Genomic DNA, 127734 nt, shown 5'->3' with positions numbered 1-127734 from the left:
AGAACAATGTGTCAATTCTGCATGGGGTAGTGGACAAGGAATGTGCACTTAATGAGAGTTACATTTTGCAGAAAAATAATTGAATTGGACCCATAGTGGAAGAGTAGCCAGCAAGCTATCATCTGATCAATTTGCGATGCAAGGTTCAGGAGTATGACACCAGACTGGTCCGTGATAGGGAGCTATGAACTAAAGTTAAGAAACTTAAGCAGTGTTTTACCAACGCTTCTGTCTGTGAGCATAAACATCTGTAATTGGGCTTTCCTTCATCTCTGCAATGTGAAGGTACGTGGAAGGGCGAGAGTACTGATGAGTCAAGAATCCTACCAGCTGCAAGAAGGAGAATTTTGGAAGTGACCAAAGAGGTGGTCTGGCCAAACCCTCATTTGATGAGGAAACTGAGGCACAGGGAGGCAATAGTCTTGCCTTCAGTTTCACAGCTGACTGATGGCATATCAGGAGCCAAGGTCTTTTGCACATGTCCCAACACACCTGGGATATCAGATATGCAGTGTGTGCGGTACTATTCGGCTGCATCCCTGGACCATGGCAGAGCTTTCTCCATCATCTATCAAACAGACTAATCAGTCGGATTTGGCCTATATGATGACATGGTTAGCCGTCTATACACAGCATCACGCTTACTGACTCCCACGGATTCTATATCCCCTCATAGTACATATTTGCAAACTGAAAGACCCAAAGAGGGCATCATGGCAGCTTGAGCCTTTTGGCACCATGCAAGGAGCAGAGTATCCAAACCTTCTTAAGAGCTATTTGGAAATATCTTGTTTCACTTCTAGTCGTTTAATGTCTTATTTATTCTTGTGTGGCCTTTTTTGAACTCTGGGAAAAGATAATAAAGCAAAAAATGTCCTTAAGGTCAGGTGACTGAGACCCGTCTCACTGGACCGCGAGTATTGGCTGTGCGTCTGGTTCACTGGCACTGGCTCCAGCAGGTGGCTGTACTACTAGTCTGCTCCCAGTGAGCTACTGTGGGCTTTGAGGTAGGAGTTTGGGCCGATGAACCCCTGTCTCTAGCTTGAAGATGTCTCTGTGGCTCTATTTTGTTCTCAGGCTCTTGGGGAGGTCAGCCAACTCTTCATTATTAGGGAGCTGACTTTCTAGTGTGTGGGTCAGCCACGCTTTTGGACGCTCCTCTTTTCCATTGTGCCTTTTGAATGTTGGCTTTTCACTCAGCATCAACACTTCCACCTACATGCAGACTAGGGAGTCGGGAGAAGGAGCTAGAGTGAAGCACTGGTCATCCGTTCAGTCATTCGTTGGTATCAAGTATGTAACTGAACATCAAGATTGCAGAGATCAGTACTACATGAGTGCCATCTTTGAGGAGTTCAGAAATCTAGTGGGTGACCACATGGTACAACTGATACATGTAACACATCGTGCTGCAACAAAGGTCCTAGCAGCATGCTCCCTGGAGCACAGGAGGAAAGACAACAGAACCATGGAAACTCAGGAAGCCTTTACGGAGGGTGTGACAAAAATCATTTCGACATTTTCAAGCTATGTACAATGCTGTCTGTGCACCTTGCAATGCTCAATAAAATAATTGCTGACAACTCATTGGCCATTTTGTAAAATATCTGAAGGGGGAGAATCCTAATCGTTGAAATGAGGTTGGGGGATTATCTATCACTTTTTTTTTTTTTTCATTTTCTTTTTGGTTCACATTTACTCAAGCAGTTTTTCACTTAATCTGGCTTTTGTTTAAACTTTTGAATCCTACATGGGGAAACATAGAGAAGGTAAGGTCAGTGAAACAGGTCTTAAAAGTACTTTTCAATTTTATTTCTCCGTAAAGCTATTTACAGCTAATATTTGTGAAATGTCCTTCAAAATTGAGCACCAAATGCTTATTTCTTCACTGATTCTGAATCACAAAAAGAAAAAAAAACACTCTTAATTATTTGTTTATTCATTAGGAAATTCCCATAGTATCAAAAATAACAAGCAGTCTCTGAAGGGAGACTATTGTCTCTATGGCCTTCAGCAGGGCACCCCCTCTGGATGACCAAGGCAGTAATTCTTGGCTGCCTTTCCAGGGTGGGCAGGGTCTTGTGTGATTCTGTGCCTTGTCCAGCATTTCTTCCAAGCTCACCACACAACACACATTTTTCAGTGTTAAACTATGAGCATTATATTGTGGATTCCTTGACTTACATAAATGGGTTCTCAGATTTCACATTGTCTCTCTGTAGGTATTTCTCCCCAAGTCATGGCTCAATTTCTAAAAATTACACTCCAAACCTATTACAATTGACCCTTAAACAACACAGGTTTGAACTGTGCAGGTCTACTTATAGATGAATTTTGTTTTCAATAAATACCTGTACTGTTTTTGATCCAACTGTGTGCATTTTTCTACACCATTTTATATAGGGGAGCAGAGCATCCACAGATTTTAGTATTCACAGGGGATTCTGGAGCCAATCCCACATGGATACTAAGAGACAACTTAAATTTTGGGGAAGTCAAAAGATATAGAAGAATTTTTGACTGCGGAGTGTCAGCATCACTAATCCCCACATTGTTCAAGGGTCAACTGTATTTTGAAGCTTAAATTTTAGTAAAGAAAGCACTCATGACTACATATCATTGTTTATTGTGTTGACTGTATAGGTGTCCACAGTGAGATATTCTCAGGAAGTGAATCAAGGTTTCTCCTGGAGGCAGTATTGCCCAATGGTTAAGAGCCTAGGCTCTGGAGTCGAAAGCACTTAGGCTGAAATCCTGGCTCTACCAGTCACCAACTGTGTAATGAAGTGGGAAACTTACTAACTTGGGCAAGTTACTTAGCACCCAAAGCTTCAACTTCCTTATCTATGAAATGGCGCTGGCTAATTATTAGTACCTACCTCAGAGGATTGTTATGAAAATTCAATGAATTAATGAAGATAAAACATTCATCACCATGCTTGTCACACAGTAAGGGCTCAGTAGATGTTAGTTGTTGCTGCTACAGCTATTGTTGGGAATATCCCACATCTTGGAATAAATTGGCTGGAAGTCGCCTTGGAGCTCAGGATGTTTCTAGATCAAAGCTGGGATGGCCAGGATTAAAATACAGTCTGAGAATTAAGATCATATATGAAAATGAAGGAATCCAGAACCTTATCAGTGGTGTCAACATATCTGAAGAACACGGGTGAGGATTGCGCCAAGAGTCTAGAAAAAGGATCCTCCAAGAACAGGAACTCTACCTATTTCCAGCACTATTCAGAACGGAGGCCTGAGCATTTCTGACCTCTGGAATAAAGAGGTGTTTTCCCTCCTCGGCCCTCCACTCCTCTAAGGCCCCTTCCTTGCCGAATCTACAGTCTTATAACAGATTCTGCTTCTCAAGAACCCTTGGATGAGAGTAAACTAGGCAGAGAGTTTGTACATTTTAGCTGCTGAAAAGAATTATGGCACTTATAGTCATTTTTCTTTACTTTTCAGCGTCTTATAAGTTAAGGCATTATGAATTGATAATGCCCAAAGATTAACTGACACTGAGATATTGACAAGGTAGAATTGCCGGACCCCCATCATCAATCCCTAAGTCTGGTGCTAAAATGATGACCCACCTACTCCCGCCAACTCCCATTCACCAGGTACAGTCTCCAAGCGGCCCTGCCTGTGATCTTTAGTGCCATCTTTGGGTGATCGCATCTGTAATACCTACATCCAAAGCAGATGCTTCATGTTTGGACTTTGCAGACTTGAGTATAATATAAAACTACATGCTATCTCTAAAGATTGCATATTTTTAAAATTATTTAAAAATTTTTAAGATTATTTTTATAGAGAAGAATCCATACTAATCAGATGAACCAAACAATAATTTGATAATTAAGAAATAATAAGAGGTCTACTTATTCTATGTGTCCTGACTTGGCCTACTTAATGGATCACTCTGGTTCAAAGATTAAAAAAGGGTCGTGCTGGCAGATGCTCAGCTCTTGTGGCCTTAGCTCCTGGGCCACCTTTTTATTGACAAGTTCCACTCTGTCCTCCTCGCCTTCTTGCTGGGCCTCTTGTCATCTCTCACTGCCTCCTACTCCAACTGGTGAACCTAAGAGGTTCCTCCTGGGTTTCTAAGGTTTGACCCTTCAGGACTGGCTTCTTTTTTCTTGAAATGGTTACACCCCAGAGATCACTTGTCCAATCCGGAACCCCTTTCCCTATGGACAGCTGCTCAGACAGCCCCAGCTTGGAGAGGTCCTGCCTCAGGGGCACCTTCAACATAACCAGAAGTCTCCTGGCCAATGAGGGAGAAGTTTACAAGGGTAACAAGGTGGCTTTGGCCAATGCAACCACCCAGAGTTAAAGTTACATGACTTAAAAAGTATAGAAAAATGTAATTCATGCTTAATGAAAAGGGCTTTGAGAATATTATTTGGTAGTAGTCAGGGGGTAGGCTCATGCCTAAACACTTTTTGAAACAGCTCTCATTAAAATTCTCACATATGTCTATAGGTCTTCCTAAATACAAGTATAATTTTGGATACTCCTTGGCCATCTGAAAAAGTTTACAGGCTTCCTGAAGATGGCAGACTCACCCATATAGAACCCTAGAGTTTCCAGAAGTATTTTCACCTACAGGGATTCATCTGCCCTTCCCAAATATTGCATAGACTAGTGTACTAGCAGGTTGGTTTATCCATAGTCATCGAACATTGACCTGAGCAGGAGTCTAGGGCTTCTGTCCTCTTGGAGAGTATTTGCTTCTCTTTTGGATAGGAAAAGGGCACACTCACTAAGATGAACCAACGTTTAATAAAAAATAGATTTTTTAAAACTTTATTGGTGCCATCCAGTGCTGTATACTGATCACTACTACTCTAATTTGGAACATCACTATCAAGAACCATCCCAAAGACTCAGTTATAGGAGAGACCATTTCCTAACAGGAGTCTCCAGAATTTCTGGCATCTTCAGAATTTCTGTAAATTCTGCACAGAAGCATTTCTATAAAGTGGTATAGGATTTGGGGAGGGTTTTTTTTTTCTGTTTATTTGTTTTTCAGCTTGCCCTCTGGATTCTGTAGACCTGCATTCAGGTCTTCATTCTCCTCCAACATTTTGGAGAACATCTCCAAACTTTATGAGCTTTACTTCCTTATCAATAGAATGTGGATAGTAAAAATATCCACTTCATGGATTTTTGTAAGGGTTAAATGAGATAATATGCTTTGTAAACTACAAAGTATCATAGAAATATGAAGATTTATTATTATAGGAAGCTCTAATGTTGGTTCTATTTTCTTAAAAATTGTTGCATTGTTTATTTTTAAAAAGGTGAGTAGATATAAGTGAAAGTTAAAGCAGTTATCTAGAAAATATAAACGACTTAGCCAAAAATTTGGTTTCATAGTAGATGTTGAACATTATCCCTGGGAGGGCTTTGAACTTAAGCTCCTCAGAATTCTGCCTCTTATTTATCCTTGTCTTAAAACCCAATAAATCCCATTTTCAGTAGACTGCTTTGCACACACCTTATGCCTATTCGCTTTCCTCCTGTGTGAGTCAGCTGAATCCCTAAAATATTAGGCATTGAAAAGAGACACCATATGAGTCATATGACAATAAGAGCTGAACAAGTGGCAGGTGCCAGAGAGTGAAGAGTCACAGGGGCACCTCTGAGAACTGGAGAAGCTGCCCAGACCTCTTGGCAGCTTGCAAACTGAAGGTCAGCCCAGACTTGCCATTGAATCATCTGTCCCCAAGAACACCAGCAGTTCCTGAGATTATGTTTCTGGAGGTTCTCTCAAGTGTGTGTTTCAAGATATCTGTTGATTAGACAAACCCAGCTGTATCCCATTTACTGCATTTAGAAGTAAACTTCCAGGAAAGTGGAGTTCCAGGGGTGAGGAATCAGTAGGCTGGGCAGAAGAGATGGTGCTCCTGGGACACAGAAGACCTGTTTACATCCTATAACTTCCTGCACCTTTTCTGAATGTCCTCACTGGTATATCTGCAAAATGAGAAAAAAGGGATGGACAGGACCACCTTTAGCGTGTTGCCATATTGCAGGCAATAAATCTTTGCTTTTCAACAAGACTTTCATACCATTGAGTCAGAGATTTTGCTCAAGTTTTATCAACCTATCTCTCCTATTTGAGGGTTACCAAAATCCCCTGGGATATTATAGGACAGGACAGTGAAAGATCATCAACATCATCATCATCATCGTCATTATTATTATTATTATTATTATTATCATCAGCATCTCTTTTTTCCAGACTTGCTAAATTAATTAGCGAGGTTACCCTTAGGTGGTTGCCAACCTGAGAGTATTTAGAAATGTCCTAATTCTCCTTGCTCCCCAAAAACTTCCCCAGCAGTCCGCAGTGTTGAAATTTCGCCTCGTTGGCCCTCTTCCCTTAGGCTGTCTCTGTTTCCTATGAAAATACAAATAGTTTGAGGCAAGTTAGCACATCTTGTCAATATTAACAACTCAGAAGAAATGACTTTATGAAATCCTTCCCAGGAGCTGAAACAACTCCTACATCTAGCAGTAGTTTTGACAGGTGAGAGGCATGTGGAAAGAACTGCGCTGAGTGTCAGGGGTGCCTGGCCTAGACCATCTTCCCACAAGCCTGGAGCCTCAGCCATGTGAGCCCTTTATTGTGAGGGCTGGGGACAAAGCAAGGTGCCCATTAAGAAACGAGGTCAACAAATTGCTCTCCATGAGTCAAATAGAAGATTAGCCCATAGGGGATCATAGTAAAAATATACACCTGAAAGAAGTGACAGGGCTGTCAGGCCTGTTGTACTCATGACCTGGTTAATGTTGTGTGCTAGTTAATGTTGGACAACCAGCTTATTGGGGGGTAAAAAATCCTGATTAGTAGTGCTTGCTAATTTCTCCAGCATAAATGCTCCCACCGTGGCTGATTTCAAGCTGCCATGTGGCATCGCTGAAAGCAGAGTTGGGAAGAGGTGAGCACTATCTGTGCCATGAGCTGGCCAAGCTGCTATCAACCGCTCCACCGCACCACAACCTCATAGTCCAATTAAGTGCATTATGATTTACATTAAAAAAAAAATGTTTCCCACAGGAAAAAAGTTGGTTAGCCAAAGTATCGCAGAGGAAGGAAAATCGCTAAGACAGACATTGGCCATGCCCATATGAATACTATCCAGAAGACAGATGAGCTTGGCAGCTCGAATTTTGAATATTTCCAAATCTAAAGGCTGCATCACCTGTCCTGTGAAATAATTGCATCGGGTTATTTTTAGCTCAACGCCATTAAACCTTAACTTACCTAACATCTCTTTTTTGATCCCCTTCTTCTATCATGACCTGGCTTCCTATGTTGGTTTGCCTCTATGGCGAGAGTACTCTGAGCACATAGATTTCAAACCCCCTTGACAATGCTTTAGCACAGCGAATTTTAACAAAGAGGCTTTTGATTATCTTCTGGTTTCCTGTGTTGCTTAAGAACATAGTGTGTTAAGAAACTAATAGAAGTGTTCCAGTCTAGATATTAGTTCTATTTTTCAGTGTAAATTAATTAAATACCACTGTGGTGTTGCCCTTAACCTCTCATGTGTCCTTGTGTGAATCCTTCTTTCTATGGCCCATCACTTCCCGAAGCTCCTCAGAGCCTACTTATGAGCTTTCATATCTGGGAAAATACCTCAGGTTGTGGTATCCAAATCAACACAGTGAATTCTGCACAGCCCTTACTGCCTTTGCTGGAAATATCACTGTTACATTTCCTTCATCTCTCTCAAGCTTGCTTCTGAGCTCTGTAACCTCTACTCATGAATCAAATATCATGAGGACATGTTGAAAATTAGTGAAAATTCATCTACTGTCATTGTACTTCAAGATGACAAAACCTATTTGTCAGGATCCTGTTGGTTGCAAGCAACAGAAAGTCCTTTCAAGCTATTCTACTCCCAAGTTTACTGGCTCACATAACAAAAGCTTGGAGACAGCCTATTGATGTCAGGGACTCACATGATGACAAGATTGTGTCACAGTCTCTATGTTGTCTTCATTGTTCCCTAGAGTAGGTGATCTTTCTCACACAGCATGGAGCATGGTCATATGGTCTCATATCCAGAGACAGACGGAAGTTCTTTGCTAGCTCTGGCTAGGAAAATCTCCAGGAAGTTTTTTCTTTCTTTTTTTCTATTTTCGCCCAGTTGGCTACATTCCATCTTGGGCCAATCACCATGGCCAGGAAGCTATGGTAAGCTGACTGGCCCGTATGTGTCAGGGACTCATGTGATGGTGGTTGTAGTTGTCATAAGAAAGACAGAGCAGGGAAGTAAGGTAGACATCCACACTAGTCCCTTATAGACTGACTCACAGCTTGACTTGACATATAATGATGACCTTTAAGTATATAAGGTGCTTATGATTTATAAAGCTCTTTCACATTAACCAGTGGACTACATCTGAATCATGGATATTTTGGTTTCTGTCTTCTCTTCAAAAACAGAAACTCTGGTAACTCTGGGCCAGCATTTTTACAGGCCCACGATCAGCAAGAGCTGAGTGGACAGTTTGTCATGGGCACCATCATTTCTCTATTATCTCTCTGACCAGACCCACTTTGCTCTTTTAAGTTACTTGCTTAGCTCCTGTAGCCATTTGTGTTTGCTAATCCCTAACATGATCTTGTTTCATTTATTTCTATCCTGTGAGCATGAATTATCCCAGGTTTATCGATTTTTAAACCAAGATTCAGAGATTCAACCGACTTTTCTAGGATCACATAGTCAGGAAGTGAGACCCAGAATCTAGACCTTTGAGGTTAAGGCTGTTCAGGGTCACTATATGAGGTCTAATAGGTTGTGTACTGCACAACTGTAGGAATGCCTTTTGCACCATAGTCTGTGTGAATTGGGGCCTCAGAGTTGTGTATTCAATACTATATGTGGAAGCCCTGAAACTTTTTTCCTTTCTGTTTCGCCATAGTTATAATACTGTCACAAACTCGGTTAAAATAAGTCAATTCTTCCCAATTTTTATTATAGAACAAATACCCATGTAACTAAGTGAAATGATGAATGACCAGGTTAGAATCAGATGAATACAGATGGATACATTGTCCAACTTATGGAAAGGTTATAGTTAGGTCTGCAATGAAGAACTTGCTCCCTAATAGCCACAGTCATTTTAAAGGGTGATTTTGTCATCTTGCGATTTTCCTTGCTCTACAAATAACCCAATCTTTCTTGCTCTCTTAACGTTAGCCACTCTCCAGAACTGTCAGTTAAGTCTTCTAGTGCATTCATCTGCAGAGATAAAATTGAGTCAGATAAAGAACCCATCCTCAAGGAATTCACAGTTAAGTTGACCCATTGATCAGTTCATCACGCATCCTTGCCTCTTCATTTACTTACACGGTCCCAGAACAATGTGATCATGGAGAATTATTCATTTATCAACAGTTAGTATTGTGTTGTGAAAGTGAGATGGAAAAGGGCTTAGCCCATTGCTGAGCACGTAGAAAGTGCTTCGTAAGTAACCTCTGTTATGCAGCAGAAGGTTCTGTGAGCCTTTATGCCCTGCTTCCCACCCCTCCTGGCAGCCTACAGAGTGGAGGGTATGAGTCCAGCTACAAATTTCTGATACTGTTGCAAGTGCTCACATGCCACACAACCACTTGAGCTGTGTTCTTCCCCAGGAAAGTGTTTGATGCTGCTGGATGCAGGGCTCCAACTCCAAACTGCTGGTTGGACAAAGAAGATAAGGAGGGTGATCTGATCGTCCATACACATATCTCTCCAATACATTTACATAAGGACTGAATCTCAGAATTATTCACTGTGATCGATTAGAAATTGTATAGACGTTTCTCCAAATGTTAACATTATGTAAGAACATGCCATTGCTTTATTTAAGATGAGTAAAAACAATTTTAAGGATTGACTTAGACTAAGACAGTGAAAGGAGCAAAGAAGAAATCAATTGTTCAATAATGGGGAACTATGTCTATCCACATTCAGGGAGTTTGTGTTTGGAACTTAATGAAAATGCAAAGGGTCAGTAAAGAAACTCTAGGACCTATTTCGATTTTTTTAATTACTGGAAAATGTAAGCAGATCTAATCCTTGAGAACTATTTCATTCCTACCCTTCATCACACAAATATTCTTTTCCTTAAGTGAGTAGCCTAATCAGAGTTCATGCCCTTGTCCCAAGGGTACACGGTGATCCCCAACTCCCTGAAGAAGAGGTTCCCATCGTCTCTGAAGTTCTGGGAAACATCTTTCCCCCTCAGCTAGTTGAAAAGCTCTGCCCTTTCCTGCCAACTTTCCCTTTTTCTTCTGATTTCCTGTATTTTTCTCCATAGGAAAGTTTTGGTGATTTTGTACCAGATCTAGAGATCTGTAATCAGATCTCTAGAACTGATTACACAGATTCTGTCCATCCCTCCATGATATAAATACATTGTAGCAACAAACGTGTAATAAATTACTAGATGAAAGAGCCCTGTACTGAATTTTATATAAACTACAATTGCAGTCATGCAGAAAACAGTACAAACAGATGAGTGATAACATTTTCAGGTAAGGAGGAAGAAAACAAGGAGGAGAGATCGGACTTACAATTAAAGGCAAACTGCAAGGCAATGAAGCAAACTTGGTCTCTTCATGCTAATTGCTCCTGCCTCCACTACCTATGAGGAATGGTCCTTGCCCCTGGCAGGTGAACGAGGCTGGGAATGAAGGGCCCAATTCAAGCGGCCGTGTGCACTGCTCTCTGGTGGGTCATATTCTCCTGGTTCTCAGTAGAAGACAAGCTTTCTCAGATGTGACACAACTTATATTTATCATTTAAGATAAAAATTTTAACCCCTAGACTTGTGTGAAGCTCATGGTGTATGAAACATTTTTAAAGATAATTTTCAGAAGCCATAAAACATGACTATGTGTGGGAAACAGTGGTGGCTCACAAATTGTAGTAGCTATGAGCTACTTGGCTATAATGAACTCAAAGTGAACTCTGTCCAGCGTTTTAAAAAACTGGTTTTACCCACCTATTAAAAACTCCAGCCTATTAAAGACATGGTGTTGCTTATGAAGCTTGAGAAAGCAGCTTATGTTGTTAATTTGCTCTGCTATTGTTGTTTTAAATGAACTTGAATTAAAGGAATCTTTGGCATTTTTTTCTGAACCCACACATAATGGGATGCATTTTTTGGTTGTTTTCTTTTCTTTCTCTCTTTTTCTTTTCCTTTTTCATCCTTCCCTTCCACCCTCCCTTCTTTATCCTATCCCTCTTTTTTTCTCTAGGTGTTTTTTTTTTTTTTTGGTTGCTCTAGCAACTGGGGCCCCAGTGATGAATAAGACCCATGCACTCACAGAACCCACACACTGGCATTCAGGTGCCAGGCAAAGCCCGCCTTCCTCTACAAGAGTCAGCTTGAGCAAAGATGGGTAAGTGGATGTGTAAATAGCCAACTTTAGGCTATGGAGCAAGAGGGCAAAGAGCCTGAGAACTGCCACTCAAAACGCAAGTTAGTAAACAGAAAACATATACCAGAGTTGGCTGGCAATGAAATGATTCATCTTATTTGATGCAGGGGAAATGTGTCCCTCTTCTCGGAATATATAATACCATTCAGAAATTGCCCATGTGTTTGCCCCTGGCACTGAACTATCTTAGTCAACTTTGTATCACTCTTCCCAGCATTACTATTTACCACACTTCCTGGCAAAAAGGGGGGTTAATGAACAATTGTTGGATTAAGCATTCAAGAAGGAATGTCCTCACTGGTGGGAGGTTGAACTAGAAGATTTCCAAGATTCCTTTCTACTTGGAGATTTTATCTTATAGACAATCTGGCATGTGACAGGGGCTCTCTCTATATGGAATCAGATGATGCCTGCTTAGTACTGAGGTTATTTGTACCCATGCTTTATCCCCTCATATAATTAGCTCACTCTTTTCTTTAAGTGCGGTAATATTTGCTGAGCGCTTGGTTAATCAATTTGTATGTATTATCTCATTTAATTTTCATAACAACCCTAGGAGTTAGTGTTTTGGTTTCTTTTGCTGCATAACAAGCCACCCCATAACATAATGATTTAAAACAACAGTTTATTATTATCTGTCATGGGTTATGGGTTGACTGGGCACAGTGGGGCCGTTCTTTCTGGAGTTTCACAGGGCTGCAGTCAGGTGTTGGCTGGAGCCGCAGGCATCTGTAGGCCTAATCAGTCTGGACATCCAAGATGGCAGTTTTAATGCTGGCTGTTAAGCAGATGCCTACACCATGACCTCTTCAAAGTTTGGGTTTCTTACAGCATGATGGCTGAGTGCCAACAGAAAACCTTACAAGAGACCCAGACAAAATGACTTAGCCTCAAAATACCTCATCTTGGAGGTCCCAGAACATTGCTTCTGCCATATTCCAATGGTCAAGCGAGTCACTGAGGCCAACCCAGATGCAAGGGGATGCAATTAGACTCCATCTACTGATGGAGGAATGGCAAGGCTGTTTCAGAAGAGCAACTAGGATGAGAAATATGATTGCAGTCATTTAAGAAAAATACCATCTGCCATAAGTATGAACTACTAGTATGCCATTCTACAGGTGAAAATATTTTGGAACAATTAGCTAGGTCATATGGTTAACTTACTTATTTAAGGTCAACTAAATGCCCTCTGACTTCTTAACCATGTGCTTCACTAAGACAAGTGTTCTAAAAGTTTAATGAGTCATCCTTAAAAAGATGTAACGTTATTTTCAAGAATATAAAAATATAAATTCTAGTAAAACTTATGAACTAGAAATAGAGCTCTAGTAGGATTTGAGATATCATGTTTGAGAAATATTATTGAAGAAAAAACTAACAGTTACTGAGCTGCTTCAGTGGTCCAGGTAAGTTATACACAATATATAAACTCATTTAATCTTTATAATAATCTTTTTCTTCAGATGAAAAATGAAATTGACAGGTTAAGTAACTTGCCCAGAGTCACTCAGCCACTAAATAATGGAGCCAGGATTTAAACACAGCTGTGTCTCGGTTCGCTTTCCATGTGGCTCCCTGCTGTAGGCTGGGTTCCTCAGGAAGCTGACTCTGAGATGAGATTAGCGTGAAAGGAGCCGAGGAGTGCTCAGGGGCAACACCTGTGTGGGAAGGGAAAGGCACATGCAGGATCAGGCAAAGGAGAAAGTGGGATGTGATGTGGTCATAACAAAGAACTCAGGCCTGATGAGACCTCTGAAACTGGGGTAACCCATCGGAGTTGTCCGGAATAGTCTGGACTTTTATTACCACCCCAAGCCTCCGCAGCAGACATCACAGTAAATAGATGCCAAATAAACAAGTAGATCAAACAATCAATCCAGCATCACAGGGGAGGGACTGCTGATGTGTAAGAACAACCAGCTCTGGCTCTAGACTGGGAGGGTCTTTCTTGCTGGAATTTAGAATATTCAGGGCCCTGACTCACAGACAATCCTCAGAAGGAGAAGATAGGTCTCTACATCAAAAAAAAAAAAAAAAAAAAAATCGCTAAGATGAACACTGCAAGTCCCTCTATGTAACCTGACGAGGATCCCACAGTGCAGGCTGGTACATTTTTCATGTTGTTGAGTTTAGGCATGGTCTCAAATGGAATCAACTTACAGTATTGAATTTATTTACTCTAGGATTCCAAATTGTGACCACACGCCCAGGAAGGAGTTCTTAAAAGTATATAATCGAGTAGATATTCATTCATAGAGGTGGATAGTGGGAGATCTTTAGCTGATAAGATATTAACAGCCAATCACAATGACAGTCATCTTCGAAGAGTAGCATCCCAAAGAGGGTGGAATGATATAAAGGAACCACACATTTCCTAGACCCATTCCACACGTCTATGCCTGATTAGCCTCAATTTCAGTCTCTGTGGAGAATAGGAAGGAGAAGCAGGAAGAATTAGAAGTCAGAAGGAATTGAAAGAAAAGATGGGACAACTTAAAGGAAACAGGACTGATTTATTGAATATATATTATCTCAATTCTTATTACAACCCTATGAACTTCTCTGATTACAGCTTTTCAGACGAGAAAACTGAAATTCAAAAAGACCATTCGAGATTCCATGGGTGTGAGAAGAAATAGGGGAGAGAAAGAAAAAGATGTGAAGCGAAGCAAAGGGAGGAGACCACACTTGGGGACAATTTTTAAGATGTTGCCAAAACACGTCCATGCTGTCAGAACACCATGCTGCCTCTCTCTGCACCAAGCTAAGAAACCAAGAGGAAACTAAATTCCTGAACCCTTAGTCCCCATTCTTCCCATGCAGTTCCCTTTTGTCTATCTAAATATCTTCAGATCCCGCTTGAGATGCCAAAAGACTTCTGATGGACTGTCTTTCCAGTTTTTGACAGGTGATCACAGAAATCACTCTTGGATTCATTTCTAATAGAATTTTACTGACTACTTCTTATACATTGGGAACTTTCAAATATATTTCATTTCCTGTTTACAACAGCTCTGACGAAATAAAGAATTGTTATTTCTATTTTTATGGAAGATAATCTAAAGCTCAGAGAGGTTGAGTAACTGGTTCAGTATGACACAGCTAGTGTAAAACCAGGATTATAATACCAGGTTGGCGTCTACACACTTCCCACTTGATCCTCCTGCATTAAGATTATTAGGGTTCATGAGCCCCACATCTCTTACCTTGGCCTTGCTTTGGGCTCATCCAAATATTCAGGGTCCATCAAGAATTGCAAATTTTACATGGATCAATTACCCAGTACTGGGCATTTTATTATTTAGTTATTTAATTCAATTTATTGTGTGACTCTTGATACCCATATAGTATAAATTAAACTTCACATTTGCACTGAGTCATTTGTCAAGAAGTGCACACAGAGGAGAAATGCGGGAAAAGGGAGGGGCGGAAGAATTTTGTAATGTATGGAGTAGTGAGTGTAAGCCCTTCATTTTTGCCTCCGGGTAGATAACCAATGCCCCCATGCTAATATTCACCCAAGGAGTCATTCAGCCTGTACTTTCGGTCTGTGGTCGCTAAGTGATCCCACAGCCAGCACCCACTGCCTGTGCCTTTGGCAGTCATCCTTGGTCTGAGGCTGGTTCTAACCTGTGTGGATGCCTGTGGATCCTGCCAATAGTTCCTCTAGGGTGGAACTAACCATCCGTGAGGCTCTGCCTTTCTGCAGAGCAGATGGGCGGGCCCAGGTCCTTCCAGGTCCTGGCAATATACTGAAAGACTGGTCAAACATTGAGGGAGGGCTGACGAGCCATAGCCCAGACTGGTGGAGGCAGGAGGGTGCATTCTGGAAGCAAACCCAGGTAGAATGCACTGACATCTCAGAACCAAATGATGAAGCAGGGGTCATAAGAGGCAGAGCCTCCAAAACACAAATACTGTGGCCCTAAGTGCTACCAAGCAACCAAGGAAGTAGGGCAGATAAAGAGGGAGGTAGGTAGAAGAGGGGATGGGAAGCTGCTGTTTTCCGGGGCATGCGGAAGAACTGGAGTCAAGCGAATGCCAGCCACAGTTTTGGATAGTCTAGATGGAAAGGGGACAGTGTCGAAATGTTATTAATCCTCAACCCTGGGTCGTGGAAAGAAAATATATATTCATATATCTACGTATGTATGTACACATGTATCTGTAATTTCTCTTAAACAGAGCTGAGTTTGAGACCCCGCCTCCCCCTTACCGTTGACCAATCATGGAATCTTGCACAAGGTACATAACCTAACTGCGGGTAGGAATTCCCCCAGACCAGGTCGTCAGGGAGGGTTCAAGTGCTGGCTCATACTCGGGGCACAAGAAAAGTTCCTTTCCTTTGGCTCTCTCGGAGTGATTAGGGAGGTTGCTTTGTTTTCTTCCCGGGCAGGGACCTCTAAGAAGAGTGAGGTTCGTGGCAGTCTTTGGAATCCTTTACAGAGAGGCAGCCCGGAGTGTGGAGGGGCAGCAACAGGCCCGGAAGGGCGGGGACAAGGGGTGTTGTTCCCAGGAGGGCTGGCTGGGGCCTGCGCTGACTGGGTTTCTGGCCGGCAGCCGGCAGCTTTGCTCCCCCAGAGGAGAACTTTTCCATCCCCGCCCACCACGGCCAACCTCCGACAACAGTGCTGTTAAAAATCAGGAATGCAAGAAAATGCCAACGACTGTTTGTTTCCCCCTGGGGCAGGTAGGGGAGAAAACAGCTCCTTTTCTTGGCTAGGTGGAGTCTGTCCTGTCTGTGGTGTGGCTGCACCGAATTCCTAGCTCCTCAGAAGGCGGCCAGGTGACAGCACTGGCCCTTCCTCTCCGTGACCTCTGCGCGGCTCTACCTGATTCCTCGGGCCCAGAAAGGAGATGATGCCGACGACGCACAGGCCTGAAACGGGGATAAAGTTGTCCCCACCCTTAAAGCTCTCCAGTCCCGGGAGATTGAGCGGCGGCTCAGTCCCGACAGCTGGTGATCTTGTAGTTGTGACTGCAGAAAAAAAAATTCTACATAACGTGCCCATCTCCAAGGAAACCTGGCGCCTTCTTTGAGGCTCCTAGTCCCACGAGGACGATTGTGGAGAGATTTCCCCGCTTAGAGAAGGGAGGCTGGGCGGCGGAGGTCTCTGTTTTCGGGTCGTCGGCTGTCTCTGGGATCCCGAGGCGCCTCGGCGCCCCTTCGCAGGGCTCCGGCTCGATGGAGGCGGGGATTCGGGTTTGAGAGAATCTTTCTTCCCTTTGATTGCAGGGGGCGCCGCGAGCCTCCAGGTGGCCCGCCCCGTGGGGACAGCGGCTGAAAGTCTGACCGCGGCAGCCCCATCGTGGGCCCTGCACGCGCCGGAGGCTGCGTGCCCCGCGGTCGCGGCCCCCACTACTCTCCCGACACCCAGCCGCGCCCTACATCTTTGGTGACACTTGCTGCTGGGGGTACGATAAGCCCAAGGTAGGCGCGGAGCCCCGGGACAGCCAGGGCCCCTTCCGCTGGCCAGACCTCGCGTCGGTCCTCGCTGCGCGAGGTCTTCTCCTTCCTCCCGCTGGGAGCCTTTGGGAGCAGAGGGGAAAACTCAGACCCCTCCCAGAAAAATGCACTCTCATCTACCCGATTGTGCATTACCCTCAGCGCCTCCGGGGACCCGCTGGAGACCTCGGTGGGGCCGGATCCCACCCCGAGAAGGGCCACTGCCCCTCATGAGGCCGTCTCCCCACTGCCGGTCCCCGCCCCGCTAGCCCTCTCGTGCAGCACCGTGGCCGGCGCCTGCGACCCCCGGCGGCCTCTCCCGGTAGCCCAACTGGGAAGGGCTGAGCGGTGATAACACTGCCGGGGGTCACTTATCACTTTACACCGGGGAAGAGCTGTCGGGGGTTCACACCTGTGAATCCTCCGGTGGAGAGCGTCTTTTCCCTGGGGCAAGAACCAGCGGAGGCCTGGGAAGGCGACGTTGCTGGAAGACGGTGAACTTAGAACAGGGGCGTTAGATGAATCAAAGGTACGGTGGTGGCAGGCTCAGCTGTTTGACCCATCTTATTGTGACGAGATACTTCCGTGAGCCCCAAAGGGCCTAACCTTACCTAGACATGTGTCCCCTCCCTCTTTTATTATGTGCCGCATCTGAGATGTGTTAATAAGTGCAGTCGGAGTACAATTCAATCCGGCTGTTCTTCGCTCCACTGTGAGCTGATTTCATAGGTTAACCGGCAGGGGGCAACCTTATTCCAAGTTCTCGAGCGCTCCTAGGCATTTCTCTACCTACCTAACTGGTGAGGTGTGACTGGTATCTTCCTTGTTTGCAGCCATTTCCTTTCCAGGCTGTTCTCTTTTCTCCTTCTCTCAGGCATCAGGCATCCTCCAGTAAATCCAGTAGATCTGGGCTCTCCCTCACCTGCCATAAGGCTTAAGGGAGAGGGTCCCTGCACCTCTTGTCTCTAACAGAACCAGTTTGAACTGGCTACCTCTGGCTGATTGTCTTTGTATTCTTCTTCCCGAGAACTGTTTACATTTTAAGGAGGCACAGAAGCTCCAACCTAAGGAAGGCAGGCTCGGGAAGGCAGGATGTGTGTGGATGTGTACATGAAAGCATATGTGGGGAGAAAGGGAGAGAGGGAGAGAGGTGGCTGGGCAGCCCCTGCAAGAGGGTAAGGGAAGGCTTTCACCATTTTCTGAAATCACCTCAATTTCCAGTTTTGTTTTGTTTTTTTTAATCAAATGAAAGCACCTAGTCTGTGCCAGGCACTCCATTGCATACTGTCTTAGTGCAACAATCTCTGGACTTAGAGCTGTTAGATCCAGCTGGAATTCTGGCTCTCTCCCTGTGAATTTCCTCTTACAGTAGTACATCTTGTTCATAGCACTTACCACTGTGCAACTAAACTCTTGAATAGTCATTTTACCCATTTAATACATTATTTACAGAGTGCCTACTATATGCCAATAAATGACTCCTTGCTGAGCTTGCAGTCAGACAGATATTTTTATGAACTTTGACCTTAATGTGAAAGAAACAGGGAACTATTCATGGGTTTTGAGCAGATGAACTTTTTCTGTTCACAAGAATCACACTGGCAGCTGTGTTGAGAATAGACCGAGGTGGTAGTTGAGCAAAATGGAGGCTACAGTAGTGATCAAGGTGAGAGAGGGTGCCCCGCCAGGCCAGGGGTAGTGCTGAAGGATGAGAGAAGTGGTCAGATTCAGGATATGTTTTTCAAAGGAGAGTTAAAATGATTCCTGTTCAATTGTGGGGTGTGAGAGAAGAGAAGACTCAAAGATGACTCTGAGCAGCCGGAAGGATAGAGTTGCTGCTGACTGGGACTGCGGAGAAGAGGCGAAAAGCTTAACTTTGGACATGAGGTATTTCTTAGAAAAACTAACAAAGAGGTAGAGGTAGACTACACTGAGGGCTGGGCTTGAGATAGACATGCGGAGTTGTCGGGATACACACAGGCGGTGCTGAAAGCACTGAGGCTTGAGAGATCACTGAGACAGTGAGTGGGACAGAGGAGTCTAAGCACTGAGCCCGAGGCCGCCAACAGGCACAGCACTTCTGTTCCCTCTGCTCCGCTACAAGTCCCGTGATCCTCTCTTGCTCACAGCTCCACTCACTGTACCTGCTCAGAAAACATCTAACCCCTCTGACTCTCCCTTCCATCACATGGAAAATGAACATAAACATGATACCTACCTTATGAGGTTGTTGTCAGGAAAATTAAGGACGATGAAAGTGAAAATGGCTGACAAATAATATGCATGCAGTTTATTTTAAAACTGCAGGTTTGAAGATTTCATTCTCTACTCTTATTGATAACTCAGATTTATAGCTTGTATTACTTGATGATATCTTCACAATTAACTCCTGATGCAAACACTGTTATGGTATTCTCATTTTATAGATGAGGAAAGTAGGCTTGGTGAGGTAAAATAACTTCCTGAAGGCACACATCTAAAAGTAATACCACTGGCTAACATCTGAGCATATCTGTGTCAGGCACTGTGCTGACAATTTTGCTTATATGTTGCAGCACTCCAAGGTGGGTATTATTATTCATGTTTGCAAATGAGGAACCTGAAGCATAGAGAGTATGGGTAACTTAGCCAAGGTCATGCGATGAGTGGGTGCAGAGCCTGGGTCATGAAGCAGACATCCTGAACCTGACTTGAATGTTCTTTTCCCAGCTTTGTAGCACCTCTTCCTCATTAATGTCCTAGACTTCTGCAAGGGCTGGGCCTCGCCATGGGCCAAGTGAGTGGCTGTCTCCTTGCTCTGGAGTTGGAAAAATTCTCCTTCTATTTCTCTCTTTCCTAGCCTGTTTTAGGATCTCAAAGTTAAGTCGCTCTTTGGGAACTCTCTGTAGCAAGCTACATCAAAGCATTTTGGTTCATTGCTGCCTCTCTCTGGAATGCTCTTTCTGCTTTTCTCTATGTAGTAAACAACTCCTCTGTGCTCTTCCAAATCCTGGGGAACTACAATGTGTTTTTCCAAATCCAGGTCATATGTCACTTCTGTGAAGCCTTCGCTACTTGCACCAGAGTTAGTCACTACTTAGTTCACATGATACCTTGTTCATACCTCTGTTGTAGCAAGTGTCACAATAAGCTGACAGTGTCCTATGGATTTGACTGATGATACTGTAAGATTGTGATTTACTCTAGGAAAGCTTCTTATTTTTCTCATGCCTTTGTATTCGACATAGTGTTTGCTTCATGAATACGTAAATGAATGAATGACCCATCAACAATCACTATGAAACCAATTTTATGGATCTCAAATACTATTTTAAAGATGAGGAAATAGGCTCAAAGAAGTGACTGGCCCAAAGTCACTATGCTAATTAAATATTGGCATCTGAGTTCAGAGGGGTGATGAGGTTGTGCCTCACGAAGTCTCTTGACAACTGGTGAAGCTGCTGTTGCCTTCTTTTCCTGCTGCCATCCGGGGTCGTTGAACTCTCAATTGATCCAGCAGGTGGCAACAGAGGCCAAGGAAACATGCAGCATCCTGGTGGGAGCCCCTGTCTGGGGGTGTGTCCGAGGAAGGTAGAGCTCCCTGATGGCAGTGACAAGGTGACTTGGAGAAATCCAGGCAAGGGAGAGCATCTTATACCTCCATAACTCAGAAATTGTTGACTCTTTTATTGTAAACACTAGTTATAAAATTGGAGTGAAGAATGGAAAAGCAAGTAAAATAAAAGGACATCAAATAACAAAATGAAACCTTGTATTTACATGAAAAAGCCATATGATCTGTCCCACGTCACCGAGTTAGAAAGTAGCAGAGGGGAGAGTCAAAGCCCATTGCCTCATGTCATCTGCAGAGCAGGTTTCTGCCTGATGGTTGAGCACAAAGAAACCAGGCGTAGGTGGGACCCAGAGGGTGTTTGGTCATGGACTGATGGTGACCTGTAGGGTCAGAGATTCTGGCTTGTGGGCCTCTGTTCCCAACTCTGCCCTAATAAACCAATGGCTCACTAAAAAAAGCGGAGTGAAGGTCATCAAGTTTGCCAAGGACAGGAAACTCTGAATACTTACAGTGGCCAAGGGGAAGAGTGGGGAATTGTACAAATCCAAACAGAATGGGAACAGCATGGAAGAGATGTGGCTTTAGCAGTAGTGTATGTGGAAAAGGATGGGGCTGTGGCCTTTACAATAACAACTCATGTTCGTATAGCACTTGTAAGGCATGTCCGTGATCTCTTTACTCCTTAAGACACACTATGAGGTGATAGTGGGGAAACTGAGGCTGGGAGTATCTTGTTTAATAAAGTGGTGGTGCTGTAGCATGAATTACATTTCTGGAACCCTCAGGTTACTTCTCTGCTTTCGCCCCACACCTCTAACCAGGCTACATGTTCTGCCTATTCTTTCTTCGGTCTCTCACCTCCAATCCATCCACTTGCCCTATTATAGGAGTGTGTTCTCCGGCCATCTCTTTCTGGGACTATTGCATGACCTCCACATTTGATCTCATCCTGTCTTTTCTCCAGTTAATGTGATATGTGCTGCATGATTAGGTTTGCCAGATTGAGGAAAAAACAAAAACAGAATGTTCAGTTAAATTTGAAATTTAGAAAAATAACAAACAATTTTTATTGTATGGGAATATTATATGAAAATTTTTTGTTTATCTGAAATTCAAATTTAACTGGGCATTTATATTTCATCTGGCAACCCTACATATGAGTGATAATTCTGAAACATCATTTCTATCATCCTGAAAATGTCCAATTTCCCTGTTACCTACAGGGCTGGGGCCGCAAACTCAAATCCCTCCAGGGCCTGGGCAGGTAACATAAATATATACGTTGGGTGATCAGTAGGAGGATTGGGCCTGGAGCTAAACTAAAACTTGAAGAGCAAATGCTCCTCCTCCCCAGACATTCAAATTCAGATTTTAAAATATATATGAGAAGTTCCTATTAAAACAGATTAAACACACATACATACCCATGGCTGTCAGAGTCGGCCTTCCTCTCTGCTACCTAGGCTAAGGCAAACCACTGGGCCAGGCCTCGGAGGCCCCAAATGAGCGTTCTGCCCTTCATTCCCACTATTCTCCGTTTCGGGCCCTTGCCCCTCCCGTCCCCTCTCTCACTCATTATGGCCCACCTACCTCACCCCAATCCATCTCACTTATTACTTCCACCATGCCAGTTCTACTGGCCACTCAGGTCCCTTTCCATGGTCAAAGCGCCTCTCTCTGCACAAGGACATCACTAATGGTCACATTATTTGCTCTCCAACAGTCCACAGGGAAGACAAAAAGTGACTTTGAGAGGCCTCTACCATGTACCAAGTCCTTCATGTGCAGATCTTTGTTTATCTTTGGTCTCCTCTCCTTCGTGATACGGTGAATCACTCAAGACTAGCAGCCCTGTGTCGTATACCATAATGAGTTTTGGTATAAAGACCTGTTCATTGTATAACTTATTAACAGGACCAAGAATGTACTAACTCCTGAACTCGATAACTGCAGACTGGAAGCAAAACCATACACAAGTACTTCCTCCACCCCCGCATTTCCTTACCTCACCCTGTTACCTCCCAATTCTAGTTTGAAGCATGTTTCAAATCTGAGGCCTTTAGCACAATTTAAACTTTGGCTTAAAAACCCATTTTTCACAGAGCTGATTAGGACCTGAATTTGGAAGATATTGGTTCTTTTTCGGCCTCAGCGCTAAAAGTTTTGTTTTATTGGAAAACTGGCTGTAGCACCTTCTAGGTCTCCTCTTGTACATGTTGAACTGAGCCAGATTTGGGGCTTTGAAAGGAATACCATTTAATGTTGGCAAAGCCCCGACTTTTGTTTCTAAGGGGGGAACTAAGCCCCGAGGAACATGGATGACTCCGGCCAAGGACCAGATGGCCAAAGATGTGATCCGCTTCTCCTAGGGGAAGGGCAAGAATCCTGGAAATACATGACTCAGACACCAAGTTTGGAAAAAGAAAGGGACAAGTGCTGGCTAGGCAACCTTTCAGTGTTCCTAACTCCAAAGATTTTTCAAATATTCTCCCCTTCACAATTCCTAGCCTTCCCAGCTACTTCTGGCTGCTAGGTGCTGAGTGTAGGGCTCAGCTGAGCCAGCCTAGACTGCTGCCCGGGACTGCTTCGTGCCAGCTGTGCCCCCATGGAGCTCCGTCTTCAAGACTTTCTCCTGCTCCACGGCTGCCTTCAGGAGCTGCCTGGCCTGGGAGAAAACCTTCTGGAAGCCTTGCCTTTTGAATTTTTCTTCTTCTTCTTTTTTAATGGAGTCCCTTCCTTTCAATGGGAAAAGTTGTCGTGACAAATAATACATCTTTTTTTTTTTTTTTTTTTTAAATCATTAGGCTCCAAACTTCTCTCTGGGGGAAAATGGCTTTTAAAAAGATTTGAAAAAAATTTTTAAATGGCTTAAAATCGTTTTTTTAATTGAATAAACTCGAAGAAGCTCTCTATTATTCATCAACTTCAAAGAGACTATATTGGGCTCCTTGGACAGGACTCAAAGCAGAGTTTCTTAACTGGAAATCAGGAACAGAAAGAAAAGGAGACCAGGACACATGGGTGAATTTTACCGGATTTGCGGATTTTCCTTAAATAGCCTAGATCAGTGTTTGGGGTAGTGGGAGGGAGTTTGCATATGTTGCAGGTACTGCTTTGAGAGTTGGGGATGCTGAAACAAATGAGACCGAAACACTGGCTTTCTCTGCCTGATGGAAGAGGTGGATATAGGCACCCTAAGTCCTGCGCAGTAGAAGCAGTATACTGCAGTGGTTAGGAGCGCTGGCTCTGGAGTAGAAGGCCTGGTTTGTGCACTGGCTCTGCCACTTGCTTATGGGCTGTGCGGCATTGTGCATGTTACTTAGCTTCTCTGTGCCTTACGTTCTGCAACCTGAAACAGGGTTAATTATAAAACCTACATTATAGGGCTCCTGTGAGGATTTAGTGAGTTCAGATAGTTAAAAATACTTAAGCTCAGTGCTTGGCACTTGTGTTTCTTACTCTCATTCAGAACGTGTGGAGGAAATGTGTGGGAGCACGGAAGAGCTGCAGTTGACTGCCTGGACGTGGCAGGGGACGTGGCGAAGAGCAGGTGGCATCTGAATCGCACCCCGAAAGATGAGTAGGAGTTCGGTAGACGAAGGCGGTGCCAGAGAACCCGGGCAAGGAGGAGTGTGGTCAGAGGCAGGCGAGAGGTGTTGCTGTGAGGAGCGGAGGCCAGTGTAGCTGCAGCCAAGGACTTGTATCTGGATGGGGAGGAAGTAAAAGCACGAAAGGAGTCTGGAAAAGTGGGGTCCGGCTAGATTGGGAAAGGCCTTGAATTCCATGTCATAGGTCATTCATTCACTCATGTAAATCACCTCAATTCTATGTGATGTACCGTAAGTGCTCAATAAATATTAGCATTTTATTATTAGCATGATTATCAAGTCTTTACAAGCATCATCTTATTGAATACTTGCAACATCCCTGGGAAGTAGGATCTATTGTCCCCATTCTAAAAAACGAAGAAAGAAGGCATAAGGAAGATGTGGAATTTGCCCAATGTCGCTGAACTAGTGGGGGGCGGAGCCAGAAGGTAGCTGAGCTGGAGTTCGAACCAGTCTGACTCCGGAGACTAAGCTCTTAATGGTAACTTTGTGCTTTTTCACAATGTTTAGGGCTGTTGAAGGCAGCTGCCTTAAAACAGTGCTTTCCATTTGCCTAGTTAAATGGAATTGTGTGTAAATACAATTCTGTTTGCTTTGAAAGAAATAAACTAAAGGAATCCAATAAAGCAGTCTGACAGGGACCTTCAGTGAATAAATGTACCCTCAGCCTGTGGTTTTAGGTAGACTGGGAGGGGAACTCTTAGACTGCACCCCCAAGGTTCAGGCCCCAGAGGCACTGGCCGTCTGACCCACTGGTGCCCTTAGCACAAAGATCACCATGACAACTCCAGTTAGCATTTCTTTGCAGATGGCTTGGCAGGGCTGAGGTGTGCCTGACACCCTCTGTGTCACTTTGCTTTGAGAAAGGGTTTGGCTCCCTTAGGGGGTAGGGGCAGACCAGGCTGCCTTGGGAAAGAGTCCAAACGTCTTCCTATTGGACCAGGGCTTGTAATAACTTCTCTTCCCCAGTGGCCATTTGTTAGTTTTACAGGTCCTGTCCCTTCTTTTGGGAGACACTTACTGGTGGAAGGCGCTGAGTCAGTGGGTCCCTAGCACCTGCTAGGAAGTAGCTGGGGAAGGAAGAACATTCTCCAGTGGGGAAGCAGACAGCAGGAGCCAGGGAGTTCCCCTTCTTCAAACACTTCTCTGTTCGCTGTGCTCTGGTGTCTTCAGTGATAGAAGTTTAAGAAATCACCCTTCCCCTCGGCATTTCCCCTGGGTGGGGGGGCTCCTCATTAGCATCCCAATGCGGATGAGCTGCTCTGCAGAAATGCCACTCCCCAGAGAACCCTGCGCTGCCCCACAATTCACCCTTACTCTTTCCCTTTACAACATTTATTCCAGTTTGTACTTCTATAATGACACGGCTTTCTCTCTTAATGCCCTTCCTCTCCCGCCTGACTGTAAACTCCACGCAGGCAGGGAACACGTCTGTTTTATTCCCTGTCGTGTGGCCAGCACTGAGAATAGGTGGGGTATGTGGCTTTTTTTTTGCCTGGGCCTGGCCCTTCCTTCTCTCCCTCCTTCCCAGGCACTGGTGACTTCTCCTCTTTCTGGCCTTAATGTTGAGTCCCTCAGGGCTGGCTCCAAGGTTACCTTTATCCCTCACTCCTTTTCCTAAGCCATCTCACCCATGTACAAAGCTTCAATTCTCCTACTTGACATCTTCGTCTGTATGATATAAAGATACCCCAAATTCTCAGTGACCAAGGCAAATGCGTGGACTCTTTCCCAGGACTTGGTCCCTTTCCAGTGTTCTCTGAGTAAATGGCTCCATTGGGTAGCCATATCGGCAAGCCAGGAGCCTAGGAGTCATCCTGACGCCTCCTTATTATTCGCCCTCCTCTCAATCCAATCACTTTCACTCTAGCGTATCTCCCAAATCCATCTACTTCTCACCATCTCTGCAGTCCCCATCCTAGACTGTGCTACCTCCTCCTTTCACCTAACTAGCTTATTAATAAGCCTTCTTGATTGTATTCTGGTCCCCTCCATTCTTCATGCACCAGCCAGAATGTTCTTGAAATGCATGTATGATCATGTCACTATCATTCCTCCCCTCTCTGCACACACAATTGAAAACTCTGCTGTAGCTTCTGTTGCTCTTACATTAGGAGCCACAGCCCAGACCACACAGTAGACTGATAAGGAAGATGAACTCTCTGGGCGACGTCCTGTGTGACCTCTGGGTGACCCCAGCGTCTCATCTGTGTGCGGGGGCATCTTACGCTGGAAGGGCCCTCTCTTAGAGAGTGTCTCTTCAAGATACCTTCCAAGTCTTCTCTTGGCCCACAGAGAGCTTGCCCGTCTTCGCCATGCCAGATGCTGGGAGAGCAGCTCAAGCTGCAGTTTAGCCTGTGTGCCTTCTTTTAGATCGGAGGTAAACACCACCAGTCTATGGGGCTCTCTAATCTCCTCAAGGTATGTATAAATTTCTCAGAATGGTTTCTGTGATCCGAATGAGACTCAGAGCACAGTTCTTTCTAAATAAATCCTCTCTTCTTGCCTTTTCAAGCTCGCCTCTTTTATTGCCAGGATTGGAGTTGAGGTAAGGCTCTCAAGCAGGTTTGGGATGACCTCTTTTGCTTGTCCAGAATACATGGGCTATCATTTCACTTTGAGATAGGAGAGCACTTTGCCATTTCTGGAATTCTTTTGGGGCCACAGGCAGAACTTAGTAGAAAGGGTTCCACTTATGGAAGGTACTCCACGGAAAGAGCTGGGCAGAATCTACCATTATGAGATGAGAAAGGGTGTCGTATTCCTTTTGGAAAAGTTGGGCATAGTCCTGAGCAGCTAGAAGCCCCATAACAACACCAGGAAGTTGAAAGAAAAGCCATACAGGCTAACTTGGCTCTGTCACCACCAGGCCTGCTGCTTGACTTTGGAGTGCAGGGTCTTCTGAAGTCCTCGACTTTGCCCACCCCTGTAGAGTAGGAGGTCATCCTACTCTCTCAGTTAGTCCTTGTACCCCATCTGGGTATAAGCTCGTTCCATGGACATCAGCTCTGGCCCCAGCCCAGAGGGCTTGCTTCTGCAGGGGACGGCTCTGGAAGAAGCATCCCTGGCCCTGTGCCAAGCAGCCGGAGGCCTCAGTGCCTCCACAGCCACTCCAGGTTGGGAAACTACATTTCTTTTGAAAACAATACAGAATATTTTTTCTTCAGCCAGGTAGTAAGAGTCCTTCTCTCTTGCTTAGATAGTCCCATGGCTGTTGGCCTTGTCCCTCACCGAGTCCTCATTCCAGGCACAGAGTATTTCTCTCTCATCTCACCAAGGCCAGCACTGGGTAAAATCATGAAGGAGATGCAGGTTGCCTGAAGTGCTCGTGACCATGGGGAAGGGTACCTCGTGCATGTTGGCAAGGTGCAAACCACACAACTTTTCTGGAAAGCAATTCAGAAATGTTCATCGAGAGCATTTTTGCCTTTTGATTGAGAGGTTCCATTTTAGTAGTTCTCAATTCAGGAACTACAGGGGTTTGTAAAGCGGAGTTCATTTTCCCCATGGGGAATTTATCTGTGATGTACCTTCTTCTGGATTCCATTTGATTTGCTGCTTTAGTAACATGGGAACCTTCTTCGGTTTCCATGTCATATACTGAACAAAGAGAGAGAAGGTAGGCAGTCAAGGTGGATTTAAGGCCATGAGGATAGTGCTGTCTAAGTGAATCTGCTTCTGAAAGATACATGGTTCTCAAAAGGAGACGGCGTGGTGCTGAGTGAGTACATAAAAATCTGTGTGGGGAACATATAAAAAGGGAAATTGTATGAGCTACTTAGCTTCCATTTTGATTCAGTAAGTTTGGGTGGTTTCCAGGAATGTCTATTTTCAAGAAGCTTCCCTATAGATTTTGATGTACAGAGAGGTTTTGAGAAACATGGCTTAGACTATAATCTACCATTTGGTTTTCTAAGAATTCCCCTAGGTCTTATTTTCATGAGAATATTGTATGTCACACAGGATCCATGCATTCAGGAAATAGCTGAAATACCGGACAAGCATTCTTACCACAGAGCTATAGGAAGAAGAGTAATTACAAAACATACTACATAATCTATATACCACTTTCAAGTGCACACTGCATGTAGAGACAGAAAAATCAAGAATGACTTTCCGCATGAAAAAGTGTTTTGCTCACAAGCAAGCATGGGCACTTGACTTCTTTTCCTCACTGAGGGGTCATGTGAAGTGGGTGCATGTTTCCACGTTCACCTTCACAGCACTTCTAAGACTCTGCCATATGGTGCGCTTTTAGAAGCAGCTGGGAATTCCTTTTTCACATCTGCCTAATAAACTGTCTTCTCTCCATTCTGCCTGGAGGTCAGTTTGGTAAATCAGGGCTGCAATTATTTCCACTGTCAGGAAGGTATCTATTTGGTGGGAGGGGTTATTAATTTTGCCCACTAGTTCTCAAAATGTGCTGGACATTGGATTCACCAAGAGAGCTTCTCCAAATCAAACGTCTTGTATGCACCTCAGACTGATTCCATCAGAATCTCAGGGTGGGGGTTGGTTCTCAGATATCCATATTTTTTAAAGACCTCAGGGGATTCTAGCTACAGTGTGGTTGAGAACAATTCATTTGGCCTAAATGCCTCTTGAGGTGGGACTAGGAGTATAAGAGGAATCTTTACAGAAAAGCCAGGAAGAAAAGATTTCTTTTCCTTGTACCCTACCCCTATTCATGATTCCCTAATGACTTTCTGTGTCCACTTGTCTTTCTATGTTTTTTTTTTTTTTCGTTTTTTAAAAAATCTTTTCATAGCCTTCAGGTGTCAGCCTGTGGTATGGCCCTGTAGTTTTATTACATTCAGAACTGGAAAGCTCTTCTTATAACCCAAATAGTTTTCCTCAGAGTCTGATCATATGGCCCCCAGGTACCTGGGATGTTTTTTAAAACTGGAGGCTCCTGATCTCTACCCCATGCTCACTAAATCAGAATCTCTGGGGGTGGTTCGGTAATTCTGAATTTTATTTTAAGTTTTTTAAAAAATTAATTTCATTGGGGTAACATTGGTTATTACAATTATATAATTGTCAGGTATACATTATAATTTAGCATCTATACATTCTATTGTGTGATTCCCACCCAAAGTCCACTGTCCTTTGCTACCATATATTTGACCCCCTTTTCCTGTCTACCTCTCCCCTTCTCCTCCACCCCCTATCCTCTGGTAACCATTAGTCTATTGTCCATGTCCCTGAGTCTCTGTTTGTTTGTCCTGTTCATTTGGTGCTTTTAGGTTTATATCCCATATATAAGTGATATCATGTGATTCTCAACTTTTTCAGTCTGGTTTACTTTGCTTAGCATGATTATCTCGAGGTCCATCCATGTCGTCACAAATGGCAGTCTTCTTATGGCTGAGTAATATTCCATTGTATATATGTACCACAGCTTCTTTAGCCAATCATCTATCGTGGACACTTTGGTTGCTTCCATGTCCTGGCTACTGTGAATAATGCTACTATGAACATCGGTGTGCAAATATCTTTTTGAATATGGGTTTTCAAGTCTTTGGGGTAAATACCCAGTAGAGGGATTGCTGGATCATATGGTAGATCAATTCTTAGTTTTTTGAGGAAGCGCCATACTGTTTTCTATAGTGGCTGTGCCAATTTGCAGTCCCACCAGCAGTGTATGAGGGTTCCTTTTTCTCCGCATCCTCTCCAACATTTGTTATTGTCCTGTTGATTATAGCTATTCTAACAGGTACAAGATGGTATCTCATTGTGGTTTTGATTTGCATTTCCCTAATAGCTAGTGATGTCGAGCATCTTTTCATATATTTGTTGGCCATTTGTATGTCCTCTAGGGAGAAGTGGCTGTTCAGGTCCTCTGCCCATTTTTTGATTGGATCGTTTGTTTTTTGTTGTTGTTATCGAGTCATATGACTTATTTGTATATTTTGGATATTAGGCCCTTGCAAATATATTTTCCCATTTGGATGGTTGTCTCTTTACCTTGTTGCTGATTTCTTTTGCTGAGCAGAAGCTTAATGTAGTTTGATGTAGTCCCGTTCATTTGTAAAACTGGATTTTTAACAAGGTCCTCAGTGATTCTTATGTACTCTAAAGTTTGGATATGTTGGCCCTTAACTCACCAGTCCAATTATGGGTACAGTCATGCTTAGGGTCCAAAATATTGATAATGAACACCTAAGAACAAGCTTCACAGGAATATGATATATTTCACCCCCATTAAGAGCAGTATTCTGAGGACAGGGAGGAAAAAGGGCTGATTACTGTTACCAATTACATTGACTCTAGTTTATAGTGAAAATCTCTGAGACTATTCCCTACACCCCTTAATAGACTGTGATATAAGGAAGGAATTTCCCAATCCGGATTCTCTAAGGCCACCTGCAGCATTTACATTACGTCAGTTACCTATTGCCACAGCCATACTGTGTAACATACAACCATAAAACCTCACTGGTGCACAGTGAATAAGGAGTTTTATTCATGAGTCTGTGGGTTGGCTGGGTGATTCTGCAGATCCGAGCTGAGCTTGGCGAGGTGCCCTCCTGAGTCAGGAGTCAGTTAGTTGCAGGGAGGCTAAATGACTTTACTGATCTTGTCTGAGACTTTAGCCAGAATACCTAGGGCAATTCAGCTTGCTCCAGGTGCCTCATCCTCCAGCAAGCTAGAGGATTCTAAAAGAGAGAGAGAGAGAGAGAAACAGTGTGCAAGGTCTCTTAAAGTCTAGGTCTGCAAATTGTGCAGTGCCACTTCCGCCACACTCTTGTTGGTCATGTAAGTCACAGGACGAACCCATATTCGAGGAAATGGAGAAACAGATTACCTCTAGATGAGAGAAGTTGTCCAGTCACAGTCCAAAGGGTGCGGATGCAGGGAGGACATAAATTGGTGCCATTTAGGCAAACAATCTACCTCATCCGTTACCTAACCTTTATCTGTTTAGGGAAGGTATAGTTAGGAAGCACAAAGCTCTAAAGGCTCTCATTGGTCCTGGGCATCAGAAGGGTCTATGTACACATATGTGGGAAGGTAAAACCTTGAATGTCGACGGTTTGCTTCGAGTACCTTATGCTTTCCCAGTGTAAGCCTGGTGTACATGGTCAAGAAGAACGTGCAAAAGTATTCAGGAAATTATTCAAGATACTCAAAACACTTTCTCAAAGAAGGAATCGCTGTTACCTTGTAGATCTTGTTTCTCTGCTGCCCTGAAATTCTAGTCAGGCTCTGGTTGTCAAGGAGTTGCTGTTGTTTTGAAATGGGCCACATTCATCCCAGTGGTAAAAAACAAAACAAAACAAAACAAAAAAACATCAAAAATGGTTTTCACCTCCTTTTCCAAATGAATAAATGCAAGTACTTTAGCCTAACCTTTCAGACCCTGCCCAGTCTGACCAAACTACACTTTCCAAATTCATCTTCTAGTGTTAGTCCTACAAATATGCACGGAATATTACGGTGGGTTTTTGCTCTCTTTGTCCTCTCTATCTTAATGTCTTGTTCCTCAGTCTGCAAACCCAAATCTTAGACATTCTACAGGTGCCTGTTTAACTATTACCTGTTCTAAAAACTGTCACTGATAAGAGCAAACAAAAGTGCACTACTTTCCTCTTTATTTAGCATAGAGGGAAAAAATACATCAAAGTCCTACAAATGTGAGAACAGTTCAATCATCCACTTGTTCTACTGTAGAGAAATTGCTTCATTTTGCTAAGCCTGTATTTTGAACTCTCCAAAATGGGGATAATAACCATTCGCAGGGTGATTATAATAACAATGGTATATTAAAATTCCTAACATGTAGACGGTTCTAGAAAAATGATGCCAGTTTTTATGACCCCATGTTGCAAGGTATTACTATATTCTTTTCTGTGCTGTCTGCTGTCTCCTATCTTATTCTCATCTTCCCCATTCTTAAGGATGACGTGTGTCATCTTTATTTACTGAATTTTACAGACAGGAAAGGAAGGATCCACAAGATTAAGCAACTTGTTGAAGGTCAGATAGATAGACATGGTGGCATTGAGGTTTGAATTTATTCTAAGATTTGCTTTTTAAACTCCTATCCTGTACTGCCTTATCTTGGCCTTGGCTCCTGGAGAAGCAAAGCCCTAGACCAAAGTTGATTTGAGAGCCGAGACCTAGGGAGCAGGAAGGGAGGACAGGGGGACTGAAATAAGGAAGGATGGAAAGCTGATAGAGTCGGGCTGGTACTCAATTCCACCAGGCCCTCCTCCAAGACTCCAAATTGTGGCCTGGGGGAGTGAAAGGAGGAAGCATTCATCCACTGTTTCCAGTGAGTCGCTGCTCATGGGTTAACCATTAACTCCCTACACTCTGGTTGTGCATCCTTAGCACAAAAGCAGTTCTCTCAGAGCAGCCCCAGGGCAGAAAGCCAGACGGAAGCAGTGTAGGGCCACAAAAGGTACTTTCCCACTGTACCTGTGAAAACCTGGCCACAACCTGCATGGAACTGATGGCCACAGCAGCAGGACGGGAGGGAGTCAGAGGAACCAGGTGATTGTAAGGTGGTGCGCATTGAGGCATGCATTAACGCCTCGCCTCTGTAAATAATTAGAGATTGTCACGGGCGGTGAAAAGTATTGTAACCAGGATGGTTCTCCTGAATTTCACCTAGATGCGAGGATAAAGGATTTGTTTACATTTATTTCAAGAGCAGGCCAGTACAAGGGGGAGTATTAAGAATTCTTGCCTCAAATTCCTTTTAAAGAGTTCTATGGAAAGGTTTGGGCTCCTTTGTGTTTTGAAACATGTCAAGTATGTGAGATTATGAGAGAGGGATATTTTTTTGAGATTGGCTTCCCCTCAACTCAGAAAGTTAGGTGCATTAGGAGCTATGACTTTGAATTGGTAATGTCTACCATGTAGTAGAAAGGTCCTAAAAATAATGCAAGTTTCAAGCTTTCCCGAGTCTTCTTTAGCATCAGGCTTATTGTTCTCTAGGGAGAGAGTTAGTTTTTAAATTGACAGGTACCGATTTTTTATATATTAGTCTGTGTCCTTCTCCTCAGGGACCATCTTTTAAATCAAAGGGCCCGTTTAAAACTGGAGGGGGAAAAATCAATTTTTTAAAATAGAAAAGTTGTATGTAAGTTAGCTAGAGAGGAAAGTTATTTAACCTCTTGTTTGGAGCATGGACTATCTTTTCAGTAAAATGTCATGTTGATAGCATGGTCATTTATATCATTAAGCAAGAAGCTTAGGCTGAATTCATGTAGTGAAGTTCAGTATAAAAGGTAGTAGCAGAACACAGCACAAATCCTCACTGTGCTGACTCTAGGCACCAACTCTTGGGCAAGCAAAGCTCCGAGTCTCAATTTCATAATCTGTAAAATGCTATCAGTTCTTTACAAAGTAATTGTGAGGATTATACGAGATCATGTGCGTGAAAGAATCAAGTACACATGTAAACGTGTTGAGTTTTATTTTATCTGAAGCTTCCTGTCCTTTATCTCCCCCAGGTGTTGTACATTATTGAAAAAGACAGACTCTAATCAGCAAGGAGCTGGTCTGGGCTGATTTCCCCATTACAGCTGGACATGGCACAGAGGGAGAGCTCTGCTTTTGACAGAAATTTTTATGTAATCAGTGAGTTAAGAGAAATGAAGACTTTCCTTGGAAAACTGTGCACAGGATTTTATACATCCTTTACGATTTTCCAAAAGCCTATTTCACATTTGTGTTTAGGAGTCTTACCATGATCACTCCGTATTACTCATTGACAATCTCCCCTCCTTCCTACCTCCTAATTCCAATTATTACTATTCTCTGGGCTTTCTCACTTATCCATTCAAGCTCATCACTGTCCTGTGTATTTCACAAACATTATTACACTTCACCAAATTCCCAACTAACCATCTCAAGTGGGTGTTATTCCTCTCAAACTGTAGTGTAGAAATCAAATTTCATAGAGATTGAATTACTTCCGAGGTCATGAAACTAGTAGAATATGAAAGAAATAGGTTCTGACCCCATGTTCAATCACCCTCCCCCATTTTATTTTACTACCTTGGTTACAAGAAATAGTGAAATTAACTTGCCTCTTAATGAGGTTTCAACTGATATTTTAAAATGTAACAATAACTATACCTTTTGCCCAACTTACACTATTGCAACATTCTACTGATGCAATACTGAATGATTATAAGAAATGTCATAAGAAAACTGTGGGTCAGGAAGAAATAAGGGGAAAAATGACTTACAACTTTGATGTCTTTTAGAATGCATGTCTCAGTAATCAAGCAGAAATAAATCTGAGCAAGAACGCTACTCCAATGTAAATATAAATATATATGTATATAAAAGCAAAAAATCGGGTTTCAGTTTTGCCAATTTTATTGAACCAATAAAATTCCTACTAATAACAATGAAATAAATTTCTGCAAGTATAAATGTGATACAGTTTAACAAAACCCATTGTTCTGTACCTATAAATAGATTTTCAAAATGTCATAAAAAGTGCAGTTATGAATTGTTAACATGTTAATACACAGTTCCTTTATTTCAAATGTGTTTGTCTTGACTCACTAACAGTTCCGTCTGCATCTGTTCAAATAATATTACCCATCTCCAAAAAAAAAAAAAAGGCATTAAAACACTAGAATATTACACGTAAACTGATCCATTCAGGTCAGCTTTAGTCAGAATTGTAAAATCAGCAACATAAAAAAAATAAAACCTAGTTATACATACAAAAAGCTTTCATGGGTTCTATAATCTCCTTAACTGCTGACTCATGTGGAGGGCATAATAGCTGAAAAGGCTTATATGGTTAACTACCTTAGACTACACCTACAGCAGGGTCTGGTTTGCCAGAACAAGTTTAAAGTGGCTGTTTATCAAGTTTGCTATTTTCAGAATTGAAACTATAAATATGACTGCAATTTGACAATGAAAATTGTGTAAATCCTAAATTGCATCAATGATCTATTTGATAAAAGCTTATTCTAATTGAAAACCTTATATAGTAAGAGACTGATATATATAGCAGTCTTAAAGATCACGTCATCCGCCTCACATTAGTCCAAAGTCACGTGCTTCGTAAAAAAAAAAAAAATTACAGTAACAAAGCACAGGACTACAAAGGCAAAACATCACAGCTTCTGATTACATTGAATAAAAAGTACCAAGGAACGCAAAAGATAATTCTGTATTAATACTGATGAATTAAAGAACTATAATAGACATTTCACAGCATGCTACATACACCGCTCACAACTTAAGGATAAAATGAAGTCTAAAATTGAAAGTCAAGAAGTTGGCAATCTGATTTCCTGTGCAATTCAGCTACAAATTCTTAATATATACATTCATTATGTAGCTGCCCTGCAAAATCAGGATTTTTAAAAAAAGAGATTTCAAGTTCAGATCCTATTTCATAAGCTAAAGGATACATCCAGTTCTTCTATGACCAGGAAAGTTATTTTCAGGTTTGAAGGAGCTAATCCACGTAGCAAGGCCATGTTCCACATCAACCTGACAGGGTTCTTCTTTACCTTGCTCAGACTGCATGTGGATGTGACTATTCCATTAGCATGGAGAAGATGCCAAACTGGCTTGTGGTTTGCTTTCTGTGTCTTATCTCTCATTTCAGGTTGAAAGAGTAAATGTGAAGAGAAAGAGGAAGAGAAAAACTATTATTTCCTTTCCAGGAAAATATACGAATGCAAAGGAAATATTCGTACTAGATACAGCGTTTGGGTCACTTTCCTTGATGAACAAGGGTACCATTTAACTCTTTCCTTTTATTTTAGAGAACCAGTGAAATTCAGACAGGAGAAAATAGTCTCGACATCATAAAGGAAATTTCTTGCTAACCCTGACATATTTGTTCCCTTTATTCTACCATCCTTATCAGATTTGGGAATCAGTTTAAAATTTGTAAAGACTGATTAATTTAATAAAGAGATGTGTAATTCATTTCATTCAGTGTCAGAATACATATACCTAGCTAATCAGGATGCAGGAACATTATTTTAGCATTGAAGACCAGAGAGCCTTTCTCCCTTTGATATTCTATCAAAATCATACATTCATTTCTAAGAGGTTAGACTGAGGGGTACAAAAAAAAAAATGGACTGTTTTAGCAAATTTATATACCAAAGACTGTATTTATCAAATTTAGACTACTATTATTTGATGTTGTCCTATGAGCTGTAAAATGGGGTGTTTGTTCTAAAGGCTGTTTTATAGTATGTATTTCATTATTTCAAAGATTTCCACAAGCATCCAAAAGAATCGGCTATTCATCCTCTCCACCCCCATATTTCTTTTTTAAATTCTGTGCTTCACAGTAGTGCAGCCGTGATTACTTTAAAGCCAGAAGGAGTACTTCACGACATGATTTAATAAAACTCATCTTTTCAGTCTCCATTGTTAAGTCTCATTTTTAAACTAGGCATCTATTCACTCCTGGGCTCTTCAAGGCATTTATTTCCTAGACTCTGCTATCAGATTGGGTTGTTCATGAATAGGAGTGGAAAGCATGCAGATACCACCAGAAATCATAATACTCTATGCTTTGAAACAGGGTGGTTTGTCTTCAGGTCAGACCACTATCTATAAACAAACATGCCCCGTGTTAGAAACCCGACAAGTTCATCTGTGAATACACCAAGTACATGCTGGCTGTAGAGGAAGAACGCTTGCTTCTTCCTCCTCTGCCATTTCTCCTGTTTCTCAATGATACTGTCTGAATATATCTGAAGTGCAGCCAGGGGAATAAAGACTATGAATTTGATGCATCCCCTTTTCAGCCCACAGTACGTTTCTCCCCCATGAGAAGAGGGTGCACGTGGAGCTGAGCAGCTTAGTCTAACCCAGGAAAGCTTGATTAAGTCCTTACGTAGCCAATTTTATGGTATTTTAAATGTATTATAATCAAATGGGCTTTTGTGATCCAATAGGACCACCTGAGCACCCTTTACCATAAATCCTTCTATTAGAAATGTTTCAAGTCCCAAATACCACCAATAAAACAAACATCTGACACACCACCCATTTGTATGCCAGAAATTTCCTGTTCCACGGAAGGGCTACATTATCAGTCTGGATTGCTGGAGAATTTTAACTTTACATTCAGATAACTTGGTTTGATACCAGTATTTGTCACCTAATACAGATCCAGGTTAGAATGACAATTCAATCACTTTAAAATCCTGCTAAATGCTAAATTCTGCATGGTAGAAATAGTTCAATTTCTGTATCATGTATAAATATAAAGATTGCTACTTTAATAGAAGGCAAAAATCCTCTATGATTTATTTAAAATATGGAAGTAGTATTACTGAACAACAGAGAGTGGATCCATGAAAAGTTTGGATACTCTGAATTTATAGGCTCTTTGGGGATGAGGTAGAGGACAGTGAAATATTTTGGCAGCTGGGAAAGGGTAGAACCATCTGGGATGGACAGGATTACACTGGTGCTGCATAACATCTGGTAGGTGTCTGGGGCAAAGGTTAGCCAAAACATAGCGAGATTGTACAGGGATTTAGAGGGAGCTGGGATAGTTATATTCTTAATGAATGGAGAAAAAGTGACTCAGGAAAGTTAATGCTGGTGACTATCAGCAGGTGGCTGGTGATGTTTGGCTTGGATTGTGAAAAGGCATTCAGACCGAGATGGGCTGAGGAAGGGAGGAGAGCGAGCATGTAGAGTGAGGCACTTGGAGGAAGAGAAAGCAGGTGGGCAATGGTGGACTGGATACAGACAGCAGTTCCCGCAATGGGAAACGTTCCTTTATATTAGGGGTACAGTGCTGAGGACAGTCACACGCTCGGAATCACGTTCTTTGAAAGCCTTTTCCTTCCTCGCCGGGCTCTGCCTTGACATAACCTCTACCTCTATAATCCATTTCGCCCCAGCTACTTTTGTTCTAGGTCTCACCTGAGCAGACACTGCTAACTAAGCCAAATTAGTATGGAAATAAGCTCCACATACAAGGGGCATTTACCTTCTGTTGACTGAGATGAATACATTCATGCTACAGTACTTCTTTGAGGAAAGACTACTTTGATTCTCAGTCTCCAGAAGGATACTGTAGGGAAACATGGTTTGTGACAGTGGCCACCTAGAATAGGTCCCTATCTCACAAACTGGGTAACTTAAAACTTGATCTGAACAGAAAAGCCACATCTGTCAGTTTGCTGTTGATTGATACTAAGAAAATTTCATGTACTATTTATATAACATTATTGTTGCATAATTTTACTCCATGCAAGACAATCTATTTGCATAAAAGAAAAACTCCCATCAGATAAAGAGTTTAAGGTCTTGCAGAGAAATGATTTTAAATTGTCTTTAAAATACAACATAAAACAAAACAAAAACCTCATTTAACTAGCACAGTGCAAATCATTTTTGTTAATATGCACTGACTTTTTCCCCTGATGACTTGTCTTTAGATTTTAAAAGACTTACTATCATGTATGCATGCACTCTGAACTAAAGTAGTGAACTATTTTTAAGTACAGATCTTTGCTGATTATTTTGCTGCAGCATAAAAATCTAAGATTTTGGATTAAAAACCTCCCTAAGGTGGAAAAGGAGGAAGATGCTCTGGAATAATGTTAACTGAGTTTTAGAAGCATTTCAAATCTTTAGGAGACTGTAATCACTGTTAAAATAGGGGTTCTGGTTCAAATATGATTTCAATATAAAGCTTACATAGAGTTCTCTGTTCTAAAACAGTCCTGTGATGCTCGGCCATTATGTGGGTTTTAAGCCATAAATAAAGGCCAAAGTTATGCCACAGATTCTACATTAGCCAACTTTTATTCGAAAAGTACTCCAAATGAGACAAAGATTCTTCCTGAGACTGAGACAATATACGTAGCTTAAAAAGGTGAAGAAGGTAATAAGTCGTCCCGTCTCAAAAGCCTGTTTTCCTCTAATTTTTACAAGTCCACCTGAGGAGGCCTAATCTGAAAGATCCAGTGAGGAAGCCACCTGGCTATTCCCACAGTCAGGGGATTAGGTTAAAGAAAGGGGTTTACTTTCAGATGGGAGAGCATTTAGATATTTTTAAAGGTGATCTGAGAAATTAAGGATCACAACCGAAGCTGGAAAACTCGAAATTCGAAAGTAAACAGACATCGATCAAGCAAGTACATCAGTGGATGACTAATTTTTAACATAAGCAACGAAGTTCGAGTATTCACATTCACATGTGCTTTTTATCACGTACACTTGCACATCTAAGTTTGGCACAATGTGAGCCCAAGGTGTAGGTTAGCATAGCATATAATCACATCATTTCACCAATTGAACCAGATATCTCTTTTAAAAATATCACATTTTAATATAAAAAGCTATACTATAAATTACTACATAGTAAATTCAATACTCTGAAAAAATACCACCCTGGAAAACCGCATCAGATTTTCAAGTTTGCATTAGATAAAGGTCACAGCAAACTCGCTGTAAAATGGTCGTCACAACCTGGAACGCTGTGCATGCCGCATCTGAGCAGGTGCTTTAGCGCCTTCAGAAGTCAATTCTTCTAGACTGGTTCACTGAGGTTCATAAATACATTGTTTTGTTTTTTGTGTATAGTTCCAAGTCAACTTATTTTCCTGATTATTGATGAGATAGATCAATGCTGAGTTAAAAAGAAACTTTGCTAAGAAAAGAGATCTAGTAAAGGCACTAATATTTTTCCATAACTCAAACTCCAACTACTTATACTTTGGGGGGAGGGAGGGCGGGGAGGAATAAAAACAAAAACAAAGTGGCCATTTCAGTTACTTAAACCTTGTTTCCCCTTTTGGTCTAAAGCTCATATGGTGTTCTGTGAGAAATTCTCCTCCTTTCAATATATAAAAATCGTTTTCATCCTGTAATATAGGTCACCTGCACAAAAGTATAGTTCTGTATAGGGCTATTAACTGAAAGAATTCTAGTAAAAAGACAATGTCAAGAATAAAAGACATCCTCAACTTCAAAGTTCTAAAGTTAGGTAAGTTAAATGGACGTTTATGCTGTCATCCGGGTTTTGCCATTCTCCTAAATACTTTCTGTGTAGTTAATACATATCTATATAATGTGATATTGAGTAAAATCAACATAGGGTATATCAATAAACAGAACAGAAGAGACCTGGCACGAGTTCTTTGAATAATGTCCTTAAATAAACTATCCTGTTTTAAAAATATTAGTAATTTTTTCCTCACCTGGAAGTTTTCAAACAAGATCGTGGAATCCAAAAATTAAGAACTACCTTATGTTAATAGATTTACAGTCACCTTTCTATTTTCTTATCTGGAACAAACTCTAAATGAAAGCAACCTAATGTATTGTACCAGAAAAGGATGATAAATGGAAGGGGAAATGAAAAAAACTAGCCCACAATTCTTTCATGAGAGAAAAAAAAGTTAAGTCCTGTGTAACAAGTCTAAACTGAATTTTTAGTGGGAACTCTAACGAAAAATTTTAACTGTATTATTTACTATGAAAAAATGGATCTGTTTTTAAAAATTAGCATGTTGGTGTACAATTCAAGTCACCGTTATCTAGCCGAAAAGTGTTTAAGCCGTGCAGTCGCGTCCTACTGGATAGTTGTAAGCATCTCTTTAGGCACTTCACTGGTTCATTAACACAATACAAATTAAAGCTATAAACACATGATGTTGTGCTCTGTGAAGATAGTCTAATCAAGCAACACAAACCAATGCAAGAATGTGACTTTTTGGATGCTTCTATTCTTCCCCTAAGACTTGATATCTTTTTTTTTTTTTAACCAGTTGTCCAAAGAGATTTTTCTGGGGAAGGGGATGCTTTGGCATTATGAAAGGAACATTGTTCAACCCCAGTAAGGCGAAAGCCTTGTGCAATAAAGAAATCTGAACTAAATTTCTTTATGGCTCTGTTTTAAAGGACACTTCTGCAGTGACATAACAGGGGGAAAGTTTAGTTGAGTATTTTTTTAAAACATATTGCACTCTTTCTTTTGTTGTTGTTGTTCAATCACATTAATGCATAGAAACACAATTTTTACCTTTGAGTAATAAACTGTTTAACCTATTATAAGAAAAATCATGGAAAAAAAGTTCTAAACTCTAACAGGAAAAAATATAGGTATATTAACCTTCCTCTGTTTACTGCCATATAGAAAACACTATGAGAAAAGAAAAACGTGCAAAGAAAATTTTTGGTCAGTCTTGTGTGGGTACAGGTTTGTATGTGCCAACTAAATGAACTGTAAGCAGCACTGTGAGCACTGATTACTTAAGATGACTGAGGATTACTGTCAGTGATAGAAAAGATTGTGCATAATTCCACTTTTAATATATACATCTGATATGGAAAACTGAAACTTCAGTTTCAGAAGAGAAAAGCTGAATTTGGCATTTCAGTAGCATGCTATAGAATTCATCATGATTAATTTCACATTAAATTATGGACAATGGCTGTATCACATTTCACGTTATCGCCAATAGCAGTAAAAAAAAAAAAAACAACCCCAAAAAACAAAAACAAACAAACAAAAAACCAAACAGTGCCTGACAAACAATCTCCTGGGGACACAGGTACGTGTCCTGTGAGCAGCTTGGTTCAACAGCGCATGCTTTTCCTTTACCAGATGTAGGACACAACATGAGAAGATTAGAATGGCCAGAGGAGGTCATTCTCTGCTGAATTCCAATATCTGAAAAAAATTGCTGGAGCAGATTGTAAGCACTTTCCTTACCGAACAAAAACAAAGGGGCGGGAGGAGAGAAAAAATACACATACACACAAACCCAAAAGCGCTGGAAGTTAAGCATTAACAAACCAAGTTCATGGTTTATGATCAGTTTCCAAAAATCCAACTATGAACAATGCAAAGTAGTGCTCCTCAGTATTATTTTTGCAGTTGTTAGTAATGTTAAGCATCAAGAAAAAGAAAACACATCATTGCACATTACAGCCGCCCCCAAAAACGGCTAAACTTTGACACTAGAGAATTGAATAATTTTTGATGCTACATCACAAACAGCTTCTGATTTGTATCTTATGTGAAAAGGTCTTTAGACATATATGACATTTTCCCTGGATGATGCTTCAGGTCAAATGCCGAGTTATGGCACGAAGAGCATAAAGAAGTTCAGCTTGCATCCGTGCTTCCATTAGAAGTAAATTTACGTGAACCTAGAAATGAAAATGTTATCAATTTAATGACCACTATAAACAATAGAAAAAAATAAAAAAATTTTTTCATGCAGCAGACAGTCACTACAGTTTTTGTTCTGTGTATACACACGTGTACAAACACACATGCCTGGATATATTTATGCATGGACATAATGTAACACTCATAAGAAAACTGTGTTTATAAAATAAAGGCTCTTGTAAGCAGTAAAAATGACCCCTAAAGTCTTAACAATTCCAATAATTTTGTTAGAATACATGTTATGTAAAGCCAATCAATCTATTGAGTTACAAAATAAAACTAATTTTTATAAATTACAATTTTCCTGTAAATTATACTTTCTTCCAGTTGTAAAATTTTACATGGCTAAAAATCAGTCCCACATTTCTTATTGCCTGTACTTATTCCTTGGAAAGCTTTTAAAAACATTCCTTACTGTTTATTTGAAAGATGCTAAAGTAAAAATTTGAAGCTTACAGCAGTTTGCAATTAGTATCTGGTACTCATTAGATACGTGTAGCTTCCTTAGAGTCTTTTAGACATACCTGTAAACAAGCCCCTAACTTTTTGGGGGGGATACTTCTTAGCTGACAGGTTAAAATGAATACCCATGTAATTTTCAAAATTTATTACAAAGAAATATGTTGTGATTTATATTTAAACGACTTTGGTAACTTTCTGTAGGTTATATATATTGTAGAATATATTTTCTTGATGAGTACAGAGAATTTCTAGATATTCTAGTAAAAGAAGAAAATCTACTGCAATCATATATATAAGGCATAAAGATCCATCAAGGAGAGATGCTGGAGGTAAAATAGGTATTTAATTATTGTGTGTTTGGCTCTAAGACTTCAAGAAATCTTAGGTATTGAGGCTATATCATCCTCTTTTAGGTCACATAGTTATTTAGTGACTATTAGAACCCTAAAAAGATTTTCTTACTTTCAAACTTGAAAACTGTGGTATAAATGTAAGATTCTTAGACTTATAAGTCAAATGACCTAGGATTTCTTGGGTGGTAAACACACAATGCAATATATATGTGATATGTTGTTGAACTGTACACTTGAAACTTATTCGATTTTATTAACCAACGTCACCCCAATAATTTTAATAATAAAAAAAGGTCCTACGATTTCAGGCTAGTTCTTATACAATAAAATGTTAATAAAAATCCTTAACGTTTATTGTCTTAAATGATGATTCCTCTGTCTCTAAAGAAATAGTCTTATGTAGTAGTGTATTTGGCTCAAAAGTCCTGCATTATATTGTCAAAATACTAAATTACCAAATTGGAATGAGAAACTGTTATTCTGATAGGTTAACTCTAATGGCCATAGTTAAAGATCTCTAAATGGATATGCCCTCTGGGCCAAAATACAATGACACCTAAAACAATATCCTGGTAGGTTTGATTTTTATTAACTGTCAGGATGGTAAACAGTTCCCCAAATGTACTTTAAAAATACCCATATTCAGAGAGAATTTTTCAAAGGCCAATGCTAAACTTTTACTTTACACATCACACTGGACGAAATACACAAGTCAAATTTAGTTAATATTCAATAAACCTGAATTTAAAGACATTAAAAAAAAGAAACTCAGCTGGCTCGATGATGCCACTTCTAATTCTTTAATGATATTAATTTATTAACAGTTTCATGTATAATTTTTATAATCGTTACTTCTTATATTGAGCCTTTGTCTATGGTATAATGTTTAGTCATGAAACATACCTTTTCTGAGTGTTTGAACTGACGCCAGTAACTATCATACATGCGCTTGGTAGTTCTCTCAGGATAGCAGGTCACCGTCTTAATGTAAACCTTCAGGCTTCGTTCAAGTAATTGGTTAACTTCTCCATAATCATAGTCATCATACCTACGAGCAATATGACACCAGCTTTATAATGACAAAATCAAAATTTCTGATCTCTAAAGCTGTATCAGAGACATTTATTGCTGAGTAATTAAACAACGAAAGTTCATTAATTAATTCATCTAGCAAATATTTATGAGTGCCTATTATGTGCCATGTATTTTCCACGTAGTTTTCTAGGCACTGGTGATACAATAATGAATAAAATAGACAAAAATCCCTGGTCTCACGGAATTTAAATTCTATTGGAGAAAAAATAAAAATTGAAAAGATAACCATACTGACCACTGGAAGTAGCTATGGGGCGGTCACTGGCAACCTCAACAAGAACAGTTTTGTTAGCAGGGGAGGAGGAAAAGCCTGACGTTGTAGTGGTTCACAAAAGAATGGGAGATGAGAAAACAGTGACAGATGAGAAAACAGTAGCAACAGCCACAGGGAAAAAGCAGGATGAAGAAAGGACCTTTTTTATTTTTCATTTTTTTAAAGATGAGAGAAATAACAGCAGGTTTATATACTGATGGGAAAGATCCAATAAAGAGAGTAAAGGTGATTTTGCAGCAGGGAGAGGAAGATCACTAGAACAGAGATCTTTAGAAGAAGAAAGGAGATGGGACAGGACTTTGTGTCCAAGTGCACAGGAGCACAGGCAGCTCACCTATAATGAGAGAAGAGCCAGCAGAGTAACTGGGCGCGGAGGCAGACAGGAGGGTAAACTGTAGTGGTGGGAGCTAGAGGGAGATCTTTTCTTTATTTTCAGTTAATTTTTAACTTAAATATATAACAGTTAAAAAACAGGACCTCAAGGATTTTATATAAATTTTATTTAGCAGAGTCCCACAGATAATTATCATAACATTTGTTATTTTTGTCCTGAATATAATACATATTTATTGCAACTGCATTAAATATTATTGGTGCTTATTTTTCTTAATTAGATAGGTATAATATCTGTTTTAATACGTGATAATTCTGTGATAACATTGTCTAGGACGGTGAATTGGTAAAAAAAATACAGTCTTCTATGATTGTAATAGTGTATTTTTGGTAGAATGTTTCATTATTAGTTGATTTTTCAGGAAATTTGTGTTTTTCTTAGCTAAAATTATAGAAACGACATTATTTAACAAATTTAATTCTAATTCCATTCCACAAAGGCTTTCTGATACTATATCAGAAAGAATATAGTACAGTGTCAAATTCATAATTGGGAATTTTTTCTTTCTGCAAATCTACTTCCATAAAAGCCTTAATAAACCAGCTCAAAAAGGCACATTCTCCCCCAAAAGCTTTCCTAATTAGACCATTCAGTCTCATTCACTCATTTACTCACTGTCCTCTCAATGTTAATTTTTTAAATTAATTTATATTAATTTATATTGACTGATAGTTTCATTTTAGTGTTGTTATGTGAACTTATATAAGCTTTATGAGGGCAGAACCTATCCTACTTTTATTTATACCCTAATTACCTTTCATGAACAAATAAACAAATAAATGACAAACTAAACGAGCCAGCAAGCCAGCATTTATTACAGTGATCTATAGGGACATAAATATACGGGCTTAATTCTCCCAGGAAAGATTCTTAAACTGAGTTTGATTTATCTTATCCCCAATAATTACTAATATTTTTCCCCCTCATTACTAAATTGTTACCACTGTATTTATATATAAATGTTAAGATCACAACAGCTAACCACGGAAAAATGCTTTTCTATAAAATGGAATTAATTTTTTAAGATCAGCAGTCCACATGTAATATTTTCTCCCCAGAACTGTGTAATCCTAAACAGGATAGAAGTAAGATTCATGTCAGAATTTTCACTTAGAAATGTGTGAAACTGTCTCCACACTGAACATACCTGATTCCAAACATACAGTGGACATAGTTAAATAAAGCTCTGTGCAGCGTGGTTGTGTCGACATCCTCGTGGGTGGCCATAGTGTTATAGGTGAGACTGTAGACCATGCGAAACTTTTCGTCAAGAAGATGTCCGATGTCAGAGTAAAGTCTATTCACCAGGGAGAACCCATGATTTTCCCAGGTATAATCCTAAAAGAATAAAATATATCCAATTACAAAATTTAAGTAAACATTCTTCATTTAAATAAACTTTAGGTTTTATAAACATAACTATGTAAGCAAGTAAGGTATTTCCAATTTAATTCTAAGTTCATCACTTTACTAAGAAAAGCCTTCTTCATGTCAGTTTGTAGATCGAATGCCATATTGTTTCCTCAGTGGAGTACAGAGTTTGGCAAGTTGGTGATAGCTACTTCCTGTGGCCAAGTACTTTGCAAATGACGCCCTTATCTCGAAGGACCCCAGAAGACCCCTATGTGACCAGACCAACTCCGTGACACTGATAGTTAGCAGGAGCATTAGAAAGAGGTGCAAAGGAGTTCACCTTAATTCAAAATGCCACTCTTCTTAGGAGCCACATCACTCCCGTGGCTGTTATTCTAGGGGTGGAGAGGGGTGGCCTTTAAGCCCATAATTCCTGGGTTATGATCTTATGACAAAAAGCCTTTTTACTATGAATGTGATGCATCACTTAATTTCCTCCCTGATCCTCTCCAAAAAATGGTATGAATGTTATACAACTACCATGAAATAATACAAGTAACTGAATAAAGTAGTTTTCTTTTGCCTTCTTAGTGGGGACGAAGTTGAAATAAAAATCCATCTACTGGGACATCAAACTAGACTAGGGTGGAAACCAGATTAAATAAAAGGATTTACAGACTATCAAAATGGCCTATTAATTTCTTTAGAAGTCAATTTATTTACATTACAACATTTCATAATTAAAACGATAGTATTTATTCTCTAGTTTCTCTGAAATAAAGACATCTCATACCTGAGCTCGGAATGTTGGCAAATGCTCTTCTCCTCGTCTGGCAAAGTCTTCATACCCAAAACCAGGGTCTTCGATGTATCGGGAGACGTCCGATGTTATAATCATGTCATCCTCAAAATCTACGGAAAATAACAAACGACCTAATGTTAAGAAAACTGCAAATAGAACAATGAAACAACTCCATTTTCCTCCACTTTTTAGCTTTTTCATGGATTTCTAAAATGGCAATATTGACTACATGGCTTAAATTCATAAAATATCTAGTGCTAAAGGTTTGAAAACAATTTTATTACTAAATACAATGGCAATCTGAACCATTTAACTGTAGTTCCTCAGGCAAAAAACTGACCAAACTGAAATACCTGAATAGTAGCAGCAAAAGATCAGTACACTAGTTTTACTTATTTAGAAAAGAAAGATAGCACAGGCCTTTGAGTATAAAGTTTAAACTTTTGATCTCTTGGGGGATGAAGTGGGATGCAGGGAAAGAGAAGAGATGAAGGTAAAAACCACTTTAGTTGAGCTCAATATTAAGATAGGTTTTGTTAAAACTAAATGGTGTTTCACCTGGGCGTATTCACAGTGAAAATCATTTCATTTTTAGCTTACCAAGAGGGACACAGGGAGAAGGAATGGGAAAAGGACACAACAGGGAAGAAAAGTGAACTTGTGGGGACCACTATTATTTTTAGTTGACTTGACCGTTAGTTAAACAGGAAGTTCCATTTGTGAAAATTCACTGACTTTTATACCTAAAATATGTGTGCTTTTCTGTGAGGATGAAAATAAAATGGAACATAACATATTGTGTAAACAATGTGCTAATGAGACTATGGAATATTATCAAAGCGGCATTCAGGAATATAGAAAGACTATGATAATATCTTAAGACTTTTGCATACTTGATAATATTAAAAATTCACCACTGAAAAATTGTAAATGCCCAATTCATGTTATTTGACTTAAATTCTTGTTTAACTCCCCCCCTTTTAAGTTAATCTCTATAATTACTTTCTCCTGATTTCAACCACTAAGAGAATGAACAACCATTATTCTACCTTCTACTCTTGAAAATAAACATACATTTTTCAAAAAACAAAACAAAACAAAAATACTCTTTTTCCATGCAAAGAACAACATTTTCTTAGTATTTTAATGAATATTAAGTATATTCGATACCTAATAAATAAGTAAATAGTAAGTAAACAGTCAATAAAACAACTTATGCCATAATAAAACACTGTAATTCTTAACTGGACAGTCTTGAGAGGCTTAAAAAACAAATGCAATTATGGTAATTCATCCGAAACACCTGGCATCTAGGTGTACTTTCGTTATTTTTGCTCTTTCCTATTTTATGAAAATCTTCGTAATAAGTATTCTTTTTCACAAGTTTTAACCTTTCCTTAGGTTGCTAGTGTGGACTAACTGGGGTACTTGATAATGGCAGGAACAATCAAGTGCCCATACTACCGAACTTAGAAAACATGAAAATTCTTATCTAACTTCTTTATTACATATAAAGAAAAGAGACTGGGATCATTGAGTACTCACTGTACACCAGGTACTGTACTATGCACTTATCTATTTTTAATTTGTTTCATTAACACACAAAAAAGTATTTAGTTAAGAAATAAAACTAAGTTATTAATACCATTGCCAGTAATCAGTGTCAGTAAGAAATACAATGTGTATTGTTAGTTTAAGATGACATTGAACTTGTAAACATTAAACTACTGAAACTGATCTGAAGCTCTGAAGTGGAGAGAAATCTTGGGCTGTCTCTGGCCCATCCACAACCCCTGTGTTATCTCCTTGCGCTCCGGTACTTTATTAGGGTAAAGAGAAATGCTTTAAAAATGGCGTTTCCAATGCATTATCTCTTAATGTATATGCTTTCCTTAATTGAGTCCATCACATACTAATTAATAGAAGTGAAGCAAAAAAATATAAAATGTAGTAGTGATCGCTGAGGCTGTTAAGAAAGCTATGAGTTTTGTGGGTTGCAAAGTAAAATTAAACCAGGAACAGTGAGTGGTAACTGAACTCTGTAAAACAGTTTCTCTGGAAGTGCTCTTCCCCACCACATTGTACAACCCAGGTTGTTTCATTTGCCAAACATCAGCTGGAGTTGTATTACATAGCTAGTTCCTTTGACTTTGACGTCAGTTTTTGTTTTGTTCATATACATTTTTTAGTTGTCATGACCTTTAACCATTTTAAAATAAACAATTAAGAATAGCTAACCAAATAGGATACAATTTATTATACGAATAGTATCCTTGTATTCATTTTTAGAGTCAAACGCGACCTATTTTCTAGATAATTTTGTCCACAGAAAGAAAAGTACAAGTTTCTCAAACCACAAATGTTTTTTTCCTAAATTTATCTTAAGAAGTTAAAGTTAAAAAAAAAAAGTTAAAAGTCAACAAATCTAGAGCTCTTACTTTAATTCGACCTAAACAAATATTTTGAAGTCTGACTCAAAGGAAATAGTATTTTGCACATTATCTGCATTCTTCTGCCCCTATGAAGTGGCTACTAACACAATACAGAAAATGTCATGTTACAGTAATGAAACACCTTTTTAACTTGAAAAACAAAACAAAAAATAATAAAAGCTAGTTAACTGTTACCAAGCTATAGAATACTACCCTCTGTAGAACACTTTAAACATTTATTTTCCTCAAAAGGCTTGCAAAACTATTCTTAGAATCTCTGCATGTTATCTGAAATGCTTTATCACACTGGTCAAACCAATAAATTTTTTATAGAAAAAAATTTCTATTTCCATTTTAAAACATGGTAAGTCTATAAATATGATTCAATCAGCCACTGTACAGGGTCATTTTTCTGTTATCTTTGTGTGACTGAGCATGTTTAAGAGTAAATAATGAAATGATTTATTTCTTTGAATGATTTATAAACTATACAGATTCTTCTGTTAAAATTAGAACACAATTTTTGGCTAAGGTCTAAGACTTGCTAGTCAAAATTCACTGTAGAAGGCAGTAGTCTCTTCTCAAGGGTCCAAGAAGGTAGAAACTAGGTTCCAAAATATAATTTCAGTATTAAAAAATAATCTTAGAGAAATAAAACATGTGTATGCTTCAAGCTCTAGTGATCTTAGAGAAGCTCTTAAAAAGTTATGTCTAAAAGCAAATAGATATTACTAACCTTAAAAAAATTATTGCATTTAAACATACTGGTTTACCTAGAAGGTGCACCCAGGCTCATTAGTTTTCTTTGTCCCATTTTTTCTCCCTGGATGACTTTTATACTCAACTCTTTTGAGTTTAACTCCTAGTTATATATGCTGATAAATTCCAAAACTTTACCTTGAGTTAAAGCCCTCTCTCGATCTTCAGATTATCTGCTAAACTCTTGCCACTCCAAGTGTGTTTGCAGACTAGCAGCATTAGAATCACTTGGAGGTGTGACAGAAATGAGGCCTCTCAGGTCATAGCCCAGATGGACTGATTTGGAATCTACATTTTAACCAGAATCCCCAGTGACTCACATGCACAGTAAAGTCTGAGAAGCACTGTGCTAACCATTCCCAAACTGAATGGTTTACAGACATCTTAACTCAAAATGTTGCAACTATGACAGATTACATGTTCCTTAAGCTTGTGAACATCATCATAAGGCCGCTATCTACCTAATCAGCTTCCTTGTCACATTCCCTATTTCATGATTTATGTCCTAGCATCTAGAGACACTTGTTCCTGCAGCAAACATCCTATTTCCTTACCATCATTCATGCCTTGGCTCAGACTTGCTGTTTACTACTAGCTGCCCTGTCTTCCATCCATTGCCTGACACCCTTGAGCTCAAGTCTAAAACTTAGCTTAGAGCCAAATGGCTGGAGGAAATCATCCTCTAGGACCCCTTCTGTCCACACTCTTCCCCCACTGAGATGGGGTTCATGGTTTTCTTTTAGGCTCATATACCTTTCACATTCTCCTATTTATTGTAATCATTTAGTTCTCTCCTACTAGCAACGACAGCTCCTCCAGAAAGCAGGAGTCGCATCTAAGCCTGAAAATCTCAGTACGTACCACAGAGCTGAGACCATCTGGTGTACTCAGTGTTTGCAGAATGAGTATTAAACCAATAACCAAAACACCAAGTTTCCTTATTTGGGATTTCATACTGAGAAACTGTTACTTACACTCAACTTGGTAGATAAAATCTTTCCTAAAAAGATCAAGGGAAATAACAAACGCCATTCTTGTTTTTCCTGGTAAAACTTCTGAGAGCTACTGGTCAATGTTACGTTTAAAGTTAACAAACAAGTTATAGCTAAACCAATTCCTTTCAGAATTTATGAGACTGACTACTACTAGCCCTCTTTTAAAACAATGGACCTCTATTTTAAAAATAAGTATTATGAGGATTATGTTGAAGTGTTTAAGCTTTCTACTGAGTCTATGCTATTTTAAGAACATTTACTATGTGGTGTTCAATTTCTTTTTAGTCATAATTGAAATGTTTATGGCCTATTTCAAAGTTTCTTAGAATGTTAGAAAAAAAGTATTTTTGAGTCTAGAGCAAAGAAGCCTAGCTTCTAATACAGAATTCCTCCAAATTCAATCTAAGAAAATGACCCAAATAACATACTTCTACAAAATTACAAAGATTCTTCCAAAAGAAATGCAAATGTAAGTACAAGGTAATTTTAGAATCTGGAAAAGCAGCAGGGTGAGAACAGTCCTCCTACACACTCCCCACCCATATAAAAGGCAATGATATTGTTTTAAAATTATACCTATTGAAATAGGACTTCACTTATTATAAAAAAAAAAAATCACAAAAGTAGGATAAATTAAATATTCCTAGCTAACTGTATAAGCAACTGATCTGCTCTGAATAACATTTTATCCAGGATAGAGGATAGACTACAAAGCTGTAAGTTCCTCTCAACTGGATTCTGAAATATAGTCAAAGATGTACCAACATAAGAGACAAATCAATAGCATTAATCAGGTGAAACATCTACAAGGCAGAGAAGGAGAAAATAAATAAAAGGAACATAGTAGTGAAATTATTTTTACATATCTATATGGAAAATACCAAGGGTGGTCTGTTAGGGTTCCAAAAACAACTAAAAGGCAAAGACAGTGAAAAAAAGGCACCTGAATGAGGAAACGAATGAAAAGTATCTCCAGAGACCACAAACAGACTGTCTTTCTTCTCCTTCTCAAAACGGGTAGTCATTTCTTCCTGAGACGCCTCTTCATCTTCTCTTTCTTCTTGAAGCCTTTTCATTCTCTCCATTAAGGCCTCTAGCTCACTTAGAGAATCTACAATCTGGATAAGGTAATTTTGGTGTTATTAATATTAAAAATTGTTCCAGCGAACGTCTCCATCTCTCAATGTCATCTTGTTATGTACAGTTGGCATGGGCATAATTAAGTTCCTAAGTGGGTTTTCGACTAATTACAAAGAAAAATCAGGAGACGTTTTCAGAAGTATGATGTTTTTGCTTCAGTTACAAATCTGGGAAGTTTCTAAGTATAGATATATTTAATCTAGAATTCCAGATTTGGTATATATTAAATTGTTATAGTTTATTGTCAAAAATGAGGCAACTTCAGATTTTCTACTTTTTGCTATCATAAGATATATTTTCTGTTGGTTGTTCCAGCATCTTATAGATACAAACATATTGTTTTGGGATCTGCTGTTCAAAAGGTCTAACATAAAAAGCCTACGGCCATTAGAATGCATCAATTATTATTTTTTTTTTGGGTGGCTTAGGTGCATTTTATTGATTTTCTTTTGTTTTAGTTTTCATGACTTATAATAATATCTACCTGCTTGAAAGCTTCTTTAAGGCAATTTAGAACTTCAAGTACAGGTGAAATTTTTATAGCAAACTATGCAAAAACATTTCAAGTCTATAATATTTTCTTTAATCTGAGAATACATCTCTCTAGATATTTTTAACGTCAGATAAAGTTTAAAGGCAAAACAGTAAAGAAAGACAGTTAAGAATACTGACCCCAAAGTTGTTGCCTGTGAGGGATGCGTTCTCTATGTTGTTGTCATTCGCAAGGTCACAAACACAGAAGTTGTTGACTGATATTAGCCTGAATCCATTGGAGATTTCTGGATCTCTCTCTGGATTGATGCCACTACCAAAAACAAAGCTTGCCAAAGCATGATAATGTGCCAGCAGGACCACAGCATGTACCAGTTCGGGCAGAGACCAATTATTTTCTCCAGTTTTGACAAGTTTCTGAAATGAAAAAGCAAATCTGAGTAAAAACAAAAATCACAGAATGCTACACAAAACAATTTGAGAAAGCATGGAAAATCTACCAAATTTCATATGTCCATTTATAGTAATAAAACTTAAAACACTCTTTTTAGAATGTTCCACATATGGCTTTGGTCAAACAGCATTACACTAAAACTATCAAACCTAATAATATTAACTTAAAATTCCATATATATATATAAAGTGGAACTTCTGTTTCCAGAGCACATTTAGATATTGTTATTTACTAAGGTATTTCACAGAATCAAAGAACATTAAAGCTAAAAGGAATTTTAAAGATTACCTGGCATAATCATTCATTTTAAAGTTTTAAAGTAGAAACTCTACCTTAAAAAAAAAAATCACATAAAAATCCAATTCAGTAAGTTATAATGTTATCTTTTAGATATTTTCTCTGATGGAGAAAGACCCTACAGTACATGATAGAAACCAAAGAATACTACCTCCCATTTCAATAAGAACTTAAAAAATTTCAAAGCACTTTTTCTTATGCAATTTTATTTGACATGCCAGCTGAACGATGGAATCACAAACGAAGCCATTAAAAACAGCAATCCCTTCATCCCTACTTTCTTCAAAAGTCAATCCTATTAATCCATCAGGAATTCTTTCCCATCAGTGTTCATTTTCTCTCTGTCTGTCCCTCTGTCTGGCTCTTCGTGCGTGTGCATGCCTGTGTGTCCTGTTGCTCCTCACAAATCTAAAACTTTCACTTGGCTCACCTCATGGCTAAAAACCAAAACCAAAACACTGCTCTTGTTTTACTCTCGATTATTTAACGACACACACACACACACACACACACACACACACACACACACAATTTCATATGTTAAACAAAAGCTCAGAGAAAAAGTAAGGAAAAATTAATCATATTCTACCACCCTAATATGTAACTTTTACATATCTTCTTCTTTTGGTTTTGTAAGTATAATTATATAATAGGAGTATATATCTATTTTTTCTTTTGCTGTTCAAACTTTACATTTTCTTTTGTTCGTTTCACAAAGGCTACACTGTTTTATATTAACTTTTAAGCATGGGCTATATGTTCAGCAATGGTTTTACAGAACTACTTCTCCATTCCCCTATGTGCAAATTGCTTCTAAATTATTTTTGCTTATTTGCTACTACCAATTGTACATTCATGCTATAGCTTTGTTCGTATTTTAGAAACAATTCCTAATAGGATTTTTGGGACAAAGGTTATTAATATTTTTATGACTTTTGATAATACCACCGAAGAACTTTCTAAAAGGGTTGGTAGACTTTACAAAGCTTTTGGTGGTCTTTGCAGGATTATCATTAAACCTGAAAGGATAGCCAATATCCATCAATCTCACGTTTCTCACCTCATATTCATTTCTACTTTTTAAATTCATTACTGCTTCTTTTTCAAACAAACTCCTGAAGCTACTTTCACTAAGGTCACATATGACCTCCAAATAGCCAAAGCTGCCTATTTCTTTTTATGCCTTATCCTATCTGATCTCTGCAGAATTTACAATTTTCTCATTTCCTTCTTGAAATTAACCTCCCTTGACTTTAGCAATTCCACTATATATATATTTTTGCACCTTTCTATGCTGACGTGGATCTTTCTTCATCTTCCTCACAGACTCCTTCTTTTCCTGCTGGCCTCTACAATGTTGACCTGCTCTACTCTACCCATGATCATCTTTCCTTGTACAGTATCTCCCTGGATAAATCATTCAGTCCTTCAACTTGACCTTTGCTTATCTGTAAATAAGCACTCAATTTTATTTCTACTCAATCCTTTATCTTGAGCTACAAACTTGTATTTCCCTCAGAAACTGAACCTCACTGTGTGGATGTCACAGTCTTCTGTTCTCAGCCCTGTGCGTGATGTCCTGCTCAGGCATTGCCCTTTGCTCAGTCAGGAAGGTGGAAACCTTGGAATGATTCTCCTGTCCCACTCCCTTTCTCCATCCTCAAATTCTGCCAGTCACAAAATCCCGCTATTCTCATGAAGAATGATTACTTACTGTCTGATTCTTCTTCAGTTCCCCAAAACTTTAAAAAATAATCTCTCAGATGGATTTACTGCCACCGTTTTATGACTGGTCTCCCTGCTTCTAGTCAGTATTATTTATAATTTATATTCTGTGTCAACAAATATGCTCATGTTATAACTCAGCTCAAAACCTTTAATGATTTTTGATTCCTTATCATAGTGATCTCTTAAGCTCTTTTGAGCATATGTCAGCTTTTCTGACATTAACAATTGGGGGTCCGTCCCCCGAGAGTATGTATATTATTTATAAATTAAAATGTACTTATAAAATACATTCTATATAGCTGTTACATACATGTACTATAATACTATTATGAAATATACAAAATATAAAAGGATGATATAAGAATATACATACACACACAAGAGACACATGCATACATATTTTCTGACATTTCGAAGGACTGTCTTGTGCACCCTATCAGGTACTATAATGTAATTCTGGAGACCATAACTTTCTGAGGACAAAACACAAATTCTTTGATATAGTATTCACTGGTTCATACAGTATGATCGCAATTCTTCCCATTTCCTATCTCCACCTTACATAACTATTTCTCCACCTCAGTAACCTGAAGCTGTTAGGTACTTTTCCAACATATCATAATATTTCATACTCTACTATCTGTCTGGAATGCTCTCCTCTACTTGAAAACTCCCACTTACTCTTCAAGACCTAGCTCAAATGTTACCTCTTTCATGAAACCTCCTGATCCCACTCTCTTTACGTATTCATTCATACACTACTATGCTGTGATTGTCATTACCTCCCTGTCTCTCCTCCCCTAGACTCCAACCATGTCCAAGGGCAAGGTCTATCTTCTAGACTTGCCCAAGTTTCTGACACAAAGTAATTAACATGTGGCATAAAAATAGTGAGTTAATTCCTTTATCTAACTAACATATCAAAGCAGAACATATACCTCCAGACAGTACTGTGTTTCAGAGTCCCAAATAGATAATCAAAATCCGAGAGGATATGGATTGACAAAAGCTAAGTTTGGTTTAACTGGGCAAATAACGTATAAAAATGTAGTCTGATTAAAAGGACTTTTTTTTTTTTTTTTTTTTTAAAAGGACACTTCAGTGCATTAGAAGTAGGGATTTTAAATACTTAAGGCTTCTACTGATAATTGAGATGACAGCTCCTATTTATTAAATAGTTATCAACTCCAAGCACAGTGTTAAGGATACTATCTAAGGACCTCACCCAGTAGGCCTTTAATGAAAGCTCCTTTTGAAGTGTAAGTTCTCTAGTCAATCACAACTCTATCTCTCACTTAAGCTCTAGATTCTAGAGTCATTTAATCATTCACACACGCCAGCTGGCAAATTATCTTTTATCTGCAAAATCGTTTTGTGAAAATATTAAAATTATGAAATATCGGAGCTAAAAAAGAGTTTACAACTCTAATCTAGGCCCTTTATTTTATAGAGGGAGGAAGTACTGAGGTCCCCAGAAGTTAATTTACTAAAGGTCACAAACTTGTAATAGAATAGGGACTAGAACCCAGAATTCTATGCTAGTGTATTTTCTTTGTTCTAACTTCTGCTTGAAAACAGAAATCAACTTTTCTCATAGCCACTAACTAAAGCACTTATACAAGTTAGTTACTGATTACTTAAAGAAAAGTGTTCATTTATACTTAAACCCACCAACTTTCTAAATTTATCTTTTCTACACACATTAATACACTATTTTTATTTTTTAAGTTCCTAATATGCAAGTATTTAAAATTAAGTCTCAAGTAAAATATTTAACTAGAAAATTAATTCTTACAGTTAGAATCACTAGTAAACATCTTTTTTAATTCAAAGAAACATGCAGTACCTGAATGTGCTCTTTTGTGATCAGCCAGGGTCGGTGTGCTAGCAGCTTATTTATTTCATTGAGATTTTTCAGTCTTTGTGGTACGTACTCCAAACCATTCAACCACTCAGCAATACCTCCTGTCTTCAGAAATTCATCCACATGCATGTTTATTAAGTAAGAACACTGATGTCTAGCTGCAGCCTAAACCACAAAGAGTTAGTTGATAAAATAATCATGGTAGACTTTTATTCTACTATTTCTAAACAGAAACATAGATAGAATTAATTTTTATAGTTTTTTCTTTTCTTACACAATCCTTCTTCTAAAACTTCCATCACAATGCTGCCATAGATTCTTGAATCCATACATGAAGCTGACATTTGTATAAGCAAATAAAGTGTCACATGAAGCCAATTACTTCCTCATCTAGAAGTTGGTACCGGTCAACCTAGAAGCCACTTTCTTGTTTTGTTATGAAAACACATGTCCGTTTCATTACGTTAAATTATGTCAGCTGTATTCTATTTAAAACATAAAATCTCATTAATTTGTACTCTACCAATTCAGAATGCATGCTAATTTGGGTAATTCTCTCATTGCCTTTGAAAGAACTGTGATATTAGTCTTATCTGTGCACATCGCCCTATTGAGAAGAAACTGAAGATCACTGACCCCTTTCCTTCCTATGCAGTCAGAATCAGCCTTGATACTGACAATTTGGTAAATCCATGCAAAGTAGACCTTACACCACTCCTTTCCTCAGGAGTCCTTCTCAGTAAAACAGCATTGTTTTATTTTATTTTCTGTATCTTGTTTGTTTCTTGGTTTATGACCATTCTAGGTTTGCTTTCGGTCTTACTGTCATCAAAATCTTAAGCTAAAATGATAGTCAAGTTCATCATTCAATAAAACATAGAATACTGCCCTTTTTTTGTTGTTGTTTAAAACTTCAGTGAGAGCATAAACAAGATACTCAAATTAAACTTGGTAAAAACTTATCTGCTAACTCTTGGCTAGTTCCTCTAGCTCTGCCAGCCCAGCTGGTCTAAATCTCCAAATATATAGCAGTTGTATCATCTTCTCATTCCTCTTTTTCACCGGTAATAGTTCAACTTGTAGCACTGTTTCTTTCTACGCATCTCATTCCTGCTGCCTATCATCCCATTTATAATTTTCTCTACCCCCAAACATTAACTAGTTAACCAGTATGAAGTACTATACTTAAAGATATTATAATTCATTTAAGAATTCTTCTCTTATCCAGTCTCCATTGGTGCAGAGTGATACTTTCCTCTTAGCCAAAATAGTGATATTTTCATGTATAAAATGACTAAATAAAATGTGACAAACAACCAGTTTTATGTTAATAGTAAAAACAAGATATCAAGAGCAAAAACGAAACTTGTGGGATATTACTTTGGCCACTACAAGCCTCTTTAATCACAAGAGATTAAATATAAAAAATGATTTTTTATGAAAACTAAAGGAGAAACTTTCAGTACATTAAGTGGTTTAAGCACTCAAAATGTCCCCAAAGGACTTCGGTATCCTAAAGGCCACAGATTTCTTCAATTCTTAGTTCCATAAAATTATACTTAGCTCTACACACATAGCGTTAGAAGGGAGAAGCGGTAAGGGAGGACAGAGTTGCGAGGACACAGACGCACCATTATTGCAATGTAGTGCCTGTGTGGCAGAGGAAGGGGGCCGTCCATGCGCAGCATGTAGAACTGGCTCCGCAGGAAAGACTCCAGGTACTGAGTGTGCAGACTCATGACCTGGGTGATGTTGTCCAGACGACCGGATGTAGAGTATTCTTCCACAAGAAAGTTAGTACGTTCATCTCCTGTGTTTGCTTGGACAACCTTACAATCAAGAGACCCAAAACAAAATAATTACTGAGAAGTAAACACATGCTTGGTTTACATAAATTATGGCACTATTGAAGCAAATGAATGTTCTTTTGATATTAACAGACACTAAAATTATGCAGTTGCTCATATGAGGAACAGAAATAAAAAAGAAAGCACCACTTATTTTTGGCTCCAAGACCACAATTTATTAAACAACAAATGTTAAATTATCAAACGTTGCACATGCAGCCATGAAATCGGAGAAAAGAAGCTTCCATCTGCTTCGCCAGGAACATAAGGCGAATTTCCAGGGCCCAGTTGCGTGGCCATTGTCAGACCAATCTGTGCTGAGGCAAAAGAAGTGGCCTTTGATTGCGTACATTCCCAATTTCATCTCAATAGCCTATGACGACACTTAATCACATTATAGTTAGGCAAATATTTTCGATCTGATCCTTTGCTTGTTTTTATTACTCGACATTAAGAAAGTCCTCCTGAAGTCATTTTAGGCACAAAGGAAAACATGATAATTTGGAGAAAAGTGTTAATTGAAAAATTAATAAGGACACTGAAATACTGTCATTCCTATTTTGAGCCTTTCATGTTAATTACTAAAAAACAAGCTAAGTTATTAAAATGGACATCCCCTATCCTAGGGAATCAAGAGAGTTTACTCAGAAATAGGTTATTTATATATAGCTTCCTACAATGACAGCTTGGGCATCACACCAAGAATTGGCTCAGAAGGTGTTAAGAGTTTATTAGCACCTTATGGAAGGACCCAGCCCTGTGGGAATTAATAGACATGAGATGTATATTTCTAGGATTGGTTCATTATTTACTGATATTTTAGAATTAGAGTTCTATACTTAAGAAGAATGTATTCTTTATTTTAGATAAGAAATAGATCCAAGATTAAATTTAAGTTCATGTACCCAGTTTTAACAGCAGAGCCTGATCTAGAATCCAGATCTCCTAAAGTCCAGACTAACAGACTTTCCAAAGATCCATACTGCTATCAAGAAACTCTGTAAACTCTTCAGAGCTGGCTTCCCAGTCTCTTCTGAAAAATAACTATGAGTTATAGAAAAGGTATTACTGACAGAAACATTTAACCCTGAAGAAAATACAATGTTTGGAAAGTGTACATTGTAAGGGAATGTTAATCGCAATGGTGTAAAAAAAGAAGCAATTCAGATCATTATAAAGCCAAATATTGTTTCACTGGCCCATTTCCTCCATTTTGTCAACAACAGGGACCAAGATGATTGTTAAAAACATTATATGATCCAGATAAACTACATGTAATTAGGGATGAATATCTGTGGTTCTTTTTTTGTTCCCCCCAGAAGTCTCTTCTGTTTAATTGATGCCTAAAAAACATTAATAGATTCATGTAATGCAATTGATCCTACAAACAATGACGGCTTCTGTAAACCAGATTATCTTCAACTATATACTGTGAAAATGACTGTTTCAGGAACTTTATATATATATGAGGCAATCACTCTGCTAAGAGCAGTTCCTCTACTATACAAGGAAATTAGGCACATACACGGCAGTTTCTCTAATGCATGGTCACCTAGATTAGCTAGAGTCACTGAGCACCCACAACATTACTATTACTTTCATTTAATATTTTCATTTAAATGGTAAGGTCATTAAAAAGTGAAATAAAGATGAAGGAACTGCTGGCTCTGGCAACGAATGATCTGGTATGTATTATTCAAATTTCACTCGCCCTTTCTTTTAAGACAATGCCTGGCACATAATAGATGCTCTATAAACATTTGTTGACTAATTTTAGAACAATATGGTAATAATGTTGGTGCTTTAAGATAAATGATATTTTTGCAATAAATAGTGAATCACACTATATTTACCCATATTTAATATGCGTTAATAACACCTTGAAGCAGAGGAAAAACTCAATTAGCAGTACCTAAGCATTTCTTAGCTCAAGTAGACCAGAGAGGCATCTAGGAATCCAAGAGGCCCTGCCGGTTACTATGGTCTCCAAAGAGATGTGCACCCACGTAACAGGAACACATCTCGTACCGATTACAATCTCCTGTGTGTCATTTTACAGCCTTTCTTACATTTATCATCTAGATTCCCCACCTTCACCAAAGGTACAGATTGTATAGGAGATTCTGTAATATTCTGTGCAATCAAGACTTAGAACCAAGTGAAAAGAGTAACTATGAGTTTTGTTTAATAACAGATTTAACTGGGAAACTTAACAGGTTTAGTCGGGAAACTTACTTTTTCATTTCAAAATATCTTTTCTTAACATTTATGTAACCTATAATCATCACGAAAGTGACCATTTTAAAACCTAAAACCTTCAGGTTAGTATTAAATTGTATTACTGTTAGCAGCTTTGCTTAGAAGTTATATTTTAAGTCAAATATGCTAAAGTTTATGTTGCTAATCTTGCCGTACTACCTAAGACAGAAGATTATAGACAGACTTTTAAGTTGAAAATACTTAAAAGTATTTTCTGACCTATAAATAAGAAACAAAACACATGTTAACTTCCATATTAAAAAAATAGATATTCTTTGATAAAATTTATTTTTTTAAACATATTTTCTATATTTTAAAACAGATAAACTTACTTCCTTCTCTGGAATAAAGGCACTTGGTCCTCTTGTCAAGGGTTGAGATACTCTGATTCTTTTATCCTGTTTTCAAAAGAAAAATTTTATGTATTAATGGTGACTTTCTAAGAAAAGTTTAGTTGGAGTGAATGTATTGCTAAAGAATGAAAATAAATAAAATTGTGTAAAATCAGAGTGTTAGGTCTCAGATTAAAGCAAATCTAACCCATAGGGCTATCCTGTGACTAAGGTAATAGGGCAACTCCTGCCATAGTGCTGAACGCACAGTAAGCTCCCCAAATGTTATTTCCCTCAGTTACATTCCAGAGCACTATAGATGTTTAGCCTATAGTTGACATGACTGAAAACCATCAACCTCCACAATAAAATCGTATCTAATAGTATACTAGTACACCGTTAGACCACAATTTGAAAAGCTAAAGGAAAGGTTAAATTCAAAGAGGATTACATGCAACTCCCAAAGCAATGACCAGACCTATGGCTTTTTTTTTTTTTTACCTGAATAAAGTAGGAATAATCATATCTAATATAAAGTTTTGAAGTTTTAAGTAAGAAAAACATGAAACTTGGAGTAGAGGTTAACTTAATCTAAGAACTGGGAGAATACAACAAAGCCTATCATCCTACTGGCCATCATATTTAGTATTAACTGGTAAATTGTTAAATTGTTTTTAATTGAAAAACATTTTGGTGTTCCCATTTAAGTGTGATTATCTATAAGCCACAAAAATTTCAATTGGGAAATAACTTCCATCTCGGTAGGCATGTTGAGGAGCAGTAGTAACAGTCAGAGGTAGGGTCTCAAGCTTTCGAGTCTTTCTCAGCCAAGAGAGGTAGGAGCAGTAGCCGCTTAATTTTTTTACAATAAAAGTAATATCCTAAAGTTCTGAAAAAAAGCCCTCCATAACCATAACCTAAAAATAGGGCCTATGTCATAGTTTATAAAGATAACAAAGCCTGAGCAGGAAATCAGAAAACATGGAATAAATGTCTACTGGAAAAGAGTGTATCAAGCTTTAGGTGTCACCAAGCCCTCCTCTGAAAGCTTCTAAACTGAGGAAGTAGCTCCAGGTGGTTCCTCATCTGAGGAAAGCAGTATCTATTTCACATGACCATATCTCCTGACCACAGCTGACTAGACCAATAAACATACAAACTGATCTGCAGCCCATGGGTACCTTGATGAAAAAATTCTGCCCAAATAGAGTTGAGGGTAAGTAGCTAGAGCTGCAAGATTCTAGAGTACTAGATGTAACTTCAGAGTATTAAAGTTATATGAAAGTTATGTAACCTGATAGAGAGAAGCAAAACAAAATAGCACTCTGAGGCAAGGAAAAAAAAAAGAATTATCCCAGCAGGCAGCTTCTAAGGGAAAACCACTAGAGTTTCTATGGATTCACCAGAGAAATAAAGCAAGCTCTTCTCTCTCCACTCTCCCTTCCTCCCTTCCTTCCTCTTCTTTCTCTCTCCATAAGGTAATCTTGAGTCCTTTTTTGTCTTTACAATCAAAGGGCCTACCAAACATAAAATAGTTATTTTAATTCCTTTACTTTATTAGGAAGCAGTCAAAAAACAAATTGGCAAAAGTAGGCAGTCAGGCATTCAATGAGTTTTCTGAGAGTTTAATCAGATATTCTAATAGACACTGAGGCTACAGGGTAAGCTAAATAGATTTGATACCTGCCCTCATGAGCTTGGCACACAATCGTCAATTTTTAGGTTTCTATCAAAATAAATATATTAAATGATCATCTTAAACTGATAAAGTTTCAGCAGGAAGTAGGCATCTAGGTTTTATTTATAAAGTGATGTCAACTATATCTCAATTTACTGGTGAAGTACACTAGAGGGCTCCATGTAAAAAGAATTTAGAATTTCTAATATTAGTATCTTGCCTACGTCGACCATATCTAGATTTACCCAGAAAAATAAAAATAACAGATTTCTTCCTTTTGCTAGCCTCTGTAAATTACTGAAAGTAAAATTTCAAATACTCTATACAAAATAGTCTAATGCACCAGCAGGTGAAAAGCAATTTCCTTTACAAATGATCATTTCAAATGAACAAAGCAGTCAGAGAAACTGACTGTGAGGACAAATCATAGGTTTGAGGAGAAAAATGTCAACAGGGAGAGAAGTGGAGGCTTTTAATTATATTTATAAAAACACATAAAATGCAGAGAAAATATAGGAAGAGAAAAATGAACAAAAAGTATACAAAGGGATTCTGGAGACAGAATGCTTTATTAATAATGTGATTTGTTTATAAAAATCACTATTTGATACATTTGTCAACTGAATATACCTTTAAATGTTATTTTGCTTACAAAAATATTTTCTGGAATAGGAGATGTTTAAATATGAAACACATTTTCATTACAAATGGAACTATATACTATCGCACTTAAAAAATATAACATCTCTTAGTTTTAACCAACTGATAAACAACTGAAACTCGATTTCATTTGTGTCAATATTCATTTGTTCATTTATTCAGCAAACATTCATTGAGTATTTACACTGTGCTAGGCACAGTGGGAACACGAAGACGCATTAGATTGGCAGAACTGCATACATCTAATATACAGCATATGATACATTCCATAGTAGATGCATAAACAAAGCAATGTGGGAAAGATTTCATTTTAGCGATTACAATTTACTTCATTATTTCCCTATTGTTGAACATGAAAGTTATGTACAGTTTTCACTATTATAAATAATGCTATGCTGAGTATTTTCGTAACAAAGAGATTTTGGGGTATATTTTGTGGTAGTTAGGATCGTTTCTTTAGGAAGATTCCTAGATAAGAACTTACCGGGGTTTAGGTTGTAAATATCTTTAAAGCTCTTGTTGCCAATATGCTAACAAAATTTTTTACCAATTTTATTTTCATCAGTTGAAAAAATGTCTACTTAATCCGTTAATTTCAAAAGTGAAAAACAGAAAAATGTGTTTGAAACTTTTTATTATGTACTTATCTGAATTAAAATTTTTTATGCAGATTTGTGTTTGCAATAACACAATTCTGGGGTGATGAAGCCCCAGGGCCTGAGATAAAAAACAAAGCAAAACAAAACAAACAAACAAAAACCCACACACAAAAACCCTGCTAGGAAGTTACCACACCAGAGAGACAATGTGGCCTGACCTAAGGGAGTTGGTTTAATGAAGAGAAGGAAAAACTAACAAAATTTTTAAGGTTTACCATCGTGTATTCTTTATCGGTTGTATTTTTAAAACAGCATCACTATGAAATGATCAGCCTACTTCCTGCTTCTGTATAAGGAAAACCTTTTCTGGTGAGGACTCTACTATTGTCTCGGCTGGCTGCTTTGTTTATTTATGTGAAGGTGAAAAACAAAATTTTAAAAATGATCAAGGTAGCTCATAAATTTTACTATAAACTCATTTTACTGGAAGTTTTTTTCTCTACCTACTTTCTCTCTTTGTATGTTTTTAAAGTTGGTTGGTAAGATCAAATACAAAAGAAACAGGACCACATCATATCCAAAGATTCACTTTAAAACCATAAACTGGAGTTCTGGTCTCCTATAATACATTGTAATACCTTTCCTCATGTTTTATTTCAAATCCAAAATGTTCAGGACTGAGTTCCTTATTCATTTATACTTGATTAACTTTTCTCAAGTCTCTAGATCTGTGGTACTCTGTATGGTAGCCATCAGCCACATGTGACTAAATTTAAATGAATTAAAATTAAATAGTTAAAAATGTAGTTCCCCAATCATATGAGTCACATTTCAAGTGCTCAACAGCCACCCGCGGCTGTGGCTACAGAACAGGCCAGTGCAGACATTTCCGCCTGCCATCGCAGAAGGTTCTACCAGTTAGTGCTTCTCTAGATTCATTTTTTTTAAATCACATCTTCAGACATTTTAATGCCTTTTTGAAATATTAAATGACTCCTCTGCAGTTACTGCTTTGATGGTCACATCTATTCAATCCCATAACCAGGCATTTTAATATAATTACCGACATACTCTCAACCAAATTAAAAGTGAAGCCAGATAGAGGCAATTCAGGAAAAGAAAAAAAAAAAAAATCAGCCAGTTCCAAGAATCCTTGTCTCAATATCTGTTCACATTACAGTCTCCAGAAAAATATCAAGAACTTGTTTTCTTTTTTTCTCCCCTCTCAAAAATTATGATACAAAACACATAACAAGATCTACCCTCTTAACAATTAAGTGTATAGTACAGCATTGTTAACTGTAAGCACAACGTTGTACAATAGACATTAAAGGGCTTTTTCATCTTGCATAACTGCTATTTTATACCCATTGAACAACTCCCCATTTCCCTCACCACCCCCACCCTTGGCAATAACTACTTCGTGCTTTTTATGTAAGCACACTCTTCAGATCCCAGCTGAGATGCTCCCTGTGTAATTGCCAGCCTTCTTCACCTCACAGTTCAGATCTGCCTTTCTCTGCAACTCTCCCCTTGCTCTGCTTCCATAATGCTGAACCACCCAATCCACTTCTTTGACTACTTTTACACTTTTCCTAGATGGAACCTGCATTTCTTTCACCAATATTCGTTCTCATAAGTGAATGTTTCTTCCACAGCTTACATCTTCTTCACATAAAAGAAAAAAAAATTCTACTGAATCGTGTAACAGTCAATACCTTGGGAGAGGAGACTGGAGCAGGTCAAGAAGAAAAGAGGACAGGTGATATGAAAATGAGCAAGCCATCAGTTGGCTCCTGAATCTGTTACATCTGGCTAGGAGCTGGCTCTTCTGAGCCCTCAGTCCGGCTTTGGGGCATTTGAACTGCCTGTGACATCATCTGTTTGTAATATTAGCACCTTCAAGTCAACATGTTTAAAACAAATCTTCTACCCCAAACCAGCTGTTCCTCTTCACTTTCCTCTATAATAAAATCACCACACACTCACCAGTAATCCCAGCTCTGATTTACATTTATCTTTGACTTTTTATCGTAGGAGTCTGCATTCAGTTGCCAAATCCTATCATTGCCTTTTCCCAACTAAATCTTTAAGTCATCCTTTCACCAGACCCTTCTCAACCATAAGTTTCTCTTAGGCTGAGAAATATTTTCCCTTTACGACTGAGAATGTCAATTCTAGGTCTTGGCTTTCCCTCTTGTTGGGAGGCTTTGACAAGATAACATAAAAGTTTTAAAAATGTAAAGCATGACACAAAATAAGGTCTTATTTTTATTTTTCTTCTGCCAATTTTCCCTTATGTAAAACAAAACAAAACACCTCAAACTAAAATAGCTATATTTTCTCAGCAGATGCTACTCTAATAGAAACACTCAAGTGAAAATAAGTGTTCTACAAGAGAAAATAACCAGCAGCTGCACTGATTTTGAAGACTACTATTGCCATATTTTCTTCTCTTTAGTTATAAAGCTAGTATCTTATTCTGGGGAACAAACGACTTTGATCATAATAGTGAATCTTGTACAATGGCTTTCAAATCATAAGCCTTGTTTTGTTTCCACGAAAATCGCAAACCAACAAACAAACCTTTCATGTTTTCTAGTTGCAGTCTATTACCCTAGCCACTAGTCATATTTAAAATTAAGTTGATTAACAATTAAGTTACAAATTTAGTGCCCTAGTTACACTAGTCACATTCAAGTGTGCGACGACTACATGTGGCTAGTGGGTACCATGATGGATAATGCCAACCTAGTATTTTTATCATCACCAAAAGTTCTACAGTAGAGCACAGTGCTCCATAGTATTGATTATTCCTGATTCCAGCTACTAGGATGATGCAAACACAAAATGGTTAAAATTCAGGAGTGAACATAAGCATAATAAACATGTATCAAGGTAAGTACATAGAAATAAAAGTTGATTGGATATTAAAATTGGAAAAACCAATAAAATCAACAAATTAACTAGGAGGCCAAGTTGTGGAAGAAACCATTTTCAGTCTTAATATGACGACAGTGGTCAAATCATTAAAAATAAATTCTCTAAAATGTTGATTTCAGTGTTAAAAAATAAAAAGGAATATAAAAATGTATTAAATTTTAAACAATAGTAAATTTGTTGATTTGTTTTTAAATATCTTAGACAACAGTCGCAGGACTTACTTAAATTTTTTTCCATAAAAGTCCATAATTTCAATCAAGAAAAAAACTATAAAATAGGAACAGGTACTTTCTATGTATCAGTTCTATGTGTTCGAAGAGATTATTTTACAAGGGTTATGATCTCAAGAATGCTACCATAAGGAAAGTTTCTTTTTTTCAGATATGTCATAGCTGAAAGAAGTTATGCTTGAAATGCATCAGCTGAGATTATGCTTATTAAGTAATTATCTGCTGGAAAACAAAACACTGAAAGGATAAAGATAAATTATATTTAGAAAATTGCTTATTTTGACACTCAACAGCTAAGCAATTTACTAGATCACTTTATATAAATTAATCTGAATGGAAAATTGAGATGCTCGGAAGGTAGGTATTCTTAAAATTATGAGCCTTTAGATAGAATCAGCAAATTACTTGCCCCTAAAAAGCTGAATGCCAAAGAGAATTAATTGCTGCATTTAAGGCTATTAAGTATTTTCAAATAAATTATTAAATATTTTACTTATCTTTTTTCATTAAAAGGGAAAAGCAAAATACACATTCTATCTTTTTTTCATTAAAAGGGAAAAGCAAAATACACATTCTATTCATTAAAATATGATTTTATCTCTATAGAAGAATATTAAGAGAAATGTATGTAATTAATTTTATATAGATACTCAAAGAGGTTATAAAAAAAAAATCTGTTCAACATATTTAAAAAAAAAAACCTAGCAAAGCAGAAATTTTGACTCCATTGAGCATACTAATCCCACCATTTTAAAAGACAGCCTTAGAAAATAGTTTAATAGCTTTAACATTCTTTTCTAAACATGCTAAAATGACAAATTATCTTAAATATGAAACATGCTCCAAACAAAATTTGAAGCACGACTATAATTAAGCCAAATTCAATTATCGATACAAATAGTAAATTTCAGTTGCTGATTCTCCTATTTACAAATGTCCCAATTTGGCAGAAACCACTGTAAAAAGGGCAAAGATGGACAGGTGGCTCTATGCTATAAAATAATGCTGATGCTTTCTCTTTGTTCCTTGGCAGACAATTTCAGGAATAATGACTGGGTTTATAGAAATTGATGACTTTATATATTTTGGAGGAAAGGGCAAATGGAAAGGAGTGTAAAGATTAAAAAAAACTATCACTAAATGAGAAAAGAATAGGTTTCAAATTAGGTTAACTGTAATAGACTGGTAATTTTACAGTAAAATCAAATTTAAATGTCTATTATTACCTGGAACATGTACATTATGTTCTCACCATCCCAAAATAGCTTTAATGACCATTTAACAAAACTGTGACTTCTCCTATAGCAGATTAAAATATGTATTGACCTTCATCATGCTATAATAACTGAGATCTAAGGTCATTTAGTGAGATAAGATCTGGAAGCAGAAAATGGCAATAGCGCCAAGGGTGAGAATCTTTCAAATCATCCCAACATCTCTCCTATTACTTGGCACTAGAGTAGTGCAAGGAGCCTAGCCAGACACTACAAGGTGTGGCAGAAATTCACTGACACCATAGAGCACTCAAAATTCCTTTTTGAAAGTAGGGAATCCTGCCTCATTCTAATGGCCTGAGACTTCAGAAATGGACTCCTTTTCATTAAGCTATTAAAACCAAAGCTATCAAGTCCTTTCTGCAACAGTTTCAACAAACCTGGGTAGAGTTCCTGAGGAACAATGCAAAGATCTTGTTACAACTAGTGTGAATTTCAGCCTTCTTCGGCAACATATATTAAGATTTTTAATTTGGAATCTCAAAACACTTCCACTAAAAGCACTGCATTTATCAACTGTATTTCAGCGATTTCTTTTTCTCCTTTTTCCCTTATTAAGCTATTAGCTCCAGGTGGGCCAGGACAGTGTCTTGTTCATTCTTGAATATTTCAACTTTAGCATGGTGTATGACGTGAGGTAAATAAACTTCTGGTCCATTTTTGAAAGTTTTATGTAATGGTCATTTGAATAACAGTATTTTTTTTTTCTATTTTACTTTTCAAAAAATGAGTTCCAAGAAATAGAGATGTTGTGATTAAGCAACTCATTGAAAAACAAAATTCCTTCCTGTGCCATTTGGTAGGAACAGTTAGGTAAATTTTGTTTTACCCATTTGGGCCCAAAGATAGACAAACTCACCTCTTGAGTACTCTAGAAAGAGCAGTCACTGATGCTACAATTATACGTAGAAATCGGCAGTAGTAGTTGCTGAATAGATGTTGTTAAGTACGCAGAGAAGGGACTTCATCCCAGCAAAAAAAGAATTAAAAATATATATCCATATTGTAAAGAGTAGTTAATAAGTTAACTCTGCACTACAGTATAGCAGAGTTTCTAAATGAGATTTCTCTTGGCTACTAACAAAATCCTTTTTGCTTATTAGAACACATGGTGAACCTGTTCAAAGTGCAAGCAAGTTTTTATATTTAGACCCTGACTATGGAATAGCAAACTTCTAAAAACAAAGAGACCACTAGATCCCAGTTCTCTGTACAACCACAGAATGACAAAAACTTACAAATCAGAAAATATTAAGAACAAATATGGGGCTAGGATAGTCTCTAAACTACGCCATTATCATACTACTAGCTAATCCTTTAAACTGCAAGTGAATCTAAAATCATGTTCATGTCCAGGGCCATCCGGCAAGGAGCACAGAACATACCTCCTTTTTCTACTTTTCAGGTAATGCCAGAATAGAATAAGTCAATTAAGTTAAATTCACTGCAATTAAAAATCAATAGTTCTAATATGGTATGTCTTTTCTGTATTCTATGGAATTTAAAAAAATTTATTGGGGTGACACTGGTTAAATCACACAGGTTTCAAGTGTACAATTCAATAATACATCATATGTGTGTTTACCACCCAAAGTTAAATTTCCTCCCGTCACCATATATTCAACCCCCTTTACCCTCTCTACATCCCCTCTTCTATGGAATTTAGATATATTTGAACAAGCATATCCTGAGGCTCTGCCTTCTTTTTTCAGGTCTACTGAAATTCTACCCATCCTTTTTTTAAGATCCAGCTCAAATACCAACTTCTTTGGTTTCCGTCTACTCCCACCAACTCCCAAGCTCTTCTATGAATTTTAACAATTTCTTAAAATTCACGATTATATTTTGTTTCTCTCTCTCTTACAGCTATCAAGATATATCATTATCTTACCACTTCTTTAGAACCATAAACAAGCTCCTTAAAGAGCAGGATCAATTTCTAACACAAAAGCTGTAGCATTATAGCAGAACTACATGAAAATAACAGATACTCATGTATTTGTTCAATTGTCTTAAGGAGACAGGAGTCCGGTGCAGGCTTTTCCATCTCTTTTCTCTTCCTTCCACATGGAAAGCGCATCCTGTTGACTTGAGGCAGTTCTCTGTATTCATACTGAGAAACACCAATAAATTAAACCAATAAGCACAGTCCTGGACATCAACCTACTACCTTTCTTGTACCCTCTGCATTCTCTATGTCACCAATATTCATTTTTCCTGTTTATTTTCTTATATTGTTAAAACAAGTAATTCCTGCAACTTCCTATAATTTGTACTATTTTCATAGAAATCAGAAATAATATCGTGTGCTGTGACACCAATCTTGAGCAACAAAGGCTCCTACATGAGCTTTTCAGAGTTGAGAATGTTAGAAATGTTGAACTACAAAATATACTTGCTGAATATGCTATTAAAATTTTTAGTTAAAGACAAAGAAAATTATCTCTGTACTTGAGATAATTAATGCACATCTATAATAACTACCTAATTCAGTGCTTCCCTATCAACATGCAGACAATATACTTTTCTATCACTAATTATAAATCTCTCCCCAGGTCCCAAAAAATATTAAGAAGGGCTTTTCTTCTATACAAACAATGTTTAAAGTTCTGTATTGTGTAATACTAAAAACTCACCCTGGAACTTAAAAGCTTTTAGCTGTTAAAGTTTTGTGCCAATCAGATTAAAAGAAACTGAAATTGGGAGTTTTAGAAAGACTCCTATTAGAGACAATTAAAATTATGTAACATTCTAATATTATTCAGTACTAATCTTTTGGAGAAACAAAAAATATGCTGTGAAGGTAGATCCTTTGCTATATGACAGAAAAACGGAGTTTTAAATCAAACCTCCATACTCAGTATTTACCACCTAGGTTTTAACAAAATCAAAAGGCCCTGAGGTTATTCTGATAGAACAAAGAGTAACAGGATAGATAGTTTGAAACAGTCTTTCAAAACACAGTGACTAACAAAATATAGGTCACTTGCTCAGCTGAAGGGAATTAGGGGAAAAAAACCATGAAATCCAGTTGATTCCTGGAGATTTACAAAACATAAGCATATTAGCCATCTGAAAACCAATTCTTTACATAAAGAACTCATGATCTTATTTAAATTGAGAAAATATCTTTTATATAGCCTCCTAGGAATAATAAGCAAATTAAAATGTTAGATTTTACACTGAATTATTAAACTTTAGTTTTAACAAAATTAAAAACAAGTTTTCATTTCTAGTTTTGAAAATTGTTTTAAGTTTTGCCTAGAAAGTAGATTTGATCTATATAATGAATTCTCATTAGCTTCGTCTCTGCTCTAGTTTGTCAACCTCCAAATCTATAAACAGAGGACTACAAAACTGTGCTTTATTGTATATAGGTAAATTTAAAACCTATTGTAATTGGAATTAAAATCATGAATTGTTACACTCATTTAATTAGATGGTTTACAATCTTTTGGATATCAGAACTTCTTTATTTTTTATTTTTAAAAAATTCTAATTTTAAATTTTAGTTGACATTCAATATTATATTAGTTTCAGGTATACAACGTAGTGGTTAGACATTTATATAACTTATGAAGTGATCCCTGTGATAAATCTAGCACCCACTTGGCACTATACATAGTTATTACAATATTATTGACTATATTCCTTACGATGTACTCAAGATGTCTTTATATTGTTAAAAATTATTGACCCCCCCAGACTTTTATGTAAATAATATCTATCAATAATTATATCAGAATTAAAGAAAAATTTAAGATATTAATTCAAAAATAAAAACAAAAATAGAAGTAATAAATCCACTATGTTTACACAAATGAACTTTTTTGAAACTATAATTTCTAAAACACCACAATGTTTACTGAGAAGAGTAACACTGATTTATATATTTGCACATACTAGGCTTATTAAAAGAGAATTGGGGAGTCTTGTATCTGCTTCTGCATTCAATATGTTGCTATATACTGACTGTACGACATGAAGAAAGTCCACACACACAGAGACATGGAGCTGGAAGAGGGAGAACTTTAACAGCTTTTTCAGATAATTCTGGACATTCTTTGATACTACACTAAAACTTGACAAGTGGTACCTTTTAAAGTTTGTTACAATATGGAATCTGAAGCCATATCAATAAATGTCTTACTGTTACATTAAAATCCATTGGCTTATTTTGTACTTTGAATGGATTATACCCATGCATGATTGTGTAATGTTAATCACTGGTCATTTAGAAAATATTGGCTCACTGAGCTTTGCAGGTTTTTCAAATGTTGACATATTTAACATAATACTAAAAATAAAAAATTTTAATACTACCACCGATCACATTAGGAAAATCTGTTAAGTACTGAGAAGTGGTCAAGTTCATGGTAGAGGATACTAGTTTCCCAAAGTTATTTTCTCCTGAGAGCTCAAATTTTATCATTAGCAATAAATCCTGTCAGCTGTTTTCCTTTACGTGACAGGCTCGCTTTGTTGATTTTTGTGAAAATGTCTGCCAAATATCCAAGTCTGAATAAGCACAGTTATCAGTCGGTCAATAAAGGCAATTGGTTCAGCTCACAACTCAGTCACACGGCTGCCTTTCTTTGAGACAGTGTCATACTTCGCATGCAGAAGAGCTTTGAGCATATTCTCTATTTTGAAACAGACACTATTAGAAACATACTAAATGGTCAAGATTTAATAACATGTATAATTTTTACTGTTTGATTAAGGATATTCTTGAGTGAAACTGACATTTTTTACTATGAATAGAGGATGGTGAGGAACACTGATTACTATTACAACGTGATGCCACTGTTTGATTTGTGCTGTTAGAAGTTCATAGACCACCACACTTTGGGAACCACTGATTAAAAGAAATGTTTCCAATATACTCTTGTCTCTCTTCCTTTTAATTATCAATCTTTATAAATGATTTCATTCATTTGCAAAATATTGCTATATTTAACCTTCATGTTAAAACAAAGTATGAAGAAACTCCTCAGAACAATTTTTTTTTTCTCATTACTACATGGTCATACAACGTCTGTAGAAGTGTTTATTTCCTTATTTTTAAGACAAACTTTTAATAAACTAAGCAAGCACAAATGACCAAGAAAACCCTATAAAAGAGCAATGTAGGAGGGGTGCTAGTCCTACCAACAATAAAACATAATATTTCTATAATTACGGGTTGTTTAAACTCACAAACCAAAGAAACTTTCCTAATTACAACTCAAAATTCAGAAGCAATAAAACATTAAAAACTACACACACAATTAAATTTTTTTTTTCGCATGGTACAAATACACCATAAGCACAATCTGTGCAAAATAGCAAATTGCATTGTCTGTGCAATTTAACAGATGACAGCTAATACCCCAATTATATAAGGAGCTCCTGAAAAATCAAGAGGAAAAAACCAACCAAACTATAAAAAATAAAATGGGCAAAAGCAAATATTATATTTTATACATCAGATGGACAAAAATCTAAGTTAGGCAACATACTTATTGACAATTATAGAGAAACAAGCACTCTCAAAAATCATGGAGATGCAAAATTAAACAATCTTCATGGATAGGAATTTGACAGTGTCTAGAAAAATTAAATAAGCATTTATCCTTTGACTGAGTAATCCGCTTCTAGGAATCTAACCAAACAATAAAGCCATAAAAAAGAATGAAGAAAATGTCTAAATGTCTGTATACCAAAAATAACTTGAACCTGAATCTAATCAAAACTTTAGCCCAAATTTCAAACTAACAGAAAATAAAGAGTTAGAGGAACAACTTAAATGACAACATGAGGAAGCATAGGAAAACATCCAGATCATGAAATATTTCTATAGGACAACTGACTGAACCAGGTAAAGGCATGAAAAACAATTAAGAGCAAACCAAAAAAAAAGAAAAAAAAAAAAAAGCTGTACTACTCTTAAGAGAGACTTAAAAGATATAACTACCAAATGTATGGTGGACCTAATTCAGAAAAAGTCAACCCTGAAACAAATGGAAGAAAATTGAGGAAGATGGCATAGCCGATGGCATCAAGCAATCATTGCTAATTTTGTAAGATATGACACTGGCATTGTAGTTATAAGAATGTGTTCGTATATTTCAGAAATGCATACTAACATATACAAGGAAATGAGTTTTGAGATTTAATTTAAATTACTTCACCAACAATAGCAACACAGGATTGATGAAGAAAAAGTGGCACAATGTTGCCAATACTGAATTTGGTGACTAGTTTTGGAGGTTCATTACATATACTATTCTTTCTGCTTTCATATAGCTTGACGTTTTTCGTAATTATTCCCTGAACCTCTCTCAAAGAGTAAAACTAGAAACATAGGCAAGAATCATATCATGAATGCAGTTCTAAAGAGCTTGGATTTCATATAAAAAATAGATAATATTAAATGGATTATATCTGTCTTAAAAGAAAATATTTCTGACATCAGAAAATGAACTTGGATGGGGAAGGCTAGAGGAAATAAAACCTGTTGGGTGACTACTACAATTTCTAGGAAAGAGAAGATTTGGGTTAACTAAACAGTACAGGTTAAGAAAAGGAATTATGTTAAGAGCTGTTTAGGAGATAATTAGAATAGAATTGAGTGACTGACTTGAGTATGATGGTAAGGTCGTGAAAGAAGACCACAACACCTCACAGAATTCTGACCTGGGTGACTGGATGGATGAATTATGTTGAAACCAATTGATATAAAAGAAATCAAGAGATTTAGGGCAGTTTGGATTTAGGTTAATTCTACGGATGTATGTTCATAAGGTAGGTATATAAAAGAACATAGGTACATAGGGTTTCAGGGAGATAAAAGAGCTGGCGAGAGTCACTATCTCATTATTTAAATCTGCATTTAAAGACTCAAACTTCCCATTATGTGTAACGCCCAAGAATGACTTCATAATAGGTTATTTTACTACTTGTTCATGAAGTTTCTTTCAGTGACTCTCATATGCTTTCCATTTCCACCACCACTACTCCATTTTAGTATGTATCATTCCCAACTTTGGGGAAAAAAGGACAGTAGTTTAGTTATTTTTTAAATAACCATTTTACTTAGTCTGTTAATAAACTGATAAACAGATTTTGAATATATCTAAGATTTTTTTAATGTTCTACACAATATTTTCTCAATAAATGATCCAGTTAAGAAAAATACCATACTTTAAAAAAATTTAAAATGAAAAAATCACACTTCTTGTAAGGATTCATAGTTTAATGATTTTCTTAAGCTTTATTCCTCCAAATAAGGGAATATGAAAAACTATTTTATGTAAATGATGAGAATAGTCTTGTAAATAATCTTCACATGATTAAAACTCCTTACAACTATTATTATAGATGATTTTGTAAGTCCTCACAATACGTATGGACTTGTTCTTGGAAATTTCTATTAAAAATATATTGTTGAATTTTAACTTTGGCATTAAGGAGTACTAAGCCTGTATATATTAGTGTTCTAATTTTGCATAACTTATTTTTAGGGGATTCTTATAATCTTAACAGGTCTTCAAATATAGCTGTTTTTTCACTAGAATGCAATCTCTAAAAAATACATTTTTCTCTTCTAAAAAAAGAGCCATATGATTAGTATGCCAAATATAAAAATAACTATCAGAGAGTATGGGTTGGTTGCTAGGTCAAGACAAATCACTCAAATCCTGCACTTGGTGCTGGTGTGGCTGGGGTGCCTTGCTTCTCCAGGTGGGCTGCTTTTGCTTCCTCCAAGTAGGGCAGCTGGGTTCCCAAAGGAAGCATCCAAATGGCAAAAGCTGAAGCTATAGATGTTCCCCATGACTTTTTATTGTTAGCTCTTCAAAGCATAATTTTATTTTCTAAAGCAAAAAATTTTAGTTTCCCTAGCTGCACCCCTAACTAACTTTTCTCTAAGTGGGAACAACTCTGAGTTCTTTCAACAAAATTATGAGTGGTAAGTAAATAAGACCTGAGGATTAAGGCCACATGACAAGGTCTATTTCCAAAGCATTACAACCAGTCCAGCGATAGTTTTTACAGAATTTAAAGATTAATCCAAGGGTGATTTTACATTATGATCAAGAGTGGAAGTGAACTTACCAAAGCTGTCACTCTCACTCATAATGTGAATAAAATTATTTTGAATAACATTTTGAATAGACATATGTGATTATTTAATCAGCAGAATTTAGTTGGCAAATATTTTTAAATACTTTTAACATACCAACAGACTTGTGCATTTCAGATAGCCAATAATATTTTGTATTTTGTTAATGATAATATTTGATTTCTTAGAGGAAACATGGAAGTATCAAATAAGAATGCTATACGGGACAGAAGTCCCAGTTTAATTTCATTGATAAGCACTGAAGTAACATTTATTACTATTATTGCAAAATGTGAAATACATATTCTTAAGTCCTGAATGGTGATATTCTACAATGTTATAAGGCCATGGGGTCCTTCTCCACAAAAAGCTGACAATTTTTTTCCCCTCCAAAAATATATGTTTTTCTAATTTGGAGAAGATGATAGTGTTTTTTTTTAATTCTAAATAAACAAAGAAAGTGTTTAAAAATACACATATTCCAAGAAAAAAAGTAAAGTTATGGATTAAAGGATAACATTGTTGCATCAAAGCAGCAGGTAAATGTTAAACTTCTTTAAGCCTTAATTTATTCTCTCCTATAGTGGAGATGGCATCTCGACTTCATAAAACATGTATGAGGATTAAGCAAGATAAAGTATTAGGAAAAACCCAGTATTGTGTTAGGAATATAATACACACAAAGTGGAAGGAAGCTCTATCTTCAAATTTAACATAGAATTTCTGGCAAGGTTTATACATTTCCCTCCATTCTGGATTATATTTTCCAAAGAGCTTCATTACCAAATGGATAAAGTTATTGTTAGTACTATGTCCCCCCAAAAGACACATACTTGTGTGAATTTCCACACCCTCCCCACACAGTTCCTCTTTTTTCTGACTGTAAAAGTAACATACATTCAAGGTGAAAAATAAAGTATAAGCAAGCAAACAAAAATTATAATTTTATCATACAAAAAACCCCACTCATAACATGGTGGTTTTTATCCTTCCAATATATTTTTTTCTAATCATATAAATGTATAATGCAGAAACACAAATTTACTAGAGGTCTTAATTTTATACATTTTTATAATTTCTTTTCCCCATAATTTTCTCCAAAATGTACATTTTAAAAACTTCACAATAATAAATGCTTTTAATTATGAATTCAGATGACACACATTAGACATCTGTGACCTGTAATGATCTTATTAAAAAAAAAAAAGCACTTTATTTCTCTATCAAATTTGCCACATCTACAATTAGTACATTTACTAAATTAATCACACTATTATAATGAATTAACTAAAATCCAAGGCTAATTTTTTTTTAAAAGGGTAACTTTTTCAATTATGGTCAGTCTGCTATAATACAACATACGTGCCCCTAAAAAAATAAATCACTGCACTATGCAAAATCATGCAATAAAACCACAGGGCTTATGGGGAAAATGAGGCTAAGGGAATAACACTTAAAAACTGCATCAGTTTCACATTTTTTAAAAAATGAACCTAATAAAAAAATGGTATCACAATTTTATACACATTAAATGGTTAAAAATACATATAGATTACAATAAATATGGAACATTATCTTGCAAAAGACCTGGGGCTGCTTATGGAAGTGGGTATTGGAAGGGCTGCAGAACTTGTGAGTTATGAAGCAGTGGAAGGAGGATGATCTGAAATTGGATGGAAAAGTTCTAACACCAGATGTGGATGGTTGGTTCTCATAACTCACTCACTGGTGAGCTGAGGTAGAGGGTAGATGTTTGAGGGACATGAGTGTGTTAAGGGTATTCCTAGGCAACTCAGATCAACTGGGTACAGTTTTCTGACTTTACCTAGTATTTCTCATAGATGAAACTGTGTATAAGAAAACGCTAAATTCACCACTATGCTCGTTATTTGCTAATACAACAATTGGAACAAACTTGCCTAAGCGTTATAGCAGAACGGACAGCATGTTGCATTTGAACACTATATCACTTAAGCATAGCTTTTAATAAGACAGAAAGGAAGACTAAAAAAATTACCCCAAAATACCAGACTTGAAACTCTTTGATAAAAACAGAAGTTAAACTCTTATTTTAAAAGTTAATTTGACAAAGTTCATAGGTAAGGTGATGAAAATGAAAATAAATTGTGGAATATCTGCTTTTATTTGTTATATAATTCATGATAAATTACTACTCTATGTACATTTATACTACTCTATGTATAATTACTTATCTTCCTTATATCTAAGATTTGGCCATACAGAAAAAAAAAGTAAAAAACAAAAACAGAATTAAGTAGTTTAAAATTAGATTTGCATTATTTAAAAACTAAATTCGCAGAAAGATATCCAATTTTATATAAAAAAAATGAGATGTTCTGACAACATAAGAGTGAAAAAATAGTATATTTCAGATAATCAAATACTTCCTAGTGTATATATTTTTAAGACCATGAAAAATCAAGTTTGTAAATTCCAAAGTTGCAATCAAGTAAACAAGCAAAATTTCCATTAACCAAAGGTATTTTATATATTTATAAGAAATAAAGCTAAGTTACTCAGACAAACTTTGGAAATGAAGACCTGTAGACCATTCCTTCCATGCTAGACAGAATAAAACTCAAATGTCTTTAATATTTGTTCAGCTTTTAAGGGCTCCTAGAAGAGGAAAAAAAAAATCACCTCTCTTGATAATGACTATGTCTTGCAACTCTCAGCCAAGAAATACAAATGTATTTTACCTATATTAGAATGTATAAACTTGTAAAAGAAAATAAAATCATGAAGGCACTTGGATGAAACTCCTTGACAATTAGTAATAAAAACACTGAGGTAGTTTGCTTCTATTTACGAGATAGAAATGGGAGCAAAACACTGAATTTCTGTCTAGGTTGAGGGAAAGTAAACATGTAAGAAAATCGTTGGGGGAGTGGTTCCCTAGCTTTAAGTTACTTTGTGTACCTGATATCTTCGTCTGTGAAATGGGGATAATAATAGTACCAACCCCATTGGGTAGTGTGGTATAAAGCCTAAAATTAAGGCTCAATATCATGTGCTGTCTTGATAAAATTGAGAGGATTACAAATGACCTAATTGCAAGTTCTCCTCCCCACTCTGCTCATTCGGATAAGGCCCCCAGGCCAAACAATCCCCCATATCAAAAGGACCAAGTACAATTCCTGTTTATCCCTGAGTAGCAGGTTTCAGTTTCCTATCAACCCATGGAAATTACTCAAAAAAGCCAATCAAAGCTTCCTAAAGGAACCACAGGGTGGGTACCTCACCCTCCTAATACTACAAAATATCCCTCCCACAGCCCCTAGTTGTTCACTCCAGAATGCAACCCCCACATAGCCCTACCTGGAATGCAGTGTTTTCTTCTCCTAAGCTGTGAGTCTATATAACTAATCAACCGTTGATCTCATCTGTCCAGTGTTGGGTGCTATATGTTTGGCCATCCCCATGACCCAAAACTGAGAATCCTTCCCTTACCAAAGGGGTGAATAGAAGCAATTAAAACAGGTAATGAGAATATTATGAGTTAATATCTGTAAAGCTCTTAAAACAGTGGCCTATTACCTACTAAGTATTTGCAATTATTAGAATTATATAACACTGAGTTGACAAAGTACAATGTAACCAGTCAAAATGTTTAAATCTTATCTAATAAGTTTAAGAAAAGATTTTTAGAATAAATCGGATTTAGAAAACTATTAGTTGGCTCACAGTAGTTCCTTAATTTAATATTTTGCTCAACGGTGACCCAGACAATTTAAAATTAAAAATAAAATTGGATAATAAAGACATTTAAAATGAGAAACACTCATCTATAAAGTAATTGGTTATATATAAGGAGTAGATGATCATTTTCAACAATTGAAAATTTAAAAAATCACTAAAAATGCAAAAAGTAATCAAGATCGCATTACTCTACCTTAAAAATAAAAACAAGTATTTAATATTTAACTCTTCCATATAGTAGTGTATTTAGATGACTGAAATTTTATTCACAATTGTTAAAGATAAATAATAATCTATAAGTATTTATAAAAAGCCAAAGGATATGTGTTTTCCATTTTTACTTCCCTTCATAATTGTTTAGAAAATATCTTTCTCTCCAACCACACAGCAAACACTCTAAAATCTAGGTCATATTCTGTATAGTTTTTTATTCTTCAAAAACCATAGAATGTATATATTAAGTGTAAAAATTAAATTATTTCATAATAAAACAATCTTTTTCTATCTTTAGGTCCTAATCAAGAACATCTCTACATTAATATACAATGCTCAAATTACATATTTGAAAAATCTTTGAAATTTATACAATGTTTTATCTACCATACAACATTGAAGTAGAGCAATACAATTGTAGCTATCTTTTCAATTAAAAAATTAAAGAGAAAAGTAATTTTATAATTATTAGTAAATACACCATGTTCTGAAAAGCAATCCTGGGATGACTGATATAACATACAGGAATATACTAGAGAGACAGCTATAAAATCTTCACTTATTTCCAGATTGCATACATCTTATGTCTACACATCTGAGTCCTCATTAACCACCAACACACACATTATTACTCCCTTGGCAATTTACCCACAGCTTCTATGGATATCTATTAAATCTATGAGCTTTTGTTTTCATCTCAACATGTCTTTAATTTACCATTTCATTTAATTTACCATCTCATTTAGATTTTCTCTCTGCACTATCCTTCGCTTAAATTATGTGTTCCACTCTATTATTTCAAAACAGTAATAGCTCTTGGATTTTAAGAAAATTACATGTTTATTGTTAAAACAAACAAAAGACAGTGAAGTAGATGGTAAAAATAATTTCCAGTAATCTTGCCACACAAATTAATATTATTAATTTTGGAGTCCGTCCTTCTGTATCTTTTTACCTTTTAAAAAACTGAAAATCAAAAGCTTCATATCATTTGGGAGGAAAAAAAAAAAAGCCTTTTCTACTCAAACCTAGTATGGACAGCTGTTCCCTTCAATACACAGATCTATACCCTAAGCGCTATCCAGTACTCTATCACTCACTGGTTTAACCAATTGCCTTGTTAACAGTAGCTCAAGTATTAAGCATTTATTGATGATACTTTAAAGGTGAGAGATGATTCAACTGGATAACCTCATACTGAGATAAAGGTTAGTCACGAAGGAAATAAATATAAAAAAGGACAAAAGATAACAAAGGATAATTTGTTCTTATTTTTTAGCTCCTAATATACAACACTGGCAGTGACCTTAACTGAAGGCTTGGCAGCCCAGCAGTGAGAAGTAAAGGGCTTTTTGCCTCTTAAATGGGTGTGGATGCAAGAGGGGGCAAAGGAAGCAAGCTGCTAGTGGAGTGAGTCTTTTAAGTGCTCCGTGACCCAAAATCGTAGGAACCAGTTAGAAAAAAAATGGCATATATTGTTAAATTTTTATTTTAACCTTGTCACTGCTTCCAGTGTTCTGAAGATAACTCTGTTTAAATATGAAGAAGAATGGCTCACCATTTCATCAGTTATTTTTATTTTATATGAGAATAAAATTACAACCAGATCTAGGCAATTTTTTTCCCCTCAGGCATGGGCCCCAATCCTAAGCTTATACCTGAGCTTCTCAAGTTTTTTATTAATATGAGGATAATAATTACCACTCATTTATTAAGGGAAGGAACTGTATAGCATTTTGAAATAGTCAAATAAAAAGTGCTATGTAAAAAAATACTATATTATGCTAGCTTAATCAATCATGCAATAACTGACAGGAAATATTCTCATACTTTACATTGCCATACTGCTATTTTAGACCAGGAAAATGCTTTTTTAAATTTTCTTTTTTTTTATGAGTCTCAGAGTCAAAAGCTGACTGCCCATTGCCATGGAGACGGTTCTATTTAAGGTGCTATGTTAGTCCTTTCTCCACAAGGGAAGGATAAAAAAGTGGTCAATAGGAAAACATCATTCTCCATGGTTTTAGAAATAAGAAACTACATATGCTTCTGAGGCAGCTGACATATAAAAGAATTCGTGAGTCGGGTAGGGGGGATAATTTAATACGGTCCATTATCTGTCCTGAATTAAATCAACATAGGTTAAATTTTAGTACTAAGCTAGGGATGATACAAGGGAAAACTCCCATTACCTCAAAATTAGATGTAACCAAATAGCAAAATAGAATTACTTATATTCAGTATCCTAGATAGAAATGCAACTAACTGAAACAACTCTCTCCTTTTCAAAGAGAGATCTTTTATGCTTTTATCTAAGGCCCATGTATATATAATATACATCTCTTAGGTTTATTTTAATTTTCAGGCTTCTTGATGTGTCTTTCTGACACCCCATTTGTAACAGAAGAGTAAGCTACCAGTCACAGGTGAAAAAGAAAATCCATAATTTACATGACTATTTAATTTTAACTAAGACTCAAAACAATTTTAAAAACCTATCTTTAGGATTATTTCTCCTGTTTAAGAAAACAAAACCATTAGAAATGCAAATTGCCAGTTATATAAACAATCACAGGGATGTAAAGAATATAGATAATATAGTCAATAATATCATAATAACTATGTATGGTGCCAGATGGGTACTAGACTTAGAGTGATTACTTCATAAGATATATAAATGTCTAACCATTATGTTGTACAGCTGAAACTAATATAATATTGTATGTCAACTACAATTAAAAATAAATTTTAAAAAATGGAAAAAATGGAAACAAAGACGTTCAAGATAATTTTCTTTTCCATGAAAGACTAAACAATCAACCTTCCTTGAAATAAAAATAATCTAAGATGGTAAGACCCATCAGAATCTATCAATGTTATTACCAAAACACTTATTTTTATATAAACAAGCAATTCCAAAAGATATTTTCATTTGACTTCAGTCATTAACAAACTTCTAAAACCCAACTCCCCCCCTTTTTTTTTCCTTAAGGAGATACTGAAATCCGGCAACAATAACATATTTTTCTTAAGGTTAGAGCATATGGTACTTGAAGGTCTCAAATTTGTAGCTATGTTTTTAAGACAGGCAAAAAGAATCTTGAATCAGTGTTCTACAGCTCTATCAAATAGTTAATTATCCAAACATTAAAATATATTAAAATTACTATAAAAAGAGAATGGAAGGAAATGGCCTTTTATAATAACAGTGTACTTGCTCCTTTTACGGCCATAAAATACGTACCTGTCACTGAAAAAGAGATGGACAAGTTATGAGTTTTACAGGACAAATTACTTCATTTTGATGACATCAGAGTACCTTTCACAAATGGTAACAGTGTTTTATTTAAAGTTAAAATTACTAAATGAACACTGCCACAACAGATTCAAATTTTAGCGGCACTCTAAAATAAGAAAGGCAACATCCTGTAGTACACCAATAGTGGGATCCTAAGTTAATTTCTTATTCAGTACTTTTAAAAATCCAATTGTTTCTATAAATATATGAAGTTCAATGGAGTTATCATAAAGGTATTGTCGACTCTTTCCATTTGCCACTGTGACAAATATGTTCTCTGTAAGACCTTTATTAAAGACCATTAGTAAAGGACACAAGAGAAAAACACACAGATGTCATGTACTTACCTTTAAAAGTTTAATATCAATAAAAAGTAAAATATTTTCCATTAATGGCTGCTTACACATGATGGGAATTTATTTTTTAAAACTAAGTGCATTAGGTTAGGGATTACTTCATAAAAGAGAACAAGATAAGGATGGTCATCCATATCAATGCATGGGTAATAGACATTTAATTCTCTCATATATAATCATAACATGCAATTATACCAAGAGTTGATCCAAAGAACTCCCTACCAGATCTAATTTGAAGCACACATTAAAATGCACAGTTGTCAGTCTTCATGTTAATAAAAATTCTGATTGACTGAGTATGGTCTGAATCTTGCACGTTGCACTGGCTGTGTCATTGCCCTGGGTATCATTAGATCTCAACCACGGGAAACGTCTGCTGCTTTACAAATGTGCAACCTAGATAAGTGGTGCCATGTTATATTCACTGATTAAATGCTCACTATGAAATTTTTGAAGCTCATCTCCATAAAATGTTTTGAATAACTAATGACTTTTCATTTTTAACTTACTGGCAGCTATCACTTATGCTCACCAGAGGAGGTATTTGTTTCCACTGAATTACCTTCCCCCCATGCACACTCCCCAGCACCAACATTCATGTATCCTCTATATGCGGGTATGTCCTACCCACGGAGTATGTGTGTTTCACTTACTACATGACACATTTCTTGAGTGCCACTGTGTTAATGTTGGTTGAGGAAGGGGGTTCAGGAATTAGGCCTTTAATGGACTAAGACAATGAGTTCAACATGTTAAATTTATTTACTATAGAAAAAGTACTCTGCTTGTTGCACTGCCTATCTTTAGTGACAAAGAGTGTCTACAGAATAACCATATTATTCTCTTAACTAGAGCTCAAAGACAGTATGAATAACAGAGCTCTGAAATTCTGACACTCGGACCAGCACGAAATACATTCAGATTCTTGAGTGATTAACTTTGTACTATAGCATATCAATCCAAACCATTCATATAAATTAGGTTTTGGAAAACCCTCAAAATGTAAATTTAACTAAAATCTAACCTTCTATAATATATGGCACTTCCACTGAAATCGAACAAGGTGTGACAATTTCGAAAGAGATAAAAAGCACTCTGTTTATTGTTAAATAATCTGACAAATGTGCTTTCAAGTATATTCAGTATTTACAGATTTGTAAAGTTTTACTTTGGATGCATCTAAATTATATGGTATCTATCCAGGTCCAAAAAAGACAGATCATTCTAATTAGAAGTTTTCACAAGTGGCAGTTTATTATATAGTCAGCTTTTGATTAACTTTACACACCAATGAAAGTACAGTTAGAATAATATAGAAAGTGTTTCTTAATAGGTACTATTACTATCTATATTTTAATAATGAGCAAAAGCACAATTCAGAAAAGCCACCTAACCAAGACCTCTGAGGCCAAATTTATTGCACTTTCTTCTATACTGGGAGGTTGGCAAACTGCAGACTGCTGGCCAGATCCAGCCCACTTCTTTTTGTACTGGGAGCTAAGAATGGGTTTCATATATTTAAATGATTGAAAAAAGTCAAAAGAATGTTCGTGACAGATGAAAATTGTATAAAACTAAAATTTCAGTGTCCATAAATAAAAGTTTTATTGGAACAAAGCCATGTCCATTCTTCAGTGAATTAACTATGGCTGGTTTCATAATACAAAGGCAGAGGTGAGTAGCTGTCACAGAGACAACTACTTAGGCCTAGTATTTCAGGCCTACAGGTCTAAAATATTTACTATCTAGCCCTTTACAGAAAATGTTTACCAAAACCCTGTTCTGTACTATTTGTCAAGTGAGGGGCATGATCTTGAAGATCCCTTTTGAGATCCAAATGTATGTTGCAATTTATCACACTGCTTAGATAAGAACCCTGATATCCTCACTCTGTATTCTTTCAGTGCCTAAGAGGTAGGAGCACTTACTGTTTGTTGAATGAATAAATAAGCAAATGAAAGATACTCATATAATGCGTAGTTTGTTTTATAAATGTTTGCTGCCTTTACTTTTCTTGCCTGCTTAAGAATACAAAGGCCATTAACAAGGGTAATAGTGTTGAGACACTGAATAGGCATAAAATGGCAATCTATATATTTTACCAAAGAGAACTGTTTCTACATTCCTATTTACCAAAACATATATTTTCCTTTATTTTTAAGGGCATTAAATATTAAACAGGTCTCTTGTTGTCTACGGCCATGTCACCCTGAACAAGCCCTATCCCATCTCATCTGGGAAGCTAAGCAGAGTCAGGCCTGGTCAGTACTTGGATGCAAGGCCACCTAGGAAGACCAGGTGCTGTAGGCGTAAATAAAAGAAAAAGGGATTGTAAGCAGACAAGGTCCTTGTAACCTGTGAGGTCAACCAAGGGTTGCCTTGCCTAAAAAAAAACAATTAATTAATTAATTAATTAAAAGTTTTTAAAAAATATATAAAAAAGCTAAACAGGTCTCCTGCAAAATCAAAAGAATACTTCTAAGTTCATGGTAATCTTGGGGTTCAATAATCAATGCACTTTGCCCAAAGAATATTAGAACCTGGACCTTGTAGTTATTTTAATAGCTATATAACATAAAACAATATCTCAAAAGATTATTAACTATATAGATCATATTCTATTTTAAAAAACTACAAGTTATTCCACACCCCAACTGAAAATTAACTAATTTCAAGTACTACATTATACAAAAAAAAGTTTTGATAAAAGAATAGTACTTGTGGTTTAGTGCTAAGATACCTTTAGCTTAGGTGATTTTAGTCTTGTTTTCATTCTTTTTCAGTGGAATAAATATGTTGGGCTTGTTTTCCTTTAACTTTACCCCAAAAAAAAATAAATAAATAAACAACTTATATGTCTAAATTTTGATGTTCATATAAAAAGGAAACTTTATGAGTAACTAAAATAATCATTTTTTTCACTTATGTTACCTTAAAGGTAACAATGGGTAGTACAAAAGAATATGCCAGCTTGATGCTAGCCATTGGTGATCCCGACACACCAATTATCACCCAATTTTTATTCCTTTCATTTCATCTCCTACCTGAATAGTGGACAGAACTGCATCAACAGTTTTCCTATTCAAGAGACACCATATGTAACTCAAAATGTTTCTAGACAATGTCTTATGCCACAGATATTATAGCAGTGTTGAATGAATCAATGTTATTGAACTAATGAATGACTGGTTGGGAAAGGACAAGGTCAAAATTTGCTGGGAAATGAGGAAAAATATATTCTGGGATTAGGAAAGAATGGTCACATAATTAATAACAGTTTATGTATATATAAAAGAGTTAACCCGGTAGGTCAAAACTGTTCAATGAGAACTTCAATTTGTTTCTCAATAGATGTAATATTATAGATAGAAAATTTTGCATTTCTAATATAAAATATAGTAGAAAATATGATTTTGAAACCACTCCTATTAATCTCTCAAACGATCAGGTCCTTTTAAATTTCATTCATTTTATATTTTATAAAAGTCTTTCACATAATGAAAAACATGAAAATCTAAGACAATGAAGTGTTTATACCTATAAAAATGAGCAGGCTTTGAAGTTAGACCTGGTTTAATTGAGTCTACTACTTACTGGTGCTCTGACCTTACCCAAGGAACTAAAGATCTGTGAGCCCTAGTTTCTTCGTCCATAAAATGTACTAATTTTTTATAGGTTCATCATGACAATCAAATGTGATGCATACGTAGAGCTTAAATACTTAGCACAGCCTATGGCACACAGGCAGTATTCAATAGAAGCTACTACTGTTATCGATATTATAAAACACATTTGAAAACTAAGAATTGTAGCCTTAGATGATTAATCTTCCACAAAAACCTAGTGTTAGTTAACCGTGAGTTAAATTTGATATATATTTGTATTTGGAAAGACAGATTTCATTTCTTCAATGGATTAGTTCCATCTCTGCCATAAAGAAACACAAATAAAACATATATCTAAGAAATAAGAATGTACATTTCCATTACAAGTAGCTATTAATTAATAGAGAAAATAAGTCTTCTCAAAATATATTTTTTACTTGTCAAGAAATCTCTGGCGCAAGAAATAATACGGCCCTAAATCAGATATTTCTATACTTGGTTGTATTCATTCATATATGACATGTTCAATACATTCTTTATGAAACATAAGGTTAAATGCTTGTCATTCCTTATTAAATTTGAGCAGCAAAAAACACAAGGCATTTCAAACCATCTTTGAATATCTTGTAATATTCATGTGTCCCTCAGGAGGCAGTCAATATCCTGGCCCATAGACCAATGAATGACTCACTTCTGGGTGGATCTAAAAAATAAAGGCTAGCTAAGGGGTTGTCCAGGCCTACAACCATTTCTCTGGTTCACAGTTACCAAGGGAGTGTCTGCTGGCCAAGGATATCACAGCTGGCTTGGAAGACTTCCAAAGTAAAAGACTTGGAGGGAGGTAGAAGAGAGAATGGATTAGCCTGAATTCTATGGGGAAATGAACCTTAGGAGATGGCCTACAGAAAATCTTGCAAGTCTGAAAGTATGCCCTTAAACTACTCTGAAACAACTGTCTCTTATAGAAGGCTAGCAGATTCCAGGAGGGAGGTACACATCCATATCAAAGCAAAGGCCATTTTACATTTCTGAGAAGAATCAACAGCTAAGGCCAGTGCCCTGATCCTCTTAAGTGGACTAGCATTCTTGCTCCATATCAGAGCTCTCTCCGAAAAGTGGTATAATATTTAACAGAAACATTCCCGTGGTCACAAAGATGATAAAATAAACCGTGCTACTGAACTTCTGAAAGTGTTTCTTATAGATAAAAAGAACAAAATATGGCTGTAAAAAATCAAAGCAAATAAATATATTTTGGAAAATGAGAACAGTTTCTATTTTATTAGATTATATTGCATCTAATATAAATATACTGCCAATATTTATAAGTGAAAAACACACTTAAATCAAAATCCAACTTTACTAAAAATAAATTTTCCATTAACCAAATCCCAAATAAGAGGCAACCTGGTAGGTAAAGATATACATAAGCTGTTAATTCTAATTCAATGTGCTAAATGCAATAAATTCAGTATACTTGGATAGGATGGCAGTCCTGAGAATAGAGGGAGAAGGCAAAGATTCTGCAGATTAGAAAAAGGCTTTTTGGAGATGTCACAAAGTTTCGAACAAAAATTTTTTAAGAAAAATAGGAATTCTACATTAACTATAGCTTTAGATATAAGATACACACTTACTTTTAAATAACTCATACCACACCTACTTATAGGTTTAAGGTGACTTATAAAACACATGACTAAATGTTTTAGCTTGGCAATATATTTACTGTATATAATAAATTCTACCTCCTCCCCCCACTCCCACTCCCATCACGGTGATGTCTAAGGAACAGTTTAGAGGTCTCGCCAGACTTAATAAGATAGAGTAAATAGACCTTTATGACCATGCCTTCAAAACCACACTGAATTACAGGTAGTTGTTGGCTTCCATAGTTTGTGTGCACAGTGTAACCCTTTACCGTGGCCCTGCCCGCCGCTCCTCCCCCACACACAAAGTGGAAAATGCTCTTTGATGATTGCAGTATTTAGGGATTCCCACACTCAGGGCTGTCCTATATCCCGTCTACAGTGGTTTTCTTTTCTTTATTGTAACAATGGCTATTATCAGTAGCCTATATTGATACTTTTCTTTCTTATGATTCTTTCTGATTCTTTCTTATCCCTTCTTTCTGTTGCTTCTCCCACACTTCTCAGCTTTCGGGGGGGGGGGGGGGAAGCCAACCTTGCTACTCAAGGCCTTTCTTCCCTTTTCATCCAAGAATCAACCAATTAGAGTGCGATGGGCATAATCTTTGGATCTGACCATTCTTTGGGTATTACATAGTACTAAGGAGATTATTCCTTCAGAGCTAAGAGATTTGTATTTTTCTCGTCTATCAGGTAAAGTTATGCTCACTAAAATTAGAGAAAGGTCATTTTAGTTAGCCTAATTCTTACTGTGGTAGCAGAGAAGTTTCTAGAATGTCATTAAAAAGGTGCTAGCCAGCATATACTAGGGATTCCCACACAAAATAGAGGTGACTAAGTTGGCCTTATCCACATTTTCTGTCAGTAGTATTAGCCTTTAATTTTCCCCACAGACACTCCTAAGATTATATTTAATGTACCTCTACTGTGAGGAACTCTGGCTCAACAGTTCTCAAATATTTTGGTCTTGAAACTCCTTCAAACTCTTAAAAATTACTGAAGACCCCAAAGAGTTTTTGCTTATATATGGGTTATAACTGTCAATATTTACTGTATTAGAAATTAAAACAAAAATTTAAATGTTTATTAATTAGTTTAAAATAATAAATCCACTACATGGTTAACATAAGCCACATTTTTATAAAAATATTTTCCAAACAAAAACAGTGAGAAGGGTGATGGTTATGTTTTTTCAAATCTCTTTAATGTTTAATAATACAAGTGAATTTCATATCTGCTTTGGCATTCAATCTAATGATATGCGTTGATTAAAGTATGTGAGGAAAATATGGCCTCAAACAGATAAATAGTTGGAAAATAAAAAAAGATAATTGTGAATATTGATACCACACCAAAACTTGACAAGTAGAGCTTTTAAATGTTAATTGCAATATGAAATCTGAAAGCCTATGAGTAAACTTAACTTTCTATATTTTGTTATATTAAAATTCATTTGTCTATTCTCTGTGTTGAATGGATCTTTTATTCATATATGATTTTGATAAGTATTTCCTCAAAAACAAGTAGAGTGATCCTGAAAACTCAAGGAAAACAACTGACTCTATTTTCTGCTAGTAATAAGAAGAATGGTCAAATAGCAAAGATTATGTCCACTGTGCTCTAATTGATTGGTTCTTAGGTGAAAAGGAAAGGAAGGCCCTGAGGAGCAATGTCTTTATGCATTGGTCATTTAGAAGTTATTGGTTCATTGAATTAAGCAGACATTCCAAATGTTGACACATTTTGTTATACAACATGAAAAAAAATCACATCCTTTAATGTCAAGTTCCCAAGAAGAGAATTTTGAGGATCTGGGAAGCTTTGAGGCTAATAATGGCAGACACATATCTTTTAAAATTCCAATATTTCCTTGAAAGTTTTAATTTTATCACAAGGAATAAAATTTTTTTCATTGAAATTTTAGGATCACTTTACTCACTTTAAAGAACATTTTTATCAGCTACTCGCATATGAACAACCAAAGTGTGTCTGACAGGTATTCTTTGCATTAAAAATGGGGTTACATTTTAAAAATGGCTAGTTTAGCTTGCAACTAAAACAACTGTACAAGTCCTTTCCTGAGAGACAACCAGTTTGCTACACTAGAAGTGTTTTATGCACTTCTCATTTGGTCACACAGGGTATCAAAAAGATGGAAACTCAAGGGTCAAGATTTAACAAAATTTAAGTTTTTACTGCTTTTTCAAGGACAATCTTAAACTGACAGGGTTTTTTTTTCCACTCTGAGTTTATGATATTGAAGAATACAATGACTACTGTTTGGTATCACTACCCTAACCTATACTAAAGGACCAGCACAGTTTTACCTCCAATGCTTTTGCACACAGTGAAAAAGGCAATAAAGTCCTAGTATGATTAGTATGATTAAAAAAATAGTTTTCACTCCCTGGACTCTTGAAAAGGTCTAGAACACCCCCAGGGTCTAAAGATCATATCTGACAATTGCTGCTTTACCCTATTAAGGAATTAATCAAACAACTGTTACAGAGATAATGAAAATAGCTAGTTAACTCCTACCCTTTCCCTCCAGTTGATCTGCAATAATATGCTAGAGTGGCTAAAATCCATACTTCCAATCAATATTACCTGGAGAGTTTTAGGTACCTACAGGCATTCCACAGATGCTGAAGCTGGGAGTGGCGATATTCCCTGGCAACTTTAAGAATGCAGGGGACAATAAGAATACAGTTTTGTTATTAGTTGTATGACAGAAGTCATGACACTTAAATTTTCTCAGTTGGTAAGAATCAGCTGAGATAATGTGAAAACAATTTAAAAATTGTGACAGTCTAGACAAACATAAGTTATAATAACTCATCCCTTCAAAAGGGAAAAAGGAAAGGGATAAAAAGATAGGGAGAAAAGATTAAGAGACTTTTACTTTCATAACTCTTCTCCCAAATCAAAATAATTCAAAATTCTTTGCTTTGCCCATAGATTTGCCCCATTTCTATTAAACACAATCATCCTTAACTCTTAGTCTTTTCAAACCAAATACCAATTTCCCTCATCTGCTAATGTGTCCGAAAAGGCAATTTTATTTAATTATTTGAAAAACCAAAAGCTACCCATTGGATTACAGTTGGGAGGGGGAGTAGAATACAAATATAAATATGCAAATAAAAAATGTTGGTCATTCTAACTAAAAGCATAATATCTTCACCTCTCATTTGCAGCAATAATTAAACAGGACAGAAAAGTGAAGACTAACCAAATTACTCTGTATTGAAATATACTGTCATAATATACAAAGAACTTAAAGTATACTGGGAAAGGAGAAAATAAATAGGCTTGTCCTTTATGGTTTACAAAGTATTTTAACATGCATTACCTCTCTCAAGCTATGTAGCAACCTGTAAGGCAAGTAGAAATTACCTACATTTAACAAAGAAAACCAGGCTTCAAGGAAGTTAATCAACTTGCCCCAAATTAAAAAACCTTTCAAAGACCTTACTATGAGCACATCTTGTGGCTTCCAGTATCACTACATTAGCAGTTATGTTTTAGCAGTTTGTTTATTTGGTGATAGGGACATGGGGAAAACAACAGAATCCCTTTTACAAATGAAATCTTATACTGAACCTGAACTATGAAATATGTAAATATATAAAACAATGATTTTTATAAGTGTCTTAGTGATAAAGTAACAGTTACTGATAATAAGTTTGTGTTCTCATAAGCAAAAATTTAACATGAATAAGTATGTACAGGAAGGATATTTTTAAAGGCCAGTGACCTCGAAATCAATGACAATCTTTCTCATCAATGTCATATTAACAAAAAAGTTCAAATATATGTACAAATGTAGCAGAACAAGTTTTAATTCAAGACCTGCACAAGAATAACATTGTAGCAAAAGATAATTTTGTAAATAATGTTAAAATTTTGTAAAACATTATGGGGCAGCTTTTTTAAGTTATAATTTTAAATGTACTTAAAAATGTAATCCAATGCAAGCATTTTTGTACACCAAAGCATTTTAGGGCTCCATTAAAAGCAGTTTGAAAACCATTGCACAGTGGTTTGTTGTCATAAATTCACTGCTTAATCTCTGCTTAGTTCATTTAGGACAAAATGAAGTAAAAAACACTTTCTGACAATCAAAATTATGTACATAATAAACCTGATTAACCAAGGAAGAACAGCCACTAATCCATAGTCAAAACAATCTATTCTATTTGTTGAACCATATAAGATTGCTATTAACTAACAATTTTGACTGTAAACTATGAGGTTCATATGGTTCAATCTAATACTTCCCATTTTATTTTTGCAGTTTCTTCACTTATAAATCCATCAAAAAGTTGTCAAAATAAGTGATTATATAAGCAAAGTAGGAAAGTGCAATAACCAATAAACACATATCACTAGAACTAAACAGATTAAGAATTTTAAAATGTTAAATTCTTTATAGTGCAGAGTTTTATTCACCTTGGTAGCACTAACTGCTTAATACTCAAAGTATATTGTAATATGATATCTTTTATTTATTGGAAAATGAGTGGACTGACAGTTACCTACCTTTCTCAATGCTGTTTGGCACTCCACTTTAAAATTTATCTAGTTGTCCCTGGAACTTCTTCAAGTAAAATGCATTATACTTCAAAACTCATTAACTTTTCCAAAGTAAATATAAGCATTTCCTCTTTTATTAAAAACTTTATTGAATTATTTCGCTGAAAACAAATCAAGTTAGACTTTGTAGGAGTTTTAGATCTGAGGACAGTTTTGTTTGTTTCCCTCTATGGCTTACCTTTCCATTCTTTTCACTGGCCTAAGGTTACCAAATTAGGTATATTTAATATTTTAAGTCTTTATTTTTGAGAACACTAAATCAAAATTGTAAAGGGATTACTAAGAATAAATGTGATTCCCATACAATATACAACTCAATTTTCAGATATTGGGTTCAACCAAATTATTTCATGTGAAGGTGAATCCAGTTCTTTTGAAGATTCCTCCAAATTCAACACACTGCAACAAATTAAGCCACTTAGAGAAGAAGGCATCATCATGTCACATATAAAGGTGACTCTTCTCCGATCACCAATGAGGATTATAATAGCAAAGAGTAATTCACACTGGGTGTGCATGAATTTCATTCTTCCATTATGAACTACACTGAACAAAAACTCAAAATGCTATGACTCACTTGGTTATTACTGAACACTTTATTAAGTGTAGAACACAAGATAAATTCAGATAATCACATTTTGAGAGTTGTAGATGAATTTTACTTATATACTTTCTATCAAAAAGAAAACCATCTATTAGAAATAAATCCCACATTCTATTTTTACAACGATGAAGAACTTAAAATGCTAAACACTTGATATCTTTTAAGAGCACTTAAGAATAGTACTCTTAAAAAGCTACAAGTGTTGCCAAGTCATGTCATAACTGGCTCAAACAGTCCCATTTGCATCTAAAGCCACTGCATGCTACTACATGAATCAATATTAAATACTCCTTGGAGTTACTAAAAATTGGAATATTGGCAGAGGAGTGCACAGTAAAATATGAAAATGGTGACTGTCCATTTTCCATATATCTCTTTCTTTTAATAATGTCTAGATATAATGAGGATGTCCTTTCTAGGCAAAATAGATATAATTTCTTTAAAAACTAATAGCTTCTTGGCCTTTTGGCTAAGATCAAGTGTAATTTCTTAAAAAGCTAAAAGAAAGATATAAAGAATACTAGCAAAGTGTGATGGATCCATAGCCGTGGTTCTCTCAAAAGAAAAATAAAATAGATTTTGAAGCCTAACATTTTGAAGCCTAACATTTTATTAGCCTATCAAATTGCCAGAGCCATTAAAAAAAATCAAAATCAATTAGCTTTTCCCTTATTCTGTTAAAAAAAAAAAAAAGTAACTAGCTGTTATTTTAATCAGGCTTGAGTTTAATCAAACGTGTCTCAAGCAACACTTTTTTTTTTTTTCATGTTAAAGACATAACATCACTTTTATAGTCAGGAAATAATAATAATTTTATGAAAAGCTTAGTTCAGATGACATCCGGCCCTGAAGTGAAAGAGTTAACATTCAACTAAGCTGATCTGCACTTCTGATCCACTACATTTTTCACAAGCTGCCTTACAATGAGCTGAACAAGTATCAACTGTAATTTGATCCCAGAGTTTATGGAAAAAATAACTGCACATACTCAACATGCACATTTAATAAAAATCTGTTTCAAGAAAAACATACCCAGTAAAAACAATTTAAGGCATATTTAATTGTTCGATTAACTTCAAAACTGCAATCCTTTTGCTTTCTTCACGCTCTCTAATAAAACAGAAAAAAAAAAAAAGCAGCAACCCTACTGCAGGGAAAAGAGGCTTGAAAAACAACTTTGATTGGCACTTGGCCTGACCCACAGAGGAAGAAAAACAGTTTTTGGACAAAGAACGCAAATATTTGAGCCTGCTTACTTACATGCATTTTCCTTTTTTTAATATATAAAGAACAACCTCAACTGAACTGTTTTTAGAGGTATTGACTAAAAACGGTGCCGTATTCACCTTAGTCTTTCAGTCCGGATGCATTTGCACAGCTCAGCAATTTTAATTCATTGCTACTGGACAAACAGAAGCACCTCAACTAACGTTTCCATTCAATGAAATATAAAAATAGTTTGGATAAGAACGAACTGAATAAAATATCATCTAGTAGCCACTGTTAAAGTCTGATTAAAAGCTTTAATCGGTCTAAAGCGACATCTTTTCACCCCTCCCCCTCTCTTAACGGAGCTTTTAAGCCAAGTGAGCTAAACAATACTGGAGTAAACTTTCCATCAGTCACCCTGGGAAGCAATAAGCTGATTGTGCGTCTAATTTTTCTGGATCAACAAGGGGGAGAGCGGGGTGCTGGGCAGGGGGGCGGATAATTCGCGTTCACCTCCATCTCCTCCTCCCCCAACTCCAGCCTGAGGAACTGTAAGGTCGAATAGCATTTCCCATGGGCATAAAGTTCAAGCTGCTTTACCAGTTCCTTTCAAGACTGAGCTAGAGACACAAGACGATCGTCAAAAGAATGTAAAAAGGGGGTGTTAAGCGAGAACACGCAATAAGGCACAAGCAACCGAGTAAACAAAAACACCCACAAGAGTTAGCCACAGCGAAGAGGGAGCCAGCCAGGTTCCTCAAGGCTAGACCTGGTTGTTCTGATTTCACACCGACCTCCATCAACAGCACCGAGAGGAAGATCGAACAGGTCCCTCGCTCCCTCCGCGGGAGGAGCAGGCCCGGGGTTTCAAGGTAAGATGAGCGGAAAAACGGAATACAGCCCCCCCCCCCCCCAAGAACCACCACCAGCGCCACCAAAAAAATCCCCAACCCCTCGGGACTAGCGTCTGTCCTGGTGGGATAAACGGCAGCAGCAGTCTAACCCCTCCACCCTCCTCTCACGCCCCCTTTTTCGGTCTCGGCGTGGGGAAGGTGCCCCAGGATCCCTTGGAGCCTCGCCCGAAGGCTGCTCCCCAGGGCCGAGCAGCCTGAGCCCCGGCCGGCAGGAAGCGCCCCTTTCGAGCCAGACCCCAGGCCGAGCCCGTACCTTCCGCAACACTTTCCGGCAGTTGGTACAGAGCATGTAGTTGGCGGCGGCCGACGGGCTGCCGCCGCCGCGGTTCATCGTGGCTGCGGGCACCGAGGGCGGGCGGCGGGCCGGGCTGTCAGTGCGGCCGCCCGCGCCGCTGCGGAGCCGGACGGTCCCCGCGCCGCCGGCCGCGCTGCAGCCTCAGCCTCCTCCCGGCGGGATGTCTGCTAGGTAGGCGACGGCCCGAGAGCAAGCGGCGCTGTCCGAGGCGACCACCGCGGCGGCTGCCGAAGCGACGGCGGAGACGGCGGCGGCTGCTCCTCACCGGCCCGTTGTTCCACCCGCCCCCATTCCCCAGACCCCCGCCCCCGCCAGGCTAGGACGAGCAGCCGCCACCGCTGCCTCCGCCGCCGCCGCCGCCACCGCCGCAGCGCCTCAGTGCGGCCCCGCCTCCGCCTCCCACCACCTACACCACCTTCACGCTCCGGGACCGCCCCCTCCCGCCAATCAGACAGCTCCAGCCACGCCTCCGGGCACTAGTCCGCCGCCAATGAGCAACTAGAGCTCGGCTGGGAGCTGCGCGGGCCAATCACAGAGGCCGAGGACGCCTTGAATCTCCGGGCAAGTTAAGTTTATCTCCCAGGCACCGAACTGCAGGGATATGGCGGGTTAGTTAGGTAGTGGGGTGGCAGGGAACACAGTTGGTGCTGCTCCGCCAATAGAAGGAAGAGGGTGTGTCGCATGCAAATTATCCTGGGAAGTCCAGCCCCTCTCCTAAGGCAAGCCACGCCCCTTTTCTCGGTTCCTGCAAAAATGGTGAGGGAGTGAAATAAATAGTTGGGAGCTGTAGCTCGCTAGTGGGTCTAAGACTGAACTAAATATTCCCTGATTTTTTTGAGAAAGGTTGGGGAGGTGGCGGGGGCGAGGAGCTAAAACGTTCATAGCTTCACGGCAATGGTTAGGTTTTCTCTCATCCCAAATCTTAGGTTAGCTGTAAAGACTGCAGTTACGTAGCACTTTGCATCTAAGGATTTCTAAGAACTTTATGCATCATTTATAGTGAGCTGCATTTTGCAAAAGACCAGTTAGTTATCTGAGGCTTGGGCGGAGAGTAGAGGATAAATGTTTGAGGTATGTTTACACCATTAATCGAATTGGGGGGGGAGAAAACATAAAATCTCTGGTTTCGCGGTTTGCTCTGCATCTGAAGTTCCTTCTCGCAGGCCTCTCAGTAATGAAAGTTCTTTTATTTGTCCAGCACTGAAGGATCAAAGAGACAGGATTGTTTTCTCACCCAAAAGTCTTTTCCGAGGCAGCTGGTCAGACACACGCAGAACACAGCCCTGTTTGGGAAGGAAAGTTCAGAGAACATACTGCCTTTTAAAACTGAGCTGGACCGGCTTCTCCAAAGCTGAAAAGGGTGAGTCAGGATTTTTGCGTTCACGCTCTAAAGAGAGAAGGCAGATGTAATTGGGGGAAAGCTGTGGCTGGCTGGGTGTGAGGGAGACAAGGCGAGTAGGGGAGCCATGTCTCCAGAAGGGGCCTGCGACACGCGTGTGGGTCGTATTCTGGTTCCTGACGCCAAATGCCAAGAAACCTGCTCCCTAGTGAGAACAAAGGCAGGCGCCGAGCGAGAACCTGATTGGTGCAGAGACCTTACCGGTGTCCTCGGGGCCCCGGAGATAACTTGCTTCACCCACTGACGCTGAGCTCTGTGCTCGCTGGAGCCCCAGCTCCCCGCCCTGCCTCAGCTGTGACCACACAGGACTGACTGTGCGTTATGACATCACCTGTTTTCGCTCTTTAGAACACGATCAGTATTCTAGGCTTCTCCTTTTTTAAAGGTCTCTAGTGTACAGAGATTTGTGAAGGTCTGCAGTTCTCAGAATGAATCTGTGGAGATGATTTAAAAGAACGGTTTCACTGGTTTGCATTTCTTTCTTTTCTTTTTAATTAAAAAAGAAAAAAACAACCTGGTTTCCTTTGGGATTCAGTGGTGTTGTGATGCAAAATCAGAAAGGTACACTGGGAGGAGCTAGCAAGTTTAGCACATCAGAGCTATTAGACCAAAATGTGTGGTTAAAACTGCCAATCTCCTCATTTTTCAACAGCTGCCTCTTCTCTGTTCCTTTTAGGGACCAGCAGGCATAAACCAAGTCTACACAAGGAACAAAGGAAATGGAAATCTGCCAGTGTTGGGTTTAAATAAGATTAAAATAGACTGGAAAATCCCCAAAAGGATCTAAGTTATGTAGTTGGGTAAACGTGTTGATCCATTAAACTAGTGATAGCTAAAGGTTGCTTAATGCTGTGTAGACATATATAGCCTAGAATAGCAATGATGTGGGGAAGGTGCTTAACATTCAGTTAGGAGAAACTGTAAAAGCAAGAAAGTTCAGCAAAAGGAGAAATTACCACATGCTCCTCAATGCAGAGAATCAAGAAATTCAGGAAGAAAAGTAGCAAGGCACAGTTTTTCTAGAACTGAAACACATATGTGTCTCCATTTCGTGGTAAATTTCTTGGGCTATATTCCTAGCTGGTTCTGTCTTGTAAAGCAGATTTTATGTGAAAATACTTTAAAGGAAAGAAGAAATTGAAGGTTAAAGTAAAATTTTGTGCAGGGATTGAATTTTCTCAAATACTATTTTAACAAATTATTTTCTATTCTTTTTGTAACCTTTTTCATGATAGCCGACATCTAATAATGAAGCCCTTTAAGTTCTTCGATAACTAAATTTCCCAGAAAGAATGGCCAAGAGAGTTCATCCCTATGCAATTATACCCTCTAACAAAGAATCCTGAAAGGAGGTTTATTTTCAGAGGAATATTTTCATTGATACATGGTCAGATAGGTGTGTGACCTAATGATGGCTCTCTCCACCAAACGCCTCCAAGTTTTTATAACATTAATTATCTGTAATGCTATTCGTTTGGTACTGCACTGAGACATTTCTTATATTGAACTGTAATATATGTGTTTATGTTCCAACCCCGAAATCTTCATTCCAGTAACTCATTCTCAAAACATAGCAACTCCCCTTTCTTCTGGTTCTCACACCCTTACTCTTACCTTACTTGTTTTCCACTCTTATGGTAATTTTCAGCTTCTGGACTCTGCTATTTTCTTCCATTTGTCACCTGGCCATCCTTCCTTTCCTAGCCAGCCTGAATATCAACAAGAGAATGGGACTTAGAGGGTAAGTGACTTGCAAATCCTGGATCATCCTTGTCAAATCACTTCAAAAAGAGTCTGGAGACTTTGCTAGATATAAATTATAAAGATTTATTCAAGGGTCTTAGGATTTGCAAACTGAAAACACAAGTAGGCAATACCCAGAGTTTTCTGAAGAAGAAAAGCTGAAGGTTCTTATGGTAAAAGGTACAACCTTGAGAAGAATCAGTCCTGCAATATTAGTCTCTGGATTGATGCAAGATGGTAATCTTCAAGAAGACCAGTGTTCTGGATACTGGATGTCAGGTGGTCTAGATACATGAACATTCTTTTCTTAGTCTCTCAGGGTGGGTAATCAGAGGATTATCTGGAGGTCTGATGTATATCCAGGCATTGATGCAGGATTGGAAAGTTCAGAAAAGTTTAAGTTCCCAAGCTAGTTAGAATAAAAACAGAATTGTTTCCTCAGACCTCAGCCTACTTGATTTTAGAATTCAACAGCTTGGCTATAGTGACTCCATTTTATTTCTTTGGTCTATTCCTTACACTGTTAAGAGAGACGGAAACAAAGCCAATTCTTTTTCTTACACACAGAGCAAGGAGAAACTCCAACTCTTTTGTTGTCTGGTATGTCTAAAACAAGAAAGAACTTTACAAATATAGGATATGGGTGTAAATTAAAACCAATGTTGAGAACTACTTTTGAATTTTTTTTGTTAGAAAGTTAGACTGATAGTAAACATTTTACATTATTTTTAGAAATCAGTTTTGCTTGTCTTGAAATATTCTTTAAATTTTTTTTTTTACAAGTAGTTCATAATATCACATGGCGTTAATGTACCATAACTTATTTACCTATTACTCCATTATTGAAAATGTAGGTTTTTTCCAAGTGTGTGTGTGGGGGGGAGGTTATAAATAATGTTTTGATAAGTTTCTTCATATATAAGTTTCTGGCAGTATCTCTGATTTCTAAATATGTAATTTCTAATGAAAGGGTATGAATCTGTTTTAAGGCTCTTGATATAATTTGCTAAAATATTTTTTGGAAAGGTTTAGCCCATTTGCACTCATCGCATAGTGAATGAGAATGCAGGAGTATTTGAAAGCACAAATCTAATCTGTCATTCTCTTACAGAAGGCCCATCAATAGTCTAGTTACCTCTACTTTTAATGCCTTCTGCCTGGTGATTTTCTTCTGTTGAAAGACCTAGTTGAGTCAAGTGCTTGTCAAGCTGCCCACGGTGCCTCTCTTATACCATTCTTTACCATCAAGCTCAGTTTTCAAAGATGGTTTAAATTCTATTTTTCTCATTAGATTGTGAACCCCTTGAAGGTGTGAATGGAGTTACATTCACTGTTTTCTCAACTCCTAGCTCAACCCACAGAGAAGTGCTCAAAAAATCTTGGAGAAAATAATGTTTTTGCTCTTACTTTTCTAAATACACTATACATTCTCTAATAATAGCTACAGGATGTTGTTAAAGGGCTCCAGTATTTGTGAATCGAATGGTTCAAAAAAAAATTATTGCTGTGGAACAGACAGATTGTATTTATGTCCTTTTCTGTCACCAATTCCTTCTCTGATATTGAACATATCTCTTGTATAAAATAAAATTTTTTGCCACAAACCAAGGATGTAGTGAGGATTGGGGCCAATTTTCATGTTTGGCACTATTGAACAAAGTTACCCTGTTAATAACATGCTGTGACTTTTGGACTTGAAATTGTTTACTTCTCTAGATATCTTTCTTCTACTGATCTAAGAACTGGGCTTCTTTATAGTTCCTAAATAAGGATTCAATTGAAAGAAATCAATTACTAAAGATATTTTTTAAATTCCATTTCTTGAGACAATAGGTCATTTTCTAACATTTTGCCTCCTCAGACTCCTTTTTTCTCGCTCCCCTGGCACCCAAAGCACTTGGACTGCAGAAGTGCTGCATTATTTACAAATTTGCAAATACTGTAATTTGTTTGGAACACAAAGGAATTTGCACTTCACACAATTGTAAATTGATTGCTCTCTTTGAGCTGTTAATTAGATTCCTGCTCTTTTTTCCTATGGCCCAAGACCAGGACTACTCCAAAAGACATATTAAGAGGATCTGTTACAAGAAAGGCCACTCTGCTTTAGTGCCATTCCCATCCCACCCCCTCAATCACCCATCTCTACCAAGAAAATTATTCTTACCAAAGCTCATTGTTCAAAGAACAAATATTCCGCCAAGATCCAAATTTCTGTCAGTCTTCTAACTTTCTATTTCAGAGCTTCCTGAATTTAACCCCATGTAAAGTAGACTATGAAGGAGAGGCCTAAAGAGGTGAAGTTTGTTGTGTGTTAGCTCTTAGCCTGTACAATGTTAGCCAGCAAAGTGCTGTAAAAAACTGGAATTTACAATATTTACAATTTAGTCGATGTTACCAAAAATCTAGATTTCTAGTTTCTCTTGAAAAGTTATAAGATCTGGTCATGCTAGGCTCACACTGCTGCATGGCAACCATCTATTAAAGCCCAGTACCTGCTATTCGGGTTTGGACACATACTATCTAGTTTGCCAAGGTGTCTGTCACTCCTTGTGGGTTCCATTTTGCCACTTTATTTACATTATCTCCTTGACATGATGTTGGTAGGAATTTTCCACCTCTATAAACTTTCTCTAGCATCTGAATTACTGTTCTGCTGATTGTCACTTAACTTTATCACAGAAGATGAAATAAAAAATAAACTTGTCATCTTTAGGCTAAACAGAAGTTGAGGACAGGGGTCAGATGCAAGGAATATCATGATGTATATAGAGCTAGGTATCCTGGTGTGTGTGTGTGTGTGTGTGTGTGTGTGTGTGTGTGTGTACACAATGGGAGATTATATATATATCCCCTACAATGGGAAGAACAATTATCTAAGAAGGGACTACTATGTTCTTTATGCCGCTAACCCCACTCCTTATTCTAACTCTGTCCACATCCTCATTCTAATTGTAGCTTTAGGAGAAAGGGACCGCAGAGAATGTGGCAATAGTGGAAGGACATTGAGGATATTTTCTTTAATTGGCATTATCATGTAGAGACTAAGAGCCCTGGCTCGGAGTCAGACATGGATCTGAGTACTGACTTTGTCCTTTACTAGATATATGACCTTGCATGAATTACTTAATTTCTTTACACTTTAGTTTCCTCATCTGCAAAATGGAGTAATAATGCTACTTATCTTAAAGAATGATTTTAAAGATCAAATAAGATACTATAGCTCTCAACAAAGTTACTAAAACATTATAAGCTCTGAAAAAATGTTTGCTGCTAGCTGCCACAATACAAAGGATTTTATGCTTTCTGCATACTGTGTGACCTTGGATCTACTTACTTAATGTTTCTGAGTATCAATTTTCATTATCTAAAAAGTGAGGTTATTTTATGATTTCTCATGTATGCAGAATTTAAGGAACAAAAGAAATGAACAAACTGAAGGAAAACAGGCTCACAGATACAGATAACAAACTGGTAATTGCCAGAGGGGAGGGGAGTTGGGAGGCTGGGTGAAAAAGGTGAAGGGATAAAGAAATACAAATTGGTAGTTACAAAACAGTCATGGTATGGAGAGTACAGAACAGGGAATATAGTCAATGTATGTGGTGCCAGATGGGTGCTAGAGTAATCTGGGGGATTGCTATAAATTATATAAATGTCTAACCATTGTACTGTATACCTGAAACTAATATAAAGTAAATACAATAAAATAAAATTAAAAACCTTTAAAAATAGTAAAAGGTAAAAGAAAAGGATCTTCTGTATAGGGATGGCTAAAAAAAATGAGGCTATTACTATCATCTTAGTCATAGAGTCGTTTGAGGATTAAATGAATTATCCATAGGCACTTTAAAACAATGCCTAGCATATAAGAAATTCTATAGTGTCTGCAATTACGATATATTGTGATCAGGAGATTTTTATTTGCTCTTTTCCCCCCAGTGGAGATCTTAGATTTTTGAGGTTCTTCTCAAAAGTAAGATAATGTGGGTAGTAGAAATAGCAATGAACAGAAAGTCAGAAAACCTATGGTTTAGTTCAGTACCGCTGTGAAGTATGTGATATTAGGCCTCAGTTTCCTCATCTGTTAAATATTGAACAATGAGGAAGTCAAGGGTCAAGGCCAGATGTAGGCTTTAAGAGAATTGAAACTTGTATAATATAGGAACCTTCTTTAAGATAATATAAAACTAGAGATGCAAAATTAGTTATGAAAGTGAACACTTATTTAAAATCAGCAACAAAATCACAATAAAGTTTTTAAAACTGGAAAAAACCATAAACACCATAAAATCCAAGTAAATAAATGTTTATTAATTATCTGACAAAACCCTATTTTACTTTTTTCCTAAATTTTTTGGGCTGTACTTTTGATTTCCTCCTCATATAACAATTATTTTTGCAATATTTTCTTCTATGGAGAGAATAAAAAGATTATTCTGTTTTTCCCTTAGCATATATTTCCAGTGCTGAGTGCCTCAGAACACACGTGTCATAAAACAGTCTCTAACCTTACATCTTTGTGACATGATGCTGGTGAATTGGCCTGTTGGGCAGTGGAAATATTCCTAGAACCAATTCTTACATTGAGACAACTCGAATTAACAACTCCACACTGAAATGACTGATCCACATATATCTATATGACTCACTAAACCCGAGCTAAAAGTATCTCCATTTCAACTTCTCCTTAGCCAGATCAACAAAAATACCTATAGCTTCCCCAATATCTCCAGCACGAGGGAGAGTTTGAAGGAGGTGAATTGGAGGGCAAAGAGACTGTGGTCTTTGCCAATAATGGTTGAAATATTTTACTTCTGACATTTAACAAAAATCTGCCATTGCTCAGGCCTCTCTCAGGGCCTTGGAAGGAGCCAATGCTAGAGAAAGACTCTAAAGTTTAAACTTTGTTAAATTTGTGGTTAACCTATGTCTGAGTAGAGAATTAAAAAGATCTTTTAAGTTCAAAAGTTTTGTGAATTTGTTTTATCTTAGTATTTCCATGAGAATCTAGTGTAAGCAGGATATAGCAGAGGTAGGAGAATTTCATCAAGCAGGCAGGGAGAAGGAAAAAGCCCCTCTAGTCTCAAAAATTCCCAGTTATGTTGGTTTTTTTTTGTTCCCTCAGGGATCATTTTTCCTGTTAGTCTGATTGTCTCCTTGATATTCCAAACTTGCTGTCCCAAATTTTCAATATCCTTCCCAAATTCTCAATATCCTTTCAGAGTTGAGGAAACTGAGACAGAAAAATATTTTATATATGTTAAAGATCATTGTGAAATATGCTGGCTGTCTAGGTGTTGAAAAGGAAAGTGGATGAATAAAATTTAAAAATCCGCATGGGAGTAAGGGAGTTTGGGAGTAGGATCTAGTTAATGGGACTACAGAGGAGTTATAATCTGTAGACTCAGAAATTAGGGGCAATAGTATTCTATTAGGAGGGATTTTCAGAGAATCAATATGTAGAACTAAAGAGAGATTGCAGAGGCCCTTAGAACAGTCTGCACTTTCAAACTCTCTGAATGTTGATTATGGTACATATAGACTTTGAGCATCTTTTGGGATGAATCTTTTGCATCTGATTATTTCAAGTACTTGGAATCTAAGAGCAGCTCAAAAAAGCATGATGGATGAAACGATTAGATGTATTAGAGTTTGTTAACTAGAAGGTAAGTATTTATTTTTACTAACGAAAGTTCCCAAATTGTTTTAAAATTGTAAAAACATTTTCATGCAAAGGTAAAATGTGCTTTGTTAGCAAAAAGAAACTTTCAGCATTTATATGAATGGTAATAACAGAGATAGCAATTTAAGATAAAATATTGGCTTGAGATAATGCATTCCGATATAACTGCAGGCTTGGAATCACAACAACAATTTGTGAGATTTTGGAAGGCTGCAAGTTTGGAAGAATATGCTTTGAAATATATGCTATCCAGATATTTTTTTATTCACTCATTTATTTATTGGACCTTTACCAAGTAGTAAGTCCTCTTGATAAAAATAACAAAAGACAGATTTTTAATCTAATAGTGAGACTGAGGTATACTCTTGGCATTGGTGTAGGAGATAAATACAAAATGGGGAATAGAGGGCAAAAAGGATTATTAGAAAACAGCTCAGAAAGATCTTTTGAGAATTTATGCCTGTAATGGCACACCTCTTACTGGTAATGATGCAAAATTTTTACTGTGTTTCAATGCACTTTACGAGTCAACAGGAAGATAGAATTAACCCTTATTGATATTAAGAGAACAATACAGAACAGTATATGATGAAATCACCTCCTAATTCCATGTTCATTACTTAATTCATTCTTGCATTTATGCATTCATTCACTCAGTATATCTTTGTGGAGTGAGTATACACCATGTGCCAGGCACTTGGCTAGCCACTGAGATAAAGTGACAGACCGAGAGTCAGGGTCTAACAGAATTTATAACCTAGCACAAAAGATAGACATTAAACAAGTAATGCCAATAAGTGGTGAGTGTCATAGTAGAGAAAACTCAGGAAGGAAGTATCAAGCAGGAAAATCTATGCTGATCTAAGCCTCTCTAAGGTAGTAAATGTAAACCCAAGAGTGAGCCGTCCCCTAGTTTCTGACAGTGACTTCCATGTATTCCATCCAGTAGGTCCTTTCCATTGAAGTGTTTCAATTCCCCCTTTTAATATAGTTCATGTTCCAGGTATGAAACTCCTAGGAATCCTGGCTTTTCTACGTTATAATAGACACACTTTTATGCTGGGAGAAATCCCTCCTTTCTTTTCTAAGAGGTACTATCCACCAGAATTTTTAAAGACTAGTAAAAGATATTTCCTGATTAAAGAATATCACTTGACATCATTATTTCACCCTTAGATTACCATCTGCCAAGTTCCACTTGTGTATGTATAAGAAAAATGTATGCACCATTTCTAATATGTACATCTATATTATCTCTCTTAAGTAAGTAAAGTATTTGAAGATAATCCTCATGTTTCTAATCTATATCCTCTAATCCCCATCACACTCATGCTAATGATATTATAATCATAATAGATATAGTAACAGAAGCAAGTACTACCATGTACTGAATGCTTTTTATGTGCCAGTCATTTTGCGATAATCTACATACATTATCTTGCCTAATATTTACAAAACTCTATGAAGTGGTTATTATTATCATACTTTACAAATGATTTATAAGGATTGAAAGTTTGGTCAAAGTCACACAGTTATTAAAAAACAGAGCTGTGATTTGAACTCAGATTTGCTTGACACCAATGTTTATGGTGTTCTGCAATCCTGCCTTGGCACTGTATAATCAGTTATTATTGTAAATAATCTTTGAACTCATTCTCTGTATTTGGTTACCAAGTCGTGAGATCCACTGACTTAGATCTCCCACACATTCACCAGATATAGTTTGAGCACATCTATTAATTGGATTCTTACTGAAATAAATGCTATAAGAGTAGGCAAGGAAGTATCCACTATTCCCTATTCTAATATTTTATTGCTCACTGGCATATTACTCTAAAATACAACAATCGAGTGATCCTGGGATACAAGAAATTCTTTTGTTGGACATCTAAGTTAGAATTCCAACTGTTTCTGATATGCAAATCTGAAGATTCCTAGGCACTTGGTTAGTCATAAAGATCGAGTGATGGATGTATTAGAGATCAAGTTGATAAAATTGAGGAAAAGTGGAGAGGAAAGAAGGCGCTGTTTCTACTCTCACGTGCTGTATCAGGAGTTGTCCAGATCTATTGTGATTAGCCGAGATGAGTTCCTCTAAGGAAGAAGATGAATAAACTGGTTTTCTCATACTCTGCCAGCAAGCTAGAGATATTTATCTCACTCTGTCCCATCCATATTCTCCTCTAAAGAAATCTTTATTCTAGTGGCCTCATTCTAAATAGTCAGACTCTATACTATGTGTTTGCTCCTTGTCTCAGATGAGTGGACCAAGGGATAGACACTTGATTTCGAAGACAGTCATTTTGGAACCTGGACAGCCATCTGTATGGACTAACTTAAAAACGATAATCTGGGCCAATCAGATGCCTTTCCAGTTTGGAAACTTGGCAGTGGGAAACTAAGACACTAAGCCAGTTGGCAGTAAAGTCGGATTGTGAGAGGATACCATGAACCATATGTAAGATAAAACTATAACGGAACAGAACAGACAGAGTAAAGATTGAAGAAGCTGGTTGGGAAAGGAGATGCAAGCAAAGACACAACGACACTGGTATTTAGAGCTGCCTTCAGTCCTGGTGCTTTTCCAGTTCCAGTCCCTGCTGCGTATTCTTGTAACAATTCCCTTCCCCCCATCTAATCTCTCACTGCTGATTTTGTGAAGTAACTTGAGTGTGCCTCTATTTCTTTCAACTGAAAGAGATGGACTGAAACAGTTTTCATTTCCATAGCAAGCACTCGCAAATATAAAATATTACTCCTAGTTCTCATTAGTAGATGGATATGAAAGTCAGATATTCTAAAAGAAAGAACTAGAATTCACTGAGCCAGAAACCCCCAGTTTAGCTTTTGTACATAAAAAATTCTTACAGCCTATGTTTCATTAAGAAACACTGCTCTGCAAAGAGCTCAAACTCTTTAGAATTTTTTTTTTTTTTTGGAGAATGGAGATCAGTGATCTATTACGCAAACTGCTTCTCCTCCCCAGGTTTAATGTCAAAATGATCCTATGTTGTTAGCAACTGCCTGTGAAGAAAACGTTGAGAGACAATTCTTTCCCTTTCTACTTTTTATCCTTCATTCAACCTTAATGCCCACTGTCCCAGTTGAATAATTGTCTAGAGTTTTTGAACCAAAAATATGTTTTAAAAATTAAAAAAAAAAAAAAAAAAAAAAAAAAAATTAAATTTCTTAAAAGTTTCCAAGAACTAAGTAGTCAAGGAAGAAGATAGAGTGAATGAGGGTGATTCGTATCTGCTTGCAGGTTAAAGATCACTTTGGTGGTCTTTGTGGGATATAAAGGGGACTAGGGATACACTAAGAGGTCATTTTGTTTTAGGAATGTAATCATGTATAAATGTTGAATTTGACTCAACTTGTCAGATGTGGAATGTGCCTAATCAACTGATCAGTTTCTGTAGAGCCAATCACTTGGTTTCCATTCCTGTACCTCACATGCCTTGTCTCTGCAGGAGCCACTACTCTTCTTCCCTTTATAAACCTCTCCGTGTTCTCTCTCTCTCTCTTTCTCTCTCTCTCTCTTTCTCTCTCTCTCCCCTTCCCTCCCTCCCTCCCTCTTTTCCTCTCTCTCTCTCATTTATATTGGGCTTATTCTGAGCTCAGAAACCCATGAACATGTTCTCTATCTCATAGTAAAATAATTTTAAGGATTTGCTAAGAGCTTGGAAAATAAAGGGTTTTTGTTTTGTTTTGTTTTGTTTTATTTTTTGGGTTTTTTTTTTTTTTTTTTTTTACCTTACCAATGAGGATCATCTTCGACACACTTTTGAGAACTTTGTGGCTGGGGAAGAAAAGAAAATGGTGTTTCTCCCTGGGCAATACTAGAAGGGTTGTGGTTGTGTTACATTTGCTGTTGATAAGATAATTCTACTAGTCTGTATGTACAAGACCCGTCACTGAATTTTCTATTTCTCTGAGAAGACATGAACATCTAGAGATTCACATGTCTGTGGGGAACTAGAATGCCACAGGATAGAAGCAAATGGAAACATTATACAAGTTGTAACTTCAGCTGTGACCTGAAATGTATCACCTAAGAGCTCTGTAAAGATGGAATTGAAAACTTTTTTTCTATCTCTATATTATATAATCTAGTCACTGTTCAAAAGTCTTTATAGGGTTATTTTGAGGATTAAGTGAAAAACTAATATGTAAAGTGCTTAGAACAGTGTCCTTCCTATTATGAGAACTTAATAAATTTAGCTATTATTGTTTCTAAAACGTTCCACACAACGGTAATATATTTTTTCAATAGCAATTGAAATTTGCTTGAATTTTAATGTTTCGAGTTCCCTGATACCATTTACCACTGTTCGTTTGATTTAAAAGGGCCTCAAGTACTTGATAACATTCAAGTTTTATCATCAACCATCTTTATTGCACTTGTGTTTGCAAAGTACATTTTTGTCTATTAGTCTATTCAATCCTATTCCAAAATAGAGAACTCTGTTTCAAAAATACTGTTGAATAATGAAGAACCTAAGTGCTTGGAGAAATTAAATGACAACGATGTATCCCTTATTCTCATCTCTCTAGAGATGAAGAACGACAATCTTCTCTAGAACCTGAGCTTGCTCTTGTATGTAGGTGAGAGTGTGCGCACACACACGTACATTATGTATACATACCTTTATGTGTCCTCTCAACAAATTATTTTTTCTACACTAGAGATAGCATGTCATAATCATTCTTTAAGCTTTTAACTAAAGAATTGCAGTTTTCCAGTTAATGAAAAGGAAATAGTATTCTCATTTAAGGGCAGGAATTCTGAGATAGAGAGCCTTGGAACAGTTCTAGAGCTTTGCCTAGTAGCCAATAGCTGATGATTCGCAGTTTTGCTCTGCTGGAGTCCACTACCTTTCTTGATATGAGCAAAAGCATGAAAGATAATATACCCGATGTATTCTGTATGACTCACATAAGACCCTAGCCACATTATAAATAGGTCTGATTTTTTAAAATATAGGTCTGAGCTGAGAGGGTCCTCCGGGTGGTATAACAGGAAGGATGTTTAAAGCATGGACCTAGCCACAGGTTCTGTCATTTTTGCCTATTACGATTGTCCTGTGTTTGTAGAAGCCTATTTGTGAGTCTGCCTTGGTCACCAGGCAAAATGCCTTATTTATTTCCTGGTTGTTTATAAAACCGAGGAACCAGGCTACAGGATATTTATACTGTTGTCTATCAAAGCATTCACTGAGACAGAAGATAAGCAGTTCAGCCAAAAATATCATGGCTTGCAAAGTGTGAGTGAACATGGAAAAGGTCATTGCATTATCAGGTCATAAGTAAATGATTTTGTGATCTTGAACAAATGACACAACTCATTTAGGTTGATTTCACCCCTCTCAGATGTCATGAAATAATTTTTGCTTTTTCACTATCATTTTTAGCCCATTGTGCGGTGACATCTCAGGTTAAAAGGGGCTGAAGCAGAGTCTAAGCTGGATCCTCAAAAGAATGTTAAGAAGAGTTTCTCCCCCTTTCAAGAACTAAGGTTGGCTAAGGTTCTAGAGTTGGGGGCTATCACGGAGGGATAAGATTTTTCTACGTAGAAAAAGCTAAGAAGGTAAGGTAGACCCTTGCATGTGTTGATGTCATAGTTTCTTTAACCGAGGAGCTGCCCAAAGTTGCTTTCGAATGAAGCCCAGCGCTCTGCTCCCTTAGACAGGACAGCAACTAGGGGGCGATCAGAAGCTCTAGCCCCAACCCGCCAGCTCCAGAGCCAGTTCCAGCCAGTTCCGCACAACGTCAAGTCCGTCCTCTTTGCCCTTTGCTTTCAGGGCCTTGGCAACATCATCTGTTTCTATTCCAGAGTGAGACCAGGTGAATTCCCGGAGCCCATGGATTCCAATGACATGTTAGCTACACTGACTTTGTGTCACCATGACTTCTGGGGCCTCAGAAGCAGATTCGGCAAGATTATATGATTTCAAAGCCTTTTACTGTCTCTTGCCTTTGGCCTTGTCACTTATCTGACCTATTTTCAATTTTCCATATTCCGGTCTCCCATCCCTTTTATCAATTGGCTTCTTTTCCACACTCATCAGCCCTACTACTCCCTGCTACTTTCTAACTAGAGCGAACTGCTAAACTCTAGTGCCTTTGCTCTTTTGTTTATTTTCTCCTCGAAATTCACCCAAAGTATCCTGGAAGCAAAGTAGAAGTGCTTAATATTTTTACAGGGTAAAGCCCAGAGATACTTACCTACAATATGGCTGATTTGCCGCTCGATGTGGTTCTTGCTCCTGCCAGGGGTAAAGCTTGGGTGAAATTTTGCCTACACACACTTTGGCTATTCCGTGTTTAGTGCTGCTCATGCTGAGTCAGCTATTGTCCAAGTAAACGAAGGCAAGCGTCCTTCAGTAATGGTAACGGAGGCACTGGTGGCATTCCCATGGCAGAAAATGTGCAGGTTACCTCTGGCCCTGTCCATGAGTCAAATCTCAACCACAGCCACATTCTTCGAAAAGAAAAAGTCATTTTCACTGTTTGACTAAAAGCTTCACATCTCTGTCTGGATTTTATTCCTTCATGTACCCCTCGTGCATGGACTGGAGCCTGTCCCACAGTGGGTGCTCAGCAAGTCTATTAATTTGAATTCTTACTCAAAAAAGTTATTACTCTAGTACTGTATTTCCACAAGACTCTTCTCTGTTAAATAGCACAGCATCGGATGGGTAGATCAGAGTCGATTTTAATATGCTAATTAAGATACACAGAAAAAAATGATCATTGTATCCATCCTGGGGTTTTCAATGAACATGAGCTTCTGAGGGCTATAAGTGTATCGTAGAGAACAGGATGAGGCAAAGTAAAAATATAGTAAGTTTTAAAGAAGATCTCAAACATGAAGGCTAGTCAATAAAGAGGAAATTTATTTTTTTAATTACAGAAATGTTGCATTGATAAGAGTTTCCTCTTTATCTAAAACATCAATTGTTTTCTTAGGCCCTTAATATGTTATTTCTAAAACAGGTGGAGAGAGTTAGACTAGATAAAGAATTTCTTTTCAATCTGGAAAGTTATAAGACTATGATTATAAATGATCAAAAACTGTAAAAATAAATAAAACTGAGGATTTTATTCTCCCTTTTGGGAATGGGTCTAGGCCTAGAACAAAGAATATTAAGCTAAAGTTTATGGCTATACAGCCTTGTATCTCTGAATTTCTTAAAATTGTGTGCAGAAATTTTGTATATATGTAGTTTTTCCTTAAGGAACAGGGACCCATAGTTTTCATCCAATTCCCAAGGTAGTTTGAGACCTCAAAAACCTTATAAGCCACTGGATGATAACATTTGAGATTATCTTCAAATAAGGCTTGACAGAACACTTTCTAGTGTCAAGCATTATGCTAAACACTTTATATGTATTACCTCATTTAACCCTGACTCCACAATGCTGCTACTTTTCTGAGAAGTTACCTTTCTCAATTCTTACAGTTGATAAGTCATGGGGCTAGGACCAGAAGGCCAGGCTTTTATTCATTATGTAAAACTTCCTTCATTTTCAGTATACAGAACGTTTGCCCAAAGCCAAAGCCATTTCAGTCTTAGCCATCATTTTTCTTTTAAATCATCTTTTATGTTTACATAGTAACTGCTTCGTAAGCATCCTCAAGCCTTACTACATTCAAGCAGCGTTATTCTATGGAACTAGCCTTCTAAAGCACAGAAGCAACCCTCTCCAGACCACTCACCTCAGTTTTGTTTTTGTTTTTGTTTTTTTGTCCCCCCCCCACCCATTTTACACCTAGGCTGCAGTAAGTATAATTTTGTCTTAACTGTCTATTCTAGCCTCAAGTCTGGCCACGTGGCACAAATGGACAACCCATAAATTTGGAGACACTCCGAGAAATCCATCCCAGGCACTGAATGGTCCTGGCCCTCTTCCAATTTTACTAACCTTCCGCAAATTGTGATTCCAGACACGTTTATACCTTGGCCCCCAGAATAATGGAAACCACAAAAGTGACAGAAATTAAAATGTCAGCCCAGCTGGGCCCACAGTGTGGGCCAGCAATTACAATGGAACTCACTGCCTCTTAGATCACCTGAGTGTAGCACATCTGTGTTTCCTGCAAAAGGGATAACAAAATAATCCAGACCATTTTCCTACATGTTCTTCAACCTAGCGTATATACAGCGTGCTACTTAACAATAGCGACTAAGCTTTTAATAAGCAACAGGAAAATTTTTAAAAATCAAATGAAAAGCAGAGATCAGAATTCCGGTAAGCTTTGTAATTTAGCTACCACTGCCATCATTCAGGACCTAAATAACCTGAAATACATGATCAAGGTTCCAGAGATAATGAACATAAAAGCATTGTTGTTCTCTGCCTGAGAAAAGAGTATCACCCAAACCTGCTCACCTACTTCAGATTCTGAAGAACCAATAGTATGCAGTGTCCCTGTAGATAGAGAAAAGGATGTCCCCAGCAAAGATGACAGACACCTGAGGGGTCATATGCTTTGTGGAATCATGATAGGAATATAGATGACAAAAGGGATTAAATGGTGTGGGAATTGAGATACTGCCGATCTCCTCACTTTCTCCTTTTTTATTCTTTATAGATCCAGCTACTGATAGAAGCCGCTCATTTCACCTGAATTAATCTGTTGTTTTCTGTGCTGTGAACTTGCTGATTTCTGTGGCAGTGAGTTTACATTTGCTAGGCTTAAAACTGAGCTCCAAGCAAATGGATACCTTTCCTACTTCTGATATGCCAAGGATACACTGAGATTACTTCGGCAAAAATAATCTTCCTGCCAATCTGCATTATAATTCAGAGAGGTAGCTCGTCAAGTGAAGAAAGAAAACCGATAGCCTTGAAGGAGCTTGATTAAAATTTTGCTTTATATTTTCACATCTTGATACAAAAATATGGAAGTTGGTTATTTTCTTACAGTACTTGTCACTGGCTTTGTAACATTGTGTGTTTTTACTTGGCTATCTTCTCCATGAGATTATAGGCTTCATGAGGACAGTTTTCTTCATCATTATATCCTCAATACAATAAAAACATTTTTTTTTTTAAAGAAATGAATAAAGAAAATAATGCAGAGAATTCTTCTGGTCTATGTTATAGGAATAGTGAATTCTTACCAGATTAGTAAAATGTGGATTGAATTGCTCAGGAGTTTCCATTGAATTTATATTATGTGCAAACATAGTATTGAATGTAGTTATCCGTTCTAGAATCAGAACAAGGGTTCAGGCCAGAACAAGGATTCAGGTCACGGTGACTAACTGCTGTTTTTGTCCTACAGCTCATATTTTTCTTTTGGCTAACTCTTAGCCAGTTTCAGTCTGGGAAGTTGCCCCCTCCTTCAGTCTCAGCCCAGGTGCAGCAGGTGCAGTGTTGGTATTTGATTTTCTGTTTCAGCAGAGGACTGCCCTCCTGGGGCCAGGGCGCTTTGTTCAGTCACAGTTCCAGCCTGCCCTGGCAGAGGAGCGCTGGAGCAGGAGGAAGTCCTTTTTTGTTTTTGTTTTTTCCTTTGCTTTGAAGAGAAGTGAGCTCAGGCTGCCAGTACAGAGGAAAGTTGGAGCTGGGGAAAATAAGGGAAATAGAGAGATCGGGGGTCCTGATGACACCATTAAAGGTACCATGTCACCCACGACTTAATATTTTTTCTGTCATTTGCTACAAAAATAACCTTAACTGGTCCAGAGACTATGTTGTGTTACTTTGTTTTCGTATTTGTAAAAGTAGGAGATTATTTAGATGGCTCTAGAGGAAGTGAAGTTTGGTACATCTTGGTCTTGTTAGGACATTTATTATTCTATCAGACTGAAAGCTCTGCCTTAAATGTAACATTGGAGTTTCTGGAGCTACAGACAACTCAGAATGCATGTAATCTCTCTTCTACCTGACAGCTCCTTATGCAGAGAGCTAGTAGGACTCATTTATTCATTCATTCAATAAGTATTTATCGAGTGCCTAATATGTGCAGGCACATCTTTTCTCCAGGCTTCATGTTTGGATCATTTTTTGAACTATTTCTCATATCACAGGGATTCTGGACCAATGCTGATGTTCCTTTTTTAGATGGACTCCACTGTGTCAAAGCATCCCTCTTAAAATGTGGTATCTGGAGCGGAGCACTATAACATCCATTCAAGAGTTACACATTCCTTAAGTGCCAACCACATGCCAGGCATCAAAGTAAGAGGGATGAATGAGACATAGTTTTGTGCTCAGAGGACTCACTGCCCAGAAGAAGGAGACAGCCCTGTAAATAAGCTAGTCTGGTACAGGGAGCTACAGTAAAACCTAAATGAGGGAGTGACCAATTCTTCTTGGAGAGAGAAATCCTAGAAATGCTTCCTGTACAGGGAGGTGAATTAAGATAAGTAAACTTCTGACAGGTGGATGGAGCTGGGAGAGGGTATTCCAGGGAGAATCAGCAGCCTGAGCAAAGGTAGTAAGGATTGAAACAGCCTAGTGAATTCAAGGAACTGCAAAGCCTTTCATAGGGTAGGACCAGAAAAGTAGGCAGGGTAGAGCCTTGAATGCCATTGTGAGAAGCTCATAAGGTGACAGGGAGTCTATAAAGTCTTTAAAGGAGGGGAGCAACATGATTAGGTTTACACAGTAGAAAGACATTTTAAAGGTACGTGGTCCAAGGGCTGGACCTCCAGGAAACTGAGGAAGGAAGAACAGCTGGAAGACAGGTCATCTGGATGAGAGATACACAGGGGTTTCGTTAAAATGATAGCTGTGAGGATGGAAAGAGAGAAATGGTTTAAAGGCAATGGGGACACATGGGCAGGATGTGCTGCAGGATTTGACTCCTCAAAGTGGGTCAGAGAACCAGCAGCATCAGCATTACCTGGAAAAAAATGCAGGATCTCTGGCCCTACCCCAGACCTAGTGAATCAAACAGAAACTGCAGGTTAACAAGGTCCCCCAGGTCGTTCATAGACACATTAATTGTAGAGGAATACTGGTTTGGGCTCTTGGGACTCAGTGGTGAAGACACAGGACAGCCGAAGTCCCTGCCCTTAACAGGGTTCACATTCTAGCAGGGGAGGTGGATTTAAAACAATAGTTCCATGGTTAACATTGAACGATCATTGTGATAAGTGCTAGAAAGGGGACACATCATGATCATGCAATCGAGGGACCAGAATTGAGCTGTGGTTTCAGAGGTTGGTTCTCCGAGTAAGTTAAAGCGACACATGGAATAAACCGGGAGAAGCAGGTAGAAAATGTGTCTCTGAGGATAGGGATGGAGAGCGGTCTTCCAGGCAGAAAACCAGGACTGGAAGGGACACAGGGGCCTTAGAGTAACTGAAAGAAAGTGCTGGAGCAGTGGGGAAGCAAGAAGAGCCTGGTCAAGTGGGTTTGGAGGTCAGGTGGGGCATCAGGTCAGCCTTTTAAATCATGCAGATGATTTTGACTTTTATCTTAAGGAGAAAATGGAGAGGAGAAAACCCAGAGCAGTATCAGAAAGGCTGTACATAAGAAGAGAGCTGACAGCCTTCCCTGGTGGTCCTGACCACTGCCTGTTCATTAGTGGGGTCTATCGCTCCAGGCTTTTTTTTTAAAGTTTTGACTCCATTTAAGAAAGTTCTATTGCGCTCATACTTTGTATTAGGCCCTATGCCAGACAAAGGAGGGATATTAAAATATTTAAAATGTGATCCCTGCCCTTAAGGATATTATAGTTTAATAATGACATTTTGCTTCATTAAAGAAGCTTATAGTCAAACCAAGAACTTCCAGTTAATCATTCCCTATGTCTTCTCACATAGACTGCTTCTGAGCCAGTTTTCTCTCATCCTGTTTTTATATATTTGACTTTTTTAATACAGATTTTTACATTTTTCTTGGTTTTAGGCCATCCTCCCAGACTGCTAGATCTTTTTGAATCTTATTTCAGTTATCGATTTACTCTCTCCCAACTTTATGCCACACGAGACCTAATGAACATGTCTTCTTTTTGTCAATTTAAGACCCTGTTTTAAAAATTGGTGACAATGTCTCAGAGGGCCCTTAAGTGCCCCAGCATGGCAATAGTAGAGATTCCCTTCTAGGTGATTATTGATTGATTAATCTAGACATGTTGAGTACCATGTAGTATTTTTCTTAGGAAGTATCATCCTATCTTGTAGCTAGAGATAAGTGCACTATTAATGGGAATCCATAGCACCTGTGAATACCCATGTCACAGTACTTGTGACATTGTATTTTAATTTGTTATGTTTTTGACTATCAGTATGGGGCCACCATTTTACTCATTGCTGTTTTCTCAATCCTGAACATAGAGTATTGCATATGGTGGACACGCAATAGACATTTGTCCAGCGACTTAACCTTCATAATTTCTTATGGACTTGCAGAATTACACAAAACAACCAGGCTGTTTGATACATTTCAGGGATTGAAATATATAAAGTTTCGCCCTTCAGACGTTTCCCAGGTCGGCAGCCAGCTTAGCTCTACACGAGTTATTAATGAGGGCTCACGTCCCAGAGTTGGCTCCACAGTATCATATGCTTTACTCTCTGGAACATTTCCTGATATTTTGTGAAAGTCCTCAGTCTCTTTAGTTTATCCTAGAGATTCTGCAAATGGCGTAGTAAAATCAGGAGAAAAGATATGTGTAACTCCTTCAATACGTCACTGATCCCTAATTTCATCTACAGAGTGTGTCAAAACAGCTGGATTTTGCCAGTAGAACTCTAGTTAACGATTTAACAAATACAATAAATGCCACGGTTTAGTTTGGCAAAGCTCATTAAGAGCAAACACCAAAAAATCCTTTCTGATGTTAATCATCTAGACATATTTGTAGTTTTTATACATACTATCCCTGAATGTTTCACTTTTTTTTCCCTTTAAACTATGGATACCGCTCACTTTTGAAATTGGCTTTAATTAATTCCTCACTACCTTGTTCTTTTTTCTTTATTGCATCTGAATTTCCATCAGCTTGGCAAAAATACTTGGAAACTCATATTGAGATCTTTCTGCAATGCACATCCCAGTTCTGTGATATGAATTTCACAGGCATTATCTTATTTTAATCATCTGTAAGAAGTACATATATGACTACCCTATATTTATTTAAAGAAAATGAAACAGGTGGAGAAGGTTAGGTTATCCACACATTTATATTGATTTCTGTCCCTCCTTGCAGTCTGCTGGTATGTTGCAGAGCTGGTTTGAGGGTTTGAATGAGGCCCGATTCCAGAGCCTGAAATCTTAACCAAAACACGCAATTTTGCAAAGGGCTCAGAGACCTAGAATGCCACGCTAAAAGTGTCCCTTGAGATCGTCTAGCTCAGAACATGATGGATGCTTGCTTGTCACTTGCCAGACAAAGTTAATCTCCCAATGGAGACCAAAAGGCAGGGAGGAGAGATGAGTGGAGTGGGAGAAGGGTGGGTGGGTGGGGGGGATCCTAACTTCTGGAACCCCATGAGAGAACTTTCATGTCTGCAGCTTTGGAATTGGATGCCTATTGTACAAATTTCTTAACCTACATTAATGTGTTCCTTCATTAGTAAAATATTCGTTTAATAATTAAGTGAGGTTGGAATCTAATTTGAGCTTTAACTGCCACCAACTAGTTATGTAGTCATAGGATTTTTTTCCTTGAATATTTTCTGAGTGCTACCTCTGTGCCTTTTTTAAACGAAACACTTCAGGCAAAGGGACAGCAGGAGTAAAGGTATTGGGGAATTCACTGAACAGAGGGACGGAGAGTTGGAACTGTCTAGGTTCACGCTGGAGAGTTCATGAGACCAAGTTTTGTTTTCCAATATGAAGAATTATTTGTTACCTTAAAATAACAGAAGGACAAAAATCAGTAAGTTTGTACTTCTACAGGCAGTGGAAACGTGAGCATCTGAGCAGTGTGAAATGAAGCCACTTTTAGAGAGAGCGAGTTGCTGAAACAGAGAGTGGCCTGTGTATATGTAAGTCATTCACAGGAGGCATGAGACATGAGAACTGAGGGGTACAAACACCCCACAATGTCTCCCAAGGGAGAAAAGGCAACTGTTGGGAAAATGATAGAAGCATGGCAGTTCATGAAATCAGCTATGTAGATTGTGAGACAGAAGTCACAGTGCTAGGTGTTTTGGAGCTACAGTCACAAGATCAAGATAGAAAATAAAAGCCTCCATTTTCATGCCTGAGTCATCTGTGCCCTTCACTCCCCCATTGTCTCCTCCAACATTTCAGTCTCCGAAGTCTTTGTTGAAGGATTCTCTGTCTCATTTCAAAATAAGGATAGGTGAAGGAGTATTGTTTTTGCCTGAGCAAACAAGATGTGGTGGGTTCCTCAAAGCAACTCCATGGTTTTTTGCTCTGCTTATGTAAAAATAACCTAGGGAAGCTGAACTATTTCGAATGTGTATTAAAAGTTGAAGAGAGGAAGGGTTTGGAGCAACGAATGAGATGAAAGAAAAAGCTGTGCCAACCAAGATGAAAGTCAAGCAAAGGGCATCAGTCATCTCAGCTGAAGACCTACAAGAGAAATCCAGTGTATTCTCACAGGTGAGGATGAGCCCACTTTTGTCCACAGAAATATCTCTGACTTTAAGTTACTGAGCTGGGTGCTAAGGCTGCTATTTCAGCTCTGTCAGAGCCATTCTATTAAAACTTAAAATAAGCCTGTGGCTAGAGACTCTTACCCCTTATAGAAGCCTTATGTAATGTATGCAAATGTGCATTTGAATTATTAGGCTTCTAATTTTTTTTTTTTGCCTCAAAGATGCACTTAATGAGTAAAAGCCTAGAGACTTCTAAAGTAAATGTGTACCTAAGAACATCTCTAAAAAGAAAACCTGAAAAAATGTGTTTTGAGAGCTAGCAAGAGATTTAGCAGAAAAAGCTATGTACAGAGACTGAGGATTGCTGGGTCCTAGCACTGGTTTAGTGGCTTGCTTTGGACTGGCCCTCCCAAGCCACTTATCAGGACTGAGAGATGCTGTGTCTGAGTGGGAAGAGTTCAGAAACAAGGGTCAAAATGCCTGGGTTTTAGTACCAGCCTTGTCATTTGTGAGCTATGTGACTGGCAAAGGGTTTAGTGTTGGGAGGCTTGTTTTTTTTTTCTGTAATACAGGGAGGTGGCATACCTAGTTCATAGGATTGTTGTGAGGGACAAATGAGACAACATCCATAAACAGTGCTTTGCAAACTGTAAAGGTCATAGATGAGTTGGTCTTTGCTATCGCTTCTGCCATTCATCTATGCCTCTCAGAATACTGGCAGAATAAATGAGAGCTAGAAAGGCATTTATTACAGAAAATCACAATTCATTGTAGCAAGTAAGGACATGTTTTGATTCTGTTGATAAAGGCAAACATAAAATAATCAGAGAACCAGCCTCACCTGGAAGATGTAGAAAACATCTTCAATCTACAAAGAAACTGGTATTCTAGAGGGTGTTGGGGGTTGGGGGGCTGGGAGAAGAGGGTGCTAGCCCTATATTACAGGGCGAGGGGAGGTACGCTATAATTTAAGAGATGTAATGTGACTGAAACTATCACACAAAAAGCAGACCCTCTCATTGCATTTGAGCTATAATCCGATTTCACTGTTGAGTACAATGTCCCCTTCACAAGAATCTGAAGTCAGTACTGAGGGCTGTGCAGCAGAATTTTTCCACCCAGCAACAGGATGATGTCAGCGGCCAGAAGAACAACCAATCGGAAGACAGAATGAATCAGAGCGTGCTGGGATTTTGCTCAAAGGTCTCCTAGCAAAGCAAGCTCAGCTCTGAAGTGCAGGGGCTATTTGCACTTCTCTGCACTTAAAGCTGAGACTGAATGGCTCCTTAGCTGAAAGGGTACAAACGGCTGTGTGCAAGCAGTTAAGATTATTTGCATCCAAACAGCCAGTCCTATGGGTAATAAGAGTCATATTGGGTGTTTTTCTGCAAGTATTATTTTGCAATAAAAAATTTAGCATTAATAAATAATTTAAAGGCTTGATTTGTATGTTGCACCTTATAATTGTTTGAAACCTGTTTTGTCTCATGCATTATATGTGACTGGGCAGCTCTTGGCACAGGAGCTTTATATAAAGTTCAATATTGTACCTTATAGGGTTTGCACTTGCTTCTGATGTTTCCCATCTTCTCTCTAATGATGAGTAGTCTGGATGCCAACAGCTGTTTCGTTTCTGGGTCAAAACCTCTAATTTTCTAATTCCACTAAAATGTGTTTTGTGTATGCTTTTTAAAAAAAGTCTGAGTGGGAAAGTTATGACGTGACTTGGAGATAGCACCTCATGGTGGGGGAGGATAGAGCTTTGTAATACTTTTGAGAATGTGCAGGTTTATCCTGACATTTTGTCAGTTAGTAGACAGTGACGACATGTTGGAAAAGGGTGCAAAGGGTTAAACCTACCTACCCAGTATCCTGGTCTATTACCCTTTACAGGAAAGTTCTTTACCTATCCAGCCTGCACCATGACAAGATAATCTCTGCACGAAGGCCAGAAGCAGTCTCTCCTGTGAGTGGTGAAAAAACATCCTTCCAAAAGAAAAAAATGTATAACAAAAAAGGAGTGATTTTCTTGTTGCCGTCTTTCAGAGTCATTAGCTGGTCTCCGGAAGTACCATGGAATTACTATTTATTATCCCAGGCTTGCCATAGCCTCTCTCTCCTTCGACAGCTTGCTTCTTGGCTGAGTACCTTATTTTCCTGATTACTAAAATGAAAAGAGTTTACAAAAGCTTGGTAGTTTGGGCTAATTAGGGACAATCCATTCTGAAAAATTGAGAAGATTGAATTTGGGAATATTTAGAGAAACGCAGACTTAAGACCAAAGGTTCATAATAATGTGCTGGAGGAGGGTGTGCTGCTTCTGGAGTGCAGGCTCACCCGGTTTGAATTCCAGCTCCACGGTTTACCAGCTCTGCACCTCAGGCCAAATCTCAGTTCCACAGGTGCAGACTGGGGCCAAGCTTAGCTCCAAGGATGGCTGTGAAGATAAAGAGAAACAATCTCTCACCCAGCACAGGCAAAACACCCTGTAGCTACTCAATAATTCAGAGACCCTCCACCCCCTTTAAACTGGTAATAAACAACTTGTTGGCAAATAGAAATCCCAGAGGGATCTGCTTTCACAAATACCGAAGGGTTTGTAATTAGCATGTAAAAGGATTGCATCCAAGCTTTGAAAGCAGGTTGTCCTTTCCAGGCTCTTAGGCAGACTTGGGAAGCCTTGTTTACACTCCAGCATTAATTTACCCAGCAAATCCTCACTGCTAGCGCAAAATTAAATTTCAGTTCAGGATCTGTTTGAATGACCTCAAACTCCAAATGGAGGTGGCTTTCGTGTGATCCGAGTTTCATTTTTCTAGAAGCCTTGAGATGAATGCAGTGGGCCTTCTAGTACTTCTAAAAAGCTCTGGCACTCTTTTCAAGAAATATGTACTCCTAAGTGTCCGAACCCATTCTACTATCACTATTCCCCACTCAGCTAAATATCCTTCAAGGGGACGTGCTCCTGGTGCCCAGAGGAGTTTAGAAAGTTCTCTGCAGGCTGGGGCAGAAGTCTGTGGGGATGTGAAAGCCGCAGGGCAGGTTAGAGGTCAGACCAGCTGTGACGCCCAGAAGGGAGGAGAGGGCAGGAGGAAGTCAGGGTGGGAGATGCACTTCCTGGGCGAGACCCAATCAGCTATTTTAGACTCTGGTTCCTCATCACTTAGCAGTCAAGAGGATTACAGAAATGGTAACATTCTATTATTTCCTTTCTCCTGAGAAATGCATTTGTCGTGTAAGAGAAAACGCCACAGTCTGGGTTCACTCAAAGCTTAGTGCACCACAGAGAAGAGATTGAGAAGCTGCCTCCTCCCCTTTTACAGAGAGAGAAACTGATAGCTGTGGGCAAGCTCAGGGAGTTGTGGAAGATCACCCCACATTAGGACAGCGGGATGGAGATGCTGAGTAGAGAAACAATGAAACAGAAAATTGAGATCTCCTGACAGTACCTTCATTATTTTAATCACTTCAAGTCTAAGCGGAGACATTAGAAATGGGTAAACTTGCAACCGCAGCTTTAACCTAGAATCAAGATCTGCCTATTTTTGAATGACTGAACCTCCATACACAGGCCCAAACGGATATTTACCTATATTTAGGCAAGGGGAAGCCAGTTTATTCCAAGAGAGTGCCATTTTGTGTCAGAACAACTTGACATGGTGTTACGGCTTAAATTGGGTCCCGCCCCCACTCCAAAAAAAGAATGATATGTTGAAGTCCTAATGGCCCAGTGTCTCAGAATGTGACCTTATTTGGGAATGGGTTCATTGAAGATGTAATTAGGTTAAAATGAGGCCTTACTGGAGTAATGTGTGTCCCTTTTCAAATATAACTAGTGCCCTTATAAAATGACAGTTTGAAGATGGACAAATAGAGAGGGGAATGCCATGTGAAGATGGAATATTGGAGTGATGCATCTACAAGCCAAAAAACGCCAAAGATTCCCAGCAAACCACCAGAAACCAGGAGGCGAACCTTCTCCTGTAGATTTCAGAGGGAGCATGGCCCTGCCAACACCTTGATTTTAGACTTTAGCCTCCAGAGCTGTGAGGAGATAAATTTCTGTTGTTTGAAGCCACCGAATTTGTGGTTTTTTTGAAGCCCTAAGAAACTAATATGTATGGCAATAACCAAAATGACTAATGCCACTCCATTCTAGATAAAGCTGGCAGTGTGTGATCTTGGGCAGGTTATTTGACCTCTCTGGAAGAACTTTTCCTTATCTGTGTAATAGGGCTGGAATAGGTGACTCAGAAACTCTTAAAATCCTTTGAGAACATGTAGTTGCCTGCCAATATTTTATAGCTTTTATTCCTCTGATCCAGTTCTTGAACCCTTCCCCATATCTCTCCATCTGCACTTGCCTATAAGGTTCAGGACCCAGTCATTTTCTGGGAATAATTGCAAAACTCTTCTCGCCTCCAACCTACATATAACACAAGTTCCTGAGGGATTTCATAGGCACAGATCTGATAACATCATTCCCCTATACAGCTCTTCTGCAGCCCGATGTTGCGTACAGAATACTGTCGAAACTCCTTAGGCTAGCATGGGCTCTTTATGCCTCTTCCTTCACATTTGTCTCCTACCAACCTCTCCTACTTCCTCTCACCCCCGCATTTTATATAGACTAACCACACTAAAATCCTGTCTCCTAAACAAGCCATGAACTTCCCTTTTCTAAAATCTTACCCCCATCTACTCCCCAGAGACCTCACCCCCACCCCTTTTATTCCCCCACAAGACCAAGAGCAATTGGAAGGCAGGAACTGTGTCTTTTATTCATTGTTATTTTTTTCTCCACTACCTAGCACTTTCCTTAGCATAGAGTAAGAGATTGATAAGTACGAATTAAAGAAAGGAATCATTTCAAAGGTTTTTTTTCTCCCCCAAATGAGTACCTGATTAGGTGTTCCCTGGCAGCTCCCATTGCACTATTACAATTTTATTACGTCAGTTCTCCCATCCAAGTATCCTATAGCTCCGTACATGGTGCTCTGCATTTAAGTACTAAATAAATGCTTGTGGGGTATATGGACAAATAAATGGACATATTATAAGTGTTTGTGGGCATTTTTGTTTATTTAGTGTAAAGCTTTGAATCATCTGCAGTAAGTGGAAAAGTTGAACCTCAATTTGACCAACTTTTCTTGTTTCAACGGATTGTGGACAGAGCAGTTTAGTTCAGTTGGCCAGAACATGTGTCAAGGGTTAGCTTCCTGTTGAGTCCTGTCCTTATTTGGAGCACAGCTAGCTCCCAAACTCCAGATGGCATTGGGGAACTCTGCAGGGCAGGTCCTTCCTCTGGGTTACTAGGGAGACAGAGTGGAAAAGTCTGAAGGGATCAGCACAAACTTACAGCAGCTGGGCCCGAGGGTGGTGGTTAGGAGCTGTGGGTACCTAGAAATGACCTCCATGCAATGCGAATCTCTCCTTCGGTGTGTACCCTTTCTCCTTCTTCATGGCTAAGTTTGGCCAAACAAGGCCTATTGGTGGAGAGGAAGCAAAGACTTCTGGGAAATGACATACACATTCCTCTCTAGGCTGGTCTTTATAACAGATAGCTCTCAGTATAATCATATGTATAGGATTAAAATGAATTCTAATAATTCTTCAAGGTAGATATTATTATTCCCATTTTCCAGATATGGACATTAAGGTGATCTGCCCAAGATCACATTGCTAGTTTGTGGCAAAGTTAGGAATTTAACTCAGGTCCGTTTGACTTAATAGATTTTGCTCTTGACTATGAAACATACTGATTTTTCCAGTCCATTGTAGTCTATCAGATTAATACATAAATTAATTAACTAGACAATTTATTTAAAACCTACTATATGCCAGTTATAGTTGATGATCTGGGGGTAATGTGGCAAACAAGACAGATTAAGTTCTTACCCTCATGGAGTTTATGTTCTAGAGAAGGGAGATAGACGATAAAAATATAAGCAAATAATTGCAGCTAATGGTAAGCGCTGTGAAGAAAAAAAAATATAGGAAAGGATAAAGAGTATGACTGGTAGCCTCTGAGATGGTTCCAAATATTCTCCGTTTTCTGATATTTATGCCTTTGTGTGATTACCCAAATATGAACTGAACCTAGTGACTCACTTCTAACTAATAGAATATGGCAAAGTTGAAGGGTTGTAATATCTGAGAATAGGTTACAAAAATACTTCTTAAAGTATTTTGAAGTTCTTTATGCAGGTAGGATTCAATAAGATACACGTGACATTAATAACAATATGACATTAATTTTCATGAAGTTATATTAACCAACAATTAGCCCTAGAAACAAATCTGGGATTTTAGAAATATTTTGTAAAAAGAACTCCAACTGTTGATATAGCATCTGTTTAACTTCCTTGAGCCAGGAGACAGACAGATTTTACACTTTCTGCCCAATTTTGTTTAATGCCCCTGCTCAGGTTGTTCCAAGCCCTCAATTCATACAGTGGGCCCATTTTGATGTTCTCCAATAACCCAGATTTCTGAGACCTGGCTGTTTTAAAAGACTGACCTTGACTTTTATGTGTACTAAAAGGCAACATTAAGGCTTTCAGGGAGTATTTTTGTACTTTCTCAAGCTATGAAGAATATGAAATGAGAAATTTCTTCGATTAACCTAGGCCTGAACAAGAGTTTAAAAATTAAACATTTATGAATAGTAAATACAGGAAAAGGCACAATCTCACTAGAAATCAAAGAAATACAAAGGCAACAATGAAATATAATTTTTCACCATGTAAATCAGAAAATATGGTTTTTAATCTGTATAGGATTTAGCGAAATGCACAGTCTCAAACAGCTCACATAAGGTAAACTAGAGGAAAACCATTAAGTGAAGCAGTTGTCCAAATGTGTCAAGATCCTTAATCATATTCCTTCCTGT

General features: G+C 37.7%; 1 protein-coding gene and 1 long non-coding RNA gene across 6 annotated transcripts; one reads left to right on the top strand and one right to left on the bottom strand.

Moving 5' to 3' along the window:
• Positions 1-34376: 34376 nt before the first annotated feature.
• Positions 34377-97742, bottom strand: SESN3 (sestrin 3). The gene is made up of 10 exons (XM_016158667.2): positions 97445-97742; positions 61543-61608; positions 58736-58933; positions 57087-57269; positions 52942-53178; positions 52073-52247; positions 46935-47053; positions 45936-46126; positions 43929-44073; positions 34377-42188 (listed from the first exon to the last, which is right to left on the bottom strand). Exons 1-10 carry the CDS (start codon positions 97520-97522, stop codon positions 42102-42104), a joined length of 1479 nt encoding a protein of 492 aa, XP_016014153.1. The 5' UTR covers positions 97523-97742; the 3' UTR covers positions 34377-42101.
• On the top strand, positions 96739-119698 carry LOC107517680. 5 transcript variants are annotated; one of them, XR_001598579.2, is made up of 4 exons: positions 96739-97149; positions 97785-98557; positions 98685-100626; positions 111726-119698. It is a non-coding gene; the product is annotated as an uncharacterized LOC107517680 (long non-coding RNA). The 5 variants fall into 5 exon arrangements; XR_001598581.2 differs by having other exon boundaries at positions 97785-98846; positions 99562-100626; XR_001598582.2 differs by having other exon boundaries at positions 97785-100626; positions 111726-111829; positions 111911-119698.
• The last annotated feature ends 8036 nt before the right edge of the window (positions 119699-127734 follow it).

The sequence above is a fragment of the Rousettus aegyptiacus genome, unplaced genomic scaffold (assembly GCF_014176215.1).
Source record: "Rousettus aegyptiacus isolate mRouAeg1 unplaced genomic scaffold, mRouAeg1.p scaffold_m13_p_5, whole genome shotgun sequence".
NCBI lineage: Eukaryota > Metazoa > Chordata > Mammalia > Chiroptera > Pteropodidae > Rousettus > Rousettus aegyptiacus.
The sequence above is the reverse complement of the archived record's forward strand: the minus strand, read 5'-3'. Positions and strand labels throughout refer to the sequence as shown.

Coding starts and splice junctions, on each gene's coding strand:
- SESN3 (XM_016158667.2), bottom strand. CDS start 97,522: ATGAACCGCGGCGGCGGCAGCCCGTCGGCCGCCGCCAACTACATGCTC. Junction 61,609..97,444: donor GCCGGAAAGTGTTGCGGAAG/GTACGGGCTCGG, acceptor TTTTGAAAACAG/GATAAAAGAATCAGAGTATC. Junction 53,179..57,086: donor TCACAAAAGAGCACATTCAG/GTACTGCATGTT, acceptor TTTTCATTTCAG/AAACTTGTCAAAACTGGAGA.